General features: G+C 43.2%; 1 protein-coding gene across 3 annotated transcripts; it reads left to right on the forward strand.

Moving 5' to 3' along the window:
- Positions 1–7,096: 7,096 nt before the first annotated feature.
- On the forward strand, positions 7,097–119,762 carry LOC119698898 (sine oculis binding protein homolog). Of its 3 annotated transcripts, XM_038131626.1 has the most exons (8): positions 7,097–7,520; positions 16,713–16,851; positions 18,696–18,881; positions 31,034–31,185; positions 70,936–71,031; positions 103,965–105,919; positions 112,638–112,673; positions 118,357–119,762. In XM_038131626.1, exons 1-6 carry the CDS (start codon positions 7,425–7,427, stop codon positions 105,915–105,917), a joined length of 2,622 nt encoding a protein of 873 aa, XP_037987554.1. In that variant the 5' UTR covers positions 7,097–7,424; the 3' UTR covers positions 105,918–105,919; positions 112,638–112,673; positions 118,357–119,762. The 3 variants fall into 3 exon arrangements, with proteins under 3 accessions (XP_037987554.1, XP_037987553.1, XP_037987555.1); XM_038131625.1 differs by lacking the exon at positions 112,638–112,673 and having other exon boundaries at positions 7,099–7,520; XM_038131627.1 differs by lacking the exons at positions 70,936–71,031; positions 112,638–112,673 and having other exon boundaries at positions 7,099–7,520.
- Positions 119,763–144,179: the final 24,417 nt, after the last annotated feature.

Below are 144,179 nucleotides of genomic sequence, written 5' to 3' on the forward strand. Positions count from 1 at the left end.
TTTGAGCAGGGAGGCTGGACTGTATGATCTCCAGAGATCCCTTCCAATCCCAGCAATTCTTTGATTTGCTAAATACATGCCCCATTCTAGTCCTGAATATGTCTCTGTTATGCATGCCCAAGATACGTTTGGATTTTTTGACAGACTTTTCACCACATCAGTGTGAAAGCGTTGCCATTGTACATTAGGATGTGTAAAATTAATGTAAATGTAACAGAAGATCAAGAGATTGAATCACATGTCATGCAGGATTCTGGGGGATGCTGGCAGGAAAACAAGCATTGCAGTAGAAGAGTAATTGTCAAATAATGACATGTCAAAGCTCAACTTTTACCAACTCTAAATCATTTAGTATAGATCAGTGTAGTTCCCTTGACACGTTTCTTTGGGTCCTGGAAAGAAATGAATAACCCACTGTATCTTGTATATGCAATGCAGGGGGTAATTTGGACAAAATGATGTAATGTTTTTGAAAACATGACAAGAAAATTAAGGATGAAGAAACTCCAGAATGACTTTATGAATGAAAAGAACCTGCAATTGCTTTCCATCCCTTGACAGATGTTACTTAAACTGACATACTATATCATGCAACAAAGCTTACAGGGGAAACACAGGATTATGAGAAAATGTGTAAACCACTATCATTATTGTAAAAAATTCTTTTGTTCTGCACAGAGAGACAAAAAGAGTAGGATACTTTTTAGGAAGAACTTGATGTAGAGTATTGTACCGGTATTTTCAGGAATTAGCAAAATTAATCTATTAAAAAAAAAAAAAAAAAGAAGAGTGAAGTTAAAAAGCAGGAAGAACTTTCTGCTGTATCCCTTTCCCCCTCTTCTTCTGCCATTGTAGCATCTGGGAGACTTGCCTATTTTTTAAAGTAAAACCAAAAAGACTCTCTCCTGCCTTCTTCTATATGGGGAAGGAAAATAATCAGAAGGGGAGGAAACAGTCATTGTCAAGAAATGGTAGAAATGAACATGCCTTGTCTATAAACATTCTCACTTCACCTTAGAGGGAGATTTACAGCTTAGGACTGTTGCAGGGAGCACAAGTCTCCACCCCTCACTGGTTTTGCTTCCAACTTAGACAGTTCCCTTCTTTTGATGTGTGTAAAAAAACAGGGGGACAGCACACACAGAGTTAAGAGGGTGCCTCAGGACCTCAGACCTTCTCCAAAGCAGCCTTTGGAGATCAGCATTTTAGGTGTCAACCCCAATGAAATATGCTCTTATCAACCTGTGTGACAGAGCAAGTAGAGCACCATTTTGGACCAGATGAAACTTCAAAAATTCACAAAATCTCTTTTTAAAAGATTTATTTAATTCTGAGGTACAGATCTTAGCTGTAAAGAAGCTGCAAACCCATAGTTTGTCACAGCCAAGTTCAAGTCTGGTATAATGTGTCTAAGTTTTTTGCTCATCCATCGGTCCTTTATTTTTCTCTACCTGATTTTTGGCATTGCATTCAAAATGAGAGCATCAAAGAAGAGTCACTGAATAACCAGAGTGGATAGACAGAGTGTAGCAGTAGACAGATGATAAAGATTTTTCCCCACAGTCAATACTGGTGTCCGGGACATATTTTTACTAATTTGTTTTTTAATGCGTTGCTACCTTATAAAAAGGTTTAATATTGATTGATTTTTAATAGCATAGGTGTTCTCTTGTGCTAAAGACCTCTGCTTGCTTACTTTTGTCGTAAGGAACGTGAGAAAATAAACAGGAAACAAAAAGGCATTTTAACAGGACGCTTGGAAGTATTTAACAAAGAATCATAGAAACAAATTAACTTTTCTTTCTGTTTATCAAATTATGTGAGGATTCAGGCCAAAAGAGCAATTGTTATTAATAATTTAATAAGTTAAATAAAATCTCTCCCTTTTTGCCAGAAGTTTCAAAAAGCATTAATGGTGTTAAGGCACTGTCTTGCCATTAATTCATACAGATTTGTCACTGATACCCTAAAGCAGGGAAAAAAAAAAAAAAAAAAAGGAAGAAATATTAATCAATATTAAAATATCTCCAAACATTTCCAGACCTTTGTGTTTGGAAAGCCGCCACTACTCCTATTTCAACTGCCATACTGAGTCTGCTTTGCAAAAGCTACCTCTTGACATTTTGCAGAGCAGCCTCTAATCGTCTAAGGAAGCTCTGGATTGAGATTAGTATCCACAGCAGAAAGGAATCTACAGACACTACTGTGTGCGAGTAATGCTGTGGGCGTTCGTCCAAGCTCAGGAACGAGTGGAATGTATCCCTTCTCCAAGGTATGGGTGAAAAAACATCACTGAAGTGGAAGTGGGGTTTGGGTGGAACTGAAGCAAGAGAGGCACTCATATATATGTTTTCCATGTGTATGAAAATGACTGTCTACTTATTAAAAAAATATATTGGGAGCCAATATTTTAATTATTCACTGCATATATTTGCTTCTGATGGCATAAATAATCTATCATCTTAGCATGCCAAACAAAAAGTCAGAGGAACATTTCCACTGCAAGTCAAACAAACAAAAAAAAAAACCCAAACCAACGTAATGGAACTTTTCTGTGAACTCACATAATGAATTTCTTTGTTTAATTAAACACTTCAGCAAACCAAATACCTGAATTTAAATTGCTGTTTATTATGGCTTCCCCTCGGATACAGGTGAAAGACTGCATAGACATATGTTTTCCACGGTGACTGGCATTACCAAGCAACCTGATGGAGAGCTGACAACACCTTGGCAAGCGGGGAATAATAAGGTAAATTATCAGCAATATTAAGAGAACCCAGTTAGGAGCCTCACCTTTACTTTGGCCTGCGACGTCTGGGTCTGTTACTGGGGGGGGAAAAAGTAGACAACAGCCTCCCTTTTTACCTTCAGCTTTCCCCCTGCGTGTGTGGGTGGACGTGTGGGTTTATACGTGCATAATCGCACGCAGACTGGTGCTTAAACACGTTTCGGTGTCCGAGGCTCCGTGAAGCGTTTCCCACCGTGCTGGGAAGGAGCGGGACAGGAGGGGGAGCTCTCGCCGCAGCCGCCGGGCGGGGATGCTGCTCCTCGGGCCGGGGCCGCGGCCCCTTGGCCCGCCCGCCGCCCCCGCCTCCCGCCGGGCAGCGCCGCAGCTCCGGGCATGGTCCCGCTCGTCCCGGTTTTGCCTCTGAAAACCGGCCCGTTGTTTCCAGAGTGCCCCCAGAGCACCGTTCGCTTGTCGCTGCTGCCTTCTAAAAACCTTTCGCTTTGAAGCCGTCGTGCTGCTTACATATTTAGCGGCTGGAAAAATCAGGCCTGCTTGTTTATCTCGTCCTCCCCAGCAGGAAAAAAACCGAGAAGAAATAGCTCATTAATAATATTAAAGAGACTTATGCATTAATAAAGACCAAAATGAAGAACTTGGAACAAAGTGTTTCTTTTGTGTTACCTAAAAAGCAGCTCTGGTATGTGGATAGGTCCCCCTTTAAAACATTTAAACATTAATAAATAAGAGTATGAACAATAAAATATAAATTAAACCTGGGGTGATTTATTTTAGGCAACTCATTTGCACATGTGATTTTCTACAAAACTTATTTTTCAGAAGTCCAAATTACTGTGCTTGCAAAAAACCCAAGTGCAAATTCAGAGCTGGAAAAAAAATCTGTGATAGAACAAAAATAAGGAGCTTGGTAAAACATGGAGCCTTGGGTGTAGAGCATGTGCTTGAGCAATGGAAGGAAAAGCTCAGGTTCTTGCCACAACTTAGAGACCACCAGAAGGTGGAATCCCATAGTTTCTTCCCAATTTTAAAAGTGACCGAAAAGCCAACCAGCTTCAAACCCTTGAACCACTATGACAGTGAGAGACTTTCTCTACTGCACTGTAGTTAGAGCACACTGACTAATAGATTGATTTTAAATCACTTTTGAAATTTCACAAGGAATTCAGTCTCATTAAACTCAGGAGTAAAATCTTCACTGATTCCCACATGATCAGGGTTTCATCTTTGGCTGCAAACTGCTTCCTGATACCACATACCCCAATATCTCTATCTCCTAAAATAAATCTGAGCAGTTCTATCGATCCAATATGTCGCCTCTACTCACCTGTTTAAGATGTTTGCAGAATCCATATTGAGAACTACAGAAACAGGATTCTTTACTGAAAATACAGGTTTTTATACAAAAAATATGTGGTGCTGCCACAGTTCAGTAAATGTGTTTAATGTTAGGGTGCCTGTAATGTAAATACCAGATTTATTTTCTCATAACTTTTTGGAGATGTTCAGATCAATGCCATTGTATGGCTGACAAATGTGTGGCTTCCATAGATTCTGATATTCTGCCTCCCCTTATGAATTCACAAGTTACCACTAAAACCTGAAAGTGTTCCTTTTTGTTAGTCATTCCCTCACACTTAGTAACAAGTGGAATAATTAGATGGTTTCCAAAACTTATTTCGGTACCTCCAATGCGTGTCAGATAACGTCTGAGCACTCTAAATGCATGAACTTCTGTGTTGACAGTTGATGGTCCCCCATATGCTGCCACTAGAAGAACAACTTCCCAAGAATATGCAGTGCAATAATATGCAATACATAAAGGTAATAGCAGCTCTAGAACAGTAGGAATCGTGACAGTTGCAGAAATAACCTGCTGTCAGATGGAGATATTATTATTAGGACACAGAGAGGTAGAACTTTTGTATCCGTCTCGGTCCTACATTAAATACTGAGATAAACAGGGTATGTTTTAAGACTGTGGCTTTCATCTTCTAGTGGTTGACAAGGTACTGGGGGACTGGAGGTTCTTTTTAAAGAGCTTACCAGAAGTAGCTGAGAAAATGAGCCTACTGTCAGGAGAAATAAGTTCACATCTCCATTCAAAAGTATTCAGAAGAATACTGTGAAAAAACCCCAGCTGAATGCTGTTACTTTTGGTGATCAAGAAGTGAGAATCAGCATTCAGAACTGGTAGCAAAAGGGGTGGGAAGTGCTTCAATTTGCAGCCAAACCTTCAGATGCTAGTCAGGAAAACTGGAATGACAGACTTGATCCTGAAGAAAATTCATTCTGGTCTACTCACCGTAACCTGCTGTAGTCACATCACCTAGGCTTGCAAATACCTTCTGCAAAGTATCTTCCAACATTAAAGGAAGTTCTGTTTATGCTGGGAGTTTGAGATTAATCTTTTTGTCAGATTGTCAACTCAAACCTGTTAAATTTATGCAGTGCTTAATGAAACAGTGTCAGGACTTTATTACAATATACATAGTAAGTGTTGAGAAGCAGTCCTCTGATGTTTCACTGAACAAGAAGCATTTGAGGCAATACCCTGTTTAGCAAGAAATTTTAAGATTTCCCTTAAAGCTCTTCCATCCACTCTACAGAGAAACTAGCCATATGTCTAATACAAGAACTAGTTTTGTCTTTTTCATTAGAATGACAATGTATCAGCAAGGCGGAGGCTGTTCAAAGCAGAATAGTCGTCTGAGGTTGGCTGGCTTTTTCCAGCCAAAGGTTTCAAAGAACCATGTGAGTTTGTGTTTAAAAGCAAATTTCCCTTGTGCTGTCTGTCTTATTCTTATTGTGTGAAAGACTACGCTGAAATTCTAGGAATATCTCCTGTACTTAATGAGAGCTTAACTGTACCCATTTGTTTGTAATAGAATACGGTCAGCAAAACATAGAGGTGAGGTTGTTGGTGGTGGTGGGGCACGGGAGGAGGGAAACCTCCCTACTAAGCACCGTCCTTTGAAGGTTACCTGTAGTCAAAAGTTACTTTCCACAAGTTTGAGAAATCACTGTATTTTAAAATACTACAAGCGAGAAAAAAACATGTTTTCTTCTCATGCTTGCTGCTTGGTGGGTTTGAGCCCAGACCTTGTGTTCCTGGGGTGCGCGGAATGGACGGAGCCCACAGCACGAGCCCTGCTGCGGCTGAACTCCTGCAACTCTTTGCTGTCAGCAGAGCCTTCTCGAGGGTCTCTGCGAGGTCCTGCTGCTCTGCGAAAAACAAACGATCAGGGCTGGGTTTTTTTCCAACATCTGCCTGATTCTTTCAGGCAGCGAGGGGAGTGGCAGCACCTTCGCCTCGCAGCGGCCGTGACCTTACCACTGCGGATGTGCTCTAGGATTTTACGTGTTCAGGCTGGTTGCTATCTCATCTTTTGATGCTCGATGCTCTAACAGCTGAGACTGTGCAAAGTCCCCGTTTCTTCTTATTCTCAAAGTCACGGGGGAAAATGTGCCTGGTGTCTCTAGAAATCGCTCTGACAGGCAGACAGGCAAGGCTCATTTTAGTAACGAAACGAACAAAGTTGGGCTCAACTTTTCATGCTAAAAAGTGCCAGTGATTTAAAGCTTCGGAAACAGAGAATGTAAATTCAACATTGTTGCACACAAACCGAACTTGTCTTTGACAGGCTAAACAGAGATTTTTATGGGGAGCCTACTCATGCCCACACGGAACGCAGTTCATCTTTCGACTGTGGGTTGGGGTGTTTTTACAAAAAACCGTATCATTTTAAGGTGCACCGCAGTCGTAATGAGAAACCCCGTACGATTACAATTTTGACTATCGGAACAATGGACACCCCCGTGCCGTAATGTGTTGGATCGGGTAATCGGGGACTGCCAGGGAAAGCGGGAAAGCAGAGCCTAGGAATAATCAATGTATCGCCCACAGTGTGTGCTGTAATCCGGCACCTCCTCGCTGAAGCGCGTCCCACCAAACCATTCATCCGCACCTCCCCGCCGCAGATAAAGGGAAAACCAGGAGTGATCAGGGGAAGAGCCTCAGCTGAAAGCGGCGGGGACGGGACGGGACGACACCGAACGGGACGGGAGCGGTCGGGACGGGACGGGTCGGCTGCGTAGGGGACACAGGCCAGGCGGACCCCTCGAGTGTTCGTGGGGGGCACCGAGTCCCCCTCCCCATCCCCATCCCGGGCTGGGGGCGGGGGCGGGTGCGCACCGCCCCCTCCTCTCCGCCGCGCTCCGCTCCGCCCGGTGCTCGGCGCCTCCCCCATCCCCGGCTCCCATGGCGGGCAGCGGCGGCCGATTCGGTGCCGGCAAGCCCCGCCCGCCGGCGGTCCGGGGCCGGCCTCCCCCTTCCCTCCGCCGCCCCCTCCGCGGCAGCCCGCCAGCAGCGCCACAGCAGGCGCGGGGCCGGCTCGCTCCGCGCTGCCTCCCGGCCGCCCGCCCCGCCGCTCCCATGCGGGCCGGCGGCGAGGCAGAAGATGGCTGACTCGCCGGGGCACCCGCGCCCCTGCCCGCCCGCGCCCCCCGCCCGCCCGCCGCCGCCGCCGCCGCCGCCGCGCTCCCCCCGGGCCCTCCGCGGCGCCGCCTGCCACCACTGAGAGCCGCCGCCGCCGCCCCCCCGCGCCCCTCCCGGCCCCCCCAGAGCACCAGCAGCCATTTCATCTCCACCACCACCACCACCAAGTAGGCGCAAAAAATGGCAGAAATGGAGAAAGAAGGGAGACCTCCCGAAAATAAAAGGAGCAGGAAGCCGGCTCACCCGGTGAAGCGGGAGATCAACGAGGAGATGAAGGTAGGTGCCTGTGATGGGGACGGGAGCGGGGTCCCCCCCCGCACCCCCCGCCTCCGAGCATGGAGATGAAATAAGAAAGGATCTCTTGTCATTTTTTTTTTTTTGTAGGATGCACTGAATGTGTCTCAACTCCGCCTCCTGGGCTGCAAACAGAGACGAATTCACAGGCTGCAAATCCTGTTCATTGACCAGCTTTATTTATTTTTTAAAAATAACTCTCTCGTTGGGCTTTTAAGCTCCTCGGGTGCCAATGATGAGCCTTTTTTTTTTTCCCCTCTTTCTTTCTATAGCCACCCCCTCAGGTAGCTGCGAAGCCCTTAAAGTTAGGAAAGAAAGGGATCTCTTTTAAACACTGCATTTCTGTCCTTTTTCCAGTGGCCAGCTGCAACTGTGTAATTAAATTGTCAAAGTGAAACGTTGCGGTCTGAGCCGTGCATCAGTCTGGCACTTGAGCGCGGAGACCCCTTGTCTCCTCTTGCCCCTTTCGCCTCCTCCTCCGCTGCGCCGCTCCGCTCCGCGGCTCGCGGCAGCGCAGAGGTGTCGCTGGAAGGTGGCTTGTCCGAGGGCTGCTTTTGATGGAAGTGTATTTACCGCGCGGAGGGCTGTCCTGCTTGATGGGCACCGGTGCCACTCCAGCTGTGCTCTGGCGGCCGCTCCAGATGTTGGGATGGCTGCGATGGCACAAACCCGCTATTTTGGAACTTCTTTTATCATTAGGTCTCTGTTCCAGGATGGACCGGTCCTATTTTTTGTGCCTGTTTCCACGTCTGTTCCCTGTCTGTTTGTTTGATGTCTCTAATTCCTCAAAGTTGGTAACAATGTACTGCTAGACTTCTGCTGAACTTGTTGTTAAATGTGCAGATAAAGTGACTAAAACAGCATAGTCTGGCTACGAGATAAAGATGCTGAGATTTAATTTGACTGTGTCGTTTATTAAAAGGCTGATTATAAGTGGAAGACTGCCTGGAAAATGTCACTCGTTCTCATAGTATGTATACTATATAGGCGAGTGTATAAATATGCATGATGCCTAGCGAAAATATCTTTGCTTTCCGGAACATTGATCTCCCCATATAAAATTAAACGGGAATGCGCCGTCCCCTCCCCTCTCCCCTCTTTTGCACACCACTAATTTCGATTAGGTGCCCTTTCCTGCCCAAGGCAGGCGTTCTTGTTCTTGCTGCCTGTGTAATGAGCGCGTACACGGTTCTGTGTGCACTTCAAGCGTAGATGTGGACAAGGGTAGTATTAGGGGTACAAACAAAATAATGTGTTGGTGCATCTCTTTGGAAACACACTGTAGCAGCTTCAAGTCCAGAGGAGCGGGATCTTTCTTTGTGAGATATGTGACACATCCTATTTTCGGAGAGGGCTCTGTGCAGCCACCGGAGAGTCATTGCTCATTGTAATCCCACATAGTTTTGAGGACTGCAGAGATCTGTAGTACAGGGCATTGGCCCCTCAGAGCATCGCCTAATGCGATCTATATGGATTGCAGCTTTTAAGTTTCATAGGTTCTAGAATTACAAATTAGCTAATTTTAATCAAAACATGTGAAATGTTATCCTGGCTGGATATAAAGGCTGACTGTGCTGGATCCTCTGGGTTTGTTTTGTTTACTTTGGCTGCAGGCACACTCAGCGGTTTGGGAGATAGTTGTTCTTCTACAGTATAACAGATGTTTGTCTGAAAGGGTGAGGAAGAAACAAAAACAACATTGTGTGAAGGAGAAAAATTACACAATTTTAAACTAATGCTTTGGTATTAAGCACTGGCATTAACCTTCGTATAGAGAGTTTCTCTTTTTTAGTCATGGCTAACTGCTTAAGGTTAGGAACCTCAGTATTTCAGCTGACTTAAAAACTAAAGGTGTGTAGAAAGGACATTTTGAACCAATGTAATTTCTTGTTGAGGGTGAGACAGCTGATGGGGGAACCTTCCATAGCCCACCTTTCAGCATAAACTATGCTATATGTGCCATGCATTTTTAGTAGGGCAGTTGGCTGCTATCATCTAAGAAGGGAAAAAGAGGGGGGAGAAACAAGCAGTAGTTTGAATTTTTGACTGGTTGAGAAAGTTAAAATCTGTGGCGATCATTTACCCTTTTTCTTTACTGATGAACTAAGACGTCTAGTTGTTCTTAATAAACCCGGAGAATACAATAATGTAACAAATTGGTTACAGTGTGCAAAATGTTTGCAGTGAAATGACAGAGGGAGCACAATGTGCCCTTGTGTAGGTTTGTATCTGTAATGTTCAAACAGGCTGGCTGTTTCCCTTCATCTGAACTGCTTTCATCTGGACCAGTGTAAAATAAGCTCTGGTAAGTAATCACAGCAGAGCAGAAAGAAAGGAATGTATACAGCAATAGACAGCCTAAGCTGTAAAAACTGTAACCTGAGTATCAGCAGCAGATCAGATATCAAGGCTTTAAGGTAGGGGAAATGAAAGAGATGAAGGGGAGGAAAAGACGAGAGAGGGAATGGAAAAGTCAGCTTGGAAAGTAAAGGAGAAGTAGGAGGGCCCCCTCAGGGAAATTTGGCTCAGGGGTTAGGGAATTTTATCATGGTGTACAGTGACCTACTCAGGTTTCAGCCCACGTTGGATCGAATTGCCTCCCTTTGCTAGCAGAAAGAAAAAGGACTGGTGTATATGTGATTTCTTTTTTCCCCCCTTTGGATAATAAAAAGGCCATTGGTACAAGTGTCTATTTTAAGTACAGTAAATGCAAGGCACTATGAATGAGCAATAATATTACCTCATCACAGAGACTTCCTTTGAGATTTGCTGTTTGATACAGTCAGATATTTACTCAAGAAGGATCACAACACCTAACTGCTTGCTTTAGTGTTTTCCAGCAGTAGTGTCACAGCTTGGTTTTAACATGACTGGATGGATATTCAGGTTGCTCGCTCTTTCCTTATGCCAGATATCGAGTTACGTTTTTGTTATCGCTAACCTAATGTACACGATGGTTATAACAAATTTCAATTTGATACAATGTTGTGTGCAAAAAGTACATGACTCTGCACAGTTTTCTGATATTATGTTTCCATGAAAAATATATTCACGAGGAACTCTTTTGTTACACTGTGACCTTTACAGCCACCCTTTTATATTTTCTAGTTAATTTTTCTTTTGTCCTCCTTCCTCCTTCAGATCAGGCTTTCCAGTTTTTCTTCCAGCGGTAGCATTCACCTTTTGCCCTGGAGAAAAAGCAGATGGTTGGTCTGAAATTCAGTTTGGTGCCATTTTCACTTGCTGGTGAATAACAGAACACCTCTTAGATCCAAACCTATTGCCATCAGGGAACCCACGATTGTCTTAAGACCAAAATATCTGTAAAAGTTGAGTTGATGAAAGCACTTGGCTAGGCATAGTGGTGGTTCCCCCATCCATCTCTCCTCACCTTATTTCCATTTGCCATCCTGCTGTCAGGAAGCAGTGCTGCTCAGGTGCTCTGCAGTGCTGTGAGGTGAGGTTGCATCCAGTACTGAATTGCACTGGAAGTTCTCCTGCACAGATGAGGCAATGTATCCATGTGTCTCTAGCAGTTGAGAGGTAAGCAATTAATTTGCGTTGTAATTTAACAGGGCTGCTCCATGTGCTCAAGGAGTTTGCTGTCCATAAATATTCTCAATAACTAATTTGTTATTTAAAATTGGGCTTTGTTCCTGGTGCCTAGAGCTTAGGGCAGCCCCATCTGCTATCATTTAGTAGTAAACTCATCAGAATATCTTTCAGTTTAGTGTTTAAATATTCCCTATTTGGCATTTGAAAGTACTACTGTCAGAAGGAGGGAAGCAGTGAAGCAGGCGTAGCAGCCCTGCGCCTGGAGCGAGCCAGTTTGCTCAGAGCGCTCGGAAGATTCCAAGGAAACTCCTCCCTTCTCTCCTGAAAAGCAAAAAATATCTTTGGGATAGTGGAAAAGCAGACAGACTTTATCTGTTGCATTATTTCAGGAGACCAAGGTTTTTCTGTGCAGTATGCATGGAAGTTTTGTGGGATGGCTGCAGAGGGGTTGCCTGTCTGCACAGGGAGCCTCACCTGGCAGGGCATTGCAGAAATAGTGCTTCCCCAAACAAAGTGGGTTATACAGAGCCAAACTTACATGGGAGGACCAAGGAAAGTAAAGCATAGTGGAATTGTGCTTTCTGATAGTGTGAAGGTCTAATCACAGAATTCAGTATGGCGACAACATAAACAAGCAAAGAATGTGAGGGCTGGGAAAAAAAGATCCAACTTTGTATAGTGCCCCTAGAAACATTTTCATTTCCTTGATGCAGTGAAAGTGAAAAGTGAATTTGTGGGGCTCTGCGCTGAGTGGGTTATGCAGGCAAGGAAATGGAGTGGAGCCACTATGCTTCCTCCCAGATCTGAAATAAACATTCAGCAGTAAAACCTAGAAGAAAATGAGTCTGACAGACTCATGCTCCCCTGTGTTTCCTGCCTCCATGTTTGCCAGGCCTCATTCGGTGAAGCCAGGCCTTGCCCTCTGTGAATAAAGTTCATAGAGAAGGAAAGTCGAGAGATCTAAGATGGAAAGACACGCGTGGCATAGCTTGAGAATGTATTAATTAACAAAGATTTGGGGAAATGATGCATTGTAATGTAAAAAATCACACTGTAGGTGTATTGTTACGATGAAATGAATCCTAAAGTGGGAATAAATGTGATTATATTTTTACTGCCTAGCATATAAGTCAGACTCAGAAAGGAGGGAAACTGCAGTCTAGTGAGTCAACACACTCTTCTTCATCTTTCAGGGGAATAGGGAGCAAATTCAAGTAGAAATACCAATGAGCATAACAGTTAGTTATCCTGGCTCTTCCAGGAGGGAAGGTATTTCTGTGTAGTACAAGAATAGAGAAATCATACAGTTAAAACACGCAAAGTACGCATTGCCCCACAGTGGTGATATGTGCTTTGGGACTTAGCAGTGGGCAAGAGCTGGATTTCCATCTACTGGGAAGGAAGGGCTTTGGCTGTGGTGTGTGACTGGGGCCACCAGAGTGTTTTCGGGCCAGTTTTCTTTGGCAGGCGTGAGCTGGTTGTGCCACAGCTGCAGTGAATGCTCGGGCAGTCAGCAGCTGTAATGGTGCTCTGTCAGCTAGGGAAGAGCAGGAGGTTTGGCTCCTGTGGGATGTTAACCGACTCCCTGGGTGCCCTGGCAGCTGCAGAGGGGACTGGTGTTTCCACTGCGGTCTCGAAAGCTTGTGTGCTTGGTGCGTGGCATGGCAGAATGAGCACAGAAGGACTTGGGACAGGTTTTCTGTGGTTTTCTTCTCAGCTCTGATGCTGACCCACACTGTGGGTGGCACCAGGGCTCGCTCTCTGTTTTCGCACAGGGGACTGAGCTTTGCCTCCACACGTGGCTGAAGTTAGGCTCCATGCTGTACATTTGCAATGAAATCTGTGGGTCCCTGCAGGGAGGCTCCTTTTGAGCTGAGTAGATGTAAGGGTCCCAGCATAGCAGTGTGCTTGCTGACCTGAGATTTTACTGATTATGAGTAAGGTTTTCTCTCTACACTAGTCTTTCACATCATCCCAGCCCTTTGGCACAGCTGTGGGGTTAGGGTGGCAGCCTCATCCTGCAGACACTTCACATCCTTTTGGGGAATGAGTCTGAAAGTAGGCATGGACTACCTTAATGCCTCTGCTGTCCTGTTCCTGCCAAAGCTTTGAATTGCAGCTCCTTGCACGTCTTCCATCTGGTCATCCACACCTGCCCTCACATCTCCTCCCTGGTCTTTGGCAGGCCTACAAGCTTGCAATTCCTCTGGCTCTGTGTCTAGCCTGCTTGATCACTGCTGCTTCTGCTTTCCTGCTCCAATATTGAGTCCACATCCCTGCTTTTCTCAAGCCTCAGTGTTACAATCGTCACCCTTCCTTTCACGAAGCCTTTGACACTTGTATATCTTTCAGTGACATTCTGCTCTGCAGGTACAGGTTGTGTAGTCCTATGCTTTCTTCCTTTCCGTAGCTTCACCAAGAACTGGTCTTTGTCTCTCTTATTTTTTTTTCTTTTTCTTCTTTCCCTCCTTCCCTGCATTCACACAGAGAAAAATTACCTAATCATTTGTATATTGGCTACTGCCACCACACTGATCTTTACAAATCCCATCTTGTTACCATGTCTTGAATCCATGTGTTTTGTGTCTGTCATTGAAATAGAAGAAGGGGAAATACATGAAAACAATGAATTAATAGTGGTCAGCTTCAGGGCAGTGGCTTCAGCATGATCTCAGCATAACTGTCAGGGTGTTAGACATCTGTGCAAATAGGTGTTGTAGTCAGGAGTCTGAGGGAAGGTGATGTTGTTCTTTGGATACCCATCTATGCAATAGAGTCAGTGTGGAAAAAAACACTTCTCAGGTTTGACACTCCGCTTGCTGAGGATGGAGTCGTGCTTTCCATTTGCTGTGAATGGAGTGTGGTATAATGGACCTCTGGCTGTTAGTCACTGAGAGAATGGTATTAAGGGTGACTTGCATCATTGTAGTAGGTAAGATAAATTATGAAGGAGAATGGCTTAATTGTTTTCTTCTTTTATTTTTTTTTATGTCCAAGCCACTGTTTTTGGGAAACCAGTGTAAAAAGGTGCGTGCTTTTGTTATTGCTGGCATGCAACCTCATTGTATTCTCATTGAAGTTAGTAGAAAAGACCCCATTGTTTTACTATTTTATAAAAGAGTCAGATCTCTGTGATGAGTGATTTTAAAATCCAGTGTATTTTCTGTCAGTATGAGTGTTCATTTTGGTGCACCACTTATTGTGGATAGTTTAAATGAGACGTGAAAGGTACTTAAATTTCGTGCCATTACAGACCCAACCATCATTTTGACTACATTTCAAAGGGACAGATGCATGTATGAATTTTCAGGAAAAAGCAAACATATGTACAACCTTGCTTATGTATTCCTTGACAAGTAATTAGAAATTATTCATTGTCTGAGTGATCAGCAGTGCAAATAAAACACAAAGCATCCACAGGAGGCAAATTTAGAGCTACTCAATTAATTTGGTTGCATGGGGTTTAAATTGGTAAGACTTTGTCTATTGGTCTCTACCTTGCTAGATTAGTCTCTAGGGCTGTGTCTCCATAGCTGAAATTTACCAAAGCAAGAGAAGCTGGCAGACTTTGCCTTTGGGCCTCCACGGATCCTTTCAGGTCATTTTGGGCGAGCTGCAGTGGTGAGATTTGACTCCCCGGGTCCAGGTCATTTTGTTATTGGGTTCCTATAGGTTACAAGCAGGGTTAGTTCATTGGGCCTCTTCAATGCTAAGAGAAAAGTTTTCTAAAAAGCTAAAACAAAACAAAAACAAAACCAAAAAAACCAAACCAAAAAACAGTGAAAAACAACTTTTAGAATTTTTAAAAAATTTGCTAGTATTTAAAACACAGTACTCTGTCATTCAAACGATTTAGGTAGCTGTTAGCCACATTTGCACTGCATTGAAAAGCTGTAGTAGTGGCATAACTCACATATCATACTTATAATGATGAGTTGAGAAGCAGAGGTGGGATACTGGAATATTTTCCAGCAATCTTGGGCTGCACAGGATAGGCACAGAATTGTGACTTCCATCAGATGGTAAGGTAAAAATGCATAGGGGAAAAACCAAAAGGGAATGGATGCTTTTGGAGTCTGCTCTGGGGTTTTGTTTTGGGTTTTCTTTTCCTGAAATGTGTTTGTAGCATAATTGCACGGATGATACTCTTGGAAGAGTACAAATTGCTTGTGTTTATTGCTTATAGCTGCTTTACAGTGCTCCTTGAGTGACAGGAACACCTATGTAATCTGGTGTGATGAATGAGCCCGGAGCAGTGCAGCGCTCCGAGGTTCTGGGACACAGCGCCTGCTGCAGCTTTGAATTCAAAAGCAATTATCATCTGATTAATTTTATTTATTTGTTTAAATGACTGGAGAATTGCTGTGTTCTATCATTAGACTTTCTCCCACTCAAAAATTAAGCTAGAGCAGTTACTAGACAAAATCTGGCAACCTGCAAATTTGACATTCACCATTTGTTTTGAATTGGTGTTGTATTCTCCTTATTCCTTTGCCAGAGTCCTGGGAGGCAGTGCTTATCAGAAGCATTAATTTAGATGTCAAGATCTTGGAGGAATATGAAGTTTGGAATTTATTCTAGAAGAGTGTTAATAAAAAAAGTTGCAAAAACCAAATAGAAAGGCTCTGTGTGTGGTTTTGTTGTTTCAACTTATAGTTGTCATACTACTTTAAACTGATCTTTGCCATTGCAATAATTTGTTAGCTGGTTTCCTTTGATAGTTTCCTAAATCCATAAGCTGTGGAGCTCTGTGGCACTCTTTGGTTTCAGAAAGCTTTGTTGCCTGGCTGCAGATTTCTTAACTTACTCCACTAAATCTCCTGGCCCAGTAATGAGCATTTTCTACAGAAATATTTTTTGCCTCATGACCTAGAGGACATATTTTTAATAGAAATTGAGGGTTATGACAGTCATGTTCTATATTTTACATTTCCATACAAACATAAAATGTAACCACTCAGCCGCTTGGAAATTGGTTTGAAAAGAAATACGGCAAAATTGAGGAAGGTTTTCTTAAACAAATATAAGAAACATTTGTATGAAAAATGATGGTAGAATGCTTTCACAGTGAAGAATCTTTAAGTGCTTTGACTATGCAAGAGCTTATAACTGAGAAAAAACGTCTGCTGTGATTTTATTTGACTTGGTTCATGGGCACCTCAAGGAACTGTAATTGTGGCAGTGACCTGCTCCAGCTGAAAGGACTGTAACGCAGTAAGATTGATTAACTGCTGGCTGGAAAAAAAAATCTTGGTTTTCTGTGATTCTCTTGCTGCAGTCTTAAATATTTTATGGCAACACAGACAAGTTTGTGTGAGGAATGTATGTTAAAATATTTCTGACATTGAATGTCAGAGCAAAAGTCATAAATAACTCTCCTTTTCATTTTCTTTAAATTACAGACATATGAGTCTCTGTCATAATTACATGCGCCAGTCGGAGATTTAAATGCGTTTCACTTTATGCACTTGAGTTATGAAATGAACATTAGTCTTTGAGGAGGTGGGCCAAACCTGACACTTCCTCATGTAGCGCAGATATGGTTCGATTTATGCAGTCCTCCCTTCCTTCCAAATGGTTATTGATTACATAAATAAGTAGGTAATTTTTCTCTTTCAGAACTTTGCTGAAAACACTATGAATGAGCTCCTTGGCTGGTATGGTTATGATAAGGTAGAACTGAAAGATGGAGAAGATATTGAATTCAGGAACTACTCAGCAGATGGGGAAAGCCGCCAGCACATTTCTGTTCTCAAAGGTAACAAGACTTCATGTTTCTGTGTTCATGTAAAGAAGGATTAATAGCTCAACTTGTCTGATTGTTCTGCTGCTTGTGTCTTGGTTGCTTTACATAAAAATACCTGAGAGTACCTTGTGGCACAGGGAAGCTGATAGGCTGTGAGGAAAGTCACTTAACAAATTTGCTGTTGGTGTATTGATATATTGTTGTATATTGATATATATCTTCACAAATAATGCCTTTCATGTGTCAGTTGAAAGCCATGTGCCTATGGTATCAATAAACTGCTCATAACTGGAGAAAGGAGGGAGTACTTTCTTAGCAGAGTGGCCTTAAGGAACCCTTTGGCTTCCCATACTAGGGATGGTTGGCCTACAGCTTTTTAAAATATTGAAAGATTTTAAACTGGAATATTTACACATGTAGGAACAAGTGTGAATGTTCACAAAAAGCATCTCATCCATGTTTGTACTGTACTGTCTTCTGCACAGTAGAAATTTTCTGTGGTAGAAATTTTCAGTGGATGAAATTTGTTAGAGACATTGCTGAATCTTTGTGACTCAAAATGCAAAGGATGAGAGCCTGTTGGTTTGTTTGGTCATTCAGTTCCTGCCTTCTGACTCCTCAGTCTCAGGGAATGGATAGGAGCTTGTCATCAGGGTAAGGAGAAGAGTAGAAAATTGCTGCATCTTAACTTATCCAGCAGGAGTTCCTCAAAGGTGAGGTAAAGAGAGGAGATTCCAGCAGCTTTTATCCACTTGAAGTTCTACTTTTCACTGTGTTTGTGGACAGCAGTGTTTGGGTTTTCTTTCTGATAGCCAGCAGCAGCAGCACTGTATTCAATGAGTGTTGCAATGAGTACTGGCACCAGAGAGACCAGTGCTGAGGGGCAGATGGCTAGAAAAAAGGGGAAGAAATTAGAGGTAAGGTGAAACAACCTAATTGTGTTAAAATTGAATGTTTGCAGCTTGTTAGTACTATAACAACATTGGTGATCAATGTTTATTTTTCATTGAAAGCATAATGTCATTAAGCTACCTTTGAAGAAACTTGTGCCTGTGTAGCAATGCATTTAATTTATTTCTGCATTAATAAATACATCTTTTACTGAATGATTACTGGTTCCAGTCTATGCTTGATCAAATTTGTGAAATACTTTTTTAACAGGCACATGATATAAATCATGTTTTATGTACCATAGATGTCGAATGCTTGTGACAGGTAGAAATTTTTGGTGTATGCAGTTTTTGGGAGGGGAAAAAGCATATTTCTTGTTCTAAGATGGGAGAAGAGAGAATCCCATGGCTGGGAGATATGAGAGAAATTCTTAGAAATAAGAATCCAAAGGTGATTTGGGATTAAAGAATTAGAATAATAACTGTCATCGTTTTATGCATGCTTTGCTGTGATTTCAATATTTTGTTCCTTTCTTTAAATTCCTTTTTTTATTACTACTCATATTATTTATAGAGAATAGGAATTCTTTTATTCTTCAGTTCATGCTCCTTGTACTGGTGAAATCACAGCATGCCGAGTGTGATCACCATGCAGACAGTAGAAATGAAGCACAAGAATAGGATGCCATTGACTAACTCAGGCATACTAAGGCTGTACATGACAAAATAATCCCACCTTTTACCTTCTGCAAAAAGAAAGTGAGAGTTTGATTTTGAAAAAAGAATGGAGCACTTCTGAAGATTACTAGAAAGTATCAATTTCTTTAAAAGGGAAAATACCTGGGATTTTTGTGCCCTATTCTCGTATTAGGGTAAGTAATTTAATGAAGAGATTGGTGAAAGTATGTAGGGCCATTTAAGAAATTTATGTGTCATACTGTACAATGTGTTCTTTGTGTTTTACAGAAAATTCTTTGCCAAAACCAAAATTACCTGAGGACAGTGTTATTTCACCGTACAATATAAACCCAAGCTACCCAGGGCTTGCCACAGGAAATGGACTATCAGACTCACCAGCAGGGTCGAAGGATCATGGGAATGTACCCATTATTGTCCCATTAATTCCACCACCTTTCATAAAGCCACCAGCAGGTAAATCCTAATGAACATGTAAAAATGGTTACTGTTATTGACAACATCCTGAGATCACTGGATCCTGGTGTCTTAGCAAAAGGGCTGATTTCAAAATGATTAAAACCAGTCACAAGGTACTTTAAAAATGAATGGGAGGATGGCTTTAATCACTTTAGTGTTCTTAAAAAACTCCTGCAAATGTAATGACAAAAAACTTGCATTGCTTGTGACAATCCTCATGCTGGATTGTGCTTTCAGCACTTCAACAGCATTTGCTTTTAGAAAAAAAACTCAAGATTTTGTTCTGGTGAATAAAGCCTTTGACTAAATTAATGGAAGATTATTAAATTAAAAATAGGCTGCATGAAGGAAACAGTGAAAGAGACAAAGCCATCAAATCAGTATCATGTCTTTATATCAGGTTAACAAGCTCATACTGGGAAAACTGCCTCTTGATTCCCATTGAAATCCCTGACCGCTGTCTCTCAAGGGTTTAATATGATTTTGACTCTACCCAGGAGACTGCACTGAGACGTTTTACATTTTCATTAGATTTTTATCAGGAGTGGTTTTCTAACGTGCCATTCCTCAGAGTTTGCATGAAAAATTATTTATTCCCCTCTGCATGCCGCTTACTGTAATCTGTGGAAGGAGCTCTTGTGGCTACACCAGGGTGATTAATTGTTGTGTTATTGTTTACTGCTCCACACGGTGTGAAAATTGGTGAATCCAGATAGGAGCAGGCTGAGTCCTGCTTCCATGGACGCCCCTGGGTGTTGTGGTTGTTCTTGAGTGACCAGGGCACTGAGGAATACAGGGTGACATGCAACTCCTACCCAAGAACATCAGGTCTCCAGACACAGGGCCAAAGAGGTGCCAGCAGGTGCCAGGGTGCTTCTGCAGAGGCAGAACTGCTTGTAGGATCAGGTTCCAGGTCACCTCTGCCCTTTGTATCATTGTCTAAAGCTAGCTGTAAAATACTGATTGATCCCAGAAAGCGTTTGCCTGTTGTTGGTCATGTAATACACTACAGTTGCCCCTCCTAAATTATTATGCCATTGAGTTTTGTCTCTAAAGAAGTATATAATATGCTATGAATAATTTTCAAATGTTACTCAATACGTGCTCCTTGCCAAAGACTTTCAATCTATTTTATGCGATATTTGCTAATTACCGAAGCTATTTGGGCCCATTCCTGCAGCCTTTACACAGCTAAAGATCTCAGGCCATATGGGCTGGATCCTCAGCTGTTGTTGATTTGGCCCTAAAGCTTTAATCAAGGGCTTGTGCCATCCCAAGCTATTTTCCCCTCCAATCTGAGTCACGAATGAATCCAGAATGCTGAATTTGTGGTATGTGAACACAAGGCTATAGCATGCATTGTGCAAATTGCCACAGTTGCTGGATTTTTATGACACCAAATAGGCAGGAGGAGATTGAACTATGAAGTAGAAAAACAAATTACTGCAACAGTAGTTAAGTGGACACAAGGGAATCTCGGCCAAGTCAACTGCCTTCTGTTCTTTGCCTGTCCACCTAGAACATATGATCCTGTGTTCAAATGTACCTCTAAGGGTAATGTGTAGAGAGAACCTTTCATAAGTCTTTCCCGCCTTTAGGTTTTTAATTAATTCATTAACAATGAATAATGTTGTTGTACCTGCACAGGAGATACGAATGCATAATTTCTACCTCCTCTGACTTTATCCCATGATCTGTAATGAACACTAGATTACCATGACTTCTGAGCAGATGAATGTATTTATCTCATCTTTGTTTTAGAGACCAAAGCTTGGGAGGATTGGAGGGGGAGGAGAATCACCACCTTTGTGGGATTTGCAGCAAGAATGGGTAGTAATGGTTTTGTTTTATCTTAGGGTGTAGGTGCCCTAGCCATGATCACCCTGAAGAGCCTGGCAAGAAACAACTGGTAGGAAAGGGAGTACAAAGGCTCCAGGAGAGCCAGTGTGCAAGGCAGTGGTCTTGGCACTGCACTTTGACACCATTTTGTGGGCACTACATCAAAGCAGAAAACTTCAGGGTGATACAAGGCCAGACAAGAGTAACTCTGGGGATGTTTTCTTGGAGTCCCTCACAAGCATAGGGGGGATGACTTTGGCAACAGCACAAAGGTGCTTCTTTAACATGAACAGCAAATGATTAGACTCACATCATTAATTAATAAGGTGAAGGTTGACATTTTCAGCATGAGGGACAGTCAGGCTATGATTGACCTGCCACAAAAGCATTTATCCACGTTTGAGTGGATAAATGAAGTAAGGGGACAGGAGAGAGAGGCAGAAAGAGGCCAAGAGAAAGTTTCAAGGTTAAAATGCTGGGCAGAAAAGGGAATCTTTGCAGTATGTGTTGTGTGGACACACAGAGGGCAAAGCTACATTCCAGGCCAGATTGAACACCAGGTAGTGATGCACTGTAGTGACTGGGAGGCTAAGAACTAGGATGTGTCCAGCGTTGGTGAATGGTGAGAAAAGCTTTTAGATATTGTACAGGAGAAAAATCTACAAGACTTCACTATAGCTCAAAAGGGAGTGCCCACAGGTGAAAATGATACCTAAATCATGAACCTGAAGGACAGGAAAAATGGTGCAGTCCATCCTTATTGAGCGAATAATATGGAGTGAGCACTCAGGGAGAAATTATTAAGACTTTAATTCTTGCTGTATTGATCTTGAACAGAAGGGTCAGCATGAGTAAAGAGGTGTCAGAGAGACAGGCTGAGGTATTCATTTGGACAGGAGTGTAATGGTCTGAAGAGGATAAGCAGATCCATTGAATTATTAGTTGAATAATTTTGCTGATAAGATTCAATACAGGTAAGAGGAAGGAGAGCAGAGCATGGGGTATGCTCACAAACCTGAAGAGGAACAAGAAGGATACCTGCAATGTGCACTGACATAGCAATTGCAGAGGTAGAAAAGACACAGTCAGGAAGCCAAGGGAATCAGGATTTCTAGGAAGGCAAATAAGATTCTTTATCAGAAACAGCTATCAGTTTGAAAAAGAGGAGGAAGGAGTGCTGATCCTAAACTGTCTAGGAAGCTGTCATTGAAGATTTCAGCACAATAGGTTTTCCTTGAGTGTGCTGGAAAGTTTTGAACAAGTGTCCTGCTTGCATTCACATTTTGTATAACCAGGCTAAAACCTTGAAGAGTTGACAAAATTACCTCTTTTCCCCTCATGCCTATTTTGCAGTAAAGTGGTTTTTGTTTTGGTGGGGGTTTTTTTGTTGTTTTTTTTTTTTCTTTGTTTGGGTTTTTTTTTTTTAATTTGAAAACCAAATAATTTTGAGCAGTCTGACTAAAATTTTATCTTCAAGCTGTTCAGATTTCTGTTTTAATCACATGAAATGTTAGGTTCCAATTTGCTTGTATGATTCTGGAAAGCATTAGGGTGCTGCTAACCAAATAGAAACAGCTCCAATAAAGGCACTCTCTCCTTGCTGTACCTCATAGTTAAACCCAAAAAAGGTTGAGTTAAATGCATGGGCCCTATGTGGTGCACTGAGTATCTACAGACCCGGATTATGGTGTGTCAGTGGAGGATGCTAAATCCAGTCATGGGGAGCCTCCACCAGAAGGCAAGTTACTCAGATGTGGAGGCTATCTGCAAGAGCACTCCCCTGATCTGCAGCACCAGGCAGATAGACCACATTGGAACAGTGCCCAAATCAAACATCACTTTATAAGTCAGCCTCAGCCATCCAACCTGCATCTAGAAGCTTATGAGTAGTCAATGCAGCCTCCAGAGAGTTGCTGTAGGAGTCTCCTTGTGGCTAGTAAGAGTCCATCTTGCCCAACTGATTGGCAGCTGCATTTAGACCTGGCTGCAGATTCTGAGTGATCTTCAGGGTTAGTCTTGAGTACAGCCTATTGCAACAAAGTCAGCCTAAGATTAGTTCTGCTTGCTGTTAGAAGGTTCTTACTTTCTGCACAGCAGTGTAAAGAAGGCTGGTGAGTTTTTTTTTAATTGGCTTTTTGGTTGGTTGGTTTTTTTCCCATTTAAAAAAACTCATAGAAATAGCAAGGAACAGAAATGCCATAGCCTGGAATGACCCAGAACTAAAAATCTCACCACAGTTGTGTGGGGTATATGGCCTTAGTATGTAGTGTGCAATCCTTCTGTTATTCTGCAGCCTTTAATGATAGAGTAAATTGGAGAGGGCACTTAGGGTGACTCTGCCCTTTTGCTCAGGCAAGTCTGGACAACTCTTGTTAGCTGGGATGAAGGAAGGCTGAAATCAAGAGTAGTCAAAGAAGAATGCAAAAAATTCTTTCAATGTGGGTGAGAACAAGCTGCCTCCTTCCCCTGGCACCTGCTGGAGGCTATGGTGTCTCAATTTTCCCATTTCTTTGAGTGCTCTTTGATTTGTTTTATCTTGTGATCCCCATGGCAGTGCCTTGGTAGGGGGGGTACAGCTGCTGGTTGATCTGTCCTTTGAGCATGAGGGTCAACAAAATCCTTCCCTTTCCTGCCTCCTTCTGTGTACAAGTGATGCACGGAGTGTGCTGGCTGCTCTGAGCATCCCAAACAAGGACCCTGCGATGCTGTGATGAGAGCGGAGGTCACTGCCATGGGACACAGTAGAAGGGGAGGCAGAAAGCATGATGTCGTGCAGTTGTGTGAGCTTGCCACAGAGGAAAAAAGCACAAGGGACAAATAATGCTCCCTTCCAAGGTTTTCACAAGATACTGAGTACATTTAGAGAAGGAGAGGGGATGTAAATCCTACAACCCACAGATGGGTGTCTCAGCATAATATTAGGTTCAGAATTATGACTGGAGTTGTACCAGAAGTTATCAGAAACTTGTGAAGGTGAAGGAGGACTAGGCTGGAGGAATGGTGTCTGATGAGGCAAAATGTCTTAAAGGAGAAGCATTTCCAGTGCTACTTGTAAAATCAGCCTGTGACCTAGGCTGGCAAAGAAACACCAGATTCAAATACTAAAGTAAGTATTTAATTATTTTATAGAAAGAGATCAGTGATTTTCTGTGTTATGGTTTAGCATTGCATTAGAATTAAAGTTTATAGGAGATTTTTGTAAATACAAGTACAGATGAGTAACTTTGTGCAACATATGGGAATAAGCAGAGTTCCTGCCCTACAAACATTCTGGAACAGACTGCTGTAACCTCTCTCAAGATCTAAATTGCATTGGAGGAATCTGAATGCATAAATGATGTTTTAAATGGTATTTAGCAGGCCACTAAAAATGAATTCCAAGATCATCTGTCAAAATTTACTGAGGAATTGGATCTGTGACTACAGTAGCAAGAAGTTTGATTCCAGGCAGAACCGAGTAGCAGTTTTCCTTAAGTAAAGACCACATTATCAGATCTAGTTAGGTCTGTATGTGGAGGAGACTTTCATTTTACTGTGCTCTGGATCCCTCTTCAGTATTTTTCTGTGCTCATTTTCTGTGCTCACTTTACTGTGCTCTGGATCCCTCTTCAGAAGATATCTGAAGGTTGCTGAACAGCGTTACAATTTCTCGAACTGTAGGTTTTGCCCTCTGGTAAAGACCACTGCAACAAATCCTATAGTTGCTACTCTTCAAATTATTTCTCTTGTTTTCAGTTTGAAACATCATCAAATTTACAGCAATCATAGGGTTATTACTGCCTGGGTTTTTAAATGCCAGTGGTTGCCAGGATGCCTGCCCTATCTAGCCCACTGTTGATGTCTTTTGCTCTCTGTGGAGGGCCAAGTGTTTCCTTTGTGCTAAAAAGAAAATAATAAAGTCCATGTATGCACCTTAATAGCATGTATTCAAGTATACAGGGAGTTCCCCCTCTGTTAGCTGAAATAGGTGATTTTTTTGTTTGCATGTTTAAGACCTGCCTAAATGCCAGCTTTTGTGTTGTGCATTCAGTCCCTACTGAACTATGCATAAGAATGTGCCTCAGCTCATGCATAGAAAACGTAGGCAGGCCGTGGTTCCCCAAAATGACTTTTTCAAAAGGGGCTGGGACATTTTGCTTTATTGGCAGAGTAGTGAACTTGAAGAGACTGGTCCTTAAAAGGAAATGCATTGTAGAGGCTCTGATATTTCCATAGCGATGGCTGCAGCAAGCTTTCTATTGTCTGGTCTGTATTTTAATCTTCCTCTGGTAGTGACTTTTTTAAGGCGCTTTTTGTACCTTACATTTGTCAGGTGCCCCATCTGTTTAAGGGATCAGTGCTTAAGGTGATATCACAAGGGGATCTGCAGCAATGTCTCAGGAGTTTTGTTTCTTCACCTTTTGTAGTTTGAGATTAATTTGGTAAAGCATTTTGGGTGTAAGAAAATTGGCTGTAATGGTGCTTCTGCCTTGCTTAGGATCAACAACCTCAGGAACTACTTGGGAATGAAAAATCTGAATACATGCTGCTTGGTTTTCTTCAATGGCGATCTGGGATTTCAGGAGCAGCAGGAGAGTAACTTGGAATTATCCAATTCTGAAATCCTGGCAGCTCCCAGTGGAAACAGTGAGCCCTTACTGTTATTGCTGCAGATGCTCAAGTCAAGATCTTAAGTCTTTAAAAAGGAAGTGTTGCAGCTTTTCATTAGAAACTAATAGTGAAAGCAGTTAAAATATTTCAAGTTATATGTACACCAGTGGATTGAGTGCGGTTCCCAGCTCAAAGTAAAAGGGCTGTTATAGCTCCCTACCCAAAAAAGCTGGGATCCAAGCTGCCTGTGCGAGGGGGTAGGATGCAGCAAAGAGAAAAAGAGAGGAAAGTAGTAGTGGAGAAACATGGCTTCTGATAGTGTGATGGAAGGAAACTCAGGCCAGAGATGAGTTGGTTGGCTGGAAGACATGGAGGAGGGATGGGATTCCAAAATATTTTTTGTATCAGATCATGGATACAACCACAGTCTAGGTACGGGTTTCACAAAGGCTCACTCAGTCCAGGTGCCATACTTGACATCTCAATCTCAAGCCCTCCATCTTCCTGGTCTTCCTTCTGCATAGCAGTACTGTGGTTGGGTACCTTTGGCAGACATGTTATCTTCTTGCTGGAAGAGTTGACTATCTCCTGCTGAATTTCTTGCAAGGAGATGTGGAAAATAAGGTTTTGAAGTACCTGCCCTTGAATCATCATAATATGCAGGATTAGAGCTGTAACCCAACTTTTTGAAGCTGGAGTTAAAATTGAAAATACATCTCAGTTCAAAACAGTGTTAGTAGGGTGTTGCAACCTAGAACTTAGTAAACTGATCAGGATTTAACTCCAGAATTGTAGGGATTTTAGGAACATTGCACTAAACACCATAGATCATGCTGGTTTGCTTAGATAAAGAGACAGGGCTCTTCATGATGGATTTACTCCATTTTATTCATTGCATTCCTTCACTTCCCCCCACCTGTTTAAATTATGGCTCCATATAAGATCGATTAGTGTAAACTGCTGCTCATTGGGTTTAAGAGGAACAATTTTCTGCAGCTCCTTCACATGGGTTTGAAAGGAAAAAAATACCAAACATTCTGCTTAATTAAGACCTAAAGAGGCGGTGCAAACTTTTGATGATTAATTGAAGCATGCTTTAGACTGATGCATATTTAGTTATTATAATGTGATAATTTTATCTTGTTATACAAACTACTCCCTTTGGGAACATGATTTAACACTGCAAACACTCTGTGTTTATTGCATTGTTCATTACGAAAAATACACAGGATAAAAACCACAAGGAGATGAAACTGAACAGTATCTGTGTGATGGGTGCAGGGAGTACTTCTTCCACCTGTAATGACACAACCCAGAGGCAGAAAATCACAATATTGTAACTCCCACAATATCTCTCCCTGTGAAGACTTGAGAACTCAGAAAAGTAGAGGCTGGAAATTTAGATCTTGTGCAGTATGTAAAAAGAATTTATCTTTCTGTTTCCTGGTCTAATTAGAGAGGACAGCAGTATGTATGTTCTGCTGAAAGCCCTCCTGTTACTATTCAGTTGTGTCAGTACCATCTCCTCTTTGTCTCACCTGTAAGAGTGCCCATGCTACCTGTCATAAGTGTGACAGATCTGAGAGCATGCTAAACACTTTGCAAAAGCAGGTCATAAAGTTGCAAGCCCTCATGGAGGGAAAAAAAAAAAAGCAGTTATTAAGAAGTCTTTTCTTTCACTTCAATATTATCTGTGCCAGGACTTGCAAATGATATTTTTGTACTTTACAAACATGTGTCAGCATAGCTATATGTGTGCTAAAAGTGATGGTGAATGATCTTCATCAGAAGAGCTGCTCCAGTGGGAGCTCACATGATGGATGTAGGCATGGTGTCAGGATGAGCTCATGTTACTTTAAGCAGATATGCTAAGCTAGACTACCAGCAAAAGAGTGACTATGAACAAAGGAGACCATTGCTGATTTAGTAAACTGGTATACTTATTGTGGAGAAGCTTTCTTAGTGGAGTTCTAATCAGGAAAAGATTAGAATAAAGATTGAAGACAGATAACCAGTCTTAAACTACTGGATTTGAAATTTTCCTGCTTCCCTGTGATCTCCTTGCACCAAGTTCTTCTAGCTCTAGCTGAGCGCTCTAGGAACAAGGATTTGATACATTTTCCTGAAAGCAGGGCAGAAATCTGGTAAAGTGATTTTCAAAGAATTCGGCCTTGAAAAACAAAGGCCTGTGAATAAGTGAGAGGAATTTTATCTTGAATGGAATGCAAGATACGAATTTCTGGTTTCAGATTATTCCAGCTTGTGTTTAGCAGATGACAGCACTTAAATCCTAAGACTCTGTCTTTCTTATTTCACACAGTCTTAATGTCTTGAGGCTACGTTATTGCTTCTCACTGCTGGTAGAAATACATGAAGTAATACTTTCTGCCAATGTTGCAGTACTGAATTTTGGTCGCTAAACTTAATACACTGTATCAAAACATGCCTATTAGTTCTTTTCACAAGGTCTGCTCAGATCTCTCTTCACACTCTACCGCTGTGAAGAAGGAAAGCACGCAGTCAGGTTTGGATTGTCCCCAGCTGTCACCCACACCCGTAGGGAACAGCTCTGTACTCTCCCAGGTACCAAGCATGGCTTCCTTTCTCTGCTGTTCCTATCATCACTTGTAGCTGAAAGAAGGGATTTGAGTTTAGACCAAGTTTTTCCTCCTGCTGGGCTGGACCTGATTGATAGTCCATAGAAATGTGATTGTGGGTGTTTTCTATTTCACTTGATGAACTGCATTACAAAAAGTTTGAGTTGCATCAAAAATTGTGTTGGGCAAATGTACACTTGAGGGAGCAAAGATGACTTGAAAAGTGACGTATTAGTGTCTTGTCCCAGGAAGTGTGTACTCTGAACCCCCTTCTGAAGTACTTCTATTTCCTGGCTGCTTCACATGACCATATTCAGTTAATCCTTTTGTAGTAGTGTTCCTGAGTCTATTAAATGGAAGAGGCATCTAGTTCTATTATTGCTGTTTCCATGAAATGAAAAGGATTACATTGTTTGATGACTGTTGTGGGAAAGAAGTAGAATAGAGAAAGAGTTTGGGTTCTTTGTGTATAGCTAGATTATTTCCTGCCCTTTCCCCCTTCCTTCTTTCAAAATGATGACCATTTTGACTAATATTGATGAAGCCTCCTGGATATCACATATCACTTCCTGGAAGTGCATTCAGTCACTGGGAGTAGTAGTTTATAGACCATTCTCTGCTGGTTTTTTGACCATCAGATCCATGGACCACAAGTGAAGCCATGCTGCTTCAAAGGATTCTCTGTGAGGTGGTTGTGAAGTTCTGGTGGACAGGACATGGCAAGACAACAACCTGACACAGAAGGTCCCTCTCCCTCTCCTCCCCTTGCTAGGCTGTATCTTAGAGAGTCTTTGGTAGAAGGAGGTGGACAGAACCTGGCTGTGCTGCATAACCACCTGCAGAAAAGTGCAGAGAAGTGAATAACATGGCTTTTCCATGTAAACAGCTGCTGCTGGTAGCCTGTGTGATTAGAAATAAACAATTGTGTGGAGCTTTCTCATCATCTGTGGGAGATTTGTTCATATGAATTAGTGAACAGGAATTGAATGACAGCTGAGGTGTTCCCCCTATCAAATCACTCATGAAAGCCCCTGAGAATCCCAGTGGTGCATCTGTGTTTCCCCTTGAAAACTGTGCCCCAGACAAGCTAACCTGCTTCAAAAAGAGCTACTTTGGCACCTACTTTGCCAGTGAACTCTCTTTCAGCTCTGTAATAATATTTTTTCATTTATGAGAGTTTCTCTCATCAGAAATGAAAGCTATTAGAAAGGTATCACTGGTACATCTTCTCTTTTTGAGAGATAAAATGCTTCTTATCAGTAGGGGAATATATGTTACTGTTATCTGAAACAAGAGTCTGCCGTCTGGTTCCTTTGATTCAGAGGATCTTCTGTTGTCCTGGTACATTCAAAGGGGCAGGTTCAGTCTGTAAGGAACTGGTTTATTATGGTGCAAAAGTAGCTGAATCAGGGTGCCTTTGTAAAAGATAGGTGCTTCAAATGGCTCAGGGCAAGAATGGGGGGAAGAACTCTAGGTCTGTGCTGGAGTAGTTGGCACCCTGAACAAGACCAGTCTGCAGAGAAAGCGGCATGCAAAAATCACCACGCAGCACCCTGTGTGCCTGGCTGATGTTACTGCCAGCTCAGGACAGGCTTTTTCACCCTAGAGATGTCTAGTGATAATTTTGGCTAAATTGTTTTGATTTCCCTTCGTGTTCAGTATATGAAGGCGCTTATAATACTGGCAAATCCCACTCTGAAGGGTAAGTGATACAATACATTAAACACAAATCTGTGCTGTAACTTGGCCTTAAATATAGGTTTAAAGGTAGACAGTCTGATTAAAACTAAAAGGTCATTATTTTACATTGTAGAATTTTATTTGTAGCTGTAAATCATAACACAATTTGTGGAAGGAAAAAAGTTATTAAACTGGCAGTATTTATTCCAATAAGGTGAGTAAAATGCAGCACGTAGTTCTGAGTTATGATAGTCAGGGAAAGGAGCCAAATCACTCTGCTAAAAATTAGTTTGCCAATAATTTTACAGAACGATGACAGCGTAGCTTCAAAAACAAATCCTTTATAGGGAAATAGGATGGCTGCATGACAGAATCTCTAAGCTATGAATTCTCCACAGCTCATGGACCAGGAACTGCTTTAACAATTAGTCTCCAGGGATATTTTTTCCCAGAAGTTAGACAATGGCTGCTGTCTGTAACTGAAAGGTCATTCGGTATCACAAACTGGACATAAGAACTGAAGAATTCTGAGTTTTAAGTCAGAACTATTCCTGCTAACTTATTGACTTGATCTGTTTAGTAGGCTTAAATATTCACTGCTGTTGTCAGTGAATGCTGCGGTGGGAATGATGACCACAAAAGGATATTGCAAAAGGATATTTACATTAGTAAATAAGCTCTGTGGTATTTTTACATGGCAGAAGGCACACATGCCACATTTGTAACACATGTTAGAGAAGAGCTTGAAAGAGGCTTGTGAACTCTCTCTGAATTAAAATGTGACCAATGAGCATAATGATTGAAAAGTAACCTGGCAGATTTTGCCACAGTGCTGCAACTTCTGCCTCGTTCAAGTCTATGTTTCTGTGACTGCTGAATTCACACAAAAGTTCCCTGTTTTGTATGCTAGTCATTTCAAAATAATACAGAAAAAGGGTGTTTTATGTTCCTTCTTATGTAGAAGAGGGCTCGTGTTAGAGACCTGCCTTGGTGCAGCACCTTCTGGCTGTGTTTTTTCACCAGCTTGCTGAGCAGAGCATCTCAGGGATTCCCTACAGCAGACTGTAAGTAACAAGAACAAAACAGCAATACAAACTAAACCTTCAGTCTTGATTGCTCATTTATTAAAGAGTCGTGCGCTCTTAAGCGTGCTAAAAAGTTCTTGAGATTTCCAGACGTTTTCAGCAGAGCACAATTTTTAAGCTAATCATCTTTTCCAGCCATTTTAGAAGCTTTGCCAGGCTGCTGAGTCTGGCTGGCACAGGTCACAGGCTGCCTGAGGACGAAGCTGGTGATCACAGGCAGGCACAGTTCTGCTCTCTGACAGTGAGGGAGTTAGCAATAAGATGAGCTGGTGCTGCTTGTATCTAAGAGTAAGTGTGCAGATGTCTGAAGAAGGTGTTTGCATCTCATGTAAACATTGTTCTTATATTTTTGTTGTAGAAGATGATGTGTCAAATGTACAAATAATGTGTGCCTGGTGCCAGAAAGTTGGAATCAAGCGCTATTCCCTGAGTATGGGAAGTGAAGTGAAATGCTTCTGCAGCGAGAAGTGCTTTGCAGCTTGCCGAAGAGCATATTTCAAGAGAAACAAGGTAAGAGAAATAAGGAAAGATGTAACCTACATAGACATGGCTTTAATCAGGCTCAGCCTGAGTCTCATTTAGCATCTAATAGAAACTCTTTTCTTTTGTTTTCTCTGTTTCACCTAGTCCCACCACTTTCCATCTGTATTGTCTGTTGGACTGTCAGCCCTTTACTAACCTTCTTTCTTTCAGTTTCTCTCAGCTTGATACTTGGGTTTTGTGAGGGTCAGGAAAGTTAGGTACTAATAAGCATTAACATAAGACTCTGAATTTGGCCTTAGAGTCTCAGGATACTTCCTACACATACATAACTAAGAGGAAGTATCAGAGAAATAGAGTAGAGAAAGGTTGTGTATGACAGTGCCACCAAATCCCATGGCATTGGGGTCATGGCTAGTGGGTAAATGCTTTTAGGGTCTAATTCTCAGTCCCATCACAATACTGGACATCTTTTCACTGCTGCTAGTGAGCTCTAGTTTCATTCTTTAAAAGTATATAATTTTTAATAACTTATTATTGCTACAAAATTCAGACACTATACAGTTTTTGGGTTGGGGTAAGCAATGTAAGAACATCTAGAGTAACGTGAACACCCCTCCTACTCAATTTAAATTTAATTTCATCTAAAATTAGAAGCAATCCTAATATTGAATGTCTACAAAAATTGCTGTAATCACTGAAGCACAGTGCTTGAAAATGCCCTCTAGGTTACTTCAGCAGCTGTTTATCTGCAGCAGAATTTGTAACATGTCATTTAAAGAAAAATAGAGAAGAAACCCCTCAAATTTTTAGTTGTTAAAAAAGTAACTGTGTCCTTTTTGGTGCTTAATAGTGTGAGCCTCTGGGTAACTTTATTGTCTTGGAAATGTTTATCATTCATAAAACTCTTTACATTTTGGCTTCCTAAATGATGCCATTTACCCTCATGCTTCAGGACATTCCAAGCCTGTCAAGTTCGAACTGACTTCAGGTCTCTAGATCTGGTCTTTTACATCTGTCATAATAACAAATAAGTACATATGGGTTCTAGACTCAAGATGGAATGCTATAGCAAATTAACCTCCTTTATAAATTTGGGTCACATTATCCTGCCAAAAAAAAAAAAAAAAAAAAAGGCAAAAAAAAAGCCTGAAGAATTAGGTTGCAAAAATCAGTAGAGTGGAATTTTAGTGGCAGTCTTGGAGAATCAAGTTCATAGTGTCTACTGGAGCAGACAGGCAAGTAAAGTCACATGAGTATTCTGTGAAGTGTTGTTTACATTATTTTTATCTAGAGAAAGTGTAGAGGAGGGAAATGCGTGCTCCTTAGATGCTCCTCATTTGAAAATAAATCCGCCTGGATGTATGTGCATGTGCACATGTGCACTTCTATCACATGCAGTTCCGTGTGCCTTACAATGGGCAGGGGCACAGGCCAGACACTCTGGGCTGACAGGATACAGATCTCTGTCAGCTGATGCTCCTGTGACTTCCAGTCACAAATTTACATGGATAAGATACTTCCTAGTAATGGAGGCATTGTCAGTGATCCTGGTTAGGTGGTCCTGTGTGACCAGAACTGATGAGTACCAGATAATTTGGGAAACCTTGGAGAGGCAGGTGAAAGGACTTGGTGTATTCTTTCTCACCTACAGCTTAGATCCTGAAATAAGAGATTTAGATCTCCACTAAATGAAAATAAATGCATGTTAACATAATGCATAGATGTACTTCAACCTTCTAGTAACCCATTAGTAGTAGAATTTAGTAATAGTTTATGACCATGAATTCAATCAGTGAGGCAGTATATATGAAAAAGTTCCCTTTTACCTGACATTCCATTTATTACCCTTGTGCTTTATTGGAGGCTTCCTTGTCCTTGTATTATGAGAAAGCATGAATTAGAGCTTCACATTCTCCTTGGCTGCCTTTCCTACACCTCTGTTAACTTCTTCTGGCAGATGCCAAATATTTCCATCAAGAAAGCTCTCTGTGTTAATTATTTAGTATGTGTGTATAGACAGACAGACACACACACATACACATATACAAATATGTATATGTGTACATATATGTATATATATGTATATACATACATATACATGTATGTATATAAGCACAATAGATGTTCCTAATATTTTCATATTCCAGCATATCCCAGTGAAATGTCCCATTATTCACTAAAGACGTTTCAAACTAACAAAATGCCATGTGGGAGGACTTGGCAAAACATGGTGAGAAAACATTATCATGTTGATTGGCTCTGCTTCAAAGCTAAGGCAGTGAGTTAAATTTTCTTTCTCTTTGGACCTGTGGAACCTGGAATTTCACAGGATTTGACTGAGCAGAAGAAATCTGTAGCTGCCCCTTGTATATATGTTTATGGCATTAGATGATCCAGGGACAGAATATTTAGGAAGTGCTGTTGTTGAATGAAGACAAGCACAGTAGAATTCATCAGACCCTCACGCTTCTGGTTTTGCACTTCACCTGTTAGTAACAGAGTGGAGTCTTGAGGAATAAGATCAAAAGAACCAGGATGCAATAGTTTCAGATTTAACTGCTGACCTTTGCTCTGTTACTGCTATTCCAACAGTGTACCTGTCTTCTCCATGACTCTAATGCTTATTTATGTATTTTAAGGAGTTATGCCGCTCTACACTTTCTCATTTTTCAAACAGAGGAGCAAAACAGTCACGTTTCACCTGCCTTATGAATGTTTTAAACAGGGATCTCTGCCACAATATAGTGTTATATTACATTAAATATGTACAGCTGCTGCATTTCTGGGAGCTGATAGGACTTTGTGGTCACTTTATTTAAAGCTTGAGTTTCCTAATGGATCACGTTAAGCAGTCTTCCCTCCCTCCCCTAGATAAGAAGTGCTGTAATAAGTGCTTGCTCGGATGATAGGAGTGTTTAAGCAGTAAAGAATTAGTCATCACTAATGCCTCAAAACAGCACTAAGTAATGCTGTGAATTATCCATCCCTGAATGACAATTGCTGTGTTCAGAATGAGGACTTTTGTAATCATTCTAATAAAAAGAATCTCTTCCCATACACAGGGCAAATACACACTACAGTGCTGCATGCCATAGATTCCCAACTGGGAGAAGGCTTGGCATGAGCCCACCCTGAAGTGCCCTGAAAGTGCTCCACAAAGCCCCAGGTCAGCTAGGCACTGGCTGCTCCCAACTTCTAACTCCTTCTCAGCCCTTTCCTGCACTAGGTTTGGCAAGAGTAGCAACACACTGGAATAAGCTGGACCTTCCTGGCCTTGGGAGCTTTGAACCCAAGGACTTAAGTCCAAGGTGCCCATCAGGCTTTCCTGCCTTTTGTCCTGCTGGAGTCTTGTCTATTTGTGCTCTGGAAGCTGGGCCCCTGTGTCCTCTGCATCCATGCATAGCCAGGATTGTCAGGGAGCTTCTTGCCTGGAATGGGAAGTTTGTAAGGAAGAAGTCTGGTGCAACCTTAAGTTGCTTTTCTTATAAGAAATGCAGATTTTGCTCCAGGTATTTTAAAGTCGTGATTGTTTAAAATTTTATCAGCCAGCAGCCATGCCTTGCAAGAATAGAAATATATGTGTTTTGAAATTATAAAGGCTTCCCCAACAGAATAAGCTTATTTAAATTATTAGTGATAAATGAACAAAAAATTGAGGCTTTTGCCCCATCAAGCAAAACTCAAAGTATTTAGAAAAGATCCAATTTAGAAAGAAACCTAAAAATAACACCACTGCCACTCCCAAACAAAAATAACCCAAATCTACATTCATCTGCATTGCTCCTATTTGTCCAGTTTGCCCACTCAAATGCACATAATGAGTATTGTATAATGACAATCTGTTGTGTATAATAATACCAATTAAAAGGAACCATTGCCAGAAAGGCGAGTATTTGGAACTAATGTTAGTACCAAAAGATATAAGATTTGGATGCTTCCTTCTTGGATTTAATTTTAGAGGCCAACCAATACAAAGTTAAGTATCAAAGAGTCATGTAAGGGCAAAAAGCACTAGACCACCAAGTTTCAGAATATGAAATTTAAAGGGAACGGTTGGACTCGTAATTTGATCCAGTGAGTCTGAAGCTTGAAAAGATTAATTTTGAAATTAAGTTGTGTGACTCAGTGGGTCAGAAAACAAATTTATTATGACCAAATAGTCAAACATAGAACTAGAACTGACTTCAAAGAGGCTACAGGCTCTGTTCACAGATACATTAAAGAGTAATTTACTTGATTTGACTAAGACTTTGGAGACATAGCGACTGCAAGGTTCTCAGGCACTATTTTATACTTGACCTCGTCCCTGCTTCGCCTTGCCTCACAATTAGGAAGGGAGATAGATGTTTCTGTTTGCAGAGCAGTCCAATTTCATTCCTACTAATAAACAAAAAGGCATAAATCAAAAAGTAAAAGTTAGCTACTCTGTAGCACCATGAAGATGTAAACAAGGATGACCCTTTTCTCCCTGTAAAGCATAGTGATGGGCAACACTGTGTGTTAGTAGTGCAGACAGGGAGTGTGGTTTAGGGTCCTTTATCTCATTGTGTGGCAAAAATGAGTGTGAACTATCAAATGGAGCTGTAAAAAGTCAACACATTTATTTAGTTCTAAGTTCTGTTGCATTAGACACCTCGTCACATTTTCAAGCTGTATTTAAAGATGACAGAGAGCATGGAACATCATATAGCTTTAGCGCTCTTGCCTGCCTAATTTTTTGGTTAATTAATATCTATCACTAAGTGATAATATGGACATTTAGATACGAACATGTACTATAAACTGGGAGTAAACAGCAGCTATAATTCCCCAGAATTATTACTGAGGATTGTCAGAGAAAGTTCTCTTGATTTCAAGCTTAATTGTGCAGCCTAACAGTACATGAGAGATACTCAACAATCTCACTGTTAAGTAGTCAATGAGTAATGGCAAAAAAAAAAGCTACTTTCATCTCTTTCTTATGCATCTACAAAATTCAATTTGTAAAGTGATCATTATTCATTGAAATTCGGAAAATTGCTTAGAGCAACTTGATGCAAATAATGCCCTGACCAAAAACAAAGAAAGCTTAGCTGTTCCTTCAGACTCCCTTTCCATAGTTGAAACACATGGGGCTCTGAATAGAAAATCTATTTCTCCTAGAGATTTAACTTGCATTAATCAGGTGTTCAGAAAGGTCAGTGCAGAGCAGGTGTCCCACCATCTTTGCATGCAGTTTGCCCATATTTGCTTCTGTGGAGCTGTGGAGAAAAGCAGGATTCAATAAATGGTTCACAAAGTGGCTTCTGCCGCTGTGGGTTTGCGTAGAACGTGCGTGCGCGGGTTTGTGTGTGCACATCTGCGTGTGTGTGTGCGCGTATCTGCCACAGCAGCCAGTTGAAAAGGTTTCCTGCAAATGCCTGAAGGTAGAGGGGAGAAAGACAACAAGCATCTCCATAGCTGTGATTGCTTTGTTGAGACATAAATGAGCGCTGATGAGTGAATGCAGATGAGACGCTGAGTCTGCAGGGGAAACAGCTCAAGTGTGGGGCACAATTGCAGACTTCTTTAAGGAACTGGCTGGAGAAGGAGGGATAAGGAAAACAACCTCATTCAGAAGATGTTTTTGAAGTTTGTGGAGGGTTGAAGGCTGCAGATAGTGACCAAGAATCTGGAACAGAGACTGAAATATTGAGAAAATCCTGAGCTGTGAAAAAATGGGTGGCATTGGTCAGAAAGAAGATTGGCATCATTGTCTTGCTGTCATCAGCTGGCCTGGTTATTTACAGGATGCTAAACCCAGAGATCTCATAGAACTGCTTCCCTACACCAGAGCTAGGATTTTTCATGATTAGAAGAGGCATGAAAATCCAAATTAACCTACTGAGCCCATCAGTCAGAATATCTTGCCGCTCACCCACAGCAAAGCAAAATGTATTGCCATTGCTAACAATGAAATGGGCAGCAGCACCTGACTGATGCCACCACTGCCTTAATGAAGGGATCTGGCAAACCCAGCATGCTTGTCAGTTTGCAAACTCAATGGACATTTTAATGTCCATCTGCTGCCATTTAATACTATAAATTTGAATCAAATTCCCATTGTCTGAATTACTAGCAGGTATCCAATCCAATTAAAAGGCGTGTTCACTTTTAATTTTTACCACCATGTCACATTACATCAGTCGTGTTGCATTCCGGCTGCTTTGATTCTATCAAGATGAATATGCTAATTACAGCTGCCTCTTGTGGGGCAGGCATTTGATTCAAACAAAGCTACCAGTTTATGCAAGGTGTCTTCACATCAGTTTTGGACAGCTTCAATGATTGCGCTTTTCCTTTTTCCCAGAAGCAAGTTTTGTTTACATACAGATGGTACAACAAGAACCACTAATTGCGTTAGGACTTGACTGGAAATGCTTTTAAGTTTCTTGCACACTGGGTGAATGCAGTTTAGAGCAATGATACGGGTTTAAATAGATGTTCTCACACCTTGGTATTGGAGAAGTGAAAGAAGTTGCTACCTGCAGAGTGACTGAGGGAGAAATATGGCCAGTAGCCATTTTTCTGGAGGTTGCTAGAGAGCTTTACTGAGGTCTTAAATCACTTAGGATGAATTTTTTGAAGGGGAAAGGAGGACGCTAGAGGATAACAGACATTTTGCTCCTTTAAAAATTTGGCAAGATAGGCTTCATGGTCTGCATCCATGACATTTTTGCATCACCAAGGGATTTTTGATTAAAGAGTTTAAATGAATAACAATAATGCATTCAGAAAATGAGCAGATATAATACACACTGGTGCTTACTTTACCTCTGAACCCCTTTGGTTCCAACCTATGTGAGCTAGCCAATTGCTCATAAAAATATTGCTCTCCTCTGTTTCAGGTCTCAGCTCAGCTTGCCTTAGGTTAACCTTGTCTTTGTATGAAATTAGGCACCCTTCAGCTTTGTTTTCACATGCTCAACACAGAATGAGCATCAAGAACAGTCCTTATTCTGACAAAAGCTTGGGGTAGATCTCCAAAGTGAATCTAATTTGCGCAGACTATATTTGGTGCCACTCTTCCTTTTCCTAATGAACACATCAATCATTAATACTAATATGAGCTGGGCAAATAAAGAAATGCATATTAAATGTTTGTTCAAAAATATCATGACATTTGAATAAATTATTGCCTTAATGGCATCTGTTCATTTATCAGTCTGCTCATTAACTTAGGGAAATATTGAAAAAGAGGTTGAGTATTTTTTTCACTCTATATATTTTTATTTGAAAACCAAAATTAAGCAAATATGGTTTTCAAAACTGTGTTTGGGTTAGGAACGATGTTGTGAGCAACACCATTCGTACACACTTCTGAAGGGGTGTGTGGAATACAGAAATTGGAATTAGCAGCATAGTTTAACAGGGCTAAATTCCACCCAGGCAGGATAGCACGGTGGGCAGAAGTAAAAAAACCTGAGGGGCCCAGCTGAAGGTGGAAGGTAATTTCTAGTCCTAAAGTGTCTCAGGAGATGACATTGCTGTCACATTTTGCAAGTGGCAAAGTAATTTGTGCAGGTGAGGCAGCAATTCAGTGGTGTTGCGACATTTCTTGTCAGCTGACAGTCTGTATTTAATCACTCTGTTACACTCCCAGCGTGGCAGCTTTCCTCTCCATCAGCCATAGAAATCTTGCAATAAATTCAAGGATGAAACTGAGTTCAGACCAAGGGAGTAAATCACATTGTCTATCTTTTTGGCCCCTTCTAGCCAGGAAAGTTTCATCCCTTTTAGGTTTGTTTGGAAACGTCTGCTGGTTTATGGGAAGACTGAAGAAACCCTTACACCCATTAACCTTGAGTCTGGCCTTGTGAGTTTAAATGAGGCTAGGAGAGGCCAAATGGATATAACTTATAATCTGCTGGATGAACAGGAAAATGTACTACTGGGGATTGTTAGCTGAAGTCAGTTTCTTGCCATAAATCAAGCTGTGCTCACTGTGCAGGCGTTAAACTTGATGGAAGAATGAAGTGGGTTTTATAGAGCAAAAGTCTGAAAATGTAAAATGTCTTTCCAGTAGAAAATCGTTTCTCCAATAATATTTGATCACTTGGTGACCAGATAAATTCAGTGACTGGCTGCGCTCTGTCAAAGCCCCAAGCGTTTGCGGCTCACCTGTTTGAATTTAGGTTGAAAGTAAACGTGTGTTGTGAGTTGTCAGACTTGATGCAATTTTGTATCTAAAATAAATGTACTCATCTGCTTAGTAATACTTAGAAACAGCCATTTGATGGGTTTAGAGGTGGGGAGCATGTGTCTTCAGATGTTTTTGGTTTGTTTACTCTCCAGCCTAAGAAGCAGGAGGCCAGACCCTGCATCTGTCCCACAGAGGGGCTGGCAGAGATGCTCAGGCAGGAGCCAGTCCTTTGGCTGGCACACATGGGACGAGGGGGAGACGTAGCTCTGTTGCTGCCCATTTACTTCAGAAGGAGAGCAGAGCATCTCTCCAGCCCTTCTCTGGGCTTTGTGAGGGAAAGGGCCTTTAGTGGGGCATGGTAGCCTGGTGCAGCTTTCCTGGGGAGCGTGGGAAACCACCGAGGACTCAGCAACTCCATTAGACTGGCCGAGTGCAGTGATTTTCCTCTTACCACATGGATGGATGCAGCACTGCAGTGCCCTGTATGCCTGTGGCCCTCCTCTCCCTTGAAATTCAGAGTCTCAAATGAAAAGGGAAAGCTGTTGAGTTAGAAATCAAACAACAACTCCATCTCAATAGGTCTTTTTTAATTTAGCCCCCAGGCTTTCACAGTTGTGGTGCACAGTGCTACTAAAAATCAGGTGGAAAAGAGCGGCTAGAACTGGAAATGTAAGTCTTAAAAGATTAATCTAGAGATTAAAGCAGTGCACCGACATTTAAATATTTATGGAGAGAAAGGTTTGAATTATTTCATTGTGTAGTATTAAAATAATGGTTGACTTTGGCTATTGTTGAATGGTCCAGTCTCATGCCTCCTTTTGCAGAAGCAGTTTATCAATATCACTGCCTTGATGAGGTGACTCCCTATGAGTTTTGACTAAGGCACAAGCATTACAAGAACGAGTAGCTGTGCTACTGACTTCAGTGTGTGAAGGTGATAGCTTCATCCTGAAGGACCAGGAGCTCTGAAAGAAGAGGTTCTAAAATACCAAGGAAAAGGGTTAAACAAGAGACGGTTTAAAAAGAGGGAAAAAAGAAACATTGAATCTCTCTGGAGGCTATTTAAGAACACCATATTAGATGCACAGATGGTATGTATACCTCTGAGCAAGGAAAAGTAGAAAGGGGAGAGTAAATCTGGCATAGTTAAGTGAAGAAGTGCATAAGCTTAAAGGGACACTGTCAACTTAAAAATCACACTTTCACTGGAAAATTTGTTACCTACTACTGTTACAAACAACACCTATGATTACTGTAACTGAAAGATGAGACAAAAAACTCCCTCTGCTTTTTTGTGTACGTTCTTTGGGCCTGATCCAGATTCCACTGGCATCAGCGGATGACATCCCACTGCTTGCAATTAGCTTTAGATCAGGCCCTGTGCATATTTGCCCTGTACATTGTGTACATGCAATTCAATTATTTTGCATCTGGTCTGTTTTCCTATTGTTTCTGTGGTTTTTCACACAGCAAGAGAGGAAAAAACCATTTTTTTCCAAATTGGAAGTATGGTTGTTAAATGATGGAAATGCCACCAGGGTCCTAGGCATGCATGTAGCAGAAATACCAAATGTTTTGCCTTTTTAAGACAAAACACTTCCTTCAAAACGTTTGAAAACATGATCAATCAGTTATAGCTAAAGGTTCCTGAGGTGGAGTGCAGAAATTATCTGAAAGGTGCAGGTACCGGGCAGTGTAGGAAGTATAGAAAAAGTGGCTCTGTGGAAAACAAAAAGCCACCTGTAAGTCCCCTGTGCCTGTAAGCCATCCAGCCACAGCTCTGACCTCTTCTGAAAAAGTGGAACAGCAGAGAAACTAAATTAAATTTCCTGTGTCCACCTTCACCACAGAGGATGATGAGGAAGTTCCTGTCCCAAGGACACTATCCACAGGAAATCGGAATGTGGCCTTATAACAGAAATTGAAGTCTCTTAGGATGAAGTTATGGAGCAACTTCAGCAACTTGAGAGCAGTAAATCACCAGGAGCAGATGGTGCTCAGCCGAGTGTTCCTAAGGAAATAAAAGTGTGAAGCAGCAGAGATATTGACAAGGATCTGCAATATATCATTAAAACCAGCAACTGTTCCTGAAAATTTGGAAGTCTTTTGTATGGTGCTTAAAAAAACCAAAACAAAAACAAAAACAAAAAAAAAAAAAAAAAAAAAAAAAAAGAAAAGGAGACATAAGGTTACTTTCTTCTTGGGCACAGGAAATGAGAGTTCCTAAATAATTTTTATTTAATTTGCTTGACAGCAGAATAAAGTAACTTCAGTTAGGCTTGACCTGGCAGGTAGTAACACTGTAAAGAACAGCTGGGATATAATTTTTATACATAACAGCTTTTAGACAGAGATATTTAGGTAGTTATTTGGATTCAGGATCATGTTTGCTGGATAAGATTAGTTGGTTTTGATGTGTTATTTGATGTCTATGGATAGTTTGATACCCTCCATGGAAGCAGTGAATGCAGCATACCTCAGTCCACGTTTTCATAGGAAGCTGGACATTTAAATACGAAACTGCTTGCATTGAAAAGGACTCAAGTCTCCTGCCAAAAGAAAAATTGCTCTATAATGCTGAGAATTGTTTTTATATGTGCTACGCAAAATTTTAATTCAATTTTCTTGAGAAAAATGAATTGTTTTTTAGGAAAAAAAATGGGATTTTCCAACAAAAGGCAGATACTCAGTGTACAAACCCACTCAACCACATTCCTGTTTTGTGCAGTTACACCACATGGGAAAGGAGTAAGAGACAAGTACAGAGGTTTTTGTCCAGCAAGCACAGCTAGTGTGTACACACGCACGGAAATCAGCTGAGGGAGGCAAATTAGAAGTTCTAATGGATTTGAAATTTAGTAAAGCACTTGAAATGGCATCTCATGAAATCTTACCCTCAGATTAATTCAAATTACTTTGGATATGAGCACTGTCAAGTGGCCTGAAAACAGGCTCAAAGAATAAAGTAAAGGGTGGTGATAAAGAGCAGCATATCAGGTTGTGGATAGAGAAGTGCCAGGGGGATTTTCATGAGGTTGGTCTTGTTTCATATTTCATTAATGATCTCCAGGAGAGAACAGAGAACAAGTTCACAAACTCTGCAGCTGATACTGAACTAGGAGGAGCTGCAGATACCAGACAGGACAGAAAATAATTCTCTGGAGGAATTAGAAATAATGAAAAAAAAATCCAACTTGTACTTTTCCAAAAGTGAGATATTATGTATAAGAGGAACAAAAAAGCAACCTGAAAAAAATGTCCTTGGGGAATAAGTGAAGCTAGACAACAGCCTGAAGCTGAGGACAGGAGAAGAGCAATAAGCTGGATGATGCAGATATAATGGTAGTTAAGTGGACAAGGGTCTGAGGTGGTAGAGTGTTGAGGAGGATAGTTGGGTGGTTGCTTTAATGTGGATAGAACAAGGGGTGGCAAGATTTGGAGAGAGTTTGGATATGCAGAGTTCAGTGATGTGACGAATCAAAGATGCTTTTGGGAATATGAAAATGTTGAGCCTGTGGAGAAGGAGGAGAGGGCTGGACCAGAGGTTCATCTTTTTTCAATTTTGATGTATGATACTCTGAGGTGTTAACACTTTTAGCTGGGGCCTGAAATGAGCTGGTTTGCTTGGGACTGACTAAGCTGGGAAAAGCAAACACTAGTAAACACAGTGGCTGGCACTGGCAGGGGGATACATACACTGTCCTCTGTGTGTTTTCTGTCTCCTGCAGAAATGAAAGGATAGCATGCTCGGATTCAGCAGGAGTTATTAATTCCCAAAAGTACACCAACCATTTTTAGACTCAACGATTACAAATAGTTAAAGGCCTGACTGACAAGCCGCTGAAATAAACAGGAGCACTCTGTTTGGAGTAGCAGTTGAACTGGTACTAAAATTAAATGGTGTAGCTGCAGAAGTTTGATAAAGCTGATTACTGTTAGCAAAGTGTATAGCTAAACCAGGTGAAAGAGCAATAGAAACCAAATGCCATTCATGAGAGATGTTGCCTGCTGTGTCAGCCCCAGATGCATCCTATAACTGTGTAGACTATAGGATATTTTTCATTCCTTCCTTCAGATATTGGCTGTTGTCAGCTGCAATTTGCCAGATGAGATGAACAAATGGGCTGATCACTATGGTGAGACCCATCTTCCTAATCAGAGTGGTTGCACTGCTGGCATAGCAAGCATGAAGGGCACTGTGACATAATCCAGATCCAAATTGACACGTCCCATTTGGTTGGGCAAATGCATAGCTGGTGTAAACAGGCGTAGCTTTATTAAAATACACGGGGCTACTTGGATCAGCAGTAATTTTGGCCCAATGTAGGAGTTGTAATGGCTCCATTTAGTTCTTATTGGGTCTGCAGGAGCAGTAGATTTGGTATAATCTTACTGGGGAGTTTTTTTGTTAATATCACACAAATGAAAATGTTTTGTCTCACTTTCAGTTATTCTCAAGTCTCTCTTAAAAATTTTCAGCCTTCATAATGCAGTTGTCAGGGTCGCCACACTGCTCTTTTGGAGTATTTTGAAAATGTCAATATTTTCTAGTATTTGCTGTTGGTGAAAATATGGAAAGTGTAAAAGACTTCTTATAAAAAGACTAAAACAGTGTGTGAGGTTGTGTTCAATCACACAATAAGGGCTGTTTTTAAAGAGGAGACATGTAGAGCTCTAATTCATTATATCTGGACATTTCAGCATAAAATGTAATGTGTAGCTGCTTCACTATGCCTAACTTATCCAAGGAACACAGTATAGATATTACAGCGTTTCACCTAGTTTGTAAGTTGTCTCCTAAAATTGATTTCCTAAAGACAGCTTACAGCAAATGTGGTTATTTTGAGCATTTTATTTCTTTAGCCTCGAATTTAGGCGTGAATAACTCAATACAAATTGCAGAACAGAATATGCAATAGCATGCTGACTACCAGTTTCAAAACAAAGGAAGTATTTTGGTCTTGTCAGTGTCAGGGGCAATATTTCCACTGGTGTCAGTAGGATGAGAACTGAATCACAAACTTCAAGCCAGTGGTGGCATTACAACAGGAAAAATGAGGAATTCAATATTTGTGCTCTACAACTATAACTTTTTGCTGGTAAAGCTGTATAAGGTATTTTAAATTTAACCTAATTTATATTAAATAAAATAAAGCTCAGGTTTGCCACAGGCTGGATAGCTCTTTATCCTCCAGTAGCCCAGGACAGGGAGGTAGTGCACGTTTTTCCTCCTTTACCATTCTGCCTTATCCTTTCCCTTGCTTTATAATATGAAACTTTTCTAGCTTTCACAATACAGCTACCAAACTTTTAACCTCTCTTTGGCTATGTCTTCCTACATTTCCTATCCTCTTTCTGCATTTTCATTGGCGAGGTTAGGATAAGGTACGGCATTTTCTGTTCCCTATTGTGTTCTGTATTTGCAGCATGTCTTATATTGTCTTAAGGATATTTTCTTAGGTTGCTTTTTTTCATTGAAAGGTACTGAGGAGAGGAGATTCTCAGTTGTTTTTTTTCTCTGTGCCCTTAATGGGGTTTAACTTACCACCCCATTAAACAGTCATTTATGTGCAATTGTGATTGCTGGAATGTAGGTTGCTATTATTAATCATCTTCCCATTCTTGCTGTTACATTAATCATGTGAGGAGACATGGGCGTAAGTTTGGATCCAACAGGATGACAACTTCTTGTTCGTGGTGATCTGAAATTCAACCCGTGAAGCAAAGAATGACTTTAACAAGTCATTTTCACGTTTGCCAGTTTTGAAGGCAGCTCTGTGCCATTTTGCAGTACTCCATGCTAATTATGACCCGTGTGGATTTAGGGATTTCATGAATAATACAAGAGAAGCAGGAGCAGTTGGGAAAAAAAGCAAGCACCCGGTTTCACACGTTGTTTGTGTCAGGGCTTGGTAATGGATTTACCCTCAAACAGAGTCAGCACTAAGAAGACATTCTGGTTTGCAGGGCCTCACACTGTGCACGCAGGAGTCATTTCAGTTTTGCACGCACGGCGCTCTGGCTGCTCTCCCTTTGTTTCCAAATCGCGCGTGCTCTGCCGCATGCATGTGCCCTCCCATATTCCTACAGGAAATCTACTTTCACGCCCAGGAGGGAAAAAGTCTAGCATGCTTGCTGCATGTTCCTTCGGGAAGCAGACGAGCAAAGAGGACAGTACAGCTGTAGACATTCTGCACGGAGATAATCAGTGCCCCAGCAGGAGCACCTTCTCCACACAGCTGTACAATTCCCTTTGCTCCCTAGAAGGCACTGCACCCTACGTGCAGTTTCCAAGCTACATTTAACACAATTGCCCATCAGCACTTAGGAAGCAGTTACCACAGAAACCCAGCAGAGACCAATTAGTCACATGATTAAATTAATTAAAATAACCCAGGGTATCTGCCATCTTGCTTCTTTCTGCTATGCATAGCACATGACCCAGGCAGAGATGTAATTGGGTAGCATTATTGTGCCTTTTAATCCTAGAATCATCTTCATACCGTACTGTAGGTGGTCTTTGATTTTTCGTTTTCCACGGGTCTACATAAATCCCCTCCCAGAGATCCGTCTTATTCCCCTGCTGCAGAGACGCTTTATTCGTTTTCTGGTGATCTGTGTTATTACACAAAAAAAATTCTCCAGCCCCCTCAATAAGCCAAGTAGTATCGAATTTACAAAACATCAGATTTAACAACAGCAAGATTTGTTATGTTTGGGATAAGAGGATTTGGAAACATTTTGAATTGCACAGCTAAGACTTTTGGAGGTCTTTAATGACAGCTCTAACAATACTTGCCAGGGAGAGCTCTGTAATATGTATTAGCACTTGACCTGAGAATTGTAAAGCACTAAGAAAAGACTATGTTGTGTCTTCATTTCACAAGTAATACTGTTACTGCAGTGGGGCGCATTTAAGTGGAACAAGCTGTCTGCCTTGTAATACTTCTTCCTGGGAAAAGCAGGCAGTTTGGTTTCCTCCCTGCTTTTGAAACCTAGAAGCGCGCAGTCATATTCTAACTTAGTAAATCAGTGCTTTGTCCTTGGTCGTTTGGCTGCCCTGATAATGGGATCCCCAAATATCCATGTCAACGAGGGTTTTCCTATGTTATGTCAGTGTCATACTTCTGCATGCTCACAGATCATCTCTACCTGAAGCGGCATAAAACACACAACATTGCAATTTCCATCTCATCAGAGATTTGCTGGTTACTGCTCTAAAGCTACCTTGATCCATAGCACCAAAAAAAAAGAAAAAATAATACTATTTCTGGCCCCAGAGTAGAGAGCAGCTTGCCTCTCCAAAGCAGATTCCATACAAACAGACTTGACAAAATAGCATGCATAAATTACACGGCCCTGATGCATTAATTCGTGCCTAACAGAGCAAGTGGCAACAACACTCCATCTACAATGGGTGGCTATAAGATGGAAGAAATGAAGTCTGTGGGTTAATGTATAAATAATCAACTGTTACGGAATTTGCAAATATTATGGAAGAAAACTAGCAGGTTTTGCGTGTGCTGTATTGCTAAAGTGCCGTGCACAAACACATTTGCCAGGCTTAACTGGCTCTGAGTAGCCTGTCGGGAAGGATGGGCATGTTTGGCAGTGCTCAGGCACAGATGCTCCAATACGAGATAGGGTCTGGTTGTGAGATGAGGTCTCTGAATACCAGGGTGGCAAAAGTGAGCCTCCACTAAGTCATAGCACGCTTCCCAAGGTGAAACAAGCCTTGTGCCAGGTATAATGTGGGTCTCTGGTTTTATAGACATTATCCCCAGCTGGCCAATGTCCCCTGCATCCCGTACACATGCACGCACACACACAAATTACCGGGCATAAGTGATATCAGTGCTCTGAGTGTTTCCATTTTTCTTGTGTTTTCTTGTCATCATTTACATCATGCATCATGGGCTGCTGCAGTGTGCACAATACCTTTGGAAAGGTTGACTGTCTCGCTGTGTTTGATCTTGCTATTTTTGCAATAAGTGACAATAGGAACACTGGGAAAGAAATTCTCCATGGGATCACCCTGTTTTATGCTGTAGTAGTCCTACAGAAATCAGTTTAATTATATTCCCATAAGACTGAGGTTAACTAGAGGCAAATCTGGTTGGAAGATTGTAGGTGCAGCAGACATGTGCTCTTGTTTCCAGAATTAAAAAAATGTCCCATAAATAAACTCATGGAAAGAATCATAATAAGAAAGCTTTCTGCTCTGTATTTAAAGTACTGTTTCAGCAAATCTGCCTGCAAAGTTCTCAAAGCTTTTCTTCCTTTATAATACAGCAGAAAAGGGGTTTTTTTCAGACTAGAGTGAGGAAAAGTTTTGACTGTGTTTTCTTGTCATGCTACATAAAATACACGTGTCTGAAAGCAGAGAACAGGCTCTTCTGTAACAGCTAAAGTGACAGCAAAGGCTGAGGTGGCTGTTTTGAAGTCTCCAATATAAATAGGAAGGGAAGGGGTTTTCTTTGATGTGCAGGAGCTCTGTGTTCTTGATACAATTTTCTTGGTATGGTTTCTGGCTTCTCTCAGGGAACAGACAGGCCTCCTTATCTGAGTATTGTGGAGGAGTGAGTAGTGATGGAAATATGGGTCCCTCTCCCAGCTGGCCTTGGAGTGGGGTTCATAAATGAGAGAGCAGGGACTGAAGTGGGTCAGCACATATCTCTGTGCCAAAGCTGCACTGGGGAGGGATGTGCCGACCTCTTCCCAAACCAGGAGGCAGAGCAGTTCATAGGGACCCTTCTGAGGTACAGCCACTGCTGCTGGAATGGTCACTCTAGGAGCAGACAGATTAGAGGTAGGGATAGCAGAAAACCAGAAGCACTGGAGACTAAAGGACATAATGTTTTGATTGTGGAGGTATTGGGCAGGATCAGCAGGATTCCAGGCTTCCTTTGTAAAAAGGTGAAAAAATTATATTTGGCCTCCTTGAAATAAGAAAAAGGGAGGATATGAAAAGAAACTTGATAAAGTGCAAGCAATTTTGAAATAACTCTTGTGAGTCAGTGGTCCAAACACGCAGTGAATTGCATGTGAAAATAAATGAGAGCAAATCAAGATAGCAAAATAATTTTGGTGGAATATTTTCTGCTTACCACAATAAGCAAAACAAAGAATAAAGAGCTGTATCATAACAATTTGATTTTCCTAGATGTTGTGAAAACCTCATCTTCCAGGAAGTGTGATGGGGCTTACAGCTAGACATCCACACCTGGGAAAGTCAGGTCATCTTTAGCCTTTAGTTTGAAGGCAGGCTGAAGCAAGTAGGAAGCTTGAGCTGAGTGGCAGTAAGTGATAAGCATTTGGCTTGCATGTTTTTAAACAGGAGGAATGGATAAAGCATGTACTCCTGAATCATTTATGTATGGATTTTTTTCTTTTTTTTTTTTTTTTTTGTGGTAGAGGACACTTAAGGTAGTCTTCAGAGCCTAAGTAAATAGACTAATGCATTGCATGAGAAGGAGGGCCAATGAAAGAGAAATTCAGTGCTCTCTCAGTCAGGAAGAAGGTAATCTAGGTGATAGAAGGTTAATTTTGGGGGATTCCTTTTTGAAAGAAATCACTGCTGCTCGATCAGAAAGAGCTAGTTCAGAAAGTGAGCCCACAGCAGTGGGTTCCAGGATTCATCTATTCCTAATCTCTCCACTCATTTGTATTCCTAAAATGGCTCTGACATTGAACTAGTTAGGGCAGAAATAACCTCCTGGAGGTCATCCAGGCATTTCCCTACAATGCAAGAGGGTTTGTTTAATTTAACTGTAGTCTATGATCACAGTGTTACTAGATAAAAGCATATAAAAAATAGTCTGAGGCACTGTAAGGAGGTACTTCTCTTTTGGTATTTTTCAATAGCTTCCCCCAACTCCTTGAAGTTCAGAACATTTAAAAGAATAATGAAAAGCTCACAAACTTTCCCAAATTGTGTATAAAATTGTGGGGTTGAATTCTGGTCATTCTAATCAGTTTGTCTCCAGTGATTTCAATGGGGTAAGTTTGGTTTTTGTTTTGTTTTGTTTTTTTTTTTTTGAGCAGCTGTATTCACAAGTGGACCATTGCTTTAAGCATGTTAGTATGAAGGATGTTGCTGGTGTTCTTGATTAGAAACAGCATACAATTTTGGATAAATGTCAGGTGAGGAATATCTAACTAAGAGCTGGGAACAGATTCCCGGTCAGCTGGGATAAAGGAAGGTCCAGGTGATTCCAGTTTGGACATATTCAGCTTGTTCTGAGGCCATTTGGAGAGGATCCAGTTTCCATATCCTCTATGGCTTGTATTATCATTCAGGCTTTATTTGAATTGGAGGAGGAGGCATTCTGCTGATGTCTGTTTCTCAAGAATTGCTTTCTCTGAAGGCCCAACACTTTTTACTTCTGTCAGAAGCATTTCCATGAGTCTTGATTTCCTGTGCCCATCCTTGTCCCCCTCCTGCCAACAGCTTCTGATTACTCCCTTGACTTTCCCTGTCTGTCATACCTGCTCTGTGTCCCTGCCCTTATGGACCCCTGCACTTCCTACATGCCACTGACACCTACTGTGAATTCCACAGGAAATCACAGGAAAACTGTTTCTAAATTCCATATAACTAAGGCTTCCTCCCCCCACAGCCCAAGAAGCACTACCTTGTCTTTTAACCTATATTTATACAAATTCCTTGTGCTAGGAAGCTGTAGTAACTGTGTACCTGTTATTGTCCTGATATTGCCAGTAGATTCATAATAGGATGGCAGCACAACGTGGCTCTGCCTCAGGAGCTGACTGCCACTGCAGGTGGCAAGGGGCAAATGCCAAATAGGTAATGCTTTTATGCATGTGCTTTCAACAGATTCCTAGTGGTGTTATTGTTTTCTGCAGAAAGACGACTGGTCCCCATGAGGAACAAAGAGTGATTCATGGGAAAATTTTATTTTATGAATGTGGTCTGTGGATTGTCATGCCCCTTTTGCTTTCCAGCTGTCCCTTTTGCTTCCCTCTGGTCCCAAGCACCATGGCTGTCCTTTTCACAACTCCTCCAGTCTAAATCCTGGCCCCTTTGAAAGTCAAAGGTGAAACTCAGATGGTTGCAGAAGGGCAGGATTTTAGCCCAGCCACTGAGCAGATGCCAGTCCCACGTTGTAGAGGGTGTGTGTGGCTCTCTCCTGGGATGAGGCAGCAGAGTAACAGGCTGAGTTAAGGGAGAGCTTGCCAGCAAGAGCCAGAGGAAAGGCTCAGGACACTAAACCAAGACGTGTCAATGTTGTTACTGCTGCCTTTCTGAGCTGCTTACAACACCGCATGCGCCTCTGTCAATTCCACTCAGATTAAAAGCCATGATGGACTGTTCCTTTTTGTGCTTCTGAATGGGAAATCAGAGATTACTTAGACACCTAATATGTATCTGAAAAGATAAGTGGGGGTTTTTTTCCCTTCCTTTGAAGAGTATTGCAAAAAGAAACAGTTGTCATGAACTATAAAATTGTTTCCTTCTCAGGAGAGTTTATGACCCTTCATCTTTCATTATCCTAAGATATTTACAGGTAACATCTTCATTACCTTGAACATTCCTGCATGCTTGTACGGGCACACAGTGCACAGATGCTTAGGAGAGATTCTCCTTAGTGCCCAAAGACAGGGTATTCTCATTTACTGTTTTCATTTCACTGCACCAAGCTGTGGAGCTGCAGCATAAGCAGCTTCGGACTTACTCAGCCTGCAATATTCAGCGACACACAGAGTTTTGACTGGTCACATTACGTGTCATGTTAAGAGCCTTTTGTCTCCATTCAAGCTTTCTGAAACAAGACAAATTATGATATTTTCCTGTTAATTTCTGTTAATTTCTTTCCTTAATGAGTTTCATTAAAATCAAAGCTTCCGGAAGACTGAGCCGTGACAGCTGTCTAAAGACTGTTTCACTTGCTATGGGCTGTTTGGGCTGAATAATTATTTCAGCTTTGTGAGGATTATTTCTTTAAATAAGAACAATGATGCTCTGTTTGGGAAGAGGAACAAATGCTTGGAGTGGTGCAGTTTAATTTCATAGCTCTGTCTTGTAGTACTCGTTGGCTTTAGGAATACCTGGGAAAAACACATCTCTCTCTGTCTGACATGTTTCTTAATGATTTCATTTAGGGATACAAAGGCAGCTATTTCAGCTGGCAAGAGAAAGAGGTTTTGGCTTTTAATGAAGCAAATCAATTCTGCAAAAGAGAGAAGGGCTTATTCTTTGCTCTTGCATTGCTGTGAATGTGACCCAAGAAAGAAAGAAAAACCAAGTCTTTCTGGCTTACCATTCATAAAATATTCCTATAAGTCGCAGGCCTGATATTTTGATAAGATAATGGCAAGTATTTCAGTTCTTTTATATTACCAGCACTGTAAAATCTTAAAGATGCATTGTGTTTTTCACAGCTATAAAAAGACAAGGCTTTTACAAGATGGTTCAGTCTCTTTGCTGAACTGACCAATATTTGTCGACATGGAAATTCTTAAATCAAGGGGTGGGAAGATGGGAATTTTACAGTAGTACACTACTTCCCAGTCTGAACTGGACACTCACCACCTGTTTTCACGAGCTGTTGCACCAAATTCCTTGTCAGAGTTGCAGAAAACCCGGCTGGTTTGACGGAGCTCGTGTTCCTATTGTGAGTCTCAGATTTCAACACCCAAATAGTAGATTTTTGTTTGGGGAAAGTGAGCATATTCTGAGATTTAGGGACACCTTCTCAACTTCCTAAATCCTTGTTCCCTGACCCCGGTTTCTAATCCTCTGTCCTTCCTGGTGCTGATTTTATCACACTACTCTTATTCCTTGAAGAATAGAGGCCAGTGACCTCTGCTTAAAATGAGATTGTAGTTAAGAAAGTGGTTGTTTAGAAAAACAGCACCTTCTCGTTCAACAAAGAAATTCTGCGTGCTCTCTGTGCTTCCTGTGTTGACCCAGATGGATCTTGTCCCTGTCAGTGTGCCTGGAGAATGACCAGATGCCTTCCTACCTCAGTAAGAATCATCAGGGTAATGGTTAAAAGCCTGACAAGTAGATTTTTTATTACCAGGAGTGAAAATCTTTGAAAGGACACAGCTTAATTTTTGAGCTACAGGTTGATTTTACAAGACAGACAGCAAAGCACAACCCTGTCTGGCCTCAGAAAGCCACTGCTATAATGGAAACAAAGCCAAGCGTATCTGATATAGTAACTGTCAAAGGGGGAGTCTTTTGGAACTGGTCTGACAGCAGTCACTGCCTGATGGATACTCAGGACACAGTAGGGGTCAAAGTGTTTAAGGTGATTGTGAACTGGCCAGCTGACAGCTGAAGACCTGCAATGAATTTGCAGCTTGGACAGTTTCACAGGGAGGAGCCTCTCCCAGCAACAAACGGCTGCGTATCAAGCAGAGGTGGGCTTCTGCCACTTTGTTTTCCTTTCTGGTGGACAGCTGTAGCAGTGAGAGAGGTGCATGCTCTCATCAGGAGAGGAAAGACACCCACAAAGGAACATGAAAGCCAGATGGGTTGTCCGGCACCACATGAGTCCCTTCCTCCATGGAGCGCCCACAAAGGGAGCCACCCTTCAGGAACACCACATCTGGGCAGCCCTGATGCAGCTGAGCATTTGTAACCTGTCATCATCACAGCTCTGGAATGAGGGAAAGTGTTTCCTTTGCTCCTCTTCCCAAGCCTGAAATTTCTGAAAGCAAGGGAAAAAATTAAGCAACCAATTTCCCTGAAAAAAAAAAAAGGACCTTGTTTGCTTTGCTTATACCAGGTCTTCTGAAAATCCAAGCCAAAGTGACTTTGTTAGAGGGAATTGCATGGGCTCTTGACTCCAACACTGTTGTATAAATCTAGAATCACATCAAAATTTCCTTTTGTCATGTCTTAATTACTGTTGTGACATACAGTGTGGGAAATTTCAGCCAGAAATTTCAGTTCCTCTTAAAACTTTCCTCTAATGAAAAATGAGAAATAAATGAAAGGAATGAATGAAAAATATTAGCATCATAAAATCAGTCACAATTAGACACTTTTCCCAAGAGGGATGCTGTCTTTTTGGTGAGTTGTTGGCTTGTTTTGCTTCAGTTCAGTTCTTTGCCTCTCTGTCTTTACTGTTTCATGAGGTTTTACTGCAGAGACTTGGTCTCCAACCATGAAAGCTATTTCAGATTTGCTGAGAACCCCACGGATTCTGTGCCCTGGGAGCCTGTGGAATGAAAGCCTTGGAGTACATCATGGGCTTGGCTCTGCCACTTTCTGCTCCGTGGCTAGAAGTAGCCGGCATAAACATTTACTGCCTTTGTTATTGAGTGGCAGCTTTTAGAAATCAGCCCATCTCCTGCATGTTACATGTAGCAAACATAAAGGAGCTGGGTGCTTTGTTATCAGAAAACTGTAGTATGGTTTGTTTTGGAAAGAAATTTCAAGAACATCCAGTTCCAGCTCCCCTGCCATAGGCAGGGACACCTCCCACTAGACCAGGTTGCTCAGGGTCCAACTCCAACCTTGCCTTGAACGCTCACAGACAGGCATGGGGCATCTGTAGCTTCTCTGGGAAACCTGTGCCAGTGTCTCATCACTCTCATAATAAAGAATTTCTTCCTAATATCCAATATAAAGCTACCCTCTTTCAGTTTAAAGACAATCCCTCTTCGCATATGAAGAGGGGATAGCCTTGGAGGGATGTTCTGAGTTTACAAAAGTGTTGGTCACTTTTTCACACTAATTGCCACTACCCAATACCCAGCCTGGCAGACAAACCCCGGATTTCTGTGTTTTTGGCCTCAGTGGGTGAATCTGGAACCTAGTTAGTTTTAGCATATATTGTGCATGGGTGTCTAGCTGCCTCTCAGTGATGTGGGAGCACTTAATTGAATGTAATCCATGAAAGATTTATTCTCCTGATCAGCTTACTTGTGATTTTAGACTCATCAGATTCCAGCTGTTGCTTAAATCCATTCAGCCATCAAGCCTGTCAATTTTATTGTGAGTATTCCAGGTCTGTTCCCTGCTACGGCCTAGATATGGGTCTCCTATTAGTCTGGTTTGCATTTAAGTCAATCTAGAATAACACAACTTTTCCTGCTGTGTGTGGGGATGAGCAAGGATGTGGGGGAAAAAAAAAAAAAGGAAGTTCATCTGATCTAGTTGATCCGACAAAGGTAGTTTAGAAACTCCTTTTCTGTAGAACTTCTGCTTCCTGCAGTGATCTGTCTACAGCAACAAGCACCTGGTGACCAAGAGGGATGAAAAATGATAGAAAAAGTAAACAAAACCCACATAGGCTTCTGTGAGCTCTCACAGCTTTTGACCAGCCACAGCTACGTGTGGCAGCTCCACCCTTTTGTGAAGCAACTGTTGTAGCTGCTTCGCAACAGTTGGAGTTTTTGGATGTTTAGGATGTTAATTAACTTTAAAGTTTCTAATTACTTCCTGTGAGTGGTGGAACTAAACCTAGAGATTCATGTTCATACATGCATTTATGCACATAGTGAGGCGGTTGTATCTTTTCCTCAGAACCAGCTAAAAAGAAATGGCATATTTTGGCACAGCCAAGGGTTTTTCTTGTTTTCCATTACTACATTCTACTTTCCATGTCCCAGAACTACATAAATGTTGCCACATTCCACCTGTTACCGGGCAAGTGACTGACAGTAGCAAGAGACTGTGGTTTTGGGTACATTATATTATTATATCCTTGAAGGTAATTTTGAAAGTCCTTTATAACTAGTAAAACTGTAGTATTATAGTTTATAAAAAATGGGTCTAAGGCTAGTATTTTTTTTAAATCCCATTTTTAGTGAAGCATGTCTTAAAAGTCCTGCTCAGGGTTTAGACAAATTCATCTCCTAGTATCTCCAGCTGCCCTTTCCCTTCCTGTTCAAATGCTTTAGGGAAAGTCTCTTAGTAGCTGGTAATATTCTAGCAAGCTCTCATTCTAGAAGTGGTGTTTCCTAAGATGCTCATTTGTAATTGTCTGAATTCCTGTGAGCAACACTGCGTTCCTTAGATTGAGAGAGAAAGATTGAAACCCCTGCTGAAAGCCATCACAAGAGTGATGACATTTCTGGTTGCTTCACATATCTCTAGGAGTGCAATCTAAGTTGATTTCCTGGATGGCCATGTAATTGAACTCAGAAATGCAGGTAAAACTGAAGAAAAGAAAACTAGGAGTCAGAATGAAATTTATTTCTGCTGTACTCATTATATGTGCATGTTTTCCTGTGGATATTTGTGTGTTTCAAATCTAGTTGTCTCTTTTTGGCTCAAGTCAGGACATTCAAAGTTGTTGAATTTCAAGAGTGCTGAACTTTCTCACAACAGGCATAGATTCCTAGAATTTTTTTTGTGGTATGAACAGACAGCTGGAAGGCCAGAAAAGCTGTGACCTCCTGGCTTTCAAAAGCCTTTCAATGACAAACCTTTCCTAGAGCATGTATAAGAAAAAAAGCTAATCTGTGTCCAGTACCATCAGGAGATACACACCTGTGTTTTACCCTTCCCCCTCAGCCAAAGTGTGGCTGTGTTTGCTGTAAAAGTCAAATGCAGCTCCCTTCTCTGAAGTCTCTTACCAGTCTCAGAAGCAATTTAATTACCCTTTTCTGGAGGCAGAAATGATAGCCCCAACTAATTTCCGTGGGTTACTTTCAAGGTTTGAAAACAGATCCAGAGTTCCCATTTCCAAAATCAATTGCTAGAGTTTGACTGCAGGGAGGCCTGGGTGTCTGAAAGCTCCAGCTGAGGTCACCCTGCAGGCCAGACTCATGGCTGCTTGCATCGAGGCCATGTCTGCTGGTTCCTTGGAACTACACTCATGTGGAGTGCTTGTGCTGCTGTTGTTAATAGCTGATGAATGTGTCCTTCCAAAAGGCATTACACTCCTCCTGGAATGGTGCATGGTTTTGACCTGCACATCACAGCTTGGTGACTTATTCTGCAAAGAGTTATTTAAAAAAAAAAAAAATTGGCACGTTCCTTGAACCTCTAGCTTTTTACATTGTGAGAGACGGTGGATAGTTAATGGATAGCTACTAGCTACTTTTGCTTGGGTAACAAAAATAAGGGAGCAAAAACATACCAAATTTTTTGTTATCATAAAAACATAGCATACTACATAGACTACTGTCACATCCATTGTGTTTCTTTTTTAAAAGTTTATTTTAAGTGGGTAAGTCCTTGTTATTGAATATCTTATGTAAGAGCTGTTCCAAAACTCTGATTGCCTGTCACTGATACTATTTCCTCTGGTGCAGACCATGGCCAGGTTTTAAGGAGCAATCTGCCATGTATTTAAAATAACTTTTGAAAAAGAAAGTTTACCCAGTGTGGACATGCGATTAAAGTCAATTGCTGAAAATGAACTAACATCAGCAGCAATTAGAGCTTGAGGCAAGAACTTGTTATTTTTCCTTTCCCTTGCTTCTCTTTTATTTTCATATATTTGATAGAAGGGGTGTTTGCTCCTTCTTGTCTGTCTTTCCCCCAAAGTGTGATAGTCGTGTCCCCCTTCCCCTTTGCTGTGGAGTAGCCAGGGTGTCACCATCAGGGCTAGGGAAGAAGGCAGTGGCACAGTGCAGTGTAAAAGCCATGGAACTGTGCTCCCAAGAGATGAGGCAGACCGGCTAAACCTGGCTGGGGGTTGTATTTCATCCCCTGCAGGGTCAGCACCTGGCTGCAGGGCTCCTACGGTGACATTTGGGCAGCCCCCAGGGGCAGCTGGGTCATGAGGTGCCACCATGCCTGTGTTGGAGGAAGGAAGTCTCCTCACAGCTGAGGGACGTGGTGGTAGCTAGATGAAAGCTCCCTTGTGGGATGACTCTCTCCCTCGGCTCCCACTGACAGGAGGGTTAAGCTCTCCTTTTCCCTTGGGATCAGGTAGGGTCCTGCCTGAGAAAAAGAAGTTTCTGTGAGGAGCAGAAAAGGGTGTGATTCCCCTGGTGAGTGCCTGTGGAATGCCAGTGCCTGTGGAATGCTCTCCCACCATAAGGTGCTCTCCACACCCTGTGTCTGTCATGGAAGCTGCTGGGGCCAGAGGCCTGCCTTGAGAGTCGATATCACCCCTGGCAGTGGGGAGGCTGGACAGGAGGGATTTTTTTTCTCTAGCTGGGGAGCTCTCACAGTATCTGTGGGAAGCAACACCGGTCAGCCCTGAGAAGTCCAGCACTCAGCAGAGTAAGGAATTCATTCCTGTGGGATCAGGAAGCAAGTGTGATGTGTCCAGTCATGGCTTTCTTATCAGGGCAGTTCCTTTGTGTCCTAAAAGTGCCATCTCACCTGCATTTCCCTCCTCTGTTTTGCTTACTCACCACACTTCCTCTGCCTACACATTCATGCACATATGGTGTCTGTCAGTAGGTAGGGAAGGAGATGTACTACAATCTCACCTAACTCAGCACTTCACAGAGATACGTGCAAAAAATCCATGGACAAATCTTTAACACCCATTCCCACTGCCCTCAGGGCAGGTCTGTACTTCTGGAAGGACTGGTAGCCCATTGCTCCTCAGATTCTTCTCAGGAGGGTGGAGCTCAGGTACCTTAGATTTGACCCAGAGTGGTCATTCTTACTCAGATTTGGATAGAGAGTCCCTGTTTCAAGGTTGTGCTGAAAGAAAGCCTACCAGACATCGCTTCAACCAGCACCTGAATTTCCTACCAGGTGTTTCCACTACCTTCAGCCCAATTTGCAGGGGGAGTAGGGAATGCGGGACTGATCCCAGCTTGAGAGCTGCTGTGCTGGGTGAGGAAGAGAGGCACAATTGCTTTTTGGCTTCTGTCCACCCCCTTCTTGAATCCCTTCCTAGTGCAGGCTGCCTGCAAGCACAGTGGGGCACCAGGGGCTTGATTTGCCTGTTTGCTTCAGTCGCTATCTGGAAGCTGTGCACTGGGGTTGGGAATTATTGTCCTAGAGCAAACCAGCGATGCTATTTGTGACCCATGGCAGTGAAAGTCCAAAACATGAAGTTATGGCTGACACTCCCTCTCTAACTTGAGTCACTGTGCTTTTCATCACGATGCCAGGAGTTGTCAGCTGTAACTCTGTCTTTTTTTGGCTTGTGTCACAACCTAATAAGTTATAGGCCAGCTTCTCCTGTCGATGTTTTTGCTGCACAGAAGGCTTCACATTTTGTAAGCTTTTACAGCACAGCTGTGCTCAGAGATAAAACAGAATGTGTATACAGTACAGTATGCATTCAACTGATGCACTAGATTCTTCCCACCATATGTATGGAGTGGTGTGCATTTCACTCCGATACCTCACTGCCAAAACTGCCAGAAGCAAATAAACAAATGGCGGAAGAGAGACACCATATGAGGCAGTGCCAGGCACATGACCTAGACTTCCAGAAAGAGACCCAGGCTGCTTTTAAAGGATTGTGGTGCATCAGTTTCTTCAAGCCTCACCTCCCGCCGTGTGAAATGTACTGCCAGTGTATGCAGGTTGTTACAGGGCGGTCACAGATTTCCCCTTCCAGCTAAGCAGCCGATGTGGCGGCTTCTTGTGCTCAATACTCATTTCACCTTTCCTCAATGCCACTGATTCCCCATCAAGTTTCTAAACTGAGAGAGGGGAACAATGGAGATGTGCAAAACACTCTAATTCTGGAAGGAATGCTACTCTAAAAAGACAGAACACATGTAATTAGGATAATGAGATTAATAATATTAGTAACAATTTAATGATTAATATATAAACAATGGGAGACAAATGGTTGTTCCAGCTTGTTCCCCACAAAAAAGTCACTAAGTTGCATTTCACAGCATCAATGGTGAAGATGCCTGTAATAAACTGACACAAACATTAATTACATAGTTAGATGTAAGTAATTTAGATGGTAATTCTATTCCTGGAACTCACACTCTGAATATGAAAAGACGATTCCTCAGCTTCTTTTCTCTCTGACCAGGCTGTTGCTAATGAAAAGATGATGGCTACCATCATGGTCCTCCTCCTGCCAGCAGTACTGGGAAACACAGACGGATTTTCCTGTCTACTGGCCTCAATCTTATGTTAGGCTGAACATCTGTCACTACCCCAGTGGTTATCTTGTTAGCTCTGGCCTTTGCCTAAGCTAAACTTCACTCATGATTGTGTCAAGGGCAAGTAGGTGCTTTCTTCACGTTAGAGTATTTGTAGGCACAGATGGAAAAGGTGTACCAAGAACAACAGAGGTGAAGACCATTCCTGTTCTTTACAAAACCAATGCAAAGTGGTCTGGGTGCAGGCAAGAGAATTGGGTCTTGAATTTTGATGGAATAAATTAGGGAATAGAAAATTATGTGAAGTTTTTCAGATAGCAGCAATATTTAGTAGAATAAGAGTATGCTTGAAGTGTTCATTTAGAGCTGGTTCTTTGCTTGATGCATTTGTACTTCCATGTAGAGGTTATAATTAGAGTACCAGTTTCCTCCAAGCCTTGCTACCTCCTGCTGCAAGATACACTGTGACCAAGACAGACACTCCACATCTCAGTCAAACAGTGGGGAACTTGCGGAGCTGTGCCAGTGGATGATAGACCAAAGGCCACATTTCTGCAGGTTTCTCCAAACTCTTTTTAGACAGGAACATCCTTTCAACTGAGCCCTAAACTGAGATAGATAAGTCCCTGTGCTGGAGACAGAAGAGCCAAGCATTTAATTCACAGCCCGGGAGTGCAGAAACATCAGGAGTGCTTTGCTCTCTGCAAAGCCTACCAGGCTGCCTAAATTCCAGCCCTTGAATGGAGGTCCCAGGGGCACTCACAGTGTGGGGGTGTGATTTTGGCAGTTCCCAGCTCTTCAGCTGTGGTACCAGTTTTGCAGAGGGGTGCCTATCTGCATCTTTTTTTCTTTCTTGTTGAAGCAGTACCTCAGTTTTTGAGGAAAATGAGACACACCTGTGGCAGCAGACCTGTTGCATAGGCCAGCAGCTGGATTTCAGCAGGCCCAGCAACACAATGGGTGACACATTTGTGGTGACACTGAACAGTCCACAGAATAGTGAGGAAACATTAAAGAAGGTCAGGACTGTAAGCAAGGCTATTGGCTAAGTATTTGCAATATCTCTTGGCAAGTAGGAGCTATCTAAGGGGCAATCACATAAGAGCCTGGAATAAACACATGGAAGTTTTGAAAAGCTGACAGTGCCACCATGAAATGGCAGGGGTGGCATGTAAATACTCGTACATATGCCTGACGAGACATCAGTGCTAACTGGGAGTTTGCAGAGTCTGGTGAAGCCCTAAGGGATGCTTTTCAAGACAGGAGCTGAGAGTGAAAAGTTGGAAAGAGAATCATCAAATCATTAAGGTTGGAAAAGACCTTTAATGCCATCAAGCCCGACTGTCAAAATTGATCATCAAGTCCAACCATCAAAATCAGGATTACGTGGCAAAACATGCAGACTTTTGCTGTCTGTTAGGGGGCCAGGTGAGTCAGGGGCAGAGCCATTTGAGTGAATGCAGAGGACATAAAAATGTGTTTCTTTCTGTTCCTTTTTCAAGTGGAAGCATACCCATTTTTTAAGTCTATCTTTAAGAGCCAAAGTAGTATAATTTTTTTTTTCTGCAATAGCAATGCACAGAGTTTAAAAAAAAAAAAGGTGTAGTCTGATAAAACTTGGGGCCTGAAGTAAACTGCTGAGAACAGTTAGAACTTTAGATTCAGAAACCTGGCCAAAGATCTACTTGCAACCGCTCCCCGTGGAAGATGGTAGTGAAGGGAGCCGGGAGGATGGAGGTGTTTTTTAGCACATTTCATCTTATTGTGACAGAAAGGAGAGCTCAGAATGGGACTTCTCAAATCCCAAGGCAAGTTGGGAAAATATAGTCGGTTGCCTCCCAGTGCCTAAAATGATCTGTGTGCTCTGAGCTTTCTTGTGAGTTTGATCAGACAGTTTCCTGGTTTTAGACATGATATATGTTGTTGGAATCCCTCCAAATGACAGAGGGTTGCAGTGGGCAGTAGGGAACACAGGCATTCCACTGTGATTTAGGAATAACTTTCTGCCAGTGTTGGGAACAAGCTCAGAGGTGTTTGGGTTAGGTCCCATTTGTCATTGGGAGTGTGGCATCCCACATGGTCATGACTTCTTATTTAAAGTAGAGTGGGAATCCTGGAAAAGGAGGGGTACTTCATTTGGACGATATCAGCCTAGTACTCTGTGAAATGTCTTTGAAAGTAAAACTTTGAATAAAAGCCTTGAATAAAGGTGGCAGGAGATGAGGAAGAAGTGCTGTACCTGATGTTAGACCCAAAGGCAGTGGTGATATTGTGACCTCAGTCCCTGACCTCTACCTGGGCTGCTGGGAATTAAAATGAATGGTCCTTACCACTAGGCAGGTTTTGCTTTTTTCCTGCTTGTATGTGCCACTAGCCCACCTTTTATTGCAGCCATTCATCATTGGCAGAAAGACTGGGAGATGATATTAAAGTTGTGGAATATGTCATTTGTACTAAAGCTTCTCCTGGTTTCTTTTCACCCCCTACTTGCCTGTTCTCTTGCCTATATTCTATTCCTGTTGGGTTTTGCCCCCCTGTTCAGACCATTCATCCCTTGGCCCAGCTCATAAATGATTGGTTTAATAATATTACATTTTCATGTGTGAATGACCCAAGTGACATGTGGCTTATAACCAGACCAGGAAGAGATTTCTACTTTCACCCTTTAAATGCCACAGAAAATACAGAGAATAGGATCCTGCCTGTCTTGCAGTGACCCCAGACAAGCATTTATGGCTGTGCAGTAGCTTGCAGACACTGCCCATTTGAGGGAAAGCTTTACCAGCCAGACCTGGCCATTGTTTTTCCTTCTTGGCATTTATTCAAAGCTCTGAATCGTTTATACACCGCGAAGATGGGAATTGAAGAAAAAGAGTACATGTAGAATTTACCGGCTGTTTAAGTCTTATTGTTGCCTTCTGTATCGATCAAATCCGTTGCCTCTTAATTGGATATTGACTGTTGTGAGGCAAATAAGGCAAGCTGTCAGAGGGGGGAGGGATGGGGCACGAGGTTTATCTTAATGGTATGTTGATCATGACTAGTCTATAAAAGCCAGTGGGAGAGGAGTTCATTAAACCAGCCTGCAATTGCTTAAAAAAAATATGCTCTGAGTCAAGATGATTAATCATATATGTGACACTGCAATCAGAGAAAATCTGCATTGTTGCTCTGGTATTTACAATGCAAAAGCTTGAAACACGCAAATGCATTAAAACAAATTCACTAGGGACAGCTATCTGTTTGGTCTGTGAGCCTTAGGTAACCCTTACTAACATCTGATGGGTTTTTTTTTTTTTCCTGGTGTTTGTTTTGGGGTGTTTTTGGTTTTTTTTTCTCTCCTTGGTCTTGTGTTCTGTCTCCCTGCTTCTCTGGCAGGCTCATTGGAAATGTGTGCTTGCCCTGTGCCCAAATCTGTCACCTGGACAGGGGAACCCATGTAGAAATGGCAGCAGTGACAAGGGACACTTGAGCTACATGACAGTGAAACACACAGAACACTTTGGAAATTGATTTTATCTCATAAATGATAATAATCAGGGAATGTGAAGAGAGAGGGAAAGCTTATTGCCTATGCTGGTGTGAGCTACCCGTTACACAAATGGAAGCTACCGGCAAGTCTGTCGTATATTTTCATTTCTTTCCTGGCCGTATTTTAGGCTGGGTATTGGATATGTTGCAATAACTGTCAGGCACGGTCCATTAGTGTCTCTGGATCAGGCCTTTTGTGAATCAGGAGGGAGATTAGCAGGATAGGCTCACGTTTGTGAAGATCCCACACAGCAGTGACTTGTTGAAAAAATGTTCAAAGGGGCAATAAACAAAGTTTATTTCAAATTATTTCAACGTTATGTGTTTGTTAATCTATTTATTCTTTGACAATTTGGAAGTGGTTATAAAAAATTTATGATGTGGTTAAAGGTTTGTGCAGTTTGAAAAATTAGCTTTTGAGGCAGCCACCTGAACACTTCTCACATATCACCATGCCATGAGCTGTCAGAGAAAGGGTAGTGCAGTCCTGTGGAAGGCAGGAATGCTGGCTGGGTATTGGCCAATAGAGAGAGGAAAAGGCCATAAGTCTGGAATGCAGTAGGAATATGAGGCTTTATGCAGAGTTTTCACTTGAGAGCTTTAGGCAGTTCCCTGTGTGAGCAACTGGATCGAGGCTGTACCACCTTATCTTGCATGTGGGCTTGAGTCACTTAACATGGCAAACCTTCTACTCCTCTTCCTACAAAAATCAGAAAAGCAATCCAAGGCCGTAGACACTGCTGGTTTTAGTTCAGTTGCTCTATCTGGATGTACTGGGAGACTGAAAGTGATCACCAGTTTTTCCTAGGTATATTATGACCCTTGTAGAAAGGGCCATAAATGTACAGCATTGCAAACTGCATAAAAAGAAAACCCTGATTTTGCCTGGAAGGATGAGAAGTCCAGCAGGAAATCGGGGTTCTTCTACAAAGTATATGAAACAAAACTAGGGGAAGGGGAAGAAAAGGTTTATAGAATCCAGAAAGCTGAATGCATTTTTTGGTGTAACGTTTAAGTGCAGTAGGATGGAAGTTATTACTTTAGCAGGCACTATAGTAGTACTGTTATTAGTATTTCCTTTTGATCCACTTAAAATATTCCTTACATTATAATAGAGTTTGCAGCTTGCATTTTGAACATAAACTGGGGAGAATTTTATACCATGAAATCCTGAGTGAAAAATTTAATACATAAAGCTGGACCATTCAGAGCCATAACCTGTGGAAGACAAGCATTAAAAAAAAAAAATTAAAAAAGAGAAAAGATCCTTAAATAGCTGTTTTTCAGATTTGCAGGCACATTTGTTTGGATTTTTAGTGTGCTTCAGTTATGCAAGAAAATGAACGTGACAGTCCTCAGTTGCTTTGACAAGGATAATTTCAGAAACACTGCCCTATCATTCCACAGTTGGCACCTTCTCCTTCTTTGTTGTAATGCATTTTTTCTGAGTTGGCTTTTCTCAGCAAAACTGTCTGTTTGTCAGGAGATTTTACATGTGTTCAGAAAGGGATGATGAAGTGGTGTGGGCTGGGTTTGGTTAGAATAGCAGGTTTGACCTGGTGACTATTTATTTTTGAAGTCAGGGAGTATTTCGTCTGTCAGCACAGTGGAGAAGTTTGCAGGATATTCAGAATTAGATATTTTCTCAGGGCTCAATCACACTGGCCAGATTGCTGCTCCTGAAGCTCCTTCCACACCAAACCTTCTCCCAAACATGAGGACTTGAGATGTTTTTCTAATCCAGTCGGTCATTAGTGGTTTTGCATTCAGGTTTTGTATTTGCTTTTGAAGTGGCAACTAAAATTTGAACAAAGGTTGGAGTTTGGATCTAGGTTCATCACTGTCTGCACTGAACATGTCACACTAAGGCAAGAGCAGCTGTGAGCAAGAGCTGTGACAACAACAGGGACCCTTGTCTTGCTGAGGATACCTGCAGGGGATTGAACCTCAGGCTCTGCTTAGAGACTTTGCAGGGACATCTTTGCTCCTTCTTGGGGGCCGTATAACTTCCCGCTGGGAAAGGGACTCCACAACTGAGTCTCTCTACTGTAATGTATAGGAGCCAGGAGCAGCTGAGTGCCAGGGAGAGATTTCAGGGAAGTCTGTGGAGAGACCCCAGGCAACAAAATGGCAACAAGAGCTGTCTCCTGCAGTATGCCCTCTTCTCAGGAGCTGGGGAGAGCTGCATGTGCAGTGCCAAGGTCTGGCTTGTCACGGTGATGTTGTTCTGCTGGTTTCTCTCCACTGGTGCCTTCTTCCAGCATAAACAAGGTCTCGGTTCCTAACGGGTGGGGATGTGCACGTGTGTGTTGGTAGATGTGTTTGTGTGGCATGTCTGGGGAGAGAGGAGAAGGCAGCAAGTCAGCAGAAGCCCTTCCGGTTTTCTTTTGCATACTTAATAAAGAAGTTACAAGAGGGCATATTCCCAATTTCTTTTTAACTTTGTAGATCACCTCCAGTAGACAGATTGTCTCGCAGACCACTTCCCCTCCCCTTGGCGATCAAATAACATTCCTGTGGTGACTACAGCAGTTGCTTACATGGAAAAATAACATTAGGAAAGTATTTAATGTATTTTTAGCTGTCTTTAAATGCATTTTAGCAGCTGGAAGCAAGGGGAGTTAGCAGCACGTGACCTGCAAGCTCTCCATAGACCACCACCAAGTGTGCAGAAAGCCACTGCTGGTAAAGAGACCCCAGGCTGGAAAGTGTTGGTTAGGGTGGTCATCTCTAACCTATATGGTCACCAGAGGTCAGGCTAAAGGGATAACCTCAATTTTTGTGGGATGTAAATTATAAGAACTTGATAAACAATCAGCGTGACTTTAGGTCCTTTTCACTGATCTGAGTCTTGGAAGATTTTATGAAATCTTGTTTTGACATGTTTTCAGAATACCTGTGACTTTTTCAGAAATCTTGAGAAGATTTTAGAGGTTTGGAGTGGCAAAATATTACAACTGTAGAGATTAGTGAATAGAGTGCGGCTGAGAGAGGCAACAAGCAAGTAAATACCGCTTATTCCATCACTCTGTGATTCAGGAAAATCCTGAAATCCTTGTGAAGAGCAAACCTCTCATCAAACATTAGTGGGAGCTTTTCCTGAGGGAAGACTTTCTCTGAGCTGAGGGCTTGCTCATTTCTATAACTGTGTGGTTGCTGAACCAGGGAACATCCTGTCTGGACCGTCTTCCCTGGCCCTGTTCCATTCCCAGCACTGCACCCCCACCCAAGACCCTGATGTTGGGCTCCCCAACCACCCAGCCCACAGCAAGCATGTTCATATTTCTGGGAAAAATATACCAAGCAGGTGGAAGTTTAGTACTATTTTTACTATTGCTGGTACAGTGAATGTAAAGAGCATGATAATTGATTATCTGGGACAACAGAAATGCACAGGAACTAGAATTTCAAGGATTAGGGTCTCCCCGAGGATTTCCTTCGAGTTTCAGTGAAAGGAGAGATAACCTTTGTGGTGGAAACGGAAACAGAGCTTTCAGTTCCCATCTGCAGCCAGCCCCTGGAGACAATAGTATTAAGGGTGATGTGAATTTCCTCTGTTCATCGCCACGGGACAGGAGCCCCGACGCAATTATCTGCACTTCTATAGCAACGCTATTCAGCTCCTTGCAGCTTATTCTCTGTCCTAGCAGAGACGTTCAGCTAATGCCTGTGCCTTTAACGTATCTGGGGGTAACATTCCCGTGTTTCATCTGTTTCAAAGGACATTTATGGAAATTAGGTGGCAGTTTTATCCCGAGTAAGCAGACTAATATTCTGTCACTCTGCCTTACTCGAGTGACTGTTGCTCTTAATGTTAGGTGGTTTTGGTTAAGTGGCATTAGAGTTTTGTGGACTAAGCAGTAGGATTTTGTTGCAAATGCATTGTCCCATTTTAGTGGGAGCTTTGCATTAACAAGTTCCATCTTAATAAATTATTTGGTTCAACCTGCCTTGTGACTTACGCTATCATAAGACCCTGCCCTTAATATTAAAATGTAAGCACAGATTTCCTCTCCCAAGGCTAAAGCTGCATAAAAAGACTTGCACTGAAGCTAAGGAATCCTCTGTCTGCATCAAGATAATTTTTCTCTGAGAATAAGGAGAAACAAATATCCACGCTCTTTGGAGAGGAGGAAATTCTGCTGTAGATTGTTCTTCCTCCGTTGTGTTAAAAAAAGGAATCTTGACTGAATATATAGTCTGTTTCCAAACTATTGGCATCTTTCACAAATATAGGCTGGCTGGCTTATGAACAAATAGCACAGTTTCTGTAGCCAAAGATAGTTGTCATCATGCACTTATTAATGAGTACACACATCTCTGAACATCAAATGCTGTGCTATTTTCAGAGAGATCCTTTCAGATCCTGTTTTCTGGTTTGGTTTTTTTAAATTTTTTTTTCCCTTAGCCTCCTGCCATTTTCTTTCAAAGCTCAGCAGTAGAAAGCAGAGAAAAAAGGGACCTAGGAAAGGAGATGCTCTCATCTGTCCAGCTTCCCCACATCAGGAGCTACTCCATGCGTGTCATTCCTGGCAGATGTTTGCCTAATCTGCTCTTAAAAAACTCCAGTGATGGGGCTTTGACAGTCTCCTTAGGCAATCTGCTCCAGTGCTTTGCTGTACCTGTCATTAAGAAGGGCTTCCTGATATCTAACCTGCAATTAAAGGCCATGATTTCCCACACAGCAGATCATCAGGCTGACCTTACAGCCCAACCACCTCCACCAAGTCAACTGCAGTTTCCTCACTAGACCATCTTTGCCAGCACCGCTCCTTGGGCAGCGTGCTCTACTCTGGCAGTAGCAGTGAGGTGGTGTGTGTGTCTATGTGTGTGTGTGCCCCTGGTCCTGTCAGGTGTCCAGCCTGGTGTCCCCTGGGGCTGGTGATGGGCCGGTTTCCCTCTCGGATCCCATGCAGCTGACGGAAAGGCGGCTGTCTGCCAGTAGAGGGTATTGAATTCGGAGATTCAGTAAGTCCCAGGAGAGGCACTGCCACAGTGAAGTTGCAGCAGTTTTGCACTGATAAAACTAGCAGTGCTAACCATGGTTCCTGGCCTCAGAACACGAGCTGATGCCTTTTCTTGTTCTGGAACAAAATGTGCTTTGAGAGCAGTTGTCCCATATATTACATGTATGCAATCAATCACAATTAGCAGTTAGTATATACCTTTTTTGATGAGTGCCTTCCTATAATGAATTTAGCAGTATTAAAGCATTAAAAAAAAAAAATCAGAGTGATTGCAGATTTGGCTTGTGTTTTTTTGCAGTTGTTTTCTTTTGAACAATAGTATCCCACGGCAGCCAGGCCTGATGGCAAAGCTGTAGATGCCAGCTTGCTGTGAGTGAGATGCTGGGGAGCCGAGTCAGTCACGAGGTGTGCAGCAGTGATTGAGAGTGGGTCAGTGTAGGCACAGATGCATCACAATATTGCCATTGCAAGATAAATTCTGAGCCACTTTTTTAGTATGCTTAGAGCAGTGACGAACATTTTAAGAGTGTTTCCTTCTGCAAATTATTTACAACTGGAAGATGGTAGTAATGAATTAATGGAAAGATACTGGAGAACTAGTCCTGACTGCTCAGAATAGGTTTTTTTTTTTTACAATGGAAACCAGCTAGCTAAATTAGGTGTATTTCTGCTGCCTGAGTAAATTATAGCAGTATGTAGCTAAACAGGTTTTGAGACTAGGAAATTTTAGCAACATCCAAAATTAAATAAAGCAAGGTTTAGATCAGTAGGACCAGGAGCATGTTTCTGTCAGCAGGGGTGAATAACCTCTGTGTAACTGGCAATTTTGGTGAGCAGGCCGAGTTCATTGGGGTTTGTCTCTGTATTTTGACAGAGGCACTCCAAACAGCCTGAAAGCCGTTTCATTTTACAAGGTGTGTGCGTGCACCAAGACAACGCTCCAGAAGGTCACTGGCAGGTTAGAATGTGCCAGCCATCACATGTACAATGTATTGCATGGTGCCAAGATAAAATTTCAGAGGTCTGGGGGTACCAACAGTGTTCAGAACCCCACACAACACCTGTGACCCACCACTATCTCCCTAGATGTCCCTCACTGAGCATCCCATTGGCAACTGTTTTCCCAAGCTGACAGGTCTGTTTCTATTTGTGCAAGGCATCTTTAAGGCATTCATCCCCTGATTGTCTTCTAGATGACCTGGAAGAGCTTTAATGAGTTGCCCATATTCCTTCAAGGAGAAAAGGAAAAAATTTTTTTTCCAAATTTGGAGAATTTTGAGGTGTGTTTTTTTTTTTAGAAAACCCGGTTAGATTTGAACTTTATATTCCACGCAGCATGGAGGTAGATTTATTGTGTAAGAGAGCTTTTAGTTTCAAACTAATGATTGGAAGAATACATTTAAACCTTTGTCAATATAAAAGTGACTTCAGATGCTCAGGAATCCTTTTTCTTGTGGTTTTAAAGGCAAACTTTAAACATTTTTCACCCCACAACTATTGAGGGCACTGAAAGAAAATACCCATAAACTGTTAGGAAACATAGAGAATAAACATTTTTCTTCTACTTCCCTCTTCTTGTAATCATCATCAATTTCAGGTGCTTCCCAAAATACACTTTTGGACAAATTTTGCACTGCTAAAAATGGCATTTTCTGTTGGGCAAACTGTGTTCACGCCCCATGGCTGACAAGCAGAGGCCCGAGTCAAAGCCCGCTGGAGTCAAGGGGCTTTCCTTGAGGCGCAGACCCTGCGTGTTTTCCTAAAAATCGCCAGTGCTGTTAGCCCACGTCTCCCCTTCCCCAGCCCGTGTCCTCGGGGAGAGGCAGAAGCCTGTTTGAAGACAAACAAGTCGCAGAGCCTGCAAGGTGTAAATATCTTCCGTAAATGCCAACGCTGAAAAGCCCGAGTGCCGGGCGCGTGACACGCGGTGACAGGCAGCTCTCACTGCGCGGGGGGCGAGCGACATGCCAGCTCTCGCTGCCACACGCACTGAGGTGTGCCCAGATTGCACCTGGGCATCCCTGGGCACCCCTGCCCCGGGAGCACACACGGGGCAGCGGCAGGGACGGGTGGCGGAGCCGCCTGCTCCTCGCCCCGCTGCCCCTGCCCGCGCCCCTCGCCCCCTCGCCGGTCACCCTGCCTCTGCCCTCCTCCTCTCCCCGGCTTCTTTGGGCAGGGGCTGATTTAAATAGGTTGGCAGGGAGCCAGGAGCTCATCATTTTAATGCAGTGTAAAATGGAATGTGCATAATTATATGCAAGCCATATGTGAGGGAGACAGCTCAGCTGTGAATTTTGGGAGGCTGCGAGAGGGAGAGAGTGAACAGTCAGGAATCAGATGAGATGGAGCGGAACGGAGTGCAAGTGTCACTCAAATGAACAGTGTAATGAGCGTATTGCTGACACTCCTCCTTTCACCTGCTTCTCCCTTTTGCTTTAACTCAAAAAGCAGAAAATGCTCGAGATGAGAAGGGAAAAATACTGTAAGCAAGCAGGATTGCTAATGGGCTCTGGTAATGTCTCCATTTAAACTTCAGCTTTCTTAATTAACAGTGTAGTTACAAATAACCAGTAACTTTTAATGCATCTTTGTCATTAAATATTTTGACCGCATTTGACTGAAGGATCATTGTTCTCACTCAATGATTGCTCCTTTCAAAGCTTCACTTAAACATGGAGGGGGAATCCATTTATTTGTAATAGTATTACATGTAAATTATGAGTATGAAAGCTTTTTTTTTTTTTTGGCCTTACTGTTAAACTGAAAATACAAGTACATCATCTAGGGATCGCTTAAGCATGTCAAAAAATTTAAATGAGTACATATGTAATGTAATCCTGAAAAATGCCATGGAGTAAATTGAAACCCTGAGTTACTCAGTTTCCAGCTCAAATATTTCATTTTGGTTTTGTCTTTTGTTGTTCTAATTATTACTCCACAATGAATTTGCATGTTCAATCTAAGCTATGTAAGAAAACAGCATCCCAAGTTCTCATATCTAAAAGGTGTACTGACTATTTAAAGAAACTTTTTAATAATGTTGTATTTTGGGATTCCCGTCTGTTTTAATGATCTGAGCTGTTATGCTTTTAGCTATTTTTTTTACTTCCATTATTTGTAAGTCCCTAAATAGGCCATTATATTTCCCTTCAGGCTAGAGATGAAGATGGACATGCTGAAAATTTTCCCCAGCAGCACTATGCTAAGGAAACTCCAAGACTTGCCTTCAAGAATAACTGCGAACTACTTGTAAGAATAACATACTTACAACAAGTCTAGATTGTTACTTTAGCACAGTGAAAACCGTTTTTTTAAAGGCTTTTGTTCATTATGACATACATTATGAAATATGATAGGTTTTTTTTTTTTTACTGTTTTAGCGTTCTAATGCTAGTTCTGCTATCCGTGAACAGTTTGAGATCTCAAATTGCTTGAAAAGTATCATATATTTGATGTCAGCACGTGAATGGCCTTGTCTTACTGCCTTGTCTTGCACTGGTAAATCAGGGAGAGCCATGCAGGGAGTGGCTGGTGATGCACGGAAAGCCCCCCACCCCTTCCCCCAAAGCACCCCAAAACTCACTCTCCCACCCACCTTTTAGCTCTGCCTTGTTTTCGGGTGGCGGCGCTGCATTTTGTTCTGCTAACAGGCAGTCCTCCCTTCAGAGCTCGCCTGTTCCTCCCCTGCATAGCTGCATGCAACCCAAAGCATCCTTTCCTTTCCTCTCCACCCCTCTCCTCTCCATTCCTCTCCTCTGCTGTGGGGAAAGAGCAAAAGCCAGGAAAGCACTTACAGGGAGCCTGGAGTGTTTACAAGCCGTAAGAGAGATGATATCAGCTGTGAAAGAATCTCTGTTCCAAGGCAGGGTTAATTTGCTGTTCATTTTAGCATTTGCAGCTAGACGAGATTAAAAGCAAGCAGGAATGCCTATTATATTTCTATTAAATGAATCTGTTGGGACCTAATGTTCTTGATTAGCTTGCGAAAATTAGTGCTCCACCATGAGTTTTTCTGTTTGCCTAAAGTAAACAGAGGATGAATTGTCATACATTTAAAAGAGATTCATGCATGGCTTTGGAAAAGGGAGGTTTAGGTGCATCCCTAGATCTCTCCCTTGCATTCCCCTTTCTTCTCATCTGTACTTAAGTAAAATGTATCCTTTGGCTAAATGGAAGTGTTTATAGAGACTCAGTACTCGGGGTTTTACTTTGAAACAGCATTTCTTTTTTTCTCCTTGTAACCAGAGAGGAGGCGGGTGGCAGAGCAGGAGCCAGCTGCGTTTTATCTGCCTTAGAGCCCGTGCCTGCTCCCCCAGGATGCAAGGCCAAGCGCTGCTCTGGGTGCCCCAGGTGCGACAGGCAGTGAAAGTCGAGCTGATGAGCCGATAACCCCGTGCTGAAGTTGGCCTCTAGGTTCAGTCAGCTGGCCAGAGAAGCCCACAGCAGCTCAGGGCTGGTGCCAGTCCCTGCTCCCCACACTGGCCAGGGCGCAGAGCATCTTGGCCACACCTGCACTACTGGGCCCTCCTACCCCACAAGTGTCCCCTGTGCTGAGCCTACCCTTGATTTGGTAAAGACAATGCTTTTTACAGCCACAGGTGTCACTTGGGAGGTTCAGTTTGTTACCAGTATAATTCTCCCCAGCCAAAGCAAGGTGACCCAGGAGATCTGGTCTTGGTTCCTCTTAAACCCTTTGTGAAGTTCCTGGTGGTTTCAGGGTTAGCAGTGTTACATCCTAAGGAGAGGGGACTAGACAAACACAAAGAGTGGTTCCCTGGTGTACTCATAAATCCTGTGCCAAATAAATGAAGCTCTTTCTCCAAGGCCATGCTTAATTACTGTGCTGCTAAATCAGGCCTGACGAACCATCACAGCACACCAAGATGCTCCCAAACTCAGTAGGGCTTCTTGGTGCTGGAGAAACTTAGTAATAGAGACACCATGATATGTCATGTAATATTTCCATTGAAAATCTGCTTTATATTTAGTGCAAGCCTTCAATGAACCGATTAACTCACTTTGTGCTATTAAAATCAAGCATTCTTTTAATGCCCAGTTGCTTATTCCTCTATTAATACGCATTTAAGTTTTTGCTAAATTATATCACCACTGTGTCTGGCAAAAGCTCAAGTCATCAAAGTTAGTCTTTTATGTGCTTTTTTGGACAAGTTTCAATTCTTGTTTAAGGAAGTAATAAAAGCAATTTGTTATAGTTTTATTTTTCCTATGCTATTGGAAACAAAATTGGCAGGGATGTAATCTGCACTCAATTTGTATGTGGAAAAAAAATAGTAGGCAAATAATGAATATGTACCTCTGCTATCTTTAAAGATGTATTTTAGGAACTTTCAGTGAAAATATGATGTTGAGCCTAGGTGTGGGTGGTGGGGGAGCTAGTGTAATTTGTTGAAGGTTCTATGTGTTTCACAGAGAGGTAGTGTTATTCCCTCAACATTTTACTTTATGGAAACAATGCTATATTAAAATGTGCTCAAATTTCAAAAGCTTATTTCACCAAAACTGGCCATCAAGAAACCTTCTTTCTCTTAAAGGCTACTCAGTATTCCTTGAGAGAAGAGAAAAAACCCAAAACAAACATAAAAGAAAGGATTAGGGACAGCTGATCCTCTAAAAAAATATTTTCCCAATGGTGAAAACATACCCAGAATCTAACAGCACAAGTCAGATGCTGGCTGAGTGAAAAGACGAGATTTTTTAAATCAAAGAGAAACTGAAACTTGTTTATGCTTTTGAGAATGAGGGAAACTTTGGAGTTTTCTGAGTAAATAGAGTAATAGTCTGTCAGGTAAAATTGGAGGCTTCGGCTCAAAAATGCTTTCTTTGCTTTAGGGTTTAGCTGCCATTTTCCAGTGAGGTTTGTTTCGGCAAAGGCAGGCTCCTCAGTTTGGGAAACGCTCATGCTGGGAGAGTGCTGCCAGCCAGGATCCAGGGCTGGGTTGCTGCTGCTGGGTCTGCATGCCAGGGCTCTCCCTCAGGAGCCAGGCTACACTGGCTGAATCTTAACATCCCGGGTCACAGGCACACACAGCAAGCTTTAACTCTTCAATACTTGGAGACATTTTAAAGCATGGTAACATAGAATATTACAAAAGTAGCATGGACTATTACAAATTGTATGCTTTCTTCATTGCTTAGACACCACAAGAGCAGATAATTTGATGAGGTACAACTCAGCTTTTCTGTTCATTTTTTGATATTTTTTGAATGTGAGCAAGTTTGATAAGAAGTAGAAGGAAGAAAGGTATAATTTAGGCAGAGAAAACCCCTGAAGTGTGTTCTGTAGTTCTGCTCATTAAGAAAAGCAGTGACAATTAAATATTTTGGTTAGTATAGGAAGCCATTTTGCAGTTATGGGATGAGAACAGGGAACTCATTTCCCAAGCTAAATCCATACATGTTGTGTCCTGGGATTTTTTGTAGGGCACAAAACCCAAAGTGGTTAAGATGCTCTAATCAATGAGCAGATCAGATTTTCCTCATGGACTTCACAGTATTTTTGAGAATCATGTTGTCTAAAGTTTAGCTATCCATGCTAAATATCAGGAACTACATAAAAGAAATCTATTTTTAAAGAGCCAGGTCAGCATGCTGTCTGGGCCAGCCATCCAGTCTTCTCCCATAGGCACTGCCTCAGATTTTAATTTCTTATTCCATGAGTGGCTGGAAGCTTTTCTTTCAGGCACATCTCTTTGTTTCCAGAAGGAAAAGGCAGAATTTAGTCCCTGCTGTAAGCTGATTGTCAAGAAACAGTACAGTCCAGCTAATAGTGGATGTGGGGAGAAAGATGGGATTAACTGCCGAGAAAGGGGAGGCTGGAGTGAAAAGGCCAGCAAGAAGCCCACAGCCCCAGCTCTAGCCGGATGAAATTCCTGAGCCATTGCCTAGAGAAAGGAAAAATCCATCTGGCACCTACCCAGGTTAGTCAGGGTAGGAAGAGTCATGCTTGGTTGCCTTTTAACAAAAGTGGGAAAGAAAAACCAGAAGTCTGTCCTTCCTCCCCCCATTTACTCAGAGTATTGAGTCAAGGTTTCAGATTGGCATGCTGCTGTATGAGGTAAGGAGGGTTTGATGGGTTAAGGAAATTAAACATCAGGTTGCTTTCCAGATAATTTGCTTATGGAGATGATGTGAGTACCACCCACTGCTGTGGGATTATATGTAAAGCAAACAAATAACCAAATAAAACATAAATATCCCAGAAAAAAAATTAATTTCCAGTCCTATATCTAGTTGAAACCCTGTTTTTCCTGCAGTAAAATCCTTATCTTTTCATCTTTGAAATAAAAAAGTCTGTTCCTAGTAGTTCTGCTCTGAGAGGATAAATTTGTGAATGCAGTATGAGATGAATTATAAGTCCTGGTGCTTGGAAGCTATTATGTAAAAGACTCAAAACATGCTTGCTATTGGATTTAATGCAAACTCACCTACGGCTAGTTATCTTTAATCATTGACAAAAAGAGGCAGAGAAAACTCTGAAAACACATCTACAATGGAAACATGAAATGCAAAATGTTCTTTTATGAGCAAAAGGCCTTTGGGGAAGCTATGGCAAAGCTGTGGTGAGCCAGAGTGCTACAGCTAATGCTTTGCTTGAAGTCGTGTCACTGTGCTCTGCTGCTCCAGCACTAGAGGCAAAGTCAGGACAAGTGGCACGTGTGGGGCACCCAGACAGGGCAGTGGGGATGCAGGCAGATAACTTCAGAATTATGGCAGTGGAATGTGGGAAAGATTTTGTACCTACATCCAATATCAGTGGATATTGGAAAGTACTGAGAGTATTTGTGAGCAGATGAGGCTCATAGGTTTTGCTATAGTAGATGAGATAAGTGTAAATATGCATATTGGTATCCTTTGAAGGCCATGAGAGTTTTGGTTTCAGAAAGTGAGGTTTAAATTCATTTTTTAAGGTGCCTGGTCTGCTTACTGTGCCCCAGTGTCAAGCAATACTGCTCCCTATTAGTGCCTCAGCAGCAGCAGCAAATACCTCTCAGTCCATTTAAAATCACAGTGCCTCCAAAAAAGGACTGAATTAGGGAGAAATAGCTTTGCTCATTCCATCTCTTACCTTTCCACCCTTTTTGTCTCTCCTGCTGTCTCCTTATTCCTAGCAGAGTGGAGAGAAAGGAAGAAGTGCACTTCCCCCCCTGTGCTTTCCCAGGCTCTTCCTTCACCCTCTGGGGTGCAAAGCAGCGGTGGGAGAGGGAGAGCACTTCCTTCATTGTGGCCAAGGATGGGAATGCACAGGGCTTTTGGCCTGAAAGCTGGAGCAGGAGTGCTGCCCAGAAGCTTGGAGGGGTGCAGGGCCACATCTAGCTTGTCAGGTACAATCCTGTGGTCAGGAGGCAATTCTGCCGCCTTGGAGGGGCAGGAGAGGAGAGGAGGAAGAGACCTGTGACACCTTATGGAGTTCCAGATCATAGAGCTGCTGAGCCTGATAAAAGTTTGAAACCTCCTCAGCCATGTTTAAATGCTGCTTCAGCGTCAATTGATGTTTGTCTCGCTGCTGGTGCAGTTTTTTGGTGGTTTTCTGATGGATTTCATCAGTTTCTTGTTCAGTTTGCCATCACAGTCGGAGGGCAACTGGTGGTCCTGCATCAGTTGCCCTGTGGCACACGCAGCGATTCAAGCAGATGACCGTGCAAAACCCCCAACAGCCGTCGGAGAGCCCGCTGTTGGTTTCAGGGTCTTTGGATCAGGCACAGAGAGCTGTCAGAGTGGTGGTTATGGCCCAGGAACAAAAATATGGAGGAAAGCAATTGTAGCAGTGAATTGATACTGATGCTCTTAAAACCTCAGTAATCTTGGCCACATGAAATTCAACCTTTCTTGTGACTGAAATAACAGTGACTCTTAGGTCATATGGTAGATTAATCGCCTGTAGTGTTTAATTTTCAAAAACTAAATTGTCCATGAGCAATGGCAGAATATTTTGAAACTAAACTCCCCAAAACCCTGCTGAAAACCTTGCACTCTGTTTCTCTTCAAGTAAGGGCAACAAACCAGGAAAAATTATTCTAAATGGTTTTTTGTCCTTGATTGCCGCCAGGCTGAGTGGAGGGCTAAGTGGCGCTTGCTTTATATGCGTGTTCCTGTTGAGTGCTGCGTAAATGCACTGAAAAAAGGCAGCACTCAGACCATGGGCCTGTTTGCAGCCCTGGGGAGAGACAGCTCTGACACCCAGCTCCAGCTGACCCTCCCTGCCTGCTGGCACAGGTAGGTGCCACGGGGCACTGGGTGCCTTGGCATCTGTGCCGCGATCGATCGGCATCCCGCTGGGATAAGACAGGACCAAACACAGAGCTGCAGCCTGCCAGCCACCCTGCCACATGCTGTCCCCATGAAATGATAGTCCCTGGGCCTGTCTGCACACATCTATTTACTGGTTTAGAACAAACGCAGCCACCATTTTGCCCGGCACACAGGCCGTGTCCTTCTTGGCCTGGCTTTTTAATATGTTTTTCTATACCACAATGGAAGTGAAGCCATTCCTCACATTATGGCAGCATGGACTGGACCTAGGAGGTTTTCTGGGCTGCAAGAGACTTTCTAGGGGGTCCTGAGAGATTTCCTTGGTCTTTCAGGCCTTCTGCTCCCCTTGCCCTGTCCTGCACCACCATGCCACTTAAAGTATTAAGCTTTTATTTTTAAACTCATATCATGCTTAGGACTCCACAACCTCTGATCCAAAGCCCAGTGAAATCAATAGGATCCCTCCTGTTCACTTAAGGTGGGTTCTGAATGACACCTTATGTTCTGTAAACAAAAAAAAAAGATGAATGACTGCTTTGAGACATCTTCCTCCTGTCTCACCCAAAACCTCAGCAGGCCAGCTAACAGCTAATTTGATCTATTTACTGAAGTCATAATTTTCATATTAAACATGTTGTCACTCAAAAATTGATTTTTTTTAAATATAAGAAAAAAGCCTCACAATCTTTTTATTTACCACAAATTTAAACGTGTAAAAAGCTAAGAAATGACTAGATGAAAATACATTTGTTTATTAGGAGACTACTTCTTAATAATGATTTCAATAAATTTTAAAGTAAAAAAGCCTGGAAAAAAATTGTCAGTCGTTCCTCCACCCGAACCTCTATAAATAGAAAAAAATAAAAAAGGACAAAAAGAAAAACAAAATTAAAAAAAAAGGACGTTCATGTCTCTTGGAAAGAAAACCAGTTGAGAATTGTGGCTTAGCTTTAGGAAACCGGCATTCACAGCCTGTGTCAGGCACAGCATCACCAGCCAGGCAAAGGAGGGGATTGCCCTGCTCTGCCCTGCGTTGGTGCAGCCTCATCTCTAGTCCTGTGTGCAGTTTTGGGCACCTCAATATAAGACATTAAACTATTGGAGAGTGTCCAAAGGAGGCCAACAGAGATGACGAAGGGCCTGGAGAGGAAGCATATGAGGAGTGGCTGGGGTCACTTGGTCTGTTCAGCCTGGAGGAGACTGAGGGGACACCTCATTGCAGTTGTCAACATCCTCATGAGGGGAAGAGGAGCAGCAGGCACTGGTCTCTTCTCTGTGGTGACCACTGACAGGGCCCGAGGGAATGGCCTGAAGTTGTGCCAGGGGAGGTTTAGGTTAGATATTAGGAAAAGTTTCTTCCCCCATAGTGTGGTTGGGCACTGGAACAGGCTCCTCAGGGAAGTGATCACAGCACCAAGCCTGACAAGAGTTCAAGAACTCTCAGGCACAGGGTGTGTTTTATGGAGTGCTCCTGTGCAGGACCTGAGTTGGAATTCATATTCCTTGTGGGGCTCTGCCAACTCATCTCATTCTGTGATTCTGTGAAATGAAATTCAGTCAGTTTTTATAGAACGTTAAAGAATAAAGATATATCTTGTTCTAAAGGAAGTGAAGTGTGATAAATTAAAGTTCACTGGACTTCCTTCCATATAAATTTGAAATAAAATTTCCCAAGTCATCACCCAAAGCAATAAATATTTCTTCTTGGGGTCTGTGCAGGAGATGCAGAAGGCTCAGTAGAGCCTGTGGGATATCCTGGAAGCTACCTGCGGGGAACCATCCCTTGCAACACATTTTTTTTGAATCCAGGGGCTCAGGTCCTTTTTTTCCCTCTGACCCTGGCTCTCAATCATGCAAGGTGTTCATTAGAATGGGTTTTACCGGGTCTGACCAGGTGCCTACATTAACAAGTGTCACTCTTTGTAATGGTGCAGTTGGCTTGCATCTCATCTTGCTCATGTGTTGTCTTCCCCATTGAAAAGTGTTTGAAGGCTTTGATCCCTAGTAGAGCCAACATACAGCAGTAAGAGAGTAGGGTTTGGAAAATCAGAAGACCGCACTCTTTTTATTTCTCAGAGTTAAGATCCAGCCAGTGGGAAGGAGGGTTGAGAAGAGCTTGGCCACTATTTGACTAGACTGCAGGGAGGTTTGGGGCTGCTCTGGGACGTTAAGTGTCTGACTCCACCTCATTTGGAATCCCTGGGGCTGTGCAGAGCTTCCAGGAAAGACGTCCCAAGAAGGAAGATTAGTGCTACACAGTTGTCTGGGGAAGATCTGAATGCTGAGAGCACATATCTCATGGCTCACTGTCTATGGCAGACACTTTTTTTGCATCTCAGCAGTGACGTGTGTTATATTGCTTTTGGGATCGGAAGAAAAACCCAAAATATAAATCCTGCATTTTATTATAGAAGTTAATACCAACAATTACATAAAATCTAATGAATTTCAGTTCTCACTTAATTGCTTCTGAGTAGTTCACTTAACTTATTATAAAGAAGCAAGGACATATTCATTTAACAAGCAGCAGCAGCCTTGGCCTAGCATCTGCCTACATTCTCTTTTCAATTAATCAATTATAGTCCAATGGTGTGTAATTACACATTAAAAAAGTTATTGGATATCACAGCATGGCTGTCCCAGGGGGCTCATGAATACACTAATATAACACACCTGTAATGACCTGTTCTCATATCTGCAAATTGCTCCCATTTCTCTCTCTCTCTCTCTTGTTGCTAAATGAAGATGAAAGCAATTACCATTAACTTTTTGAGTCACATCTAGTCAATGAGAGAGAAAAAGGATCCCTACCAGCATTCATAATAAATCTGTCTGTTGGTACTCAGAATTTTAACTGTACCAGACATCAGGCTGCAAGGCAGTAAATGTGCATCAGGATTGTAAAGGGTTGTGGGGATCCCAGGTTCGTTCTGAGCACATGCTACACCTGTAGACAAGAGAAACAGGCCAGCAGGAAGGTCTTGCCAGATCACTTCCAGGCATAATTTGCCTGTCTTGGTTGGAATCAAGCAGAACTCTGGAACTGATCCCTATGCAGTGGCTCTAAAGTCTTTGCATAGCAACTAAGCCGTGTTGCTGTTGTGTTGGGTTTTTTTCTGAATGCGAGAAAGAACAAAATTTACTATGTAATGGCAGAAAGGCTTTGGTTGTGCGAGAGGATACAGGCACTAGTGCTCTCCTATTAATGCATAACAAATGAAACCAAGGAGAGACTCTTAATCTGCGTAATGGAGTCTGGCAGATTCTAAATTGGTGATTCAGTCAACTAAAGGGTCCAAAAATGCTCTGTGGAAGTGAGTTTTTGATGGGTCCATAAGTCAAAAGGGGGATGATACCTATCAGCATTTTTATAAATGTTGTCTTGCACAGTGTGATTTTGATGTGCTGTTGTTTCTCACCCTGAGAAGAAGTGTCTGTTTCCGTACAAGAAGTTTTCTTGTTCTTGCTTTCATTTGCAGACTGAGGTCTTTCAGGTGGGTGTACATGCAGATAAAAGCACAGCAGTATTTTGAGCACAGCTTTTTGCTTGTAGTAATCTGAAATATTCCTATGCTGTACACCTTTTCCCAGTCCAGCCCTAACAATTTCAATGAAATCTTCATTACGCCCAAGGTTGCTTCCCTGTTTGGAAACCATGCATGTCTCCTTGTGCCTGATGTCTTTCAGGATAACAGGATAATCCTGTTGGATTCAGGTGATCAGATGTTACATTCACAGTAAGGTGATGGATGTTTCAGTCTGAGCTTCAGCTAGGTCAACATTTCACTCTGGTTTTCACCAGTGCCATGTTTCTTCCCAGTCCCACAGCACCCTTTGGTTTAGGACACGGTTCCGTTCACATGCCTGGCTGGGGCATCTCAGTATTTGGCGTCCAGGCTGGAGTCTCTTTCTAGGTCCTGTGGTTATTAGAGAAAGGAAAGCACTTGTAGAGTGAGAATTAGGTGTTGATTTAGGATTGGTTAAGCCAATGTTTAGACATGCCTGTATCTGCTCATTAACTAGATAAATACCTTCCATATGACACCTACATTTTAGGTACTACAGTCATTGGCTGAGCTGCATATTCCTGCATGTGTCCAACGTCAGTCTTGCACATAGAGCTGTTCAGAGGGACTGCTTGGATGCTTGGAAGTTAGGTGTCTGCTAACTTTATGTTTAGATGTCTAGTCTCCAGATTTGAAATAAGGATGCTGTTATTTAATTGCCTTTGCATGCAATTTAAATATGAGATTAAAATGTTAGAAGTGCAAAATGATATCTCTTAAATGATGTTGTGTTATACTCCAAATAGTGAACAACTGCATCCTTGGTATTTGAAGATTTCATTTATTATGAATTATTATCTGATGCAGGAGTAAACAGGTTCCAAGATTTACTTACAGGTATTTAAAACCAACTTGACTGCCCAGACATAGTAACTAAGTAAGCAGAGCTGCGTGTGGATCCCAAAAAGTGATCAAAGTGTGCATGTACAAAATGTTCTCAAATTCTGCTCAATGCACAGCTTTGTTTATGCTTGGACCAAAATTAAATTTTGTGTGGCTTTTTGGTTTGTTTTTTCTTTTTTTTTCTTTTTTTTTTTTAAAGCAGTGCCTGAATAATCAGCTAAAAATGTTTCAAACAGAGAAAGGAACACAGTTATAGTCTAGAGCTTTAATATACAATACAGTATTCAATTGTACAGGCTGGTTAAATATTCAGCCTAAAGTACCTGTCAGTTGCCTCTCCAGCTGTATATTTTCTGTGTGTGTGATGGGGAGAAGGGTAGTATTTCACTCAGTTTTAAAAATTTGGTTTTAGCTCTATTCTCCACAAGAAGCTGTAATTCTTTGCATGTCACTTTCCTAATTGAGCAATAAACTCTATATTGTACTAATACACTTTATTATGAGGAATAAACATACTTCTTCTAGACAGGCAGAGGAATAATTGACCACCTGTGGCCTGTCCCAAATGAACATTACTGCACATGACACTGAAATTAATGCCTCCTTAGTCAACATGTGAAGCAGTCATTTTCTGAGAGTTTTTTAGTGCTTGGGAAGGTAACACATCCCAATACATTTCTGCTTCATAACAACATAGATTCCTGACTGCCAAGGGTAGAAGCACTTGGTGTTCACCTGGCTAATGCCCCCCTCTCTCTCTGTGTCTCTGGCATTCAAACAGCAGCTTCATTTGTTCAAAACTTTAAGCAAAGGACCAGGTTCTGGCCCAAGCCAGGGATGCCTTTTCATCACTCCGGCAATAGAAAGAAGCCTTAAAAGTTGGAGCATATGAAATGTACTTAGGTGGCCCCTTTCAGCTGCCAGAGTCGTGTAAAGGAGTCTCAAGGTAGATGAGAATCTGTCCCAAACATAGGATTATGTAGTGCTGGAAGATAGCACTAGGGACATTGTGCTGGTGTATCATTTTACCAAGCCATCAGGGCCAAAGGTTGCTGGAAATGGAAATATTAAAGAGCTAAGAGATTGACTCCATAGATAGAAATGGTAAATTCTTCTCTTATTAGTTATTTTGTATTAATAAATCTCTGGGATGGTATTTCATGTAAAATCACTGGATCCTTCAGGATCCAGTCTCTTGCTTAAACTGGAAGCATCTAGTACCATGAGCAAAGCAAGCAGGTGAGATTCTCAGGTGTGCTTGCATCTGCAGCCTACAGGGTTTTCCCCAGAGCATGTGCCCAGGGAGGAATGGGGCCCTCAGCAGGGACAGGCACACTCTTACAGACCCAGGGCTTGCACAGGGCCAGGAAAATGTGTTCAGTTTTATCTTATGCATATCCTATTTCTTCCTTTCCGAGAGACTGCAGGGGACTGTGTTGAGCAAGCGCTGCTCTCCCCAGCGGCTGTGCTTGCTGTATCACCACAGGGCTCTGGCAATTGCCACTGCACTGTGTTCCTTCATTGTCACCACATCATGCACATTTAATGAGGGGTTATAGCTCGTGTGCTTGCGCAGTCCAGCAGTCCAGCTTTAGTTCCCTTTTTCCTCCAGCACAAACAAGGGCTGAAACTCCCCAGTAGAAAGGCATGGCCAAGGACCAGATAAGTGCAAGCTGTCCAAAGTTCAAATGAGATTAGCTCAAGACCACTGTGGTCAGTGAAAGGAAAGGCTGCTGTTGTGCTCCTTGCATAAATGGAGATATTCGTCTGTATTCGTTATCAAAATCCTTCTGTTGGGATCTTGCTGAAATCTCAGTTGCTCTAAGTCACCACGCAGCTGCAGTGACCTCTGTGTGATGGCTTTTCTCTCTAATGCCACCATGGTGAGATATGTTCATTTGGTAGCTTTGAACTAATGGTGGGAGCTGAGGTAGGGGCTAGGAAGACCACAGCAGCCTGCTTGGGAGAGCTGCAGTACCTTGCTCATGTGCTTGTCTCCATGGAATTTACTATGATCCCACTACTCTTTGCCTCCAGTTCAGCTGTGTCAGTGTGAGTTTTGGGAGAAGCCTCTTTGTAGAGGAGTTTGGCCCAATTTCTCCCCTGTGTTGTTAGAAAAACCTGCTGGAAACAAATCTGATTAACACAGCAGAGAAAATAATTCAGCTGTAAAATGTTGAGGATTGCCACGAGTGCAGGTTGTGTGCAGAAGGTGAAATGCCTTTTTGAAGGTTTGTGGACCAATAGGAGCTGCAATTCATGGTCTTTGCTGGGTGTTTTTGGTTCCTAGATACCCAGCTAGCAAAATGGTGCATGGCGTGGGGAACACACTTTTTATTTTCAGAGTGCCTTTCTGAGTGGCAGTGACAGCACATCGATATCATGGTGCACTGACACAGCAGAAGGTGCCACATCCCTGATGTGCAAAGTCTGCACCAAAATCCATCCATGAAGGCAGATACTCACAGCAGAGGGATGAGGTGCTGTGGACATGGGGATCTCTCAGTGCCCTCGGGGTTCAAAACCTGCAAAGAAGGCAAATCAAAAATAGCCTGGATCTTGTTGAACCTTCTGGAACTCCATATAGCTCTGTCTTAAAAGAGGGGTTAAGAGAGTGCATGGATTGTGGCTCTTGGAGGAAATCAGTAGTGTTTAGAGTTCACATTTCATGTTTTCTCACTACTGTTTATTTCCTGGGTGAGATTTGCTCCTTTTTATAGGTGTTAAGACAGTGCCCAAATGAGTTCTGGGAGGAGCCTGAGTTAAGGCAGATCACCATGAATTTGAGACAGGTGCTTCATTTGAATATATATACAGTGAAAACCTAGAAATGGAAAGGTTCTGTTAGTTCCTCCAGACAGTGCTTTGATTCTAAAGTGCTTCTGTATCCTGCTGTAGGCTGGCACAGGGGGAAGAGAAAATCGTTCACTTTTCTGTAAATGGAGAAGCAATGATTATCATGATCTGGTCTGAGAGAAACCACTCTGCAGTCTCTGTAATTTGTGCTGCCTTTTAGACCACCTTACTCTTCAGTGAAGGCACTGGGGGCATTTTGACGCTGTGCCTGGTGTCCCTTGCTTGTAAGCATGACAGAGAAGGAGAACAACTGAGAGGAGATGAGAGAGAAAAGGGCACAGCCTTTTGGTGAGGTCAGGGAAGTGATTTCAGGTGTTTGTGACACCACATGAAGCTTGTGTGGTTAGCCTCTTCCTAAGCGTGATGTACCCTGGGGGATGGAGGAAATGGTAACAGGTAGAGATGTGGTGGAAGGAGTGAGAACTACCTGCACATGTGGCATCTAAATAAATCCAAAGACAACACAACTATTTTTAGCAGAAGTGCAAACAGTGATAGATGCCACGGGGCTGCTGTCACTAAAATTTGTCTATAAGCAACATATTCATATTTAAACAAGTCAGCTTTGCACATTGAAATGAGCAAACACTGTCTCTGTGCTTGTTTGTTTGTTGTGCAGAAGCCATCAGCTTTCACTCCTTATCCCTTCACCATGGTGGTGAGGCAGAGCCATGATGATGGATCATCTGTCTAGCTTATCTGCAAGGCCACAAAACATTTATATCTTTTATGGCATGATAGGCTGTTCTCATGCAGCAGCGGAAAATAGAAATTTGGGGCTGCCCTTGCAAAAGTACCATCTCCTGCACAACACTGCCGTTCTGGTAAGCTCGCTTGGCACGGTTTGTACAGCTAAGTACATCCACTGTGAGACCTGACACCGGAATGCTCATGAATAAAATCACACAAAATCAGGAGAGGAGCAAGCATCAGAGAAGCTTTTGAACGCAGGGGGCAAACCAGCAAGGATGGAGTTCCTGCAGTTTCTCTCCTGCTTAGAGGGGGCCTCTGTCACCTCTGGTACAAGGCCTCCAGCTCACACCAACATTATACTTGGCCAATTATCTTATTTAGGTATCTCATATATATTTAGGTCTTGAAAAAGGTCAACCACAGAGCATGTCTGGGCAGGGGCTTTTGAAGCTGTAGAGCTGGAAGCTTTTCTTCTAGCATTGTTAGAAAATAATTGCTTGTGAATGTCCAGGGATTTGAATTTACATGTTGGAGCTCTGAAAAGGAGGGCAGGAAGGTTTAAAACATTATTGAAACAGCTCCTGCTGGTGTTACGCTCGCTGCAGATGCTGAGCAGGGAACAGGTGGAGCTCGTCGGTGGGCACGGCTGCTGCCCTTCCCCCTGCCGGAGTACCCTTGCACTGGGATTCCATCTCCTGGGGGGCTCCTCTTGTGACTGTCTCCAGCACCAACAGCTCCTCTGTCCAAGGTTCCTGCAAGCTGGTACATTTTTTATTGAAAGTGCAGTGAGGCAGGGATTGTCTCTGTTGGCTGAGCTGTTTTCACCTGAGTATACCTGCTATTTTTCCATTTAAAATTATTTTGACCTTTGTTCTTGGTTTCCAGCTGCTTGCAATTCTTTTCTTAAGCTTCTCTTCCTCCACTGAATATGTCCCTTTCTCCATTGCTTTGTTTCTTTCAATTTAACTAACTTCTTTATCAGTTCCGTGATAAATCATGTAATTTTTTTTTAAGCCCCCACTCCTTCCTGTAGTCTTTGTCTTGTAAGTGCTGTTAGCTGTGGAAAGTCCCCTCCCCTAAATGTTGTAAGGCCCAGATGTTGCTAAATGTGAGCTTTGCCATCTAAAAGCCTGTCAGTTACCTGCCACAGCTGACAGCTTGATTTCTCAGTATGACCGAACTAGGTGGGTCTCTGAACACAAGCCCTGAGTTCTTTGCAAGGAAGATTGCCCCAGCGCATGGTATTAGATCAGTCCTTAATGAGGTGCCTGTTCTTTCCTCAGCTCTGTTCCAGATATTCCCTGTGACCCCAGCCAAGTCACTTTATCTCTCTTTGTCTCTGCTTCCATTCATGAAATGAACATAATTGCACTTCTGAAGCTCCCGTGGAATTGCGACGATGAATTCCTCCCGCTTGCTTTGCCTTTACCTCATCCCTTTTGTCTGCACAATTGTCAGAGGGGATAAAACGCCATCGAATCAGGGTTAGCCATAGTTAGCACAAAGCTCCAAGCAGCTGGCCCGGCCACTCGCCATATCCCAATAGCACTGACAGCAGAGAGCCAGATTTGTTACTGCACTCCAGTGTGCTTTGAGGAGCTTCCTATGCTCTCTCTGAATAGTGAAAAGGGACCTTTCTAAGGCAGGGTGCTCAGGAGGGCACAGTGCTTGTTGCAGGACAAAGAGATAAAATGGCTCCCTTTGAGGGCTTGCTCCACAGGATCCTTAGCAGAAAACATGGGGCCTTAGAAGAACCAGAAGGAGAGGGAGGGAGGCAAGGTGAATGCTCCATTTGTAAAACCCATCTCTGGTTTTCCTCCCTGTTGTCCAGCCTCTTTCCCTTACTCTCCCCCCTTTAGTTGTGTGACAATAAAAAAATAAAGGAATGCGAGGTAACGGCATCCTAACAGCACTTTCTCTCATACACCTGCCTCTGAAGGCTAATATCATTTAATTATTGTGATGTTGCAAATGAAGGTGCCCACACACAAATTCAATATGGAATGCCAATTAAACACACACCACACTAAAAGGAAGTGGTGTATTTTGGATTTGTCATCTGCTTTATTGCCATTTACCTCACACGCCTCAGAGAGCATCACCTGAGTCACGAGCAGAGAACCAGCCCTGTGTGCACAAAGCTTGCTCTTAAATCTACACTTCACAAGATAGCAGCAAGTGACATAAAACATCTGTTTGTAAAATACGACTGGGAGTGTAGTTTTGAAGCATTCTCTCCATCTCAGGCAAGGAACACAAGGGAGGTATGAGTTTTGGGAGACAGATGTGTATCTCCAAAAGAAAGCAGTGCATACAATACAGTTCACATACGTAACATATGGCAAAAGGCCTTCAATGAGAATCCAAACTAGGCAGGGAAGAAAACCCAGCCTGCAAAAGTTTACATATGTTGGCCAAGTCAACTAAGAAGATCTGCAAGCTTGGGCTTCAGTAGCTGGGGGCATACCTGCCTACCAAGTCATAAGTGTGTGGGGGGGTGGGGTGTTTCAATTTTTGGTTGCTTCCTGGTATTGCATTTTTCAGTTCCAGTCAGTCAGCCTTGCATTTTGAGGTGAGCAGCACAGTGCCAGGGAGGCATCCTGCCTTGCTGTGCAGTCTGGACACATTTATAATGTTTTCCTACTCTCCCAACCTGTACAGTCCTTCTTTGAATACTGTGCACTGCTCACCATGCAAGCAGCTCATTATCCCAGGCATTTCAAGACTAATTTATAGGACATTTGGCTAATTTGCATAAGCCATCCAGTACACAGAACATGTCTCCACAATAAAGTAATATGCCAAAATCAGGATTTATGTGAAAACATGAATATGGGGGGGAGGGGGTGGGGGACGGGACAGGAAGGGACACACACAACAACATTTTTAAGAAGCTGTTGTTAGCACCAATCTTTAAATGAATACCCCTGACAAAAAGTCACAGAATCCTGCCTCTCCACCTACTGTATGTGAAGCTCCCATGTAATTTTCTGCTTTGAATCTTGCTCATCTTTTTATTAAGTAAGATGGGTTTTGATCCTTAAAACAGCGTTGAAATATGAATACTTGGCACTGTTGGCTTTGTCTAAAAACGAAACAAAATCCCCCAAACTGAATCCAGATTGAGGGCTGCACATTCAGCTATCGCTGCGAGGATCCTCGCACATCCACTGCTCTGATTATTACCTTGACACTGGAAACAGGAGGACTTGTAATCCTTGAAACAGCTGACATCTGAAGCACTGATTCTTCCTGTGCTTTGAGTTAGTCACTCCTTGATCTCTGTGCCTGGCATGCAAGCCTGGCTTTCACTGAAACCTGACCTCGTGGTCCCTTCTTCTGCAGCCCTGTTTGTCTTCTGCCATTCAGAAATGTGCAGCTTCTGTCCTCAGGACTCTGAATTAGAGCTGCACAGGTCAAAGGAGCAAACAGGAGACTTGTCATTATTGGATCCAACACCTGCCCTTGATTTAGGTGTCCTTGCATTGGTTTTTTATTTTTTAATAACAATAACTAAGTAAGAAGGTTGCAAGGTACTTTTTAAGCAAACCTTTCCTCTCCAAGGTGACATGGGCTTTCCGTGATCTCTAATGCATGACTGCTTCACCCACAGTACAAATGTTTTTGCTCCCTTCCTTGCAAAGCCAGCCTGGGATTTGAAAGTCAAGTTGGATTCTTTCTTCTCTCCCTAATATGTCTTCTGCCATTATGAGGCCCCTGAAGAGCACATTAGGTCCATATTTAGTCCTGTGCAATCTAATTAACTTACAGAATAACTGTGCAGGTGTAACAGAGATCTCAGTTTGATGGCAGCTTTACTCCACTTATTATAATTGAAGGAACTGTTTGGCCAGCAGCATTTCTATTAGTAGTAATGCTATTTGAAAAGGAAATAACTTCGTTTTGGGCTGAATCTGTAGGAATACCAGCTAGAATTGCATAAATGAATGCATATATATCTGTTTACTTGCAAACAGAGGCTAATTGGAGCTGGAAATCACACATGTAATAAACATGTAATCCTGATGCCATTGCTACAAATTCATTTCCCACAGCAGAGCTATGGTTTCAAGCACCTATTTCAGTGCTCTATTGTTTTGGAGGTTTCAATAGTGTTGGTTATTCATTTTGGTGCATCACATGTAGTTCAGTTAGGTGAAACCTGCTGGGTGTTTGTTGTCTGGTTCAGCTTGAACTAGAAGCAAATAGAAGGAAATAATGTGTTGAGGAAGACAAGGACTCTGGATAAAGATTTTTTTTTCCTATTCTAGAGTCTGTTACTCTGTTACATGTGTTATTCTAGGCTTTGAGATTAGTATTTTTTAATCAGACTGTACTACAGGTTACATGGAACTGACAGCATTATCTTGAGCATAGTGATTATGTTCAATAGGAAAAATATATGCAGTATTTCATTTCACTGTCTTGAATCAGTTTTTACTATTCTAAGATGTAAGAAGCACATTTTTTTCCTCTGGGGATTTACAGTTTCTCTTAGTGTTTTGATTAGTTGTGAATAATTTGATAAAAAACCCCAGTGGTGTACAGCATCTAGGTTGGATTTGGCTTTTGACTGATCCCTAATAGCTGAAGTTACTGTGTACAACAGAAACATTTGTAATGCTGTCAGACAGGAACAATCTCTCTTCTGCAACTTGACTCAAATTTGTTATGTGTATAGCTCCGTGAAGTTCCCTAGATGTAAATACAGATTAATTATTTAAAAAGTAATAGGAATGAATGAGCTTCCAAACATGTAGTGTTTAATTATTTAAAACCTGTAATGGAATTTCAACCCTCGTGCATACCTCAGATCTCTCGCTGTGCTTGGACAAGTGCCTGAGGTTAACTGGCATGTCCCCACCTCTTAGTCACATCCCCTCCTATAGCACAGGGTGATAAATGTGCCTGGTACGTGTGAAGAACAGCCAGTATTCTCAGTCATGTCTAGTGGTAAATACACTGTACTTAATTCCATCTTCCTTTCCCTGCTACCGTGGTGCATCCTGCAATAAGCCACTCTCTATACCATCCCATATAACAGCATGTGTATGGGTGCACAATCGTAACCACGGAGAACCAAATCCTGAAGTCAGACTGTGAGCAAAGCCCTGCTTGATTTCTCATCCCCAAGGGTGGAAAAAGCCCCACAGGGATGCTGCACTTTGGTTGTTTGATGGTGGTGGATCAAGGCAGTGGCTCTGTGTGAATGACTGTACTGGACATCGTACACTCATGTGAGAGAACCTGATTCCCATTTCAAAACCTCCTGCTCCAAGCAGGTTAGGCAGATCTGGGGAAGCCTTCTCCCAGTTGTAAAAGGAGAATCAAAGATACATACTGGAAATAAAGAACACAGAAGCCTCCCATCTTTAGAGACTTACTTGGTCTCCCTTCATTCCTCTGGCAATGGATGGACACAGAGTTCTGCTGGGACCAGTTCAGAGCCTTAGTTAGGTTCCTGCTGTGATCCACCCTCCCGAGATGCCTACGTCTATTCACAGACCTAAGCTGGGCAATCAAAATTAATATCTAAAATTGTGCTATTTGCATCATTTCACTTCCTGCCTTTCTCCTCGTCCAAGTTACTCAGCAGTTTTGTCTTTCCAGAGAATGACTAATGCCAACCTGGCAAGTCCTATCTCAATGCCATAGCTATGTAACCTTCCTTCTCCTACTGCTCTAAGTCGCTGGATGAGGAGCACTTGACCCAGGATGGGTGTTAAAATAAATGTAAAGGAAAGCTTTTTAAAGAAAAACAAACACTTGAGTTGTATTGAACAAATGCACAGTTAGTAGTCTTTGTATGTGATGGCTGCAGGTCTTCATTTGCCAGCCAGGTCTCAGCAGGTCTGATGAATATTTTGAGTGCTCTACCCTGTGAAATTGTTGTCAGAAGTAGTTTTGTGGGAAGACCTAGGGGAGGAAAAAGGCTGGAGAAAGTAAGACAGACTGGGTCCTCTTTGAGGAGGAATCAAAGAGCAAAGCATTCTTGAGAGCTTTGCAGGGGTGATGGTTTAAATATGTTGATTTCTTTTGTCCTGGTGTGCTGCTTCCACATAGCTGCTTTGTCATGCGTGTCATGCAAGGAGAAAATCATCTGCATGGTCTTGTAAGTATGAAAGGTTTTGGCATGATGCATTTACATAATAGAATCTGTGCAGTCGCAGTGTGCATCGTGCACCCAGGCAAGGAAGGAGTGCCATCTACAGTAACACAATGCACTGCTAAAGGGTCCTCTGTGATTGTGTTCTCTACTGAACAGTGCATCTGATGCCTTCTGCTGTAATGTACCCTCCTTGGTGAGAAATTAATCCTTTGTGCCAAATTCAACTCTCAGTTACATGATTCAGATTGAAAATCAACACTAGCTTCAGTGGAGTTATCCCAGATTGATCCCAGGATTGCTAAGAATAGATTTGATTTATGTAAATAGCTTAGTGTCAGGTACGTTCTAGTGCTAAACATTTTCTAAACAGAGGGATAAGTAAGACCTTTTCATCAGAATAGGAAAGATAATTTTTTCACTTCCATGCCTTACTTAGAAAGAAAGAGGTGTCAATCAGCAAGGAAGAGGACACATTTTGCATTTCTTGAGAACCAGCAAATGTTTCAGGCTGGAGAAAAGCATCACGGCGGGCAAGCAGGGTGTGTGAAGGGCTGGCCCTCACTCCCTCAGGTGTGGCACATAAGTAAAGCTGGTTGCTGCCCATCACCCTCACAGCTGTTGGCTCCTGTCAAAGGAAGCCTGGCTTCTCTGCAGGAATGTTCTTAGTAAAACAAGAGAGGCATTAGCAGAAGAAGACGACAAGGAAGTTTTCACACACATTAGTTCACCATATGTTTGGCTCTAGGCTGCAGTTTCAGACCTTTGTAACTCCTCATTTATTATTTTCAAGGTTAAAATCCTGAAAAACCATGGTTTCAGATAGCTAGGGACCGTAATATTCATGGTAAATCCTACCTACCAGAAACAGAGTAATCTTTTTATTCTCCTCTCCTCTCCTCTCCTCTCCTCTCCTCTCCTCTCCTCTCCTCTCCTCTCCTCTCCTCTCCTCTCCTCTCCTCTCCTCTCCTCTCTCCTCTCCCCTCTTTTCCCTGTTTGAGGGATGTGCAGACTGTTACAATCCCATGTCTTCTATTCCCTGGCCATTATTTCATTCTTCCTTGCTCCGTATGGGAGTGACCAAGAGTAATACCAACAGTTGCTCAGAATAAGCCTCTCTCCACTGGTGATTTTGTGCTAATTAGGAGGGGGAAGGGGAGCTGGGTCTGTACCAATGGGCTCTGGGTTTCAGCCAGGATCAGTGCCTTGCAGCAAGAGAGTGTAGAGGACTCAGAATGTTTCCTCTGTGTGCAGCAGAGCAATTTCCCTTACTTGGCTTCGTCTTCTCCAGCCCCCAACTCCAGAGGAAATGGGAAAATGAATTCCACTCTCGGTGCCCAATCTGCAAGAGATGTGACATGTCTCAGTCCTGGGCTGAAACTGATGTGACACATGTTTCCCTGATCCAGGCAGGTTTTGGATCTGGCCCAGGGCTGTTCTAATCAAATGTGGTTTCCAGAGAGAGGGCTGCTTTTCAAACTGAACATACTCTGGGATGCAGAGTGGTGTGTACCATTACCAGCAGCGAAACCAGCAGTTCTCCAAGTGTGAATCACACGCATTCAAATCTCAAACAGCTTTGACTCCCTTCAGAGTTCTGTAGCCTAAACCCAGCAACACCTCTCTTGGGAAGTTTTGTGGGTTTTTTATCCATTTTTACTAATGGTCAAGTCAATCTTTCCCTAATCAAGTCAATATTTTCCTAACGGTATTTTTTCAAGTTAGTGGCTGATGCAGTTCCTCTAGGATTTTTATATGTTTGGGAAAGATGGGGAAACATGCAGGGAATCTGTGTCAGGTAGACTGTGAGACCCAGCCAGTTCTGCTGCAGCCTGTGCCACAGTTATGTATGTATATGTTGCAGCACCTACTACAGTGTAGTGGGTCCTGGCCTGTAAAAAATATTGCATGAGAAAGATTACCATGTAATAATAAAAACTGAAGATCCCTGAGCTATGTAGATGGGGGGAAACCAAACACACACACACACACATATATATATGTACATATGTATATATATATATATATATATATATATATATATATATATATATTTCAAACCACCCAGAGACTTGAATTCTGTAAGCTTCCTGCCTGTACAGGCGTGAATCAGAAGAAACAGCCCACCAGTCTGAGAGAGTTACACCACTGTAAAATGGCAGTAGGTGAGAGGGAGAAATTTGACTTAGAACCCTTCATTACAAATAAGGGGTAATAAATAAAGATTTTCCAAGGTTTCAGATTGCACTCCTGCTTCCTATTCTATGGACTAATGAAATTTCAAATCTGGATTACAGTACTATTCTCTAGACCCAGTAATATTACATTTAACTCTGAGTGATTTAATGACTGTTCAGTGGTGATTTTGGTTTCAGGTGAAGTGGTATTGGCCCCCAGCAATGCCTTAGGCTAAAAGCATCATATGTTAGCAAAAAACATTAACCTGCCCCTCAAACCTCCTCATTATTACATTTATAGTTCTGTCAAACAGTCTATGAGGAACTGGAGTAGTAACAGGGAGGTTTATTGTTATTTTTATATTCTCTTGAATATAAAAAAAGAAAATATACTGGGAAAAATACATATAAGATATTACTAGATATAAATTCTAGCTAGATGGGTAATTTTCCACCTCACAATATCTGCCATATTATCAGGATAAAGTTTTGATCAGAAAACAAGATGAGTGAACATGTTTATTCAGCTACTGAATAACAAAGTGAATTAATTAGACAAGTAAATCTGCGTCTGGCTTCTGAAGTCATCCTCAGACTTGGTTACATGAGATTCCTAAGGGTGAAGATTTTTCATTTGCAAAGATTTTGGTCAATCATTGAGATACTGATTGAGCCTAGTAAAGTACCCCTTTCATGTTTACCCTAACCTTTTTTTTTGCTTAACACCATCTTTATTTCTCAGAAGAATTTGGTAGAAGAATTTGCAGTGTCAGTTGCTCCCATTCTTTTCCCAGTTGCTGGGGCTGGATGCAGGGAATGCTGCAGTGCATAGTGCATGCAGGCTCTGTTTCTCACTGCACTGGTTGGCAACTCTGCTCTGCTCTGCTCTGCAGAAGAAACCTTCTGTGGCTGATGTTTAGTCCAGTTCTCCAAAGGAGCAGCCCCTCGAAAGGAGTGAGGAGTTGCTGGCATGACAGAAGTGCTGGCCCTTTTGTCAGCCTGGGCACTGGTGGGACTCTGCAGCGTGGCCATCCCTCATGGGTGGCACCATGAGAAGCCAGCTTGGCAGGGCAGTGGCGCAAATATCTGCTGGTCAGTTTAATTTGAAATATGTAGGCACTGGTCTCCTTGATGGCCATCCTCGGGATGGCCAAGCTGCTCTGCTGCCTCCTGTAGCTGAACATGTGGGAATGTAGATTATACAGAAAGTCTCCAAGGTCATGGAGGTGAATGTCCTCCTGAGGAAAGAATGCATTTCCACTCTCTGAGGAAGAGGAAGGAGGATATTTCCTAGTGCAACCTTCTCCTGCTGCTCCAAAGAGACAACAGAGCCTGGACACTGAGGAAGCTTCACCTACTCAATGTAGTTCTTGTTTCTGGCTGCTGAGTTGTTTCCCACCATCATCTCAGGAGCAGGGGGATCTGGGAATGCACATCATGAGAAGTGTTGGTCTGGAAATCAAGTGTTGAACATCGAGGGGACCAATGCCTACCTAATCCAAATTAAACTTCTTGACTGACCAGCAGATGTTTGCACCACTGCTCTGCCAAGCTGGCTTCTTGTGCTGCCACCCAAGAACTAAGGGCCATGAGGAGCATGGTGGAGACACTCAACTCCACAGATCCCTCAAATTATGCTCACAAGGAAGATGGCTACAGACACAGTTGCATTATCTCCTGTCAGACTAGATTAAGTCTGGAAGAGGAACTGTTTCTTGGCCTTTCTGTATGATGAGGCTTGATGAGAGTTCAGGATCTGAGTGTAGGACTTGATGGCTTGAACTGTGGTTTGCTCTTCCCCACTGACTCTTGCATGCTTAAAGGCCGATGCACTTGGTGTGGGATGAGGTTTCCAAGGCATGGGAAACCCATGGCATGCCCTTTTGGAAAGGGCATTCAGACTGAGGTGTTCTTTAGATGTTTCTGAAATGTGTGAGACAGTCTGTGTGACCTATTGGGGGCATTTAACCCCCAGCTCTCTCTCCTGTTCTTACCCCCATTTATCTTACTCATCACATTTATTTTGTTTAGGACTCCTGTCACTGCTGCAGTGGTGCACTTAGCCAGCACTGAAACAGCCATGCAGACATGCCCTTTAATCTACTCTTGTATAGTACCTCTGTGAAAACCTTACATTAAAGATTTTAGATTTAAATGATGCTATTGTCCCATTCTGTGTTATTTTAGCCAGGAACGTTTCTGGGGAGAAGAACTTCCCTCTTGGCAAGCCCCACCTCACAGTACATTCATTTTCCCTGAAGTTTCGCCCACCATATTTTGGGCTTCACCAGTGGTTTTAGATCCAAAGTTCCTTCTGTGGTTTCAAAGCCTCAGACTGAAGGTGAAAACACAGAGCTCAGCTGTTTATATACAAAATCAAATATGTAGCCACTCTGATGAAATAAGACCCAACCTGGATTTCCACTGGGCATTAGCATAACTCACATTCATTCTTCTTGACTGGGAACGTTAAAAAGCCCCCCAACACAAAGGAACCCAAGGGCTTTGAAAAGCCCTATGTTTTAAATACCACAGATGACAACTGCAATGATTCAAAATATGGAATCAATTTATCATTAGCCATTAATTACCAAATAACTCTATTTTCTCCTTATGCTTCATGTAGCTTAGGCTTTTGCATAATTAGGATGAAAAATGGAGACAGAGTGAGTCTTGCATTTAAATGACATAAAATCAGTATTCACTCAGAAAACTGGTAAAGATTTTTGAAAGGACAAGACGTTTAGGAGGGTAACATCAGGGAAAGAAAAAACAATCAGGCAGGCAAGCTTTGGTATCTTTTTAACAGAGAGAAACTTGTCACAGGACAGTTTTAAGTTGTAGGCAACTGCAGTGTTCTGTTTTGTCAACTGTTTTTGCACAAAGCTCCAAACATTGTAAAAATCTGTTTTTCTTCACACCTAGCATCGCTATGAGCTATATTGTAACCACATTCACAGTGTGTTAGAGCCTGCCTCGGGGTTCCTTCGCAGCAGGTTTCAGCTGGAATGATTCTTTTTGTTTTTTATAATAATCGCTCCATTCAAATAGAACAATCAGTATAAAAAAATTATCACAAGCCATCTTGGATAGCAAAATCTTGCCACAATAAACATGCTGAATGTTTTACAATAAGACATCAAAAATGGTGATCGAGGCTGGATAACTGCTTAGAACCACACTTAGGATTATGCCTGTTACAGCATTGTTTGACATTTGGTAGTGAAAGAGCATCAATTCCCAGTCATGACAGCTGGGACTTAGTCATAGTTGACTTCAAAGTAGACAAAGTAGATGCTGTGAACTGCCCTCCCCCTTCAGGGACAGTCTGCCTGTCTGCTGGGGACCCCCAGACAAAGCCTCCAGCCCCATGGGCCAGCACGCAGCAGCTGCAGTGCTGGGCAGGCAGACCCTGCATGCCCTGCCCTGGCCCTGGCTGTGCCCCAGGCTACCTGGTCCGTCTCAGGAGGAAGCCTGAGCGTGGGTGTTTTGGAGGAGGATCAAGTAGAGAAATGTGGGACACGCTGGTGAGTGACGGCAGCTTCTGGCAAGGCTGCGCCCACTCTATCTCTTGGCGCTGGGTGCTGGCAGCTGAATACCTTTTGTGATAACTCAATTAGCTGTGAAAAAAGCACAACAGCATTAGGATATTGTGCTGATCATTGCTTACCTCTCCAAGGAGTTTGTCATTTTCCATTATCTCTGGGTGGAACACATTATCCCCCTCTTCTTCACTCTAACCCCATTCTTCTGAGCATGGTCATGTCCTTCTGCAGATCTTCACCTGCCCACCCTCTCAACTGGCATAGCAGTGTACCTACCTTGCTCTTCTTCATATTTGTCTTTTTCTGAGCCAGGAAATGCTAAAAGGGAACTTTAATGCCTTGGAATAATCTTTGTGTCAAACAAATTGGTGTGTGTGCTAAGAACTGAGCAGTGCCCTCAGAGCCTGATGGGGGCTTTGGCTCCTGAGGGGCTGTTCTGCAGCAGGTTATCCTCAGAAGGTGAGCAGAAGAGGAGGTGAAGATTGATACAGACCCAAACTGATGTTTACAGGAGGTCTCAGTCTGATCCAGAGCTCCACTGTGGCCAGAGCTTCTCTGTGCTCACAAGTGTTGGATACATTAACACTTGAGGTACAGCTCTTGCCCCAAAGTTTCTCTGTTCTTAATCAGGCAACAGACTGCAGAAACAGGGCCATTTGCAGGATTAGCATTGCAGGTGGGATCTATAAGGGGATTACCTTTTAGGTGACTTGCTCTGAAGAGAAGCCTTGTTGATGGATAAATGGAGAAAAGAAGGGAGGCTGCAGATAGCCACATTGCCCAATAAGCTTGGGGAGCTGTCGAGGACAGCAGAGAGGTTTTATACTCCTTTAGAGACAGTTAGGTACACAGTCCTGCAGGACACACTGATCTAGGTTTCTTTCCTTTTGATTGACTGAATTTCCCCCTGCTGTTCTGCTAGGAGTGCTGACAGCCTTGCGAGGGGGCCTGGGTCTCAAGGCGTCTTGGTGTCCGTGCTGCAGCGGCTGCTGGGTGTTCTGCAAAGGGTGTGACTGAGCTGTGTGCTAGAACACGAGTTGTGACTCATTTGGCTTGTATGCTAGAAACCTCTGTATGTGTGTTTCTAGACACTTACTAATTTCTAGATTTTTGCTGTGTCTGATGTTTGGCAGACTTCAGAAATCTTGAGCCCTTGCTGAAAAGCATGGCTGGTGTGTTGGGTTCTCACTGTGCTGCAAGGCAGGAGGGGAGAGGCATTGTGTCTTCACCTTGTGGCTTTTGGGATGGGGAGGGAGCCTCTGCCTCCATGCCTCGCACATCCTGGCAGGGTGGCAGTAGTGGAAACTTCAGGCATCTTCCCAGACCCTTCCAGGACCAGACTGGGCTAAAAGAAAAGGCAACCAGGGCTGGAACACGATATAGGAAATGTGCAGTGGTGTTCGTGAAGTCAGAACATATGCCTGAATGTATATAAAGAGACAGCACTTGGATACCACAGTGAGAAAAGGAAATAGGAACTGCTCAGCAAAGTAGAATACATGGATTTTATGCCAAGAAGTGAGTCTTTGATAATCTTCAGCATCTGTTCAGCATCTTTGATAAAAGCCTGGTCCTCAGATGTGATTCAGCTCTCGCTTGTGCAAGGCATACCCCAGTGGCGTCGTCCTGAGAAGGAGAGGAGCTTTGTCAGTCACCCTCTGCTTCTGGAGAAGCTGAAAATGGCACGTCTTTGCCCTAGTGACCACTTTCTGTCCTCTTGCTAAGCTTTACCATGGAGCTGATAGTCGTCCAAAGCATTGTGTAAGAGGCACAGGGTCTCTTTCATGGCAGCAGGGTTTTTTCCATTGCTACTTGTTCCTGTTTTCTCTAGGGCTGATGTAAATACCTCTGCAAACAGGTTTTGCCTAGTGTATTTCTTAATGAAGTAGTGTCTGATACTAGATTATTCTTCAAAGGTTAGTGGTGGACTGCACCAGTGTGTGAACTTTGTGCCTGTATTTGACAGGCAATTGATTTAAGTATTAATTACCTGGTGCCTAAAGTCCAAGTGCAGCCCTTTTGGGCACAGCAGGATCCTGTGTTGTGCCTGCGAGGCAGCCTCGTAGCCATGTCTGGACTCCACTTTGGATGTTTCTATCAAAATAAAGATATGGATGCCAACAGGAATGGCTTGATTCCCACTCTTTGTATTGGAGACATCTGAGCGTTACGGGATCCCTCGGTCCTGGCTTCCTCGGTGTTCCCATATCGGGCACGAGTTGTGTTTCTGCTGATGCAGTGTCTTCTGAGTTGTCTCCTGGTGTAGATTGCTGTGTGTTTCACAGGAAAGCAGATAAATGATACCAAGTCATTGAGCTTATAAGTAGCATGCTGGCAACCCGCCACCAAAATATAAATACATTAAATGTACTGAAGGAATGTTCATTCTGTTGTTTAGCCTTGGATATGCCCCAGTTAGGTAAATTTAATCTTCTCGAGGGTTGTTGCGTTGCAGCTGAATGAGATAGGCCATTATCTTAATACTGATCTTTCTGTCATTCAGGATTCATGTTCTGGCATTCATGGTGTGAAGTGTGTTTCCCCCAGAGCGGTCCTAGAAGCGTTTTCCAAGGGAGATGAAGGTGCATAGGAGATCTGTTAGCACCTTGCAAGTTCTCACCCTTTATCTTGGAAACGCTCATGCTCATTGTCAGTGACACCGCTACTGGTCCTGTTAGTAGAAATGTACAAAATGGTGGCTGTGCCTATGTTTGTTAGGAAATGTCTGCAACTCAGTCTCACAGCATTTATTTTCTTCCTGGGTATTTCTGCTGCAGCTCCTTCCAAAATCCCTGTCTGTGCCTCTGCTGCTGTTGAGATTGGGAACAAAGCTCTTGATGACTCCAGGGTGAGCAGGGGCCAGTGTTAAGCAACAGAGCCAAAGCCGATGGATTGCATTATGGAGGAGCCTCTTCATTGTTTTCCACTGGTGCTGGGTCAGGCCCTCCAAATGTGATCCTACAGCATTAATGCTTGTGACTAATCCCACTGAAACCTTGGGAGCTGCTCCCATGTGTAAGCACTACCAAATCCAATGTGCAGTGTCAATAAGCCCTCTGCAACAGTTCAGCTCTTCTCTTGGTTGTACAACGAAAGGAAGGGATGAGGCAGGAAAAGGGAAGGAAAGGGAATATATGAGCAGAGAAATTCTGAGGTGGTTGTGAAGAACAGTGATGTTCTGTACAGAATGCAAGCACTTAAAAAGATAAGACAACAGTTGTGTGTCCTACAGATAAGAAAATGTTATTTTATTGAATGGAGAGATATATATGTTTTACCTATCACATCTGAACTAATCAGTGTAGGCTTTTAGAAGAAATCTGTAATTACTCTGAGCACATCATTAGTTAGATGTAAAATGAATGATATTACTCCATTTTATTACCTTTAGTGATATAGCCATTTGTATCATAAATTCATTGACCTCATCTTAAATGATCAATTCTGTAAGACAGACTTGATTCATTCATTCTTAAGTGATATTTTTTTCTCCTCTACTAATTTCCTCATTGTTGTAGAGACTGTTTTTCTGCCTTTTAGTATGGTATTGTGAGGTGTCATTTTACCTGCATATTACCTACATATGAGTCCCACATTTTTATACCTGCTATCTTAACTAAGCAGCACAGACTGATTACTTATGTAAATAAAAAATGAGAGAAAAAAACAAAAGAAAATTATGAAATACATGAATGTAGAAGATGGACATTTTCCACTGATGTTGTAGCTTCAACACTTTGAGATATTGCATGAAATCAATGAGATAATTATTGAATATTTGGTCTACGCAGAGTATTCAGAGGAATAGATTTGCTGCCTTTAATTTCTCTGGCTTTAATTAATTTTATCTAGTGATAAAATATACAGAAGGGTCTGTGATCAATATGTGAGGCAGAGCTTCTTGTTCCTCACCGAATTATTGAAAACTGGAGAAATCAGTAGAGAATTTGTAAGCACGATTTCTAAATATTTTACCAAGGAAGAGAAAATATTTGTTTAGCCAGGAGAGACACAGGAGCCCACTGGAGATAAACAAATCAATACAGCAATAATACAGTGGAGTGTTTCAGTGAATTTTTCAAATACTATCTAATAAAATTAAATTATTAGAAAAGATGCCACAGTTTTTGTGGGGCTGTATTTTTCTTTGAGTCCCTTTAAATAAGGTCACAGATGGGGCTCTTCCTAGAAAGATAAGGAGACTGGGTTTACTCTCTCATATTTCTCAGGTGCTTCTTTGGCAGGGGGCTTACAAAGTGGTTTATTTCCTTGTCCCAGAGGAAGGGTAAGTCTTCACTGCAGATGCATCTGAAGTCCTGCTCCATCCCTCTCTGCAGACACCTCTGAGGCCACTCTCCTCCTTTTCTTTCCACTGCAAGTAGATGGTGATGAGCCAGGGTGGGCTTCATCCTGCCCCAGCCTGCCTCAGGAGCTGTCTGGGAGCTCCTAGTATCTCTTTGTACAGCTCCTGGGGTACATGTGGAGACTCTCTGCATCTTTGCCAGCCCTTGGGGCAAGAGCATACTCTGCAAGCAGCAGAAGGAGTGTGGTGGAGTACATCCTGATTCCACACGTGCAAAATAGATAGCATTTTGTGGCTACAGCAGTGAGCTCTCACTCAGAAATTACTTTAAGGTAAATTCAGCTCTACTGAGTTAAATAGTATCCTATTACCTCATAGTGTTGACTCACAAATTCCCCTTTCGTCTGCTTTGAAAACAGTGGCAAGCCAGAAAATTTCAGGAGGTTGATTATAGGATGGTTCCATCATGTGTGCTGCCTTGCCAGGTGGGTGACAAAACCCACACCCATGCCAAATATGCAGGATGCTTCAGTACCACTGCTGTGTGCTTGCACTGTTTGCAGCACAAGCTCCAGGGCTGTCTGCGATGGCCACTGAGCCTTCCTGTGGGGAGCAGTGGGAGAGCTGATACCCGATAAAATCCGGGAGCTATTGGAAGTGGGATTGTCCCCTCTGCCCTGCTTGCTGCACTCCTGCTTTGCCATCGGCCCCACGTCTGGGGGGGTGCATGCACCACGGCACTGCAGGCATTTATCTCAGCAGTTCTGTGCATTTGACAGCCTTTTTGCCCACGTATTTTAGGGTGTGACAGTGTCGCTGTGTGTTCAATGCAGGGCTGGACTTGTTTGCACCAGGAAATTTCCTTTCTTGCCATGGGGGACCATGCTGGAAATACAGCCTTGCTGATGCCAGATGTGCCAAGCAGAACCAGCAGCCCCTCTGCTTTATCTCATGGGGCACAGTGTCTGCATGCCCGAGTTAAAAATCTGGGTCCTGCATTCACAAAACTTCATGGCTGACTCAGGGGTTGCTGCTTCTCAACTGATTATTTATCTTGATTTCAATGTTGGGATAAAAGAGAGGGAGTGTGTGCCTGTGTGTGTGAATGGGGAGGGGAGCAGGAGGGAAACAAATAGTGACTTGACAGGATAGCCAAAAGGTTGAGGAGTTAAATGGGCTAATAGCCATAGCATACAGTGTGTGTGTGTGTGTGTGTCTATATACATTAAAGATATACTACTGAAAACTCAAGAATGTCGCCACTGTTTATATTAAAGGAAAGCTGAGAGTTAAATGAGATGGGTAATCAGATGCCCAGCATATGTTGTTTTGAATTGTTTATATGGCCAATAGTTATTAAAATTAATTATCCTTTTAATGCCGTCTTTTCACAATCATAGTCTTCTTTGGGGTTTTTAGTGTATTTTTTTCCTCCGTACAAAAGATAGAGTCATTTCAAAACAAGCTAATATGGGCTATTTGGAAAAGGCAGAGGAAACAATACCAGGATATATTATGACATGGTCATAGGCTCAACATGCTGATAGAAAGCACCAAAAATCTCTGTCAGTGGAGTATTTTGAGAACTAATGTAAATGACAAAAATGGGGGGGTTTTGTGTGTGTAAAATTCTGTCAAAAAAGTGAGGCACTGAAAAATCTGACATCTGTTTATCTGTTTATAGCTATGGCAAGATTACTCATATTAATTCTTGTTTAAAATGCCATATGAAGGAAAGGCATTTGTGCAAACAAGAGTCATATTTGAATTGTAGATCATGTCTTCACCATCTGTGAGAGCTGTTGGTGTTGCAAAATTAATGTGTTAATGAAATCACAATAATTTCTCTGAAGTAATGGATTCTGAAGCCTAGAATGACTATTTTTTGAACTTTGGTGTCTAGTGGTTTACAACTGGGAAAACCTTTCACAGCTTAATTAGTTCTGCAGCCTTATTTAAAAAAAAATTGGCTGTGCCTTTACCACACCAATAGCAGCACAAAAAAAAAGGATTAAATGGAAAGCAGAGAAACAAAACAAAATTGAGCCTGCAATGCAAACTTTTTGCCATAGTATTTGAGAAGTTGCTAAACAGGTCCTTGCTTGCCAAGAAGTTTTACTCAAAGTGACTTGTACACAAGAGTGGGCAAACAGCTCAGAAAATAATTCCAGCTTGCTGAAACATCACAAATTTGGACTATTCGAACCTTACACAAATATCTTGACTTTTTCCAAGTTTCTCCTTGGAATGAAGGGCAAAGAATCAATGATGCTTTTTGCTCTGTGATGCTATTTTGAAATAGCACACTCTTTCCAACTTATTATTTGATACCCTTAGTAGAATACTAAATGTTACGGTGTGCTGCAGTTTAGCAGAGAATGGTTTGTGTTCATTTCCAGCAATTTTCTGAGTCCTTTTCCAGTTCTCGCGCTCCTTGTGTAGTATGGCATCTCAGATGGCACAGACGTGCTTAGATTACCACCAAGGAGTAATCGCAGCCGTACTCATATGGACTTTGCGTGCTTACATATGCGTGTTCTAACAGTTTATGCCAGCTGAGGATTCTTCTCTGTGCTTTGGGTTTAAGACATATAAGGCATCGTATAAGGTAGAACTGAGATCACGGGAGCCAGAAAAGGGAGTGGCATTCAATTCATTAAAATGTTGGGGGGGGAAAAAAAAGGTGCGGTTTTCAAAAATGTAACTTCTTTTTTTCCTGTTAGAAAAATAATGTGTTTAGCAACTGAAAAATTACTTTTAAAATAACACTATGAAGAAAAGATTGCTTTTCTTACCTGATTTGATTTTATTACTGTGTTGTAGGTATGTGACTGGTGTAAGCACATAAGACACACAAAAGAGTATCTGGATTTTGGGGACGGGGAAAGAAGGCTTCAGTTCTGCAGTGCAAAATGTCTCAATCAGTACAAAATGGACATTTTCTACAAAGAGACACAGGCCAATCTTCCAGCTGGACTGTGCAGTACATTACATCCTCCAGTCGAAAATAAAGCAGAAGGCACTGGGGTGCAGCTGCTGACTCCAGATTCTTGGAATATACCGCTAGCAGATGCTCGGAGAAAAGCCCCATCCCCAGCGTCTGCAGCTGGCCAAATTCAAGGCCCTGGACCATCAGCCTCTACCACTGCCTCTCCGTCTGACACTGCCAACTGCTCTGTCACTAAAATCCCCACGCCAGTTCCCAAACCTATTCCCATCAGTGAGAATCCAAATATTCCACCGGTTTCTGTCCAGCCACCTGCTAGCATTGTGCCTCCAATTGGTGTCCCTCCTCGCAGTCCTCCCATGGTGATGACAAACCGTGGGCCAGTTCCTCTGCCCATATTCATGGAACAGCAAATTATGCAGCAAATCCGTCCACCGTTTATTCGTGGGCCACCTCACCATGCCTCAAATCCTAACAGCCCTCTGTCAAATCCAATGATTCCTGGAATTGGTCCCCCACCAGGTGGTCCCAGAAATATGGGTCCCACCTCTAGCCCCATGCACAGGCCAATGCTTTCCCCCCATATCCATCCCCCCACAACACCTACCATGCCTGGGAATCCTCCCGGCTTGTTGCCACCTCCCCCTCCCGGAGCTCCTTTGCCCAGTCTTCCCTTCCCCCCTGTCAGCATGATGCCAAATGGTCCTATGCCTATGCCACAGATGATGAACTTTGGATTGCCATCCCTTGCCCCACTCGTGCCACCCCCAACTCTACTAGTGCCATATCCTGTCATTGTCCCTTTGCCCGTTCCCATCCCCATTCCCATCCCCATCCCTCACATCAACGACTCCAAACCCCCCAACGGCTTCTCCAGCAATGGCGAAAGCTTCATTCCGAGTACCTCCAGCGAGACGCCTGGGGCAAAGCCAACCAATAGCTCTTCATCCCCTCGAGATTCGAAGCAAGGATCATCCAAGTCCTCTGACTCATCACCGAGCTGCTCAGGCCAGTCCCTTAATCAAGCTAAAGTGCTTCAGGAGCACAGTAAAAATGAAGTTGTTGATTTGACTGTCAGACCTGGTAGTCCAGCGAACAGTAAATTTGGTTTCCCCAGTGTGCTACAGGGTCCACAGGACGGTGTGATAGACCTAACAGTAGGCCACCGGTCTAGGCTGCACAATGTCATCCACAGGGCTCTACATGCCCAAGTGAAGGTTGAACGTGAACCTAACAGTGTTGTAAATTTGGCTTTTGGTAGCTCAGACAAAAGGAACTGCAGTGACTGCAGGGACAACTGCAGCCCGGTTGACTCAAAAACGTTACCGTGCAGTGACGGAGCTCACTGCTGTCCCGTCTCCTTGGCCTCTGGCACGCCAGGACTGGAAGCTGGCGCAGCGGTGTGCAACGTCATTGTGAATGGCACAAAGAGCACAGAGGGTTCCAAGAACCCGGAGCCGCCCCAGGAGCCGAAAAAGCCCCAGTCCCCGGAGGAGCTGGCGGTGAGCGAGCTGGAGTCCGTTAAGGAGAACAACTGTGCGTCAAACTGCCACCTTGAGGGAGATGCTGGCAAGAAGACTGGGGAGGAGCCCCTGGCTGGGGGAGACAAACAGGACCCGAACCTTAACAATCCAGCGGACGAGGACCATGCGTATGCTTTGAGGATGCTGCCCAAGACAGGTTGCGTGATCCAGCCTGTGCCAAAACCAGCAGAAAAGACTGCTATTGCGCCGTGCATTATCTCAACGCCAATACTCAGCACAGGGCCAGAGGATCTGGAGCCACCATTGAAAAGGAGGTGTCTCCGAATTCGAAATCAGAATAAGTAAAGGTTTGTGTAATCACTACTGCCTTCTGTGTGAATAGAATTCAGTATTTTCAGGTATGAGGGCAAACTCATGTGGATGTGGCCTTTATGAAACAGAAAGATACAAATTCCAATTTATGAGCACTTTCAGAAAACTATTGGTATTTTTGTTGTAGTATTGTTTTTTGTGTTGTATTGCATCTGTACTTGTCAGTATTCCATTCATCAGCAGCCTCATTACTTTTTTGCTCACAGAACATGTCATGATGGTTCTGGCTGTGAAGTTACTGTGCTGTGTATGTCAAAGTCAGTGGTTTTCTGCTTAGAATATGGTACAGGTCTGGGCCATTAATCTGCTTACTTATTCCAGCTGAGTTACACAGCAGCTCAAGCCTTCAGGATGACTGAAATTGCCCTCCAGCATAGCATAGAGCCGGATGACCCAGCAGCTTCCTGCTAGCTCAGATCCAATGGACTTAGCAAATGGTCACCTCCAGCCATCATACTTTGATCTGCCTCCAGACTGCACCCTGGCTTTCCACTGAGCTGTTCTCAAGAGAGTGAACTCCTCTCCATGAGCTTTCCTTTCTGGTGTTGGTGTATTGGTGCTTAGGGACTGCCTGCTGTTTGGGACCTGCCCACTATAGCTTATTGCAGCAAAACCTCTGCCGTGGGGCTTTACTGCCTTGTCTGAGGTATCTGCCTTTGGTGCAAGTCTCCCACCTTAGAAAAGCAGCTGAGATTTGCCCCAGCCCTGTGCTTTGTGTATGTTTGTGGCTCCTGGTAGGGCTGCAAAGCAAGACAGAGATATGGGTAACTCCACCAACCCCCATGGCTTGTCCAAAGACAGTGCTCCAGATGCAGAAACGTCTCATCCTTTGTTTCCAAGTTCCAGCCTACTGAATCCCTCTGATAGTATAGCATCTTTGTAAAACTCTTTGTTTAGTATGTGTTTGATGCTTCAGACCTGCGAGTGAGAAACTGTCTAATGAATCTTCCCTGTCTGACCATGCAAGAACGGCTCTGGCAGTCACTCTTGTACCACCTGAGCTGGGACAAAGCTCCTCCACAGCTACACACCCCACACTCACACAATCAGACCAGGTCTCCTCACTGGCTTGACCCCAGGTTTCCCATAGCAGAGTTCTCAGATATCCAAGGAATTAAAATAATTTCATCATGGTGCAATAAATAAATAACAAAACAACAGCTCAAGCTGATGCCTTTGTGTAGGGATCCAGAACAAAGGAACCCTGGGCTTTTTTACCTTTTATACCCTCACAGTCTAAGCACAGGGAAGTCTGGGGGTTGTTGGGGGTGTCTGGTCACCCTGTGTCCTTTGTTATGGAAAGGATCAGTGCCTGATCCCCCCCACTTGCCTGGTGCTCAGGCTTGGGCTCTGGCCCCCCCAGAGCTCAACCTGCAGCTGGCACTGCAGCTGCACACTGTGCTACCTGCACTGAATATATTCCTTAACAAAACTAATGTAACGGAATTTATTTAGATTCACAAGCAGAAAGAGCTTCTTTCAGGAAAAGGGGAAATGGTGGGTGTTGCAAGAAATCTGTTCAGCAGTAAAATACTGATGCTTCGCCGGATGTGGCTTGGTGACATGCCAGATTTCATTACAATCCGTGGAATATTCTGTAGCCTCCAGTAAATCCCTGTTCCTGGTAGCACAAATAATGACTGCAGTGGTGTTTGGCACCTACAGCCACAGATAGCAGCAGCAGGCTGTGTAATCTGGGCCATTGCAGTATCTCCCTGCTCCATCAGTGTGGGCTAATTGCACCATCAAAGATATATAGTATAGCCGGGACTGCCTTCTCATTTGTTAACACAGCCTTCCCTGTGCTAGTTGCAGGGCTGGAAACATTTCTTCCCTTGATCACCAGCAGTATTTATTTACTTTCTTCGGTGGAACACAACCATTATTCTTTGCTCTCAGCATGTGCTGACACATATAAAAGATACACTAATAAGAAGAGAGGACAACTATCACATTCTTGGACTAGTAATCAGCATATACAGGAACTTGGTAGTCAAATTAATATTTAAAATCTTTACACACTCCTAGGTCCTATTAGTGGGGATCCCCCTACCCACCCCTGAGGTGTGGAATGTATGTCCCTCACCAGCAATATCTTTATTGCAGACCCCAGTGTTACCTTTGGAGCTTGAAAGATTCCCTTCATAAATGTATGCATGCTTCTACCTAGGGGTAGTGATTTGATCTAGTGGGAAGGCCGCTATTTGGCTGTATCCTTTTTATTAAATTTTAGGAGAGCCATGGTTAACCCTTCCTTTCCCACCTCATTGAAGCTGCTCATAGCTGCTTATTTCAAGACAGTGCTAGAACACTTGCACATTTATGTGCTTACTCTGTAGTCAGACAGGCTGGTTCTTAGCATCTATTTCTGCTTGCCTGGACTATCCAGGCTGCAGCCGTCCTGCCTCTTCAAGGTCCCAGTCCCAAGAAGAGTTTAGTATCATTCAAAGCCAAAGCCTAAATCCTCAGAGAGAGTTCTGGCCTCACTGAGTTGTGTATTTTTGCCTGTTGACATGATTATTCACGACATCACTTCACGGATAGTATTTGAGAGAGAAAGTTGGCAAACTGAACATGCTGCATTGGAAAGACGGAGATTCTTTATCATTCAGTTACTGTCCTCAGCCCTTTGTATTCTCTAAATGTCAATAACTGCCACTGTGATTATCCTCAGGAATAGCGATTTTCCCTTTCATCCTGAATTTTTCATATTTCTTTGCCTCAGTGTAAGGGTTGTCTTACAGGAAAGTTTTCAGGTTGCCAGGCAAGATTAATCTGACCCAATATAGACATCTGTAACAAAGATGCAGCTGAGCTAATTGTCTAAACTCTCTTTAACCTAGAGAAGCCGGCACTTCAAAGAGACAGCTGAGCTCATCCCAGAGTCAACAACTAAGACAGCTCAGATGAATTGTGCCCTAGGAGTGCCTATTTCTGCCTGCAATGAGGCAAACTTAGGGTGACTGGCACAGACCTAGATGTCCACATAGACACTGGGAGTTAAGGAGCCCAGCCTAGGTGTCTGCCATACCCCTGGGGCTTGTGCAGTAGCGTAGCACGGCATGGTGATGGTTATTAGCCTGTGTCCATTCCCTCGTTCCTCCAGGAAAAGAAAAGAAGTAGCCTCTGTGCAGAAGATGTGGGAGACCAGGGTCCTTATGTGCTCCAAGGGAAAGAGGATACTGCAAATACTCAGCAGAAGTAAACAGCATGGTAACCGTCTCATTCCAGTGGGTACCTCAGTGAAATGCGGGTGGGTTTTGAGCGTCTCAAGGCACGCACAAGTGATTTGTGCAGCTCTGATGACTGATTTGAGGTGAGGACTCTGTGGTTTCATGCAGAGCCCTTCTTTTGCTATTTCAGCATTGCTGGTCATAGCCAGTCTGGGGGAACAAAAGGGCTCTGCGTTAGATTTCTGCCCTGTGAGGACTGAGCCTGTCTGTGTCTGCGCAGAGGGGACGACAGGGAGAGGAGCACATCAGTGTAGCCTCTTGCACCCGCAGCCCTGACCTCTGCCATGCCCATGGGTTAGTTCCTCCTGCCCAGGCCTTGGGAATTAGGGAGATAAAACCCTTCTGCAATCCAGTTGTGGGAAGGATACCTTAAGAGAGACTCCAACCTCATAGAAATTCCAATAAATTAGAAAGAGGATAGAAGCTGCACTAACAAATGTGTTGATTTGGGCCTTTGGAGATTTGTGTTGATAGCATTGGCCACGCTAACCTGGGAGAAAAAAAGTCCAGTCAGTTGTTTTTTTCCCTCTTACATCTCACCTACTTGAATTGGAAAATCTGAACATATTGCCCTAATGTGCAACTTTTCCTGGATTTTATTTCCCATCAAATTGTGTGACAAGAAGGAAATCAGCCAAATATTTTTACGCTAGAGTTCTGGACAGACAGATTGAATTCATATAACAGCAACATGGACTCTCTAAAAAGGAATCAGTGCAAGCGTGACCTTTTTGGGCAAGTTGCCAACTTCTGGATTATTTAATGTACCAATTACTTGATTATTGAAAGTGCTAATCAGCAACATAATCCTTGATGTTAAAGTTAAGTTTCTCCATCAGGATGTGGACTGTCAAGCTGTTTTAACTTGATGCAATTTGAAAAGCTATCAAAAGATGTCTCAGTGCCAAAGTCCTGCTATGATAAAGGAATGAAGCTAGGAAGAGTATTCTGTTGAGTGTTATATTTTCAAGTTTGAGCAATGTGAGTTTCTAAAATTAGCAGTGTTAGTGTTGCCTGCCTACATGCTTTATGCCCTGGCGGGATCAGTTTTAACCCGCCAGCTTTGATGTCAATGTTTCCTAAAGCAAAGAAATGAAAACACAGAGGTCTGCTTGGATTTAACATGATAGTTATGTTAAACTAAATGAGAAAATGAAGTGGCACATGCTAAACTCACAACTAGCTTCTGTGTGTGCGTATGTGTGTGTGTTGGGTAATCCTGCTTTGGGGACACAGGGGTCAGGAAAGGAAGGAGTTTTTCTGCTTGTGACAGCAAAATTTCTTCCAGAAGTAATGAAAATAGTAGGTGTATGGCCACCTACAGAGCCAACCTGTATGTCCCAGGGTCTGCTGTGTAAAAGACCCAAACCTTCAGCTGTCTAGTCCATGCACTGTACTCATAAAAATATACAGCATGCAGAACACTCAGTTCAGAGCAGAAGTAATATATATGCCACTTTGAGCTCCTCTGCCCATAATGGTCCAGCACGAGATTTCCTGCTCCGATCTGGATTCCTGAGGCAAGGGGCATAGCTATTAACCTCCTTTTTTTTTTTAGCCTTAGAGATTTTAGATCTCCTCTGTCACTGTATCTATCTACCAACATCTTTCTTACGTCTGCCCAGCTTGCTATGATCAGGACAAAATTTGACCTTAAAGATATAGCTGAAAACAGTTTTTCTGTATCTGAACACGTTTCTATGCTAGTCATCTTTGTTGACATGGTACTACGGGCCAGAGCCTTAGCTAATTTTAAGTGGATATAGTTCCACTGGTGCAAAACTAATTTAAATCAGCAGAGTAATTGGACTCATGCACTTAACACCTACTCTTCTGCTTCAGAAGTTTTCCTTCACCTGGCTTCTTATTAGCCTACAGAAATTTTCCATTTATCCAAAGGGGGAGAAAAGAGACTTTTAACACCACAAAGCCTTAAACACGTTTGCTTGGAACTGAAGCTTTGCCCTTGAGAGCTGCCTCACTCTAGCAGTGTGATCTTATGTTTCAAAATTGCCTGTATACCTTCTCAGGTATATTAAGTCAGAAAAAGGATTTCCCAGGGAGAAAAAAAAAAGAAAAAAATAGGAAAGAAAAAGAAAAAAAAAAAAAAAAAAAGAAAAAAAAGGGTTCTCAAAATAGTGAAGTATAAAATGACATACTTCCAGGGTAGCTTTCAGCTCCCACATCTTGCTGCCGGGTGTGGGAGTGCTAACTTCCGTCTCAGTGGCAGTAAATAGCAGGCTCGTGGTACGCTGCCATAGATCACTGCACACTCTTTGAATCAAAGGAGCAAGTGCTGATTTCTGATGGGCTCCTCCTGCTTTTCTATAAAACCTCCCAGGGCACATGTTTCAAATATGAAATCTGATTCTTGAACTCAGTTTAGAAAATAACTACACCTGGTCTGATTTGTAAAGGTAATAATCATCTAGGGCTGTTGGCAAACAACACGCACGGCCGGAACTTTGACAGCCAAAAAAGGCATAGCTCAATGGACAGACCCACAGAAATCTGAAGAACCTATGACACCTACAGACTGTAGCCTACCTGACAGCTCCCAGGACCTCAGACCACTAATTTCAGAGATATTTTTTGTGCTTACTTGCCATTATTAGTTTTAATTGTCTTATGGAATCAAAATAATTTGAACTGAAATAAGCACTATGCATTCCCTAAGTTGGTGCAACCCACATTCATATTGAAACAATGAGTTGCTCATAATTCTTTGCCAGGCTTTAAAGACTGATCAGGCACTTTCATACTTATAAGGTCTAAAATGTTCCTCTTATTTGACTTGGTTCAAAGCGAGTTTGGCTGCACTGAGAAGTGTTAAGTGTGAAACAGTCCTATGGGGAGACTCGAGCTCTTCATTAGCCTGTCCTTGTGCTGTCGAGCTACCAAAGTCAGTGGTACAGGGGAATTTTATGGGGGTGGGGAGGAAAGCACAACTCATAATTAAATACAGAGTCCCTAACAACAAAGACCATAGTAAAACAGACTCTTGTAAAAACACTTGTAAAAACATCATCTAGACATCGATTGCCTTGACATGCAGGGGCCAAGATGTTGGATGGTATGTGTCTGATTGCCACTGAAATCTGATGAGGAGCTAAGCACCTCACAGCCTTTGTGAAGCTTGACCCTGAAACACCATGGCCAACCTCAGTGTGGAGCAGTGAGCTCTGAACGACTGTGAGAAGATTATAAACTATTGAACAGAATTACAAGCAATACCTGAAAGTGGGGGAGAAAGGAGCAGAACACTCCTGAGGACTGTGGTTGTAAAAAAGTTGGACATACTCAAGCAGCGAGGTATAGATTTTAAGATAAAATTAAATTATTGCTTAAAAAAACACAGTGGAAGATTGAAGACAAGTAGAAACAAAGCTCTTTGAGCAAGAAGTCAGGTGGAAATCAGACAGTGGCAAGCAAGATTTTCTGAAGCAATTTATGTTTTCAGATTACCTGCTGAGTCTCTCCTGTTGGTCCCATAAAGGTAAGCACGTTTCTGGGTGCCTCCACCAGTCAAAGCCTCACAGCTGAGACCTACTAATAATGACCTTATTTACATTATTTTGATAATGAGCTGCAGTGCACTCGCAGGACTGAAAGTTGTCTTTGGAAATGTGTGTGATCATCTCGTGAGAGCCATGAATTGGACTACCCTCTAACGTTCTGCAGAACCCTCCACTATTTAATGTTTGCTTCTACCATGAAAATTACAGCTGATTAAATATCTGGGCTTGATCCTGCTCAGTACTGTGTGCACTCAGCGCTTGGTGCCTCTAATGCAAGTTGAAGGCCCTCGGCATGTTACAGATCGAGGTCCTGCCTCCGACTCCTTTGCGTGGCTTTGCTTCCCCAGACACAACTTTGGTATTTGAAAAGAATGGTGTTCCTGTACAACATGTGTCTCAATTTGTAATGATATCCGCCCTGCAGCTGGCTTGCTTTTCCAAGTGTTTCTGAAACATTGCTGCCTTAAATTCGAGCCAACCTTCAATAACAAATTATCTAAAGGCAAAGAGCTGAACTGCATTTGCTGAGAGGACACCCATACTCCCTGCTGTGCTCCATCTTCCAGTCCCAGTTTTGGACTTTCATGCCGTGTAATGTAATAATTTTCTATGAAGGCAGATATTTAAAAAGAAAAAAATTAAGAAATAGGGGGTTTCAGGATTGGGTAGTGTTGAGTGACATAACTGTGGAATTCTGACCTCTTTGGAAAGATCTGCATCCCATCATCAGGTGATTGATATTGAAACCTATGGTTAAAGCAATTTTCAGCCGTTTATTTGGAGCCCACATGGTTAAGTGCAAAACTTTGTGTTGTCTGCTTATGCTCCAAATATTTACAAAGTTTCATGAACCACTTGTGCTGCCACTTTTAAGTTCCTTATCCAAAAAGAGGAGAAAAAAAGCCCTTTCCCACAGGAATTCTCCAATTGAGAGAATCTTGAACACAACTAGAGAGGATACATGACAAGTCACTGAAAATTTGAATTGTGACCCTGAATTTGAAAGATCAGCTGAAACCCCAATTCAGTTTTATTTGAAGCAGCTTGCCAATTATTGCTGAAATTGTTATCTTGATGGTAAAAACATTGTTCCTGTCTTCTTGGTGTGAGAAAGAGAGAAAATCTAAAGCAGTGTTTGGGCCCAGTGCAGGTTTTTCAGTGCCCAGTTCAGTGTTGAGGATAAGGGACATGCCCTAAGGTGCCTGGCACTGCACTGAGGTCTGTGCCAGGTCTCACCCACTTGCTCCTTATGTGTTCTGGATGAGCTTTTCCTTTTCTTTCTCCTACAAGATAATCCACGTGACATTTTTGCCATCTGAGCATGCCCCCCACTTGCTTTTGGATAAGTCTGCATCTGCTCTTGTTAAGACTTGGAAAGAACCAGAAGAGGGGCTGTGAAAACCAGGGAGGAGCCCCATGAGGACAGTGCCAGGCATGCAGTCCTGGATGGTTATGGACAGTGGAGTTGTTCATGGGAAAATGGGAAACCGTTGATTGCTTCCTGATAGAGGATGCTGAAACTTTTCACTAAGAAGGTTCATTGCTGCTTCAGAAAGTTTTGTTATTGTAATTGTTATAATTTTGTGGCCCACAATAACATTTCAGGTTAAAAAGCCAGGCCCAGGTATAGCCCAGGTGAGAAGGAGGACTCTCAGGGAGGTACAGGCTGTGGCTCAGCAAGACACTCATCCTCACCATCCTCCTTACCACCAGCAGCAGTTAAAACTGCCTTTCTCTGGCTATGTAACTGGTTTTACTGGAGAGATCAGGTTGAATAACAAAATTGGGAAGCACCTTGGAATAGTGGTTTAGGCCCACAGGAGACTGCTGAAATGCAAGCTGAAGTTACTGTTCTCATTCAGACAAAATCAAAGGTTTAAAGAAGGGTTATTGCATCACAGTGATTGCCCATTTTCAGGTAACGAGAGTAGAAACTGTCTGGATTTGGTTTACCTTCTATTTCAGTTTTTCAGTTTTGGGCATTTTTTTGTTTGGTTCAGTTTGACTTTTTGGTTTGGATTTTTTTTTTCTAGGTGTGTTGTGGTTGGGGTTTTTTTGAGGGGGTGGGGGGGTTGGCTGATTTTTTATTACTTTTTTAAAAATACCTTGCAAAATTTCAACTTTATCCCACCTTAGAATGGGAGAATTTGTTGAAAATTTGGCTGGTGCTTTTTCAGAGGAAAATCATATCTTCTGCTACATCTTCACACCAGTGGGGCAAAGCACACTACTTACAAGGCTGGCAAACACACTGGTGCTGCACTAACTGGGGGAGACTGGGCTGCCTTGCTGTTGTGGAGATATACCCAGCTGCAATCAGCACTGGCCCTGGCAGGCTCTGTGGTCTGCCATAGGGGTCACTGCCAGTGCAGAGATTAGAAGTCCAAACCCATGATGGCATTTTCCTCTTTGCACGATCCATGTACGTACCTCAGAATGCCCCAAAGTATAAACCAGAGACCCCCGCTGTCAGTAAGAGCCTGGAGAAAATGGTGCAACAATTCACAGAGTTGGGGGTCTCTTTACCACTTCTTCTGCCTAGGCATAGAAGGCAATGCCAGGGCTCTTCCCCAGTGCACTCCCTAAAGTCACAAAGTTTGCTCAGATTGCAGCTCATGTTTTGGTAGAAGGGAGAGCCTGAGTTTCACAGGTGACCCAAAGCTGAGGAGGATATTTAGCTTACAATCACAGAGCGGAAGGAAATCACTGTCTTTGAAATCAAGGGTTGGTGCTTAAGGACTCAGCTTGTTTTCCCATTTAAACAAAAAATCCTCCCTGTCTTTTGCAATGTGGCATCCCTTCCATTAGCTCATGGAAAGATAAATCATAGAGTATTCAAAGGGGAAGGTTTTAATGAAGAAGCTTAAACTGCTTTAAGAATTGTAAAAAAAAATAAATTAAAATTTACAGAACTATTACAAGTAACAGATGATTCCCGAGTGTTTCCAGGGCTGAGCTTGCTCCCATGCTGACTTTAGCTGCACTCTTGTGGTTTATCTTCAGAGCAGTTTCCCTGAGAAAATAATTGTAGTTCCTTTACTCTAGGGCCATGCATGTCCCAGATGAACCAGGCCTCTTTTAGCACATCAGCATTCATTGTCTGGTTGAATTAAGTGCTGTGCTAAATTATGGAAACTCTGCCATGCCAGTCCACATCAACGGTTGTTTCAGCCTTCCCCACCCAGTGTCTAATTTTTCCTGAACAATAAGATGTGAATCTGGAGAGAGAAATGTTCAATGGGGCATAGAATGACAGGGAAGCAACCATGGAAAAACTGTGTGTGTGTCTGGATGTGTGTATGAGTCCAAAGCCATGTCCATCACATGGCCCCTCTGAGGGAGCAGGACATGACTGGGGAGGACACTGTGGAAAAGCAGCTCTTTCTGGTGGCCATTGGGAGCATGCTGCCATGCTTGGCTCCTGGGGCAGTGCTGGGAGCAGATACACAGGGATCAGTACTTGGATGTGGGGGAGGAGAAAAAGGACATCTCCCCACAGCTGAGCCACCCAGCTCCTCAGCATGGAGGGGCAGGGAAGTGAGGAACCACATTTGCCTCTACCAGGCAGGACCAAGTTTCCCACCACAGGACAAAGGGCTGTAGCTCTGCAACAGCACCTGGAAATAGCTGGGTAACTGCAGAGAAGAAACAAAGGGTGGAGGGGCTTTGCCTGAGCTGCCAAATTGACCTGCCATTCTCTCATTTTGTGCTGCTCTGAGCAAAGACTTAAATCCTTATGTGTCGGGCATCAGCCAAAGAGGAAGCTCTGTGTGGGTGAGTGCAGCCTGTGTCACAGCTGCCAATTGCTCAGGTTGTGACTAACAGCCACACAGGGCACCAGTGCAGCTTCCACCTGTTGCATGGAAGAACTGCATCATTATCTGAGCCCACGCAGATGAACCTCCAAGCCACCTTCTTGAGCTGGGTCATCATCCAGTTGAGTTATTCTCCTTCCCCCTGCATTAACAATAGAGCAGAAATGAGCCTTCTTACATGTTCTCTTCCCCTCATCTTTTCCATGCTGCTTCCTGGGTTTGAACTACAGCCTGCCTCCAACTTCTAGGTGGTCTTCCAACCCAGGATCAGCCCAGCTCTACTTGACTTTGGAAAGCAAACAAAACCTAGTGTGCTTACCTCAGCACAACTCACATAAGTTCAACTCCATGGCTTTATCCTAATGAAAATTCTTTTGTGGTTGATGAAGTTTTTCTATCTGATCAGCAATATTTGATGTGTGTTGAAGGCAGGTTCAGCTAGGGTGAAGAGCATATGTCGCTCTTCTAAAAAGTAATTTGGGTTTTTTTGAGGGAGATATAAATAGCTGACTTTATTGTGCTGGTCATGCACGCTAGTGCTGGCACGAGGTGCGTAGCATTGAGCTCCGAAGCAGTGATGACTGGTGTGTTCTCATTTCTTTACAGAACTTTGCCTGTGATGCCTATACGGGTTTTTATTTCGCAACTTGATTGCTACAAAGATGCATTCATCAAATGCGATTACTGCCATATGAGCCAGTCAACAGGGAAGGTCCTTCTCGCCCTTCTGCACACCCTGTTACACTGAGTCCATCTGCACCAGGGGAAAATAGACAGAACTTACACAGCTAGATGACTGCTCCAGGCAGAAAGCATCAAGAGCCACTGAACTTCTTTATGCCTTCCCTCTCAAATCCCTTATTGGTCTGTGCTGTACCAAGTACTACGAGACTGGTTAGTGAGGGATGGAAATTCATTTACCTTGATGTATGGAAAGAGACAGCAGTGTGTGAAGCTTCAGACATTACAGGTTTAATTTTCTCTGCTTCCCTTTTTACACCAAGACTTCAAGCCAAAAAAATGTGGCAGAAAGCAGTCATGTACTTCACCTTAGTAGGTGGATAGATCCCAATTCTCAGTCTAGTTCTTGTTCACAGCTCTCTGTACACACAAAGAAGCTCATCTCACTGGGCACATTGCCTGAAAGCACAAATGTTGCTCCTTAACCTAGATATTATGGTCTCCATGCCATGGAAGTTTATGCTGGTCGACATATTCCATGTGCCTTCCAGTCTCTGCTGTAAGGAGGGTGGAGTTTTGGCAAAGGGATACAGGCACGTTGTTGAGAAGGATTGCAGAGGAGCCAGTATGAAGGGGAGATGTGGAGCACACTGAGAAGGAAAGTGTGCCCCAGCACCAAAACTAAGGCTGATAAGTACTGCAGAGTTTCAGTCCAAATCTGTAGGGGACAGCAGATCCCATCCAAGGAGATAAAGTCCAAAGCTCGCTGTGTAGGGAGACAGAGGGGACAGTTGCTGCTAGGTAGCTTATGTGCCAGCTGACAAGGGAAATCGATGGTATATCTCCCAGTATCCCCTAGAAACACTAAGACTCAGGAGCTTATAACTACCAGGGTGTTGTTGAGAATTAACTATAATTATATCAGCTTCCAGCTTTATATCACAGGAATTCCTCCATCTTCCTTTCCAGGAGCTTTGGAGGCTGCATGTCCCAATGGCTCTTGAGGCACGAGGGGCCGGCGAGGCCGGAGCAGTGGGCTTGTGCTTCAGCCTGGCTGCCTGCCCAGCGGGAGGCTGTGTGGGACGCGAGCTCAGGCAGCGCCCAGCCTGCCTGCAATGAGCCTCTCGCTGCTCTCCCTGACCCCCTCTGCTTGTCTGCTTTGCAGGAACGCTCACTGACAGGGTACCTTGCATGGAGAAAGGGAGCAGAGCAAACCACGTCACTCCACCGAATGACACCAGCTGGTCCGCTCACCACCCCCTCTGGCTGAAAGTCCAGCAAAGAAAGCAGCTTCCTGTCATGAAGCCCCTGAGGAAGTCTCGGTCCCACGGGTGCCTTTGACCCAGAAGACAGCACATCATAGATCCACACAGTGTGCTCAGCATTCCTGCGACCACCCCTCTTCTCCTCTCGGAACGCTTTTTCCTCTTTGTTTCTTGCTGGGGGGGATTTTTCACCGGGTTTCAAAAACCACATGGACCAACATAGGTACTTTTCCCTCACTGACTTCGAAGTTCAGATATTTGAGACTGGACAATGATACGGATTTTTTTTTTAATTTTTTTTTCCTTTGAAAAACTGCTGTGGTTTTGCTGCTACACTAAGAATCGTGATTTGCATTGTATGGTTTTGGACCTATTCAAGTTTTGATGGGGGAAAGGGGTAATACTGGAGTAGCAACGCTTCAGAGTCATCTCTGTCCTACCCATGATGCACTTTTAAATGAAGAGTTAGAATATTTTATTGGCTAATATACTTTCCTTGTTATTTTTACAAAGGCCACCTTTATCCTTTCTAATGCCATATTTTCAGTGTTACACTTTTATGGCTTTTAATTTTTGATTTGACAGATGTAAGAAGCAGCATGAATAGTTTATACTGTGGTTTTTCAGAGACTGAATGCCAAGAGAACTCAGTAAATGTTTATTCTTCTCAGCTTTCTCTTTAAATTCCCCTAAATAGCGCCCCATTTGGGAACAGAGCAAGAGTGTTGAACTAAAGACCAAAATTCCCTCAAGGTGTAAAATAATCTGAGGGGAATATTTGCTGGGCGTCACGAAAGACTTGGATGAAATTTCAACCCTGATGGTTTTCAGTGATCCAGGAAGGCAGTGAGACAATCTCTCCATATGCATAGCCCTTTCATGATAATTAGAATGGTATGGACAAACCAATGAAAACAAGGGTAAAGTGAGAAAGATCCCCCATGATTCTGTTTCACTGTTTGCTTTCTCCTGTCATGGTTAAGAGAAATGTGCAATTTGATCCTCAATCAGTGGGTGGAGGATAACAGGGTAGAATTTACTTGTGTGCACTTGTACAGTTGTAGCCAAGAGTCCAAAAGTACACTAGAGCATGTTATACTGGCACTGAATTGGTAAGAGAGTTGTGGAGTATCCCATTCTGACAAATAAAAAAGAAAAAAAAAGAAAAGAAAAAAAATACAAAAACCCATAAAAACCCCAGAAAAAATCAAAAAGAAAGAAAAAAAAAACTTAAAAAAATTTCAGATCACCTTGTGATTCAGTGTAACTGTTTACTAACTCGAATAAAGCAATTGTTCACTCTTGAGTGTTCAGAGTACACCTTTTCTATAAGGCTGCTGCGGGGAAGAGAGGAGCAGTTTGCGGGAGCAGAGTCTCTGTGTCAGCAGTGTTGGGAGCAGGGCAGCAGAGTCAGTTGAACCAGAGCCTTGTAGTGATGGTGCACTATGAGCACTATGTATATACTGTATTTCTATATTTTCCTTTGTACAGATTCACTTAAGTCAAGCTACTGTTTTACAGGTGCTCCTTATTTATTAGAGCTGTGAAAGCTTGGAAATCACACCGGGCGAGTAAGCTCGCTTTTTAAAAAAAAACAAACAAACAAATGAAAAAAAAACAACAAAAAAAAAAAGGGTGGGTGGGTGGGGGGGAAATCCAACAACTCCTGAGTCTAGGGAGAGAGCTCAAAGGCATTTTGATGAAACATCTTCAAGAGAACAAGAATCTGAAGCACCCTCAGCGTGCTCTGCTTTCCTTTCGGTCTTGCAACGCTTTTCTCTCTCCCTGACTGGTGTCAGATTTATTAAAACAAAATAAATCTCCAAGAAAAAAAATGCACTTAAATGTGCTGTTGTTTTATTTTTCTTTTCTTTGTTTTTCCCTCTTTGTGCATGCAGTTATTCATTCCTATACCTGCCCGGTCACAGACAAGAAGACCCCTGAGTCTGAAGCCACAGAAAAATATGTGTAAGTTGTTCTCGAAAGCTGTATCTATGTCCCTTCCATCTTCATGCCTCCCTTGACACTTCTCACTTTCTGCAGTGTTTAAGGCACGGGTAGAAAAAGCCCTGCACTTAGCACGGTGCAGAGTTAGGTCCTGATCTTGGAGAAGATCCCTAGATAGATTCAGTGGCTGCAGCTTCATTGATTTTGAGAGGATCTGTGCAAGCACAGTTTTCTTGTGCTGCCTCTGGGGCAGTGTACAGGCAATATTCTGCCTGCCTTTTGTGAGGATGGGGCTTTTCTGTGCACGAACTCCCCCTGAAATCAGAGGTTCTTCAAAGGACCAAACTCCTCCCAAGTGCCCCCAAACCTCTGCCACAGCTATCTCACACAACAGTGTTTGCTTCCCAGCTCTTGGCCAGCACAGCCAGCGCTGCTGATGGAGGGCTTGGAAATGTCCGGTGAGCTCTGGAACTATTTGACTGATTTCATTAACCAGCCATGTAAGGCAAACAACAACAGCCTAAGCGTGCCTGCTTGGAAGGGCATGTAGAGTAAAGCTTGTCTCCCTAGTAAACAGCTTGCTGCATCTCTATTTATTCATCTGAACTTGGCTGTAAAACGAAGGCCGTGTGTATTGATTTTGCTTTTGTCAGTGGTCCAGAATTGTTAGCACACATTTTCACTCTTCTGAAAAACAACAGACTCTTTAGAGAAATCTTTCTCTCTGGTGAACTGGTTTTCTTTTCCAGAAATGGAATCAGCTTGTCAAAAATCATCAGGACAGCAGAGGTAGAGAAAGTGATCTAGGCTAGAGCTGGCTTCACATGTTTCCAGTGATCACAAACTTGCCTTAGCTTTCCTGAGAATTTGCTCACCTTATACTTTCTTAACATCTTACCCCAAAATTCAGAATGTGAACAACTGCTTTGAACAGCTGAATCAGTTCATTGTTTGCTATTGAAAAAATATCTCCAGCTGCATATATGGGGAGAAATATCCAAGTATACATAAACCTTGAGGAAAATGCAGACCAAATGGTACAATACATTATTCAAGAGAAACCTGCTTTATTTCTGAGGCCAAATCCATCCCTTGTACGATGCCAACAAAATGAATGGAATTACACAAAGGATGTAGAGGTCCTTTGCAATTAATGGGAACCCAGCAAACACTTGCAGATCGGTGCTCTCCTGCTGCTGACATTATTTATTGAGCACTAAGACCTAATAGCCACGCCAAGCTCTTTCCTGGGGAACTTGCCATCAAGGAGCCAGACAAAGAAAATCCTGTGCACTGGGAGGTACAGAGGAAGGTTCCTGCGTGCAGCAGCCATGGCTCCAGCTCTTACACGCGGGATTGGGATGCAGAGAGTGTCTCCATCAGCAGAGTGAGGCGGCTTTGCCTCGGGTCTCAGAGCAGCTGGCCGTGCGTGCATCCCTTCACACTGCCGGGGCAGAGGGGGAGCTTGCTGTGATCAAGCTGCATGGGCCCTTCTGCTAGCACTGAATTCTTGCTGTCAGCGAGAATTTTGCCCTTGTGATAAAAGGGGGTCTGCGTACTGCAAGCACTCTGCATTAATTTCCTCCCCCTGTTGTCTTTGATGATTTTGAGAGCTTTATTTTTTTCAGAAGTACTACACATGACAGTTTTTTGAGTGGCCCGATTCAGTGAATAAGGATGTCCCTCAAAATGAAAACAATTTGTGCTTTTTCTGTGCTAAATTATAGAAATAAATTTGCTTTGTTCAAATAAGTGCTGTGAGCCAAATCTGCAAGGATGCTTATCCAAGTGAGATATCCCATTCTGAGGTCCATATTTGGACACTCAAATCAACACTCAGCCAAACACATGCATGAGGCATTTCAATGCCATTTGGAGTGTCCATATATAGAACTGGATGCCCAAACTTCATTGCCTTTGTTTTAAAAATAGACCTGGAATATAAAGACATCATTTAATAATAACAACTATGACAAACATTCTGTGTGCAAACTAAGAGCAAATTTGCTGATGCTGGTTCAGGTTGATTCCCCTGGAATTGCTCTGGATTTACAGAGGTGTTACTCAGAAAAGGAGCAGTCGCTTAAGTTGTTTTGCCTTCCACTCTCACTGGAAGCTGACTTGATATTTGGGATCTGTAAGTAAGGAAAGGTGGTACTCCGTATCCACACGTGTGCAGCAGAGGGAGAGAGAATCCAGAATTGAGCTGAACCTGCTTCACACTGAATATTACAGCTGAAATGTTTTTAAATGGGGAGAATAGCTTTTCATAGGCTTACACACATTTTAGTTGTCATTTATGTGGTATTGAGCAAGGAAATGCATTGCTTCCTTGAGCAATACTGGGACATTTTGCACAAAGCATGGGAAGCACCAGCAGAACACAGAGCTGGGGAAAAGCACAGCAGAACAGCAGCTTCTGGCTGTTTGCTTCCAGGAATGGTGGGAGCATGGCTCCTCAGAGGTGCAATGGATGCTGACTGCAGGGCACTGCAGCCCCCCCAAGGGGGGCAGGGTATCTGATACAGGGGTGCTCCTCAGCCTGACATATTGACCAGTCAAGACCTGCTGGGATTTGAAGTTCTGTGACTGTGAAGAACAGAGCCGGCCACAAGGAAGAAGAAGAAAATGTTATCTTAGGCCACTGACACTCTCTTTACTCCAAGCTGTTCCCTGGTCTCTAAAGTATCATCTTTTTGCTGGAGCAGGTGTGTCCCAGCCACTTCACCCACTGCCCTACCAAAATAAGTTTTCCAACGATACTCAAGATACAGAGAGGCAGCCAAATGCCAAAAGCCCAGACCATCCTTTCAAATGATGCAAACATCTAAAAGTTATGTTTCCCTACATGAATAGTCCAGGCACATGGCTGTCACCAAAGAAGGGGCAGCCTCACCTGCTCCCTCTCGGAGCTCTGTGGCATCTGAGCAGCCCATGCTCGCTGCAGGTGCAATCCTGCCCCAAGTGGGAAGGAAAGTTTGTTAGGTTATTATTTGCTGATAGCTGAGGACAGAGAGGTGTTATGATTCTCAGCTCTCAGCAGGCCTGCTTTTGAAGGAGCTTGCTGGACCTATTCAGTAAAAATAAAAAAAGGCTTGGGGAAGAAGGAGTGCTGCCTTCTTTTCCAGAAAAGTGTTGTACTCTTGGGGTTTGCTGAGGAGCCAGGAGACTCAGCTTCACTCCCCTTCCTCAGCTGAAGGAATCGAGCCCACACAGGCACATGCAAAACAAATTGTTGAGAGAGGCTGTTATCCCTTCCCAAGTCCCAAACCATAATCGATGTGATACAACCTGTCCTGGCTGGTCTACTGGGGCACAAGTTATGCCAAGAAAGGCAGGAGAGGTTCTCTTCATTTTGCAGGGAAGTGATGCAAAGATGACATCCATAGTGCCAGGAAGAGGAAGCACAGTCCTCCAGTTAGTGCTTGAGGCTCTCTCCTGGAACAAGGGCATCTGCTCCTCCTCCCAAAAGGGCTTTAGGGTTGCTGCATTTACAGTGGGCCATTACAGAGCCCACTTCTGAAGCAAAGGAAGCCTCCCCCAAGCCAGCTCCAGGAGTTCACTTCAGCGTGCTGCAGCCCCGCTGTCCTCCACACTTCCTGGGCCCTGAGCACAGCAGGACAGGGAGGGCAGGCAGCCAAAGAGCTCCCTGGGGCAGCAGCACGGGCAGCATCACCCAGGCAGCTTTGGAGAGGGGCAGTGTGCCAGGCTGGCAGGGCTGCCCCGACACGTCTGCCCCACATGCGCTGGGTGACGCTGGCCCTTCGCATTACCTGCCCGCCCTGAGCACCTCGGGACACAGATCTTGCCAAAGGACATTGACTTACTGCATCCCGGTTGCTATAATGGTCTTCGGCATGACAGGCCTTATGTGAAACATAATGTTTGGGATACACACACACACACAGGACTCGGGAGCAGCCCACTGTACAGCTCCCAGGTATCTCCCAATACACACGGCTGAGCAGGGGCCCGAGTGCTGAAGCACAGCTGGATGCTGGGGAAAGCTCCCTGTTGCCTGCACACCCTCACTAGAGGTCCAGCAGGATGATTTATGGGCAGGGTCAGGTAGAGAAGCTGACACAGATGGGTCAGAGAGGAAGGGTGCCAGCCCACAGGCTTATTGTCAGTAGGCATCCAGGGAATGAGGTGGGGAGAGGGGGGAGCATGAATCGAATTCCTTAATAACGTGAATTATAAAATAATTTCCTGTGTTAGGGGTTAGGAAAGAGAGCGCAGGACCCGGAGATCTTCCAAACAGAAAACAGCTTTTGTTAAGGCTTTTGGCCTAAGGAGTTTGAGGAGGATTGGGGGGGCGGTGGGAAGGGAAAGTGCTGGCACATTTTTGGCTGGAAGCCTCAGACAACATATTTTTTATTCTAGTCTTTATTTTTCAAAATAAAATTATGGCAAAGCAGCAACAAAGAGGGGGGAAGAGGGTGAAATTAGGAGGAACAGTACCCAAGTATATCCCACTTCTTTCTGTCCCTGCCATTAAACACACAGGGTGTCCTTTATTATATACAGTAGCAGGATTAAGTCAGCAGCCTAAAGGCTAGGAATGCAACAAGATACTTCTATACTTATTGATCCTTTTTGGGTTTTTAGGGAGATTGTTTTCATGAAAGTTTAATTCACCTTTTCTAGCTTTTGAGTCTAACTGCCACACATTTTATCCCGCTTCTTTGTGAAATGCTAAATCCATCGGTAGGTTTTAGTTTTCCTGGTGTAACTTTTCAGAAACTGTATATCTGCATAGCAACCCCACTGCAGGCAGCTTATGTCACGGTATCACATGTCAGAAAGATGAAAAGAACTCCAAATCTGAGCTGCTCCGCAAACTTATGTCCCCCATTCTCGGACATATATCTTCTGTACTTAATATAAGTGTCAGGAAGGCAACTTCAAGGCCAGAGAGGTGCGAAGTTTTATCTCGGAGATGACAAAAAAAAAAAAATTACCTCAATTGAGCCTTATTTGGACAGTCAAGTGAGAAACAAAGATTGTCTTTTTCCTCCTCTCCCCATTCCCCCTGACCCCCACCTCCCTGTGTCCCTGTTGTCTGCTTCCAACTGCAACCTGAGCCTGAATCCTGAGCCCAGTGTCCAGATTAGAGATTGTTGACTCAGATTTAGTGGTGAAACTTGAGCCAGGCCCTGTTGATGGCATAGCCTTGAAGGAGCAGGTTTACTTCAAGCCAAAAGAGAGATTACATGTCAGACGAGAGCCTGCCTTTTCTTTATCACAAACTTCCTGATCTCCCTCTGTCCTAATAGTGTGTGTGTGTCCCTCTGCCTTGTGCCCACTTTCAATTCCTTCTATAGGGTGTCATAAATCAGGAAATTAGCAAGTGTGTAGCTGCCCTTTGCCACAGGCAGAGACAATGAGCTTGCTGTGTTTTTAACCAGTGGGTAGCACTTAACATAATCAATGGAGAGCTACGTGCAGAAAGGATGAAAAATTTGGTCTCGGTCTGACCACTTACAGGGTATTTCTCATCACCCAGGCAAGCTGCTTTTATGAGAATATGACATGCCCTGGAAGCTTGCTCTCCATTTTGCAGGAGAGTCATTAAAAGAAATCATTACATGTTTTTTTTTGTTCCTTGGCACACACGCTGCTTTTCCTTGGCTTCTGATTTCATCCATCTTTCAGGCGCTTCGTGCCTTTAGTAATTTATGTGCAAGATTTTTCCAAACCTCCAAATGTTTTTCCATTTGGCAAACTGTGGAAGCCTCCACAGAATGTAACTGTAGAGTTTTCTTGTACTTCAAAACATGAGCCCTGTTAGCACAAAGATGCATCTAATACTTGTAATCCTGTACATAAAAGCTATAAATTCATCTAAGACAATCAAAGACATCGTTCCTTCTCGTGAGTCTTTACCAGCCTCGTTGCTGTAACCCCTTACTCGATACACGGAAGGAGAATTTCTCTACAAGCATTGTTGTTTTCTTTAACTATAGTTTTTGGAACCTTTATGGTGCCATATGGAGAACTATTTTATTCTGCTGCTGGTAGCTTTCTCAGTACAGGCTATAAATTAGATAATTTTCCTTGTGTCTGATAGCCACACGCTATCAGTCAGACACATTTGCTCTCACAGGAAAATCCAGGAGAATTCAGAAGAAAGAGATAATCTTCCCACCATATAGAATCAAATGGAAATTTTTATTCCCTACTCTAATACTTACGGAGTTGATGAAAAAAAAGTACCATGTATTTCACTGTCCATTAAGCTCACAGGTTTGTAGACTGCTTTTTACAGAAGTCTCCTCACACTGCTCCTGTCCAGCCCCTGTCTTTTGACAGGGATATGTGCTGGGGGATACTCTGGCCGGGCTTTTAAGGGCTCCTAAGGGGACAAAGAACTCCTATGCATTTTGGAGAGACTTAGGGAGGTCGCCCAGCAGGGTAAGCATGGCTTCAAGAAGCAGTTAGGCTGCCATGAGTTGCAATCTGGGCTGCTGTGGCTTTCTTCAGGAATGCAAACCCAAGGGGAGATTCATTAAATGTTTTTGATAATGCAGTCCAGTGAGTGACATCCCCGAAATAGCAGGGTATGTAACCACGAGAAAAGAGATCTTTTTTCAGCCATCCATGCTCCTGGGAAATTATCAGACACTGAGGAACAGGAACAGTATCCTCGCTTTATTTGTTTATTTTCAAAATCCTTAAGTAGTTTACAAGGTTGCACTGCAAAATACTTTCATTTGCTGGAAGTCCCAATTGGACCAGGTTCCTGAAAAAAGAGTCTGTTTTGCCAGTAGGAACTGGTCCAGTGCAGGCCTAATGTATATTTACACAGAGTAGTGCTCCATCCTCTTCAGCATGCAGTGCCCTGCTTGACCTGGAAATAAATTCTCAGTGAGACTATAGAATAACTGGTGGGATAAGTAGCTTCAACAGACCTTCACCCAAACTCCTGTATCTAAACTGAATTTACATGGGAAGAACTTTGCATGATTTGCTTAGGAAAGGACATTTTTGTTGTCTGCCAGTGCAAATCCTCCAGAATCAGTCTGGATCTATGCTGGAACAGGAGAGAGGTGAATCAGACCAGCAGCAGGGACTTCTTCTCTAAAGAAATGGGGCTGAAGACTGAGAGCTTTGACAGTCCATTCCTGTCTTAGTGCCCACCTGTGTCAATCCAAAGGAAGTGGAGGGAAGGTTCAGTTTCTTCCAGGCAGCGCTGCTGGGATGGAGAGCAGAGTTGGTCTCTTATACGTCATTCCTCAGACTGCCAAACTATGATGACATTTCTCTGAGACACACATGACATCCGCATTAATGGCTGAAGATGTCATTGCAACCTGAGCTACTGCGGTGAATTTATCGCTGTTATATCACTTGAAAATAAGCTATTCCCTTACTAAATCAAATTAAGAGTACTTTATCAGTGTGGGTGTGAGGTACATTTTCTTCTTGTAATTTCCTTCCTCTGAAGTGACTCTAGACTTTTCCTTATCTTACTGGGTTGATAAACTAGCATGCTCTATTGTCAACATGAATTTAAAAATACTATCTAGGTGGTAAGGGAGAGAATGTGTGGAAAAGACCAAGGTCACCTGGGCACAAGTATGTGCTTTGCCGAGGCTATTAAGCTGCAGCATTTTACCATTTTCACAGCTCTTTTTTAAACCTAGTTTTTGTTTTTTGACTGGCTGAGTGCTTTTCCTGCTCTCTCAAACTCCTCTGCATTACATCCAGTTTGCTCTTCCAGAACTGATTGACTAGTACAGCAGGTCACCACCCCTGCTGAAATCAGCCAACAAGCCGACCATAACCCCAGCAGATGTTTGTGGTTTATAGGCCAAATGAGAGCGCCGCAGACCAGTGAAATACCAGCACCACAGATGTGGAACCTGGCCACTCCACACGAGCAACACAAAGCCCCGTCCTGCCCAGCCGGGCTGGGACTTCCAGAGGAGCAGAAGGTCTGAGAGACTAATTAGCCTGCAGAGCCAACACGCTGGCCTATGCTCCATCATTCTGATCGGCACAAAGTCCTCTAATGAAACGCCACACAAGTGAAGTCAGATGAGGCCCCTCTGTAACTTCACCTCGGAGTCTGGCAATCACCTGGGTTCATGATGTTCCCCAGAATGTGCCAGCCAGCTCTGCCAGGCTCTGCCACTCACCCCAGCTGGGCTGGGGTAGCCAGCCAGCCTCATTACCACAGTCTGCACTGCTCCTGTACTCCAAATGAAAAGCGGGGACGTAGAACCATGACACCTCCGGGAGAAAATGTATGGGGTTTTTTGGTTTTTTTTTTCTTCTTTTTTAGTTACAGACGCGGCTGGTAATTACTGAGGAAAAGAAAGACCAGCAGCTCTCAGCAGGACCCCAAAGAGATGGAGGACGGCACAGCCCATGTTCAACCAGCCTCTTTTGTGCAAAGCACGTGATGTTTCTCTGATGAAAAAGCCAAGCCACGTTCTTGTGCTTTCTGACAAGACAGACACAAATTATTTTTGTGGTTAATATTAGCTTCCGAACTCTCCGAGGCGTCTTGCGGTGCAGATTGCCGCCGGAGCATCGGGAAGGTGTGATTCAAAGAGAAGGTGGGGGAATAGCAGCAGCGTTGAGACCCACTGCCAGGCAGACAGAGACCCCGAGCCCGCGTCCTGCTGCCGCAACGAGCCTTTCCCCAGGTCCCAGCTCTGACGCCGAGCGCTGTGAGCCCGCACGGAGCGGGGCGGCGGTGCTGCGGGGCGGCGGCGGCAGGGATACTCCCTGAGGATGAATGAATGAACGAGCGAACGCGCGGCGTCCCGGCGAGCGCGGCTCACCCGCCGCCACCTGCCGGCCGCTCCCGGGCACGGCGGGCTCCCGGCGGGAGCTGCCCCGGGCGGCGGCGGCGGCGGCGGACCGGCATCGCCCCGCGCCCGTCCCGCCGCCGCCCCGGGCCCCGCTGCGGAGGGACCCGCGGCCGCCGCCTGGCGCTGGCGCCGCCCGGGGCCGAGGTGCGGGCTGGCAGCCGCCAGGGGTCAGCCGCGCTCCGGGCAGGGATCCCGCCGCTGCCGGCGGCTCCGCGGGGCGCGCAGCCGGGACCCGGGGACCGGTCGGAGCCCGTCGCCACCTCCGCCGCTTCTCCCCGTGGGGTGATGGATGGCGAGCGTCGCCTCTTGCAGCCCCTGCTCTCAGGATGGCTTGTTGGACGTCAGATGTCGGCCGTGGGTGATGCTCGGGGCTCTGCGGGGTCCTGCGGATATGAAAATTTCAGTGTTCGAGGAAGATCCGTCGAAGATGCGGAAGAACCTACTTGCTTCAAAGGCATTGAGATCTCTGAGAGGTTTCAAGGAAGTGAAGCATTTCAGAAGGAATTAGAGACCCAAATGTTGTCAGAGTGTGTGTGGTTCAGTGGCAGGAGTGCCACCACAGATCTCTGGGACCAGGACAGCCATGCTTTGAGCTGGCAGCGCAAGTCCACTGGCCCTGAAATGTCATCACACCGAGGTTTGTGAGGCTGCTGGGTTTTCCACCCACTGCGGGCAGGTGCATCTCTTGCAGGGTGGCTCTGATGGCACACTCAGTCTCCAAAGGAATGACATTGCCAAGGTCCCTGCCATGGGACACCTCTCATTCCTGTAGGCAGTCCTGCAGGCTTCTCTTCTCCAGGCCTTGATTCCCTGCTGGGAAGCCATCACACAGGATTTGGCAGCTCCAATAAACCTGGAGTCGGTGAGATGGTGGATTTTGCCAACAAGATCCAACAGTTCTTTGTAAAGATTGAGTGGCTCTGTTGGAGACCAGTATACATCGTACTTAAAATGTCTCCTTTTATTGGTAGGAGACAGGAAACAACAGAGTGATTAACTTATTCCTAAAGTATGTGCTTAACTCAGGGAAACAGAGAAGATTTCTTTTTTTTTTTTTTTTCTGCTTTATGTGTAGTTATTTATGATGTCTACTGAGGAACAAAACAGTGTTCCTTGTCCCCCAGGTAAAGAGCAGGGAACTGATTTCTCACCTGTTCTTCATTACAAACTCCAGAGTTCATTGCAGATTGACATTGGCTTCTACTGTGCATAAACTTACAGCCAACACTTTGCAGGACTGTGAGCGGTCAAATGATGCCTCAGAAAATGCTTTGTCTGCACCTGGAAATGCAAACCCTGGAAGGGAAAGCAGAGCGCATTTAAAAGGAAATGATCCCATTCTGCAATTGTATCTGATCCAAAGAATCCTTTAGACGTGATGATTTCTTGGATTAGCTCTGTTAATCCCACATGATGTCAGGATGATCTCTCCATGGCTCTGCTTTTGAGTTATGCTCGCAGAGCAGAGGGTGAAGGCTGCTTCCCCCATGTATGGTCTGCTACAGCTAGAGAGCTGAGATGGTGTTTTTGGCAGAGGATAGCTCTGGACTGTGCTTCCATGTAACTGCTTTTATACTCTGCTCTCTAAAGTATTCAAGCACAGAGAATGCCTCAATGAAGAGGTTTCTTCCTCTCAAGTAAAAAGGCATATGCACATTTCCTGCAGATTATATTCCATAGAAACAAAAAACAAAACCAAAGAGAATATATATAAATAAGCCTTCTTGTAGGATGCCCTAAGTCAGGTGGGGTGTGCATCACAACCTTAAAGAGAGAAACTAATAGAAGAAATTTCACTTCAGGATCAGAATTAACCTAAATTTGATGTAGAAAGCAACTTGAAAGATAAAATGAAACTAAAAATTAATATTTCTTCATGTCCAAAGAGTTTTTATTGTAAATGTGATCAGAGAAAAACAGTTATTTCCACAGTTCTAATAAAATTACAAAGGGGGTGTAGATCTTTGAACAGTAGTTCCCACATACTCCATTGGGATTTTGTCTGCAAAAAGTTCTGTAAACTTTCTGTTTCTTTAGCTGTTCTGTTAATCCCCATCATTAAAATTAATTGACAAAATACCAATTAACCACTATCTTAAAAAAACTGAATACTTTTCTGCACCTTTTTTTTCCTCATCCAGGAATCCTTCTTGAAAAAGTACAAGAAAGATTTAGGGTGAAGAGCAGTGACACTGTTTCTTTGAAATATTTTGCTGCCCCTGTCCTGCCCATGTTCTTGACAGTCCCTTTATTTTTATGACGTTCCCCACTTTTTCTGACTCAGAGGGGAAACAGACCTGACCTTGTTCAGCAGGCAACACTGGGGGAAATAATGCTGTGACCCCTAGGCCACCTACTTACAGGTGTACGCATCTTTATGGCTGTTTCTAGGGCATGCTCCATCCCCTATGGAAGAAACCCTTCCTCAGCAGCTGTGGATAGCTTCAGAGTGCTGGAACAGAGCACAGCTAATGAATTGCCTGTTAATGCCCCATCCATGCGTATGACAGTTAGTAAAGGCACTGGTGACAAGGTAATTTTTAATAGGATGAGCAATGTGTCAGAATACTAATAAGGCACTAAAAGAAGTGATTTCCAGGGCAGTCACCTCATTGCTCAAGTGAAAGAGGGGATAATTCCCTCCGGCCCTTTCCTCAGAGCACCCAAGGACTGTCACCTATAACGATCTAAATTCCACATCCTCTTCTGAACTACTACTACTTAATTGGGAAAGTACTTCAGAGAAAAAAAAGGAGACAATTCTGCAAGCCACTGAGTTTCCCAAACCTCACTGAGGTTAACTTAAGCCTCGCTTAAGGGTTCAGCTAGACTTGGAGATTTCAGCTAGTTAAGGGTTAATTATTTGTGTTGTCAAAAGAGTCCCTGCCAGTGACTGAGCCCCTCAGGGTCACAGACTGTCTAGAAAATAGGAAAAAAAACAATCCAAAGACCTTGTTGGCACAGAATAAGATGAATGCCAGCCCCTACATATAGACTGGCACAGGAATATTATGAAATGTGCTGTGGTTGAGTTGGACCTGCTCACCTGGACATAACTGTGGGGGAAATAAATGGGTACTGAGGATGGGTAGCAAAAACAATTGGAAGTGTGAAACATGCAAAGGACAGGAGGATGGATACATCTATCCTTGCAAGGAGAGAATCACAGAACAATGGCAAAGGAGGGGAAGGTTAAATAGTGCTACTTACCTTTCACAGCGTGGAAAGAAATAAAGAAGTAGGTATGAGGATTTCTTAGCATTGCATATTAATCTGAGGATGCCACTGCCACAGTACTTCAGAGGCAGAGGAACTTTAAAAAAGGATAACATATTTACAGAAAGATAAACAGAGTTAGCTTTTCCAGAGCACAAGCTGGTTGTTAGCTGTCAAAACTCTTGGGTATATCTGTGATTTTTGCATTTTCTTCTGATGCTTCCATTGAGGGTCAGTCAGGGAGATGCTACACTCTGAAATGGACTTGGAACTCCTAGGCAATTCTGCCATGATTAAGGCAACCACTTGCACATGTAAGAACCAGATCAAGTCAATCCTTTGACGATACAATGGTAAACCCTGAAGATACACACGTGTGGTATTCACATTCTCTGAACAGAGAGAGACATAATTCTCTCTCCCAGGATTTTTCCTGGAGAAGTACAGAGAGAAGAAGAGAAAACAATTCTTATCTCTATTCACTGCTCCTGTTGTTTTGCACATGTGGAATGTGTTATGGAGATTGTTTACCAAAGTGATTTGGTTATTGGACACTGGTAAAGGTTGTTTTGTTTCTTTGGCCAATTCGGTCAAAGCTGTGTCCTGGCGGTCTCAGATAGTCACGGGTTTCTCTTTAGTATAGTATCTCTTTAGTATGTAATTTAGTATAGTATTAGTGTAATATGGTTTAGCTTTATAAAGCATAGGTTCAGCCTCCTGAATCATGGAGTCAGAGCACATTATTCCCTGCATCAGGGGCTCCTGACATTGATACACACGCTCAGTTTTTGGCATTTTGTGAGCCTTGTGCCCTTATTTTTCACCCACTGGTGCAGTAAATGCAGGGTGCGAGATAGGATAATATTGGCAAGGTTATTCCCTTGCGTGGTAGGGAAACCATCACATCTTACCTGCTGGCAGGAAATGTATCAAGGACTACTCTGTAGAAAAATGCTGTCTGTTGTAGATCAAAGGCTTAATAATGAAAAAGAAACACACTGACGCCTCAGTCTGGAAAAGTTACTACATTTTACTGCAAATGTGCCTGAAATACATTGCAAAAAATGTGTCCCGGTCAGATTTCTTTGGAAGAAACATTACAATCCTCACTTCTGCAAGGATCCCCAACAAAATCAATGAAACCATTCACTTTAAAAGCTTATTAATGTAAGAGCACGTTTACTTTACAGGAACCAGTGGCAAGAGTCCTCTCTTACCAATGAAAGATTTATCTACCTTACGAGGATTTATTGCTCTGAAGGTAAGGTTGAAACATGTATATCTGTATATCCCTGTAATTACAGTATGTGTCCTCTCAATTGCTTCATATATCTTAGACATTCTGAGTGGCCTGATAGCTGTGTGTCAGCAAGATGTGAACCGATCCTCTAAGAGACTTTGTGCTTAAATGTAATGTTTTCCAAGCACTTGGCCTCACTGATATCCCTGGTTTTAATATTGGTATCATCCTGGTCACAGGTAGGGTTGTTAAACAGTAGCCAGCCTGCCTTTTACAAATGATAACTGCTTTTTATTAATATTTTACATTTTCCTCTAACCTCTGCCAGCAGCCCCAGCTGTTTGTTCCAAACCTCTCCTGGAAGCTTTAAGCCCTGACTTGGATTAGCTCTGCAAAAATCACTGTTGCTGTATGGTTCATCCTGGGGGAGGAAAGGATTTGGAGGAGGAGGAGGAGGGGAGGCAGAAATGAGCAGTGAAGCAGGGGAGGCAGCAGCCTTGCATCAAGCAGCTTCTGACACAAGAGAAACTTTCTCCACCCATAGTAGATTTGCTGTCAGAGGATCCTTTACCCTTTCTTTCCCATACCTCAGTTATTTTGGATGCAAAATCAACTGGTTTTTTGGCAATCCTCAAGCTGTGGGGCCAGAAACTTCCCTCTTTTAAGGGGACAAGAGGAAGAACACACAATCATTGTTTTTTACTATATTCTTCCAAATCAATGATCAATGGCATTTACACAGCAAAACTGGCAGCTGCCACCACAGGTCTGACTTACTCCTGATTGATAGACACCAAATAAATCTGTGTATATCAATATTAACCAATGCTCACCTGTCACCACACAACCTGGCCTTGTATGTTTGCAGGGACGGGGCATTGACTACCTCTCTGGGCAACCTGTTCCAATATTTCACCAGTCTCATTGTGAAACATTTTTTCCTTATATCTCATCTAAATCTATCCCCTTTCAGTTAAAAACCATTACTCCATGTCTTATTGCTACAGGCCCTGCAAAACTTGATAACAAAGTTTATCCCTCTATCTTTCTTACAAGCCCTTTAGGTACTGGAATGTGCTCTAAGGTCTCCCTGGAGCCTTTTCTTTTCTGGCTGAGCAACCCCAACTATCTCAGCCCTCTCAGTCTTCATAGGGAAGCTGCTCCAGCACTCTAATAATTTTTGTGGTCTCCTCTGGACTTGCTCCAACAATTCTATGTCCTTCCTCTAGAGACCTGCATGCAGCACTCCAGGTGGGGGTCTCAAAGGAACAGAGTAAAGGGGCAGAACCTCCCCCAACCTCCTGGTCACAACTCTTTCGATGGAGCTCAGAGCACAGTTGGGTTTCTGGGCTGTGAGTGTATGCTGTTGGCTCATGTACAGCTTCTCAGCCACCAGAAACCCCAAGTCTTTCACCACAGGGCTGCTCTCAGTCCTTTCCTCCCCCAGCCTGTATTGACACTGGGAGTTTTCCCAGCCCAGGTGCAGGACCTTGCAAACTAATGAGGAAAATTAATTTATTTGAATTCTTGAAGCTGAGCAGCACTGTATAAGTCTGGGCCAAAATTTAATTATTTTAAGTGACAAATACTAAATCAATATCTTGGCTTTATCTGAAAGAGATTCTCAGGTAACAGAGTTACAAGTGATGGTGAGTAAAGAGTGATGATGAGTAAAGTGCTGGTTGGGTTTTGCTCTCCCTGGAAGCCACTGGGATAGTGCTGTGGAGTTTCAAGGCTATGCAGTTCACGTGGATTGCCAGTGGGGTATATTATGAGCTGGACTTTGATGATCCTTGTGGGTCATCAAACCTTCTGACTCAGGACATTCTATGACTCTGTAACCTAGAGCACCTTTTACTTCTACATGTTGCAAACCAGCCAGCAAAGCAGAACACACCATGAATCTTTCTCAGAAATGCCAGCTGGTCACCTAGAGCAAATGCGGAGCTTTTGGGGGCCAAGAGTGCCTACTCCCTGAACTGGATTGGATGGGAATGGTGGAGCTTTGTTTCCTTGCATGGGACTGCTGTGGACAGGCTTAGTGGGAGAAGTTTTGGTGCACTCTTTCCTGCTTGGCTGGGGTGCTGCACTGAGGCTCACGCTCTTGACTTTGCAGGGTCAGGGGTGTCCTGTGAGGGAAGGCAAGCCAGGAGCCAAGAACTGTTTGTCTGAGTCTGCTGGGAGTCCAGAAGTTCAGCACACAACATCTCTGTCTCCTGTCAGAGTGTTCTGAGTGTCCTTTCCATGGAAACTTGGCAGGTGGTAGGATGGCAGGTCCAGGGAAGCTGGCCAGAACGGCACTGCTGGTGCTCAGGGATTACCAGACAGGATTTTTTGCAAACCAGGAATGCAGAAAGCTCTTGTCCTGGGCAAACCATTGTGGCCTCTCACCCCAAGGTGAAGGGAAATAAATCCTGGGCAGAAATAACATTCTGATTTACAGATGCTTGAGCAGCTCTCTCTGTCTCAGGGGCTCAGCCTGCCTGCAAACCACAGCAAGGTCAGGAAAGGCCCTCTTTGGGTTAATTTGTCTACCCCATCCTCACTTCAGGAAAGTTTTCATTAAGGCTGGAACGTTGGTGACAGCTATAACTAAGGCTGCCAAAGTTTTTTCCATTATGTTATATCTCCCTGTTTTCACTTTCTTGCAACTATCCAAAAGTTTCACCTAGAAGGTTGAAATTTTCCAGGCCTCCTCTCTAGCTGGAGGTGAAGGTTTTTGCGGAAAGTTGGAAAAAAATAAAAAGAGAGGGGAAAAAATGATTCTGCTCTTTTTGAAACTGCAACATCCAGGCAGAGGTCGTAATTTAAGAGAACAAAATTTAATAAAAGCAAATGGTGCTATTGTGCCCTCAGAAATTACTGATACTTCGAATTTTGGATGAATCTCCAAATAATATTTTTAATATTAGAAGATATGACTAATTTTTACTTTCCTTTTTTTCTGCATCCTTTCCTTTTAGCTCAAGGCATCTTTAAGCAGCGCTGCCTGCCATGTGCTGCTCAGCCTCCAGCTCCCTCTTCTCTCTGTGCACAGCTCCAGGCTTGACACAGGCTCTGTGACTTGAAGCTCCTCTCAAAGCCCTGAGTCAGATCCTGGATGGTTCCTGTGGCCAGCGGGGCTCTTCCCTCAGTGCACATTTGCTCATTGCCGGAGGATAGGTCTGGTGAATTTGGGAAACCTCTGTTGTGCTGAACTCTGTCTTGTGGTGGGTGTTTAACTTGCAGAATTCTCCATGTGGAGCTTTAATTCAAGCATCCATTCTGAACCAGAGGTGGGCTGCAGACTGTTAAACCAAATGGCTATGTAGCATGAAACTGTAGGTAATAAATTTACAATATAAAAATCAATTAACATGAATAGTGGTTTTATTTGCAGCAAATGTAGGTGCTGGGATTTCTCTGGTAAGCAAGCAAAGCAGAGAAATCTGAAGCTAAGTAAACTGTAGCAATTAATCATGCTTTCTAATTCAGTTTACTTCTTAAACTAGGGAGTCTCTCACTCAGATTGCTCATTTGAAATTGGTCTGGAGCTAAACAAGGGTTGCAGTTCTAGGTCCTTGCAGCTGGTGTGTGGAACTATACAGCTGGCTTAAAATGAACCAGCTCACATTTGAGAACCCCTATTTCACAGTTCTCTGCAAAAGAAGCAACGAGTCATCTCATTAACCACCAAAGGAAACCCACAGTGCACCGTTTCTTCTAATGGAGGGCTTTTTTCTTTCCTAATATCACAGATTGCCTTGGAGGTTTGCATACTCTTTTGGGTAGTTTTTCTCTGGAGAAGGGGGAAGCCCAGTGCTGCCCATGGCTACTGTTGATGCTTCTTTTTCACAGGCAGTAATAGGACAGGGTTTGGCTGTGAAGGACCCTTCTCAGTCTCTGCTGATGAGGGAAGGTAGAGCCAACAAAAACACCCAAGTCAATAAAATCAAGACCAAGTTGAAATACTTCAAACTGGATAAACAAAACACAGGAGACAGCTTCATGTGTGGAAATGGAAAATTAAGACCTGGAAATTTGGAGAAAAACCACCCCCTTCCTGCCTCCCCCATCCCTGCAGTCAACTCTGTTGGTTTCAGATGAAGGTTTTCTTGCAACTCAGCTGGCCTAGCTAACTCGGTTAAATACACAGGAGGAGATTTGTAAATCATTCGTTTCAGAACAGTACTCAAAACTCTATGATCTGACTTTCATGTTCCTGTCCCTGCACAAGATGAACCCTTCATTTGTGAGTGTGTGAGGGCTGAGATCTTCCTGAAGCTTGCTGAGAAGAAGCATGACAGACTAGGGTTCATCTTCAACTTTATGCCCTCATCCCAGAGTGGATGAGCTCTATTTACTGGAGGAGGTACTTCATTTCAATTAGGATTCACAGCCTTAAACCTCCTGGAACCAGAGGTGAAAACATTTTTGTTCAGAAATTCAGAAGAGCCCAGTCCTTCCAAAAGACAACCTGGCGACATGGTGGCAGGTCTTTTATTTGGCATCTTGGTGGCTAGATAGCTTATTGAGGTGTGGAATATGCCATCATACATTTACAGCCCCAGTGAAAAGTGTTATGATTTCCCTGTTTTGCATGCTAACCAGTGAGGTGATAAGAATTTGCGTCTCCCAAGAGAAAGCTTTAAAATGCCCTGCCAGGTGCCATAAGACAGAAGGGTGTTTATTTTGTGTACTTTGAAAGTACGAGTAAGGTGGAGATTCTTATTTTGGTGCAGGCTTAGAAACCACTGCCCATGCTCAAAACCAAGTTGTTAGGGTCTCCAGGACACTTCCCTGGTGAAGGATGTGGTCCTTAGGGACCTTTTGGTGGAAGTGACATTAAAAAGCAGCCCTGAGGATCGCAGTTTGGGATGTTTGACCCTGAAGTAGAAGTAGCTGCTCTTGGCAATGGACACACCAGTCACAGTAACAGTGGGGCTGGCTGCTTCACAGAAAAAGGGTTTTGTGTCAGTGTAGGGACTTCATGGGTAAAACTTGAAGGATCTCAGCATCCCTGAGCCTCTACCCTCTGGCTGAGCTGTGCAAATGGATCAAACGGCTAGCAGGTCGTAGGCCAAAAAGAGATAGACAGGGAAATAGTCAGGAAGACAAGCTGGAAAGAATTTCACTAGCATGGGTCCAACTGAAGTTTTTTCAGTGCAACACATGGAGGCAGCAGTTTGAGAAGGCTGAACACTGTCAATCAGGGTGCTTGGGAGAGGCTTCAAATAGAAACCAAGTTGATCTCCTATCTCTGGGATGTGCAGTTTGCTGTACATGGTGATCACTGCATTCATGTGTGTGTGTATGTATAAATATACATATATGTGTCTCTATATAAGACATCTACTTCACTGTGCTCAGTTTTAAGCTTGTGGCAATTAAAACTTCAAGTGGATGGCAGCACCTAAGAAATACTGTCTAAAAATATTCATTCAGAGAAGAAATGCTATTAAGTGCTGTGTGCAGGTTGGTGCATTGAGGTAAAACTGAGGTGACTTGACAGAGTTAACTTAATATTAAGCATCCTAGGCAATAGGAAGAGAAAAACTGAGAATTGCAGTGGAGGCCACTTACAGCTTTCATACTGTACAGCTGCAACAGAAAATGAATTCCCAGCTTTCTAGGCCTGTTCCCTGGAACTTGAATTTCATGGCTGTCAGCATTTTCTGGTTCAAGGCAGAAAACTCCTAGCTGACATTTTGTTTCCTAGACAGTGATCTTGAAGAAGGGATCCACCCGGAAGCGGATTTTCTGGTGGAAAATACAAAGTTGTAAGAGAAGAACCAAGCTGTTCTAAGTGAGGAGAGCAAGGGACAGGGAAGCAATGGTTAATACAAGGTTAGCTGCTAAGTGAAGGAAGGATACATAGTTGCAAGCAAAAGTGGGAAAATAGGTGCAGAAAATGCAAAAAGTAGAGAACAGCCAAAAAAATACAGAATTCCACCCAAAAGGAAGCTGTACATATCTCTAAGAAAAAGCAGAAGATGTGTTAACAGAAATGGAAGTGAAGAAGAAAACACCAGACATCACCAGCCGGCATCATCTTGAATGAGAAACTCACAGGCAAGGTTTTCAGTGCCAAGAAAACACAGCACCAGGGATTCAAAAGGCACTTTGGTATCAGGCTCTGACCCTCTGGTCTTGAGCACTTCTTGACTTCTGACAGGCACTGCTTCCTCCAGTGAGGATATCACGGAGTGAACAACATATTTTGTATTTTCCTGGGCCACATATGCTTCTCCTTCAAAACAACTGTTGTCTTTCAGCTTTTTCCTGTGGGGGAAAAACTTCCCTTGAACCAAAGCACAATATTTCCTGTCTGCTGCCTGTACACCATTCCACCACCCCTCCTTCCCCTGGGGATCATGGCTTTTTTGCATGCTCCAGTAAGTGGTCGCCCAGCAGCATTGGAAAAAAAAAAGAAAAGGGGTTTCATTCCAAACACTAAAGGGGAAAGAGAGGAGAATAGGGAAACACACCCATCAGCACCAACAGTGAGGGCCTCCTGCCTGCACCCACCCAAGCACAGAGGCTGAACAATGTGCTCTGCAGGCCAACCAAGATCCACCAGCGCTGAGTGGGACCATGCTCACTGCTGTGGGGTTGCCATGTGTCTGCCTGTATGTGTGCACATGAGTCCTTTGCAGAATTAGGAGTGCAGGGCAAAATCCCACTCTTACCAGCAGCCCGGTAATCCTGAAGTTGCTGCTGAAAGTCATGGAGTGGTGTCAGTCATGTAGACACTTTCTCATTAAATAAGTGGACAGCAAAAGTGAGGCTGCCATGTCCCTGCAAACCTCATTTGGCACTGGAGGGAGGAGTTTTGCCTAAAGCAGCTGACTTTTGCATGACTGTCTCTGGAAATGTAGATAAAGAACACTTCACACTGGAAAAAGCCCTGCTGTCGAGTTAGCTATTGGCACTCTTCATCTTCCATTTCCGAGCAACAGGATGGGTTCTGAATTTGGCTGTGCCTGGGATGGGGAAAGCAGTACAAAAGGGACTGGTAATTAAGGAGTGCCTCCAGCTCTCTAACCATAATGAAACACATTTTTGTACTCTTCTTTGGACAAAGTGATGGCAAATCCTACTCTCTTAGTAAGAGAGTTGAAATCTGGACTGATGATTGCATCAGTGGAAGGAAGCCAGACTTGCAATGCTGTAAGCGAGCAAAAGATCTGGATGACAATCAAGATGCAGCATTAGAATGAAACTTTTCAGGTTGTTTTCTTTTTAGTTTTGTCTTGTGACAGGAGCCAGTTCTGATTTCACTTACATCAGACTATGACTGACTTTAGGATTCCTCTCATGCAGCAGCAGCATGCCTGAAATCAAAACTAAGCATCCATGGTTTCCATTCCACTCCTAAATATAAATTTCAAGGTGTCAATAAATACCAAAACAAAAAAGATATGTAATTTTAGTGACAGGGGAGCAAATTGATGCAGAATGTGTCTGACATTTTTTCAATTTTCCTCTTGTTTTTCCTGATGGTGTTTTGTGCTAAACATTACATTTGCAGATGCAGAATTTAAAGAACACTTTATCTTCAGCACTGAGAAACAGAACATGTAATTTGTGGCTTCAGCCAAGAGTGATGTCCTTATTAGTAATGGGAATTTACTGATTAACTGCTGTTAGCAAAACATCATCTTCAAACCCGTTAGTCTCAAACTGGCAGCCGCTCTGTCGGCAGGAGCTTTTTTTATTTCGTCTCGGGGGAGTTCTGTAGAAATATTTCTCATTTAAACAGCTTTAGCCTTGGCCTTTCAGTAATTTTTATGGTCTCCACTAATAGGTTAACAATTGGTTAAGATCAGCTATCAGCTTAATGTCAAGTCATTCACAGGGAAAAGTTCAAGGAGAGAAGTAACACTATTTCAAAAGAGGGTTTATTTTGAACAAAGAGCTCCCATCAGTTTAAAAAGCCAGAGGGAAAAAAATGAATGCAAGAGGGAAATGGAAAAATCAGCACTGGGGAGGAAAAGCCAGGGATCTGAGTGGGACCAGAAGAGGGGTGCCAGAGTTACTGGGTGGGGGGTGGAGGTGCAGCAGAGTGCCCTGTGCTCTTCAGTGGCTGGCACGGTGTCACAGGGAGCGTGCGTTTGTGGGCTGGGGAGAGCTTATGCAGTCAGTCGCTGCTGCTTGCAGTTCTTCATCGGTGCTCCAGGTCCCTGCAGTGATTCCCAGGTTCAGAGAACCCTATAAAGCAGCATTGTCTTCTTACAATGCTTCTTCATCACAATCGAGAGAGGGGAGTTCCTTCACCAATATGTCCTACTGTTTTTTGTTTGCATGTTTCAGCGTATTCCCATTTTGCTTACAAATCCTGTCTTTCCTACTTTCTCCCAGTCTCAAGCAGAACCACCAGTTCCCAGTCTCTCATTTATGTCCAGGCTTTTGTCCCTTCTCCTACTAGCCTGTCCCTCAGACTCTGCAACCCTGCTCAGGATACATCTTTCTCCTTTGTACTCTCTAGGCCCTAACAGGGCACTGAGCAAGTTTTCACAGGACATGTATGCTCTTGCTCTTTGCTCCTGTGCCAGATGTCAAAGTGGCCTGCACACAGCTGGGCAGGGAAGTCCTGCTCAGCCGTTGGTGGCACGAGTGCAGTCAAGAAGGCACTGGCAGATAGATGAGTCTGTCGGAATGAGTCCTATTGCTGGGGCATGAACAGGGCTTGTTTTTGCCTCCCAGAGCTCTCATACGTAGAGACAGATCTTGGAATTATTTGCAGTGTCGCAAAAGCGCACAGCATTGCCTCCAGAGTAAATCTTTGCTGAACTGGAGCTCTCTGATCCTTCTCCTGGTTGGGCAGAGTGAGGGAAGGGCATGGGAAGCAACTCCCATCTCCCGACAGTTTTTTCCAACTTAATAACTCATCTTATCTGGACATGAATTTTAACTAGAAGTTTTCCTCACAATAGCAGCATATGAAAATCCTTCCTAGAAGTGTTAGTGTAGATTGCCATGGCGAAGTCGGGCAGGCTTTCCTTCCAGAGATCGGAAAAACCTGGAAGTACCCTGGCATATTACACTCCCCTTTTGCCTGGTAATACCAGATAAACAGCCTGTGCAGAGAGCATCATCATTTTCCACATCCCAGCTGTTGGACCACAGGTTCCTGACGTATGTGCAAGAGGCAGACAGCTGCATGAGAAAGTGACTCATATGGACTTGTATAGGGAGAGTTCTTTATGGGGAAAGACAGCCAAGCCCCTGTGGCTATCACACCAGGTAACCTGGGGAAGAAAAACAAAATAAAAATTTACATAATAGTTACAGAAAGCATCCAGATATTTTGTTTGCTTTGCATTACCAGTTTTGTCAAATGGTATTTTGCTCTCTCCATATAGTGCATGTATATATTTTTATAAACACATCTCTCTCTCTCTATGTGTATATATATATATGTATATATATATATATATATATATATATATATATAGTCATCCATTGCCCAAAGTCTAAATCATGGTCTATTTGCTGTGCAAGGCAGCAATGCTGATGTCTTATTTCCTTATTTCCTTATGTGATTCCTTGTGGAGCTGGGATGAGAGGCCCAGCTGGGATCTTTAGACAGAATAGTAAATGAAAGTGCCTCATGGCCTGTGTTATTCAGTGATCTTCAAGATCAATGCTGCCTTCCTGAAGTCCAGTCTACTCTATACACTTCTTATAATCAAAGGAAGGAGCTTTCTCCCTCCCCCCACTATTTATTACAGACAGCGTCTGCTCTTCAAACTGAGGCCACAGAGCCCTTTGCAGACACAGAAACCAGTGATGAAGTTGAATTGCTTCACCTCAGAAACCAGGCTCTAAATGACTTCAGACAGCTTCTAAATATATTCAGTCAGGAGGAAAACTTTCTTCTGGCTTTAAAGCCTGGAGATAAAAGAACTGTCGAGTGAAAAAAGGCAAATTTCTCCTTGTCAGAAGAGCCAAAATGCTGCACTTGATTGTTTAAGGGCACAAGGGAAATACATGGCTTAATACAGGCTTGTTGTATGAACTGGGACCTAGTTCTGTGACTCACTCAGAATATGAGCATCCATACCAGGCAGAGGAACCTCTGGCCATCAGCAGGAGTTGGCCCAGGGCCTCCTGTCAACTCTGCCAAGACCTTTGGCCTCTCAGAACTGGGATATGTACTTTCCTGCTCTTTCTACTGTCCCTGGAATAGAAGCACAGCGACAAGCCACAGCTGGGGATGAGCATCTACTTTTTCTGTAACATTAGTTTTTGCACCTGACTTCTGTCTGATTAGGGAGAGCAACAAGAAGTTAGGACCCAAAGACTATTATCCAGGGTCTGTACTCACTTTCACTGACATGGATGGCAAATTGACTTCAATGGAAACTTCATCAGGCTGTAGATTTGATAACATCACAGAGGAAAATGTAATTAAAGGGCAGAAAAGAGGGGACTCATCCAGTGCAATGTATTTCTTGGACAGTAAGAGCTGACTCTATATAACAGGGAAAGCATTTCTTATTTTCTAGTGTAAGAT

The sequence above is a fragment of the Motacilla alba genome, chromosome 3 (assembly GCF_015832195.1).
Source record: "Motacilla alba alba isolate MOTALB_02 chromosome 3, Motacilla_alba_V1.0_pri, whole genome shotgun sequence".
Classification (NCBI taxonomy): domain Eukaryota; kingdom Metazoa; phylum Chordata; class Aves; order Passeriformes; family Motacillidae; genus Motacilla; species Motacilla alba.

Coding starts and splice junctions, on each gene's coding strand:
- LOC119698898 (XM_038131626.1), top strand. CDS start 7,425: ATGGCAGAAATGGAGAAAGAAGGGAGACCTCCCGAAAATAAAAGGAGC. Junction 16,852..18,695: donor GCACATTTCTGTTCTCAAAG/GTAACAAGACTT, acceptor TGTGTTTTACAG/AAAATTCTTTGCCAAAACCA. Junction 71,032..103,964: donor AGAATAACTGCGAACTACTT/GTAAGAATAACA, acceptor ACTGTGTTGTAG/GTATGTGACTGGTGTAAGCA.